Below are 144,179 nucleotides of genomic sequence, written 5' to 3' on the forward strand. Positions count from 1 at the left end.
CATTCTCCAAAGAAGCCTAAAAACGGTTGAACACATGAAGAGCCGTGAAAGACTGAAAGGACAACCACTTTGCAGCATAGGAAAGATGGGTAGCTGGCTTCCTCGTTGCATCGAGGATTGCTTGAACTTCAGGCTGAACCCAAGAAGGAGTGATCATGGCTGGATCCTCCAAGCAGTGAGCCACAATGTGCCAAGATCTGGGTGATGGATCCTGCTGCAGTCCCAAGATCTCAGGTCTGGATCCCATGGAAGGCGGAGCAACTGTCTCCTCGACAGATGCTGTAAAGTTGGGAACCATGGCTGTCTCAGCCAGCAAGAAGCAATGAGGACGCAGTCCATCCCATCATGCTCCATCTTCTGCAGCACCTTGGAGAGGAGTGGAAACAGGTAGAAAAGTTCTCCCCACCAGTGAATCTGAAACGCATCACCTGGAGAGGACTGACTGACTCCTGCTCTTGTACAGAAGTGGGGGCATATGGCATTCACTGGAGTGGTGAACAAGTCTATTGTTGGATTGCCCCAATGCTGGAAGAGGAGATCCAAAATACCAAAGGACATCTGCCACTCATGAGGAGACTGGTACCTTCAGCTTAGAGTGTCCGCTAAGACATTGTCCTTCTTGGCAATTTGAAGAGCACCCAAAAGAATACCCCGCTGAATGGTCCATTGAAAAATGTCCAACATGAGGTTGACAAGTCATGAAGAGTGTGTTCCACCCTGTTTCTGAATGTGCCAGAAAACTGACATATTGTCTGTCAAGACTTGTACATGTCTACCTTGAAAATAAGGCTCGAAAGCATGCATTGCTTTCCAAGTCGCAAGAAACTCTAAAAGGTTTATGTGGTATGTCTTTCCTTTTGTAGACCATAAACCCTGAGTCCTCAACTGACTTCAGTGGTCTCCCTATCTGGAAAGAGAAGCGTCCGTTGTCAGGATTCATATAGGAGGCTGCTGAACGAAAGGCACGCCCTGATCCAAGTTGTGTGGCTGCATTCACCAAAGGAGGGACGTTAGAACCCTGGCTGGGATCGAAAGGTGACAGCGCTGAGCATCCAAGTTGGAGTCAAAATTCTGGAGCAGCCAATTTTGTAGTGGTTGCATCTGAAGTCTTGCCCACCTGACAACCGAGACCGTAGTGGCCATGTGGCCCAATAGAACTTGATTGGTGCAGGCAGTGACAGAGTGACGGGCAGAGACAGTCTCCGCAAGAGCAGTTAATTGTTTTTGCCAGTTCCGCGGGAGGTAAGCCCGCGCAACCATTGAATCCAATAGTGCTCCTATAAACTGGAGACATTGAGTCAGCTCCAAAGTTGACTTTTCTCTGTTGACATAGAGGCCCAATGTGCCGAGAAGGTTCAGAACAATCCTGATGGCACGACAAAGGTCCCCCCTTGAATCTGAGACGAGGAGACTTCGGCTTGGATGAAGACATAGTCGCCTCAAGTTTGCCACTTTTAGAGGACCCTATAGCATTTTTGGGTCTGTAGCCAACAATACTCTCCTCCACAGCTCTGTCTTAAGTCTGTCTGCTCTGTTCTTCCATGCCTGTTTTGTAAATGATTGGCACAGAGAGCAGGAATCAGGGAGATGTCCTTCACCCAAGCAAAAAAGGCTGAGGGTAGGGATGTACAAAAGTTCCTCCACGGACCTCGGGGAGGCCGAATGCCGGCGCATTCGGCCCCCTGAAATCGGTGGCGGAACGGCCCCCCGCCCCCCCCAGGACGGGACTTACCTGGGGCGGATCTTCCTGGCGGGGGTGGCCCCGGTGGCGGCTCCGGCGGCGGATCAGCAGCAGCGGCGGCGGCCAGTCTTCCGACCGGCTGCCACCGCCACCATTTCCAAGTTAAAAAAAAAAACAAAAACGTGATAGGCTATGTAAAGATTTATGTAGCCTATCACGGCTAAATTTTAAAAAACACCGTGATAGGCTACGTAAATGTTTACGTAGCCTATCACGGCTGATTAAAAAAAAAAAAAAACGCACTTACACAAATGGCGGCACCCATGGGCGCCACCATTTGCGTACGTGTGTGTGTTTTTTTTTTAAATCAGCCGTGATAGGCTATGTAAACATTTACGTAGCCTATCACTGCTGACTGCAGGGATGCAAACGGCGGCGGATATGGCCGCTGCCATTTGCGTCCCTGCTAGCCAGCGGCCAGATGTCCGGCTGCTGGCGGAGCTGGCCGGTGGCTCCACAGAATCCCTGCGGAGCGGAGCCGGCCAGCCAGGATTCGGGGGGGGGGAGGGATGGAGCGCCTCCCCCCCTGGCCAGAATTTCGGGGGGAGGGACGGAGCACCTCCCCCCCAGCATCAGCATAATCTGCGAACAGGTAAGTGACTTTTGTACATCCCTAGCTGAGGGAGTGAGGGTCGGTGGGGGGCAACTTACTCCCACACTTGACACACTTCTGAAAAGGTGCCTTTGCGGCCATAAGACAGCACCGCAGCCGCGGCTGAGAGACTACGAACGACAAAGACAATGAAGGGATTTTTTTGCATGGGATTCAGGCAGAGCCTAAGCTTAGGCTCTTTTCTGGTGCCTCCCAAGATGAAGTGGACTTTCAGAACCAAAGCAAGATCCTACAAGCTTCATTTTGTATTTGGGCTCTCTTAAAACGGTGTATTTTTTTTAAAGCATCTTTTGCTTTCATTTTTCTAAATGCTAATGAGGGGGAGTAGGGTTGAATGAGTGATAGGTTCACCTTCTAATCATAGGGCACATTTTACCAGGGGCTTTCCAATCACAGTGCTTTGGGGAAGGGATGGGACCATGAGATGGCTATTCTTCCAACATCAGCAGGCTTCATTATGAAAAAAACAACAACCTTAAAATAGTTTTTAATCATAACTCCCTAGCCCAATTCTTCTGAAACTTTGCAAGTTTCTTGCTTGGAGACACTTCTATGATGTGTACTATTTTCATACAACCCCCCCCCAAAAAAAAAAAAAAATTGGAGGGAGGGAAGTGGAAGCAAATCACTCACCCCTTCAAATTCAAGGACTTCCCTGCCACATAAACTGCATAAACCTATTCTTGTGACACTTTGCAGTCACAAACTTTGACTTTGACACTTTTTCTTACTTAGGGCCACCTCTAGGTTGCTATTTTCAGAAGAATGGTCCACAAGGAATATAGGGGGTGTCCTTTTATGGATACCCTACAAAGATCTCTTCACCTATTCTTCCGAAATATGACAGGCTCTATCTTCTCAGAAGAGGCAATCTTCCCTGTAAATATCATCCAATTATGCCAAGAAATAAAAAAGTTAGTGGTGATTCTCACTTAAAGAAAAAAAAAATCAAAATATAAAGACACATGCCACAAAAAACACCACACTTATTTTTCTGAAATGCAGCTTGCATAATGCCCTCCAAAGGGGCAACTACACCTGCAAATTGTATCCGTCTCTGACAAATGGAACACACGTTATTGCCATTTTTCTGAAAGAATTGGGCTGAATTGGGGCTGGAGTCAAATCTTTAGGTTAGTGTACACCTCTAGCTTTAATATTCATTGGCTTGATGCCTTTCAGCAAATAAGGCAGTGTATAAATGTTATGAATGAATAAATTAATATTGCTTATTTTATAGTATTGTTCAGAATTCAATCTGCTTTTGTGTGTTTGCACTAATTTTTGGATTTGAAGTGGAAGTAGTAAAATGAACTAGTGTGAACTCTCAGCTGTAGGAGTTTACCACAGTGATGATAATAAGGCCTTATTATACTTATTATACTATACTTACTAGCATTTTCAGAACAGGATATATTTATTCAGAAGTGGCTATGAGAGAGGGAAAAATGACTGTATGCATAATGCTGGCTATATTGGCTTAAAGCCAATGGTATTATTCCATGGAAACCACTGTCGGAACTGATTTCCCCTCCCTGTGCATCCCCCAAATCTGTTCTAGGGTTGGGGGACCCTGCAAGGCAGATGGGGGGGGGCTCACATGGGGAGCCGCAGCGGGGAGGAGCGGATGGGGAAGTCCTGTTCCATGAGCAGAGTGCACTTGGCAATTTTTTTAAATTTATTTTTTTACTGCCAGCCACATTGAAGAATAAATTGGTAAGCTTTGAGAAAGTTAATTTGATGATCTGAGAACTGAGAGAGTAGGTGTGCATGATTCAGATCAGTGATTTTTGAAAACTGTCTGTTTGGGATGGTCATTTATTACAACAGATCTTTTAGATGTTTGTTCTTCCTTCTTGTAAAGTTTTGCATGCAAGAAAGAGCCCAAGCCTATTGGTGAGTACATTTCCCCCCACAGCCTGTTGGTTTTTTATTTTGGAAATTTTGACTTCTGCTTTTACTTTTAAAAAAAATTATGTTGAGTCTTGTGATATTATTTTATGCCACTGATTAAGCCTGTCGTTTCTAAGGGTGCAATCCTATGTAATCCACCTTGGGTGCTCATAAGCCTCTGAAGGTGGACCCTTAGGAGTATATGCAGAGAGGGAGGCGCCTTGCACCTCCTGTTAGGCATTTTAGCTGGAGGGGTGATTTCTCCCATCTAGTGGAGGCTTTGGGGAAGGGGAGGGGGCTGGGGATACCACAGATCACCACGTCCCCAGTCTCCTCCCCTCCCCTGGGAACACCCCCTTTCACCTGCTATGAGCTTGTGTTTGAGAGCTCGTAGCTGCCGCCAGTGCAGTTCTCTCCACACTGGCTGCGAGGGGGAGGGGGAGGGGCAGGGAGTGCGGGTTCCTGGTTCCGAGCCATTTCCGATCTTGGAGCCAGGAAACCGAAATATCCTATGTCCCCCAGATGCTGTCTAGGGGACGTAGGATTGCTCCTTAAATGTGTTTGGCTCATGTTGTAATTTATTTCACAGTATTAAAACAATTTATGTGGTTTTCTTTGTTACTATAAATTTATGTACCAAAAGACCCTGCATAGTAGCCTTCCCCAACCTGGTGCCCTGCAGATGTTTTGGACTATAACCTTCAGCATTCCTGACAACTGGCCATGCTGGCTGAGGCTGATAGGAGTCAAAGTCTAAAACATCTGGGGGCACCAGATTGGAGAAGGCTGCAGTAGTATACATCCGTTTATTTTTCCTTTACTCCCTTTCTTATTTTGTTTTTCTTATTAGGTTTTTGTTAAGGAATATTTTGTGCCTTTTGTGCTTGGATGGATCTTTCAACCATATGAGTGGATGTCCTGATTAAAATTAAAGTTTGCCGAGATACTCATTAGCCACATATCATTAATATTTTACAGGTTTTAAACTTGCCGAGATGAGACAAATTTCAGCTTGTCCAGTTTGCAATGTGTCATGTCCCCACTGGGGGAATCCTCCTCTGAGAAGCTAGAGCTCCCAGAGAAGACCAGCGCCAAAGATCCATCCATGGCAGGAGACCTGGAGGAGCCTGGGCCCCCAGGGAAGATGACTATGGTTCCATACCACAAGAGTGGGGGAGTTCTGCATCTGAGGCATGGGCTGGGTGACCACCTAGCCCCCGAGAGCATTGTTGCCTCAAGAGGCAGGCCAATAGGGTGCCTTTAAGGAGAAGTGCTCGAATAGAAAGGACTCCTCAAGAGGAAGAGACTCCCCAGGAGCAAGGCCTGTAACAAACTGCAGCTAAGCCCTGTGGCTTAGGAAACTCTGGCAATATAAGCCACAGTAGCAGTCTAGCCATTGCTGGAAACATCTTCTACCAGCTCCAATGCCTTGAACCTCTGACCTTCCTCTGTGATCGAACCTTTGTGCTAGTGACCTCGGACTCCTACTTGACTCTTTTTGGACTCCTTATTGTATCTGACTGCTTATCTGTGTTTTGATGTTGGCCACCTTTCAGACCTCTCCATTGGAACACTCCCTCTTGCCTGATAAAGCTATGCCTTTGACCATTGCCTACTTATGACTTGCTTTTGGATTGCCCTAGTTTAACCTAACGCTGTGCCTTATCCAGCCATAGCAGGATTTATTGGTTGTATTGGTTGGCTTTTATCGTTTTTATCACCAAGTTAAAACTTCAATATCATAAGTGGTTTAATATCATAGTGGTTTTATTAATAGCATAATTTTTATGTATTTTATTGCTGAAAGCTGCCTTGGGACAGCTTCTGCCCTGAAAGGCGGCCAAGAAATATTTTAAATAAAATAAATAAAAATAGCAGGACACAGTGGCTCAAAAGTAAATGAATGAGAGGTGACACCTCCCACTAGAGCACCACTTAGAACAGACCTACAGTGGTGAGAAAGTTTGTGAACCCTAATGATAATTACGGAGATTTCACAGTTTTACCATGATAGCCTTCATGAATCAAAACCAATCCTTTTCTAAATAACAGTAGGGTTTATATTAATCAATTCATTGTCTTGTGAAATAAACTGATGCATAAATTAGGCAAACAGTGAGTACTTAAGAGTCAGGGTATGTGCAAAAGTAAGTGAACCCCTGATTGCATCAGCTCAATTAAAGGGAATCATTAGAATCAGGTGTTTAAGTAATTAGGTAGATCCTTAGGGATGAGTTTGGGAGGTCCCACCCTATAAAAGGATCAGAAACCTTGTGAGTTTGGTCTTCACCATATGGTTGTGTGGAAACATGTCATACCACAATCAAGACACCTCTGAGGACCTCAGAAAAGCAGTTATTGCTGCTCATCAGTCTAGAAAGGGTTACAAAACCATTTACAAATTGGTGCATCATCCAGAAAGTCAAAAAGAACCCCAGTGTAACATCCAAGGATCTGCTGGCCACTCTTGCCTTGGCTAATGCGAGTGTTCACATGATCAGAAAAAGGCTGAATAAGAATGGTGTCCATAGGTGGATAGCTGGGGGGAAGCCACTGCTCTCTAAAAAGAACATGGCTGCCCATCTGAAGTTTGCTAAAGATCACATAGCTGATCCCCAAGACTTCTGGAACAATATTCTTTGGACAGACGAGTCAAAGGTAGTACTTTTTGGCCTCAATGAGAAACATTGTTTGGCAAAAAAACAAACACTTTGAACAGAAGAATCTCATCCCAACTGGCATAGTTGGTGATGGTGAGCACTCATAAAGCCCACTGACAGGTACCCCTTTCTTCTCATCCATGTGGGAACAAATGATACCACCAAGCAGAGCTACGAAGGAATCATGTCAGACTTTGAAGCTTTGGGAAGGAAACTCAAGAACTTTGGGGCCCAGATAGTGTTCTCATCCATCCTTCCAGTAGTTAGAAGAGGGATAAAAAGGGAACGAAAAATACTCCGGGTGAATGACTGGCTACGAAGGTGGTGCCGACGAGAGAGATTTGGATTCTGGGACCACGGGCTATACTTCCTGGAAGATGGGCTGTTGGCAAGGGACGGGTTGCACCTCACAAAGGCTGGGAAGAATGTGTTTGGCCACAGCATGAAGAACTTCATCAGGAGGGCTTTAAACTGAATCCTACGGGGAAGGGAGATGTAATGTTGGGGGTAACAATGGACGTAGGCGCATGCACTGCAACGGAGAGAACAGCTCTGATAGCACCCAATAATAGTCTTCAGACACATGTAGGAAGAAAGCCAGACTATGAAGCACATGGTCTTCGATGTCTATATACTAATGCCCAGAGTATGGGAAACAAACAGAACGAACATGAACTCTTAATACAGGAGGGAAATCATGACTTGATAGGTATAACTGAGACTTGGTGGGATGACTCTCATGACTGGAATACAGCAATTGAAAGATATAACTTGATCAAGAGGAACAGAAAGGGAGGTGGGGTTGCACTGTATGTGAAAAATACATATCTGCACAGAAATACAGGAGGATGAGCTTGGTAGCCCCATCGAGAGCATCTGGATCAAAATAAATGGAGCAAAGAATACAAGGAACCTGGTGGTCGGAGTCTACTACCGGCCATCCAATCCAGGAGAAGACAAGGATGAAACTTTTGAAAAGCAAGTAGCCAATATTTTAAGGAAGCATGGTGTAGTAGTAATGGGGGACTTCAACTTCCCCAATATTTGTTGGGAGACAAATTCTGCAAAACATGGCCCCTCCAGGAAATTCCTGACTTGTGTGCAGATAACTTCCTCCTACAGAAAGTAGAGGAAGGAACTAGAGGATCGGCTATCCTTGACTTGATCCTAAACAACAGAGATGACTTAGTGGATAAAGTAGCAGTTACAGGAACTCTGGGGGAAAGCGACCATGTTGTGCTTGAGTTCTTGGTTCTAAGGGAAGCAAAAGCCGAGTGTAGTCAAATGTGTACCCTGGATTTTAGGAAAGCTGATACTCAGAACAATGATCAATAAGGTCCCATGGGAAGCAACTCTAATGAGAAAAGGATGGGTGGGAGCATTTAAAAAAGGAAATTCTCAAGGCACAATTACAAACAATTCCAACAAGAAAAAAAGGTGGAAGACAACAGAAGAAGCCAATGTGGCTTCACAAAAAGCTTAGAGATGACCTGAAAACAAAAAAGTACACATATAGGAAGTGGAAAGAAGGCCAAGTAACAAAGAAAGTACAGGCAGGTAGCACAGAATTGCAGGGATGGCATCAGGAAGGCTAAAGCTGCGAACGAGCTGAGGCTAGCGAGGGATGCTAAAAGCAACAAAAAGGCTTTCTTCAGCTACGTGCATAGTAAAAGGCAGAGGAAAGAAATTGTTCAGCTATTAAATATGGAGGGCAAAATGATGACAGATGACAAAGAAAAGGCAGAGGTGCTCAATTCCTACTTTGGCTCAGTCTTCTCCCAAAAGAGGGTCTATGACCCACCAGCAAAGGCGAAGTACAGCCTGAAGGGGCAGGATTGCAGCTTGAGACTGATAGGCATATGGTCAAGGAACACCGAATGACTATGAATGAGTTCAAATCTACAGGGCCAGATGAACTGCACCCTAGAGTAATAAAGGAACTGGCAGAAGAACTCTCAGAACTGCTGTCTATTCTCTTTGAGAAATCATGGAGGACGGGGGAAGGGCCAGATGACTGGAGGAGGGCTAATGTTGTCCCTATCTTCAAAAAGGGTAAAAAGGAGGAACCCGGGAACTACAGACCAGTCAGTCTGACATCAATCCCTGGGAAAATTCTGGAGCAGATGATAAAGCAATCCATCTGGAAGCACCTTGAAAACAATGCTGTGATTACTCGAAGCCAACATGGATTTGTCAAGAACAAGTCCTGCCAGATGAATCTAATTTTTTGATCAAGTAACCTCCCTTGTGGACTGTGGGAATGCTGTGGACATCATATACCTTGACTTCAGCAAAGCTTTCAACTAAGTGCCCCATGATATCCAGAAGAGCAAACTAGCTCCAAGTGGGCTAGATGAAACAACAATCCGGTGGATCCACAGTTGGCTACAGAATCGGACTCAAAGAGTGCTTATCAATGGGACCTTCTCAAACTGGGGAGAGGTAACGAGTGGGGTACTGCAGGGCTCAGTCCTGGGCCCGGTGCTCTTCAACATTTTTATTAATGACTTGGAGGAGGAGGTGCAGAGAATGCTGATCAAATTTGCAGATGACACAAAATTGGGCGGGATAGCTAATACTTTGGAAGACAGAAACAAAATTCAAAGTGATCTGGATAGACTGGAGCGCTGGGCAGAAAACAACAGAATGACATTTAAAAGGGATAAATGCCAAATTCTGCACCTAATGGGGGGGGGGAAACAGTTACAAGATGGGGGATATGTGGCTCAACAACACTACAAGCGAGAAGGATCTTGGAATTGTTGTTGATCACAAGCTGAATATGAGCCAACAATGTGATGTGGCTGCAAAAAAGGCCAATGCTCTTTTGGGCTGCATTAATAGAAGCATAGCTTCCAAATCCCGGGAAGTACTAGTTCCCTCTACTCAGCACTGGTTAGGCCTCATCTGGAGTACTGTGTCCAGTTCTGGGGACCACACTTTAAGAAGGATGCAGACAAACTGGAGGGTTCAGAGAGCAACGAAGATGATCAGGGGACTGGAAACAAAGCCCTATGAAGAGAGACTGAAAGAACTGGGCATGTTTAGCCTTGAGAAGACTGAGGGGAGAGATGATAGTGGAAAAACTTCCTGTTAGAGCAATATGACAATGGAACCCATTACCTAGGGAGGTGGTGGGCTCTCCCACACTGGAGGCATTCAAGACGAGGCTGGACAGCCAACTGTCAGGGATGCTCTGACTTGGGATTCCTGCATTGAGCAGGGGGTTGGACTCAACGGCCTTGTAGGCCCCTTCCAGCCCCACTATTTTATGATTCTATGGGAATGTGATGATTTGGGCCTCCTTTGCTGCCTCAGGACCTGGAAGGTTTGCCATCATTGACACAACCATGAATTCCACAGTGTATCACAAGATTTTAGAGGAGAATGTCAGGCCATCCGTCTGTGAGATGAAGCTGAACCGAAAGTGGGTCATGAAACAAGACAATGATCCTAAACATACAAGCAGATCTACAAAAGAATGGCCATGGAAGAAATTCCATGTTTTAGAATGGCCTAGTCAAACTCCATCGAAATGTTGTGGCAGGACTTAAAAGCGAACTGTTCATGCAAGGAACCCCTCCAATGTCACTGAGTTGAAGCAGTTCTGTAAGGAGAAATAGGCCAAAATTCCTCAAAACCAATGTGAGAGACTGACCAACAGTTACAGGAAATGCTTACTTGAAGTCATTGCTGCTCAAGGGGGTGCCACCAGGTACTGAATCACAACCTTTCCACACACGGATATTGAATGCTGAATCCGTTGTGGGTAAATAAATGTTGAAAAAGCATCACGTTTGTGTGTCATTTATTTAATCAGGTTATCTATTGTTCTTTATTTAGGATTATGGTGTTAGATTAAGATCTAGTTAACATTTTAGGTTGGAAATATATGACAATCCTAAGGGCTTCACAAACTTTTTTCACCACTGTATGTTCTAGTTCTCAAAGAAAATACAGTTCTGAGTCCTAAATACTGTATAGGTACATCCCATGAGCATTAATGCACAGAGTCCACCAACAATGGCTTGGTAACATGTTTTAGCTACAAGGTAATGTAGCTACCTTTCTTGAATCCTTAAGACAGAATTTCTCAAACTTTCTGAACTTGTGGTGGAGTTATTTCCTTCTTTTTTTTCCTCCTTGCCGGCAGCCACTGCAAACTCAGCACTACTCACCTGGTCCAGTTGGCATATATGGCAAGCTCCTCACAGATGTGGGAAAAACAAGCTATAGTAGCTCTACTTTGTTAATGCATTCCTTAATACAGGACTTATTCATGTACATTGTAATGTTTCTGATAGTCTTGTGAAAATGTGTACCTCCACAAATACATAGAAATTGTGAGAACCGATACTTAAACGTTGATGAAGACAAATTGACATTACTATGTGTGTTCCAGTCTATAAACTGATACTCACATAGGCTGCAATCATATTGGTCCTTGGGAAGGCATCCCAGGGGCCATAGGATGGAGTGAATCCCCCCCCCCCGGGGGGGAGGAGTGAGATTTGACCTTGAAAGCCTCCTTGCTGCAGGCACAGAAACCTCCACCACCCTTGCTGTGCCAATAACTGTAACAGTAAAAAGGGGAGATCCAAGGCCCTCTCATTCCTTCAACATAGTTCCTGGAACAGGGGAAAAAGTATGCCAGTCTTTGAGCTAGGATGCTTGTTTTTCTTCCAACCCCATGCCCCCTTTGCCCTGCCAGTGTGACTACTGCTGGGCTTTGGCTTTGGCAGTTCTTCTACCATGGTTTCTCACGCCCCTTTCCTCGTTGAATTGCTCTGTTAGTGAGACTTTTTATGTTATAAACACAATGTATTTAAAAATTCCAGCATGACCAAATCAATGTACATTCTCACATTACAACTTGGAAGCAACAACATTTTAGTTCTAAAAAAATTCCAACCAAGTGTTTAACTAGAAATCTTATTACAAAGAAAGGGTAAAGAGGTTCCTTTTTCTCAGTCTTATAGTCTGCGCAATGATTTAATCAAATATTTTATTTTAGAAAGTAATAGGTTTTTTTCACAATTCATCACTGCAGGCCAACTTAGAAAGGAAAAGTCCGAGAGCAGGGGAAAGCTCATTTAATTTACAATAATTTACAGCCATTTTGTAAAAAGACATTACAATTGAACAAACTGGAGAACGCCTGGCTATTTTACAATTATAGGTACAGAATTTAAATATTCAAGCTTGTGATGAAAAAGCGGCAAGGTGGTTGCAGTGTACAATGTAAACAAGTAGCTTTGGAAAGTGAACAAAGTCCTTGAATACTTCTCTTTTTAAAAAATCATCTTGATTCTTTCCTGAAATATGATCACAGGTTAACATGTGAATGCTCATCTACAAACATAATTTAAATTGTGTTCAGGATAAAACCACTTTGACAAGGAGGTCAGATTAAGATCCAGTCTGAGTGGGGCAGTGTTGAGGTCCCTGTAAAAAGTAAACATCTTTTCTTTAAAAAAATGTGCTACAACATTTGCAACACAGTGCAGCATTAAAACTTTAAATACAAAAATATTTCTTTTTCTGTTGGGATAATAGACCTAGCATATTGGAAAGTAGTAACAATACTGTTACTCATAGCACATCCGGTCCATGTCTTTCAAGTCATGTAAGGCAATTGCTGTGTTAGTTTATTGTGTATGGCTAAAAAAAAAAGTCCAGGAAATGTTAGTCTTTGCTATGTTTTCCGGCTACTCCACATATGTTCCGGTGTACTTTTGTGATCTGCTGAATGTTCAAAAGAAGATCTGTGTCCTAATGGTGATCGTGAGTCATAAGGAGATCTCTGATCTAAGGGTGACCTAGGACCACTACTGGAAGCTCTGTGGTCCATTTGCCAGTCTGAGTGATACCTATAATCCCTTGAAGATTTATGATGACTGTAGTCTGAACTGGATCGATGATCTAAGTGTATCCGATGTTCTGAGTGTGACCGACTGTCTTTTAAACTTCCTTCCAGATTTGACCTATGATCTCTATTCCTGTGATCATCTAGCTTTCTGTGTTTGCCATCAGTGTAGTATCTGAAAAATAAGAAAAGTAAACAATACTAGTGGAAGTAAGCTTAAAAACAGTACATCTTCCAAGGCCAGCATCAAGAAACTATATTCTTCGAAGTGCAGCCTTCATTTTGTAAAAACAGTGAAAGATTCCTGAAAGTTAAGAAGGAAACAGAATGATCCTATTATCCTGCTGTGCTCTGTGGGCAGGTGTTTTTTTTTTTTTTTAAATGAAAATTGCATCAGCTAGTGCCAATGAGGGATTTTCTTCCAATGCAAATACTAGCTTCAGGGGAGGGATATTTCCTTAGCAGGGGAAGAAAGGGTTAAATCCCCCTGCCATGCCTGATCCCTTTAATAATTAGTCTTCCCTCAGCTGATGCTCATTCTGCCTCTTCCCCACATTATAGCTACTACTGTTAAAAGGAAAAAAGAGAGATGTGAAATGCATTAACACATTTAATATCACAGCTGTTTTGGCACTTACTGCAGCCAACATTTTCTGAGCTCAAAATCTTATTCATCTCATTAATGTGGAATACTGTACAAGGATGATGAAATACTGGAGAAAGCAGGGCTCAATGGATGTCAGTGAACTCACCGGTTATCCTGTTTATAGTGATCCCAATCTCTATGATCTTTTCCATTGCTGAAAGTGGAATACGGCCTTTTCCTAGAATCACTTTTTTTGTAGGTGTCTCCATGAAGTCTGTCTTTGTGATGATCGTGATACTGTGATAAGTGTCTGTCAGAGGAATAACTGTCTCTGCTACTATCGTCATGATTTGTGTTCTCTTTTAGCCGTTCCATATCTGTTTAAATGGAAGTACAGAAGCTTATTAGCTATAGATATTTAGGAAATCAAAACTACTAGTTGAACAGCAAATGGGCCAGCATACCAGATGACAAGTTTTAGTTCATAGAGAAGTACTGGCTGTCTTTAGCAGAAGGGAAAATAAATACCTATGAAGGAACAAGAGCAATCAGAGAGCTTCAGTAAGAAAAAACTTAGTAAGGGTGAGATTTTTAGATCACAAGATATGGGGCAGAAATTTGATCAAAGAGCAATAAAATACTTTTAATAGTAAAATTCTGTACAGTAAATGAAGTGATCAGAGAGAAAAGTCCAATGTTACACTATTATTTTTATTATTACATTTCTATACCGCCCAACAGCCAAAGCTGTCTGGGTGGTTTACATTAAAAATACAGCATACAGAGATTAAAAGCCATTTACATAAAACATACATGAACGGACAATATATACAAGATAATGTATATCAAAAACAATTTCAAACAAGCAATCTCAAACAACCATAACCATAAGACAATCCAGGTTCGATTAAAACTTATCATATGCTGCCAAATGCCTGGGAGGAGGCCAGGCGGGCCTCATTGGGGAGATCATTCCAGAATTGGGGGGCCACCATCAAGAAGGCCCTCTCCCTTGTTTCTGTTTTCCAAGCTTCCCTCAGAGCAGGCAGCTGGAGGAGGATCTTAAATGTTGAGCATAGTGTATGAGTAGGTTCGTGTTGGGAGAAGTGCTCCATCAGGTATTGTGGTCCCAAGATGTGTAAGGCTTTATAGGTTAAAGCCAGCACCTTGAATAGGGATCAGAAAGATACAGGCAGCCAATGCAAGCGGGCCAGAGTAGGTCTTATATGTTTGGAACTTCTGGTCCCCATTATCAATCTGGCCGCTACATTTTACATAAGCTGCAGCTTTTGAACCATCTTCAAAGGCAGCCCCACATAGAGTGCCTTGCAGTAATTTAACTTGGAGATTACCAGAGCACAGACAACTGAAGCCAGGTTATCCCTGTCCAGATAGGGGCACAGCTTGGCCACCAACTGAAGCTGGCAGAAGGCACTCCGTGCCACTGAGGCCACCTGAGCCTCAAGTGACAAAGATGGCTCAAGGAGAACCCACAAGCTATGAACCTGCTCCTTCTGGATGGGGTTGCACTCCCCCTGAACAGGTTGAGCACCCTCCATCTGGTCAGAAAAACCACCCACCAACAGCATCTCAGTCTTGTCTGGATTGAGTTTCAGTGTACTAGCCCTCATCCTGTCCACTGTCGCAGCCAGGCACCAGACAGCCTTACCTGAAGAAGATCAATAGGAGAAATAGAGCAACGTGTCATCAGCGTACTGATGATAACGCACTCCAAAACTCTGGATGACCACTGTATTGGGAACCTTCTGGAAGATGAATTGTACCTAGAGGAGTTAGGTGTGACCTGTCACAGCTTCCCTTCATGCCTTTACTCCCAAGGAAAAAGCTTGGACACAGCAGCTCCTAGAAGCTGCCAAGCTATAGGGCTGCTTGCTATGAACAACCTAGAAGTACAGACTCCTAGGACTGGATGGTGATGCTGCATTTCCCACAAGTGTAGGCAATCAGCACAGGTGGGATGGATTAAGCCTACAGGACAGATTGCGTGCAAGGCCCTGCTAATGGACAATAGAAGACAGCTGGAGAAACAGGAAGAGAGGTTGCCAGCGGATGCCTGGTGTGAGAGTCCACTACCAAAAACTGCTGACTTCACTGCTGCCTCCCTCCTTCTTGACTCTGGGATTCCAGACCACTGAAGCTGGAGAGGTGCTGTGACTACAACCTGGAAAGAGACCTAGTCCACCAAGGGAAAGAAGGTATCATGCCTTTGCCCCGGGGACACACCATAATTTGGGACCAGTTGAATGAATTACTGTTCATATATGCAATGGATAAAACCCAGTGGGTATATTTTGTAATATTTATGTTGGCCAATAAAACTTTAGGACAGTTGCCTGCCTTGATCTGCCTTATGTTGGGTAAAATCAAGAACCAAATCACTTTGGCAATACAACTGCGCTCAACAGTTTCATGTAGATGTTAAATAGCAAGAGAGACAAACCCGACCCCTCTGGAACCCCATACTGGAGAATCCATGGGACCAAGCAATATTCCCCAAGCACCACCTGCCAACCATCCAAGCAAGAGCAAAACCACTGCAATGTAGTACCTCCCACTCCCAGCTCAGACAATCGTCCCAGAAGGATACCACGGTCGATGGTATCGAAAGCCACCGAGTGATCCAGGAGAGTCAACAAGGTCACACTCCCTGTCTCTCTCCCAACACAGGTCATCATACAGAGTGACCAATGCTGTTTCCATGCCAAAACCTGGCCTGAACCCCGATTGAAATGGGTCTAGATAACTGGTCTCATCCAAGACTGTCTGGAGCTGGTTGGCAACCACCCGCTCAAAAACCCTGCGCCGGAAAGGAACATTTGCCATTGACCTAAAATTATTAAGATTTTCCAGGTCCAAGGAGGGTTTCTTCAGGAGTGGTGTCACTACCGCCTCTTTGAGGCAGCCCGGGACCACCCCCTCTCGCAAGGAGGCATTAATCACCTCCCTGGCCCAGACAGCTATTCTTTCCCTGCCAGTTTTTATAAGCCAAGAGGGGCAAGGATCCAGTATGGAAGTGGTTGCATGAACCTGTCCAAGCACCTTGTCAGTGTCCTCGAGCTGTACCAACTGAAACTCATCCAGGATTACAGGACAAGGCTGTGCTGTCCTGTATACCTCACCAGATTCACTTGCTAGAACACTAGAGTCTAAGTCCCGGCGCTTGCAAGAGATCTTACCCTGGAAGTGCCTAGCAAATGCATTATAGCAGGCCTCAGGGGGGTCTCCAGTGTCCTTAAGACTGGCATGCAATATTCCCTGGATGACTCTGACATCCCTACTGGACAGCAGACAGAAGATTCAATAGAGGCAGCAAGATTGTTTTTTTGCCACCCTCACTCCCCCTGAATATATTTTACCATAGGCACATTGTTGTTGTTCAGTCGTTCAGTCGTGTCCGACTCTTCGTGACCCCATGGACCATAGCACGCCAGGCCTTCCTGTCTTGCGCTCTCTACCGGAGCGTGCTCAAGTTCATATTCATTGCATCGGTGATGCTATCTAGCCATCTCATCCTCTGCCGTCCCCTTCTCCTTTTGCCTTCAGTCTTTCCCAGCATCAGGGTCTTTTCCAGGGAGTTTTCTCTTCGCATTAGGTGGCCAAAATATTGGAGCTTCAGCTTCATTATCTGTCCTTCCAATGAGCACTCAGGGTTGATTTCCTTTAGGATGGACTGATTGGACCTCCTTGCAGTCCAGGGGACTCGTAGGAGTCTTCTCCAGCAACACAGTTCGAAAGCATCAATTCTTCGGTGCTCAGCCTTCCTTATAGTCCAGCTCTCACAGCCATACATTACTACTGGGAAAACCATAGCTTTGATTAGATGGACCTTTGTCGGCAAGGTGATGTCTCTGCTTCTTACTATGCTGTCTAGGTTGGCCATAGCTTTCCTCCCAAGGAGCAAGCGTCTTTTAATTTCATGGCTACAGTCACCATCTGCGGTGATCTTGGAGCCCAAGAAAGTAAAATCTGTCACTGCTTCCATTTCTTCCCCTTCTATATGCCAGGAAGTGATGGGGCCAGATGCCATGATCTTAGTTTTTTTAATGTTGAGTTTCAAACCAGCTTTTGCACTCTCCACTTTCACCCTCAACAAGAGGCTCTTTAGATCCTCTTCGCTTTCTGCCATTAGGGTGGTATCGTCTGCATATCGGAGGTTGTTGATAATTCTCCCAGCAATCTTAATTCCGACCTCTGATTCATCCAACCCAGCATTTCTCATGATGTACTCTGCATATAAGTTAAATAAGCAGGGTGACAATATGCAGCCTTGTCGTACTCCTTTCCCAATTTTGAACCACTCGGTTGTTCCATGTCTGGTTCTTACTGTTGCTTCTTGACCCTCGTACAGGTTTCTCAGGAGACAGGTAAGGTGGTCTGGTACTCCCATCACTTTAAGAATTTGCCACAGTTTGTTGTGATCCACACAATCAAAGGCTTTAGCATAGTCAATGAAGCAGAAATAGACGTTTTTCTGGAATTCTCTTGCTTTCTCCATGATCCAGCGAATGTTGGCGATTTGATCTCTAGTTCCTCTGCCTCTTCTAAACCCAGCTTGTACTTCCGGTAGTTCTCAGTTCGCATACTGCTGAAGCCTAGCTTGTAGGATTTTGAGCATCACCTTGCTGGCATGTGAAATGAGCGCAATGGTGCGGTAGTTTGAACACTCTTTGGCATTGCCCTTCTTTGGAATTGGAATGTAAACTGACCTTTTCCAGTCTTGTGGCCACTGTTGAGTGTTCCAGATTTGTTGGCATATTGAATGCAGCACTTTAACAGCATCATCTTTTAGGATTTTAAATAGCTCGGCTGGAATACTGTCATCTCCGCTAGCTTTATTGTTACTAATGCTTCCTAAGGCCCACTTGACTTCACTCTCTAGGATGTCCGGCTCAAGTTCAGTGACCGCACTATCATGGCTATCAGGGACATTCAGATCTTTCCTGTATAGTTCTTCTGTGTATTCTTGCCACCTCTTCTTAATCTCATCTGCTTCTGTTAGGTCCCTGCCTTCTTTGTCCTTTATCATGCCCATCTTTGCACAAAACGTTCCCTTGAGATCTCCGATTTTCTTGAAGAGATCTCTAGTCTTTCCCATTCTGTTGTTTTCCTCGATTTCTTTGCATTGTTCACTTAAGAAGGCCTTCTTGTCTCTCCTTGCTATTCTCTGGAACTCTGCATTCAGTTGGGTATATCTTCCCCTTTCTCCCTTGCTTTTCGCTTCCCTTCTTTCGTGAGCTACTTGTAAAGCCTCATCAGACAGCCACTTGGCTTTCTTGCATTTCTTTTTCTTTGGGATGGATTTCGTTGCTGCCTCCTGAACAATGTTACGGACCTCCGTCCATAGTTCCTCAGGCACTCTGTCTATCAGGTCTAATCCCTGAAATCTATTCCTCACCTCCACTGTATATTCATCAGGGATATGATTTAGGTCATACCTGAACGGTTTAGTGGTTTTCCCTACGTTCTTCAATTTAAGCCGAAATTTTGCAAGAAGCAGCTCATGATCTGAGCCACAGTCAGCTCCAGGTCTTGTTTTTACTGACTGTATGGAGCTTCTCCATCTTTGGCTGCAAAGGACATAATCAATCTGATTTCGATATTGACCATCTGGTGATGTCCATGTGTAGAGTCGCCTCTTGTGCTGTTGGAAAAGAGTGTTTGCTATGATCAGCATGTTCTCTTGGCAAAAGTCTATTAGCTTTTGTCCTGCTTCATTTTGTACACCAAGGCCATGCCTGCCTGTTATCCCGGTGATTTCTTGACTTCCTACTTTAGCATTCCAATCCCCTATGATGAAGAGGACATCTTTTTTTGGTGTTAGTTCTAGAAGGTGTTGTAGGTCTTCATAGAACCGATCAACCTCAGCTTCTTCGGCCTCAGTGGTTGGGGCATAGACTTGAATTACTGTGATGTTGAATGGTTTGCCTTGGATTCGTACTGAGATCATTCTATCATTTTTAAGATTGTACCCCAGTACTGCTTTTCCCACCCTTTTGTTGACTATGAGTGCTACTCCATTTCTTCTAAGGGATTCTTGCCCACAGTAGTAGATATGATGGTCACCTGAATTAAATTCGCCCATGCCTGTCCATTTTAGTTCGCTGATTCCCAAGATGTCGATGTTCAATCTTGCCATCTCATGTTTGACCACCTCCAGCTTACCTTGATTCATTGATCTGACATTCCAGGTTCCTAAACAATATTGTTCTTTACAGCATCGGATTTTCTTTTCACCACCAGACACATCCACAGCTGAGTGTCATTTCGGGTTTGGCCCAGCCGCTTCACTCTTTCTGGCGCTACTTGGAAATACCCTCTGCTCTTCCCCAGTAGCATATTGGACACCTTCCGACCTGAGGGGCTCATCTTCCGGCGTCATATCTTTTAGCCTTGTGATACGTTCCATGGGGTTTTCTTGGCAAGAATACTGGAGTGGGTTGCCATTTCCTTCTCCAGTGGACCACATTTTGTCAGAACTCTCTGCCATGACCTGTCCGTCTTGGGTGGCCCTGCACGGCATAGCTTATGGCTTCACTGAGTTACGCAAGCCCCTTCGCCACAACAAGGCAGTGATCCATGAAGGGGCCATAGGCACATACCAGCGTTTGATTGCATCCACTAGGATTTCTTCTCCATCTGTATTCAAGCCGTCTCCTATTTTGTTTCATTGCTCTCAGCTCTGGGGTATACCACGGAGCAGTACGAGCTCTACTCAGGAGAGGGTGCTCAGTAGCAATCGTGTCAACTGCCTGGGTCATTTCTGAATTCCACAGATCAACCAGGGTTTCAACAGGAGAGCCTGCCATATCAGCCAGAAACCTCCCCAGGATCTGCTGGAAACCATCCAGATCCATTAGCTTCCGGGGGCGGTAACATCAGTCCAATAGTTCCCAAACTTCAGACAGTTGAGGAACACTATTTTTCTGAACTAAAATTAATGGCACACCCTGGTCTTGCATCTAAAGAGATCCACTTTTAGAGTACAGGAATTCTTTAATTCAAGAATTGAAGAAATGTATTTAAATACAATTCACTTAAATTTAAATATCAAGCATTAGCTTTCCCCACACATTCTAAGCCTGATTCAAAAGCACTGAAACTTGAAGACAGATCCTCCATTTATTCAGAAGCGAGTCCAGCTGATTCCCAGTGTAACTATGGTTGGCTGTAATGAGCTACAATTTAAAACGGGAATAATTTGCATGTGTTTTCAATATGGATGAACAAATCTGTCAATTTTGTGTTTTCACAGTTTCTCATTTTTCCATTCTTAAGTTTTATTCCATTTCTGCATTGGGTTGAGATTTGTTTTTGTTTTTTAAAGTCTGCACAAAAATTGTAAGCAGTATTATGTACATTTCTCCTAATATGCACATTTTTTGCAAGCAATTTCCCCTAATATAAAGCACTTTTGTACGTTATTTTCACCAATATACACATTTTGATGTGCATGTTTCCCTAATATACAGATCTGTGCATGCATTTTTTTTGATTGGAGAACTGCATCACAGAACTCAAATAAGTGTGAATACTGAAGGATAACTGTGTGTTGGTTCACATATTGTTTTGGGAAGTATTTTGTTCCCTGTGCTTTTTAACATCTACATGAAACTGTTGGGAGAGGCTGTCCAGAGGGATAGAGTGAGGTGTCATTAATACGCAGTCAACACTCAACTCTACCTCTCCTTTTCATTGAATGCAGATGAGGTGGTGACTATCCTGGACCAATGCTTAGACTTGGTAATGAGCTGGATGAAGGTCAATAAACAGAGACCCAGTCTAGACTAGATGGAGGTTCTGTTAGCAGGTGGTTTGTCTGTCTGGTTAAGCAGCATTCAACCTGCTCTAAAAGGGGTTGCACTCCCCTGGAATGAGCAGGTTCGTAGTCTGGGGATGCTTATAGATGCAACTCTGTCACTTGAGGGCCAAGTAGCCTCAGTGGCACAAAGTGCCTTTTATAAGCTTTGGCTGATAATACCAGCTACGACACTACCTACATGGAGATAGCCTGGCTACAGTTATGAATGCACTGCTAACCCCCCACCTGGATTATTGCACTGAGTTATATGTGGGGCTACCTCTGGCAATGGTCCAGAAACTTCAGTTAGTACAGAATAGAGCAGCGAGGCTGCTTACTGGGACTGGGTATTTTGAACATATTACTCCAGCATTACATCAACTTCATTGGTTGCCAGTCAGTTTCCAGGCAGAATGCAAAGTGTTAGTGCTGAACTTTAAAATCCTAAATGGCTTAGGACCACTCTACCTGAAGGAGTGCCTTCTCTCACATGTTCTTTCCTGACTATTAAAATAATATTTGGAGGCTCTTCTCAGGGTGCTGCCACCCACAATGGTGCAATGGGTGACTACCAGGGAAAGAACCTTCTCTGTAGTGCCCCATTCACCCCTGCCTCCCCCCGGGTCTTTGGAATGCCCTTCCCAGGAGGACCCACCTGGCATCTTCACTGTATACATGTAGATGTGAGGCAGACATTTAATCTTTACATTTTCATCAGCTGTATTATTGTGATGGTTGCTATTTTACTGTTAGTTTGGGTTTTTTATGACTGTAAACCCCTCTGAGGGCACTTGTCAGTTGGGAGGTATATAAATCTAATCAATAAATAAGTAATTAATAAGTCACACACTGATAGTAGAATATGAATCCTCCATACAATACATATATGGAAATTATTTGCTTATCGTACAATAATTAAAGTTGAGCTTCTTACCTGGATTTCTAGTAAAATGTGTATTCACACTACTGCTTATATTCTGCTCATTGTGCTGCTAAAAGGAAGAAGGATATTATTATTCAGGTTTAATTTCATAATAGTAAAGTTCGAACTAGATCTCATTTCATGAAGGAGCAATAACTTTTTCTAACAAACTTTTATCTATTTGTTCAGGACTACTTTGTGGTCTATTCATATGGATTTAGTCTATAAGAAACTTAAAAAAAAGTTTCTACCTGAGTTTCTTGGCGTTTTTTTATCGCATGTTTGTACAATTTGTGTAGTTTCCTGGCATCAAATTCTGTAAATTTGGAAACAAAAATCCACAAGTTTCTAGAATTGGAGAGAAGAAGAAAGTAATTTAGATTCTGAGTCTTATTATTCATTTGGTTTTGTTATTATCTGACGAATTATGCCATATTAAAAACAAAAAAATAATTCTATAATTAACTTTGGAATAATTACACAAATACAAATCCTCACAGGAAAATACTTCAAACTGGGTGGCCAATATTTTGTTTCAACACATTAGTGATTTAACAGAGTGAAGCCTCCACCTAGTGGTAAATATACAGATTGTACTAAGATACAGCACCTCTGGGGTTTATGTAATTTCTGTTATGCCTTGAAGTATCATTCAGCTATCACCTCATGACAGAGAGCCATATAAAACACATTTATACTTGGAATTGACACATTTCCTGCCCAAAAAGGTTTACTAGTTTTTTGTCATATGGCCCTAAGAAATACAAAAACAAAGAACTTCTGTGCACTTAAAAAGCTGGCCAGGCAGCAACCCCCACCGTAGTTCCACCACACACATCAAAGCTGGTCAGTTCAACCCTGCTGGGCCTGTGGTAGTGGGACATTAAACACATACTGAATACATTCAGAAAAGAGGATTTTGGATCTCTTCCCTCTGGTTATCGCAAGCATCACAAAAGTGTGAATTCATCCTGAATCTTCTCAATAAAATGTAGTAATTTGCAGCAACACACATATGGCTAAATTACACGTATCAGGCAGTTCTGTAATATTTTTCCTGTGATTTTCACCTTCCACAATCGGATGTCACACCAAAGCTGTTTTTCCCACAGAAAGAAAAACAGCTGGGGGGATTCTGAGGAAACAAACGACTGGGAGAGAAAGGTTAAGCAGCCCTTTTTCCCCACCCCTAAGATTCTGACCTCCCATGGGTGATTTTTCTAGGGGTTGGGGTGGAATAGAACCATGGACATACCCATAATGTACAATTTGGCCCATAGTTGTTAACAAAGGCATTTAGAAAACATTTTTCTACCTCTGAGGTTACTTACTTTCTCCACTGTTTGATTTGTTCAGGATTTGTGTATTCTTTTAGACACTCAGTTATATGATCTCCAATTTTGATAAGACACTGTCTAGTATGCTCCAGCTGTTCCCTTTCTGAAAGACCTTTCTCTGGTCTATCCAGCTGTTTTAGTGCTGCTTTGACAGGCCTCATTCTTTCTTTGCACTGTGCAAATAATAAAACAATGAAATATTCAGACATGGAGACCTAAAATTCTATCTAACAACTTATCAGTAGATCACATTTATAGACACATTTAACATCTATAACATGAAGATTCTGCTTACCGCTGTTGTTTTCTTTTACTGCATGTTTTCTATGACAACCCTAACCCATTTAAATTTTATTATTGAGCATCAGACTTAAATAATCAATATTTAAAATCTTTTAAGACAGTTTGTGCAGCAGTACAAATGCACCAACATTTATTATTTAAAAAAACTAACACAAATTTACTGAAAATTTAAGGAAGTTGTAATTTCCCATTTGATACACAACGTAGATCAGAAGTCCCTGACGTTTTTGAGCTCATGGACACCTTCACAAAATGGCTGCCATAGGAGTGTGTCCAATCACAAAATTTACTGCTGCAATGGACCACCTTTTTCACTGAAAGGCAAACTGGCAAAGCTAAAGACAAGTAACTTATCCAGGTACCTGAGTATAAGGTCAAGGCAGGGGTGGGAGTCTGAGCCCCCAAACACAAAACCACAGTTTTCTGCTTCAACAGACTACCCAGTTCACAGAAAGGATCACCTTTCACACCTCTGTCTCTCCCCCTTGACTTCTCTCTCTCACTCACTATCGGCCCCTTCAGACTCTCTCTCTCACACACACACACACACACACACACACACACACTTCCTGTCAGTGTGGGGCCCTGATCTAGATTCGGACCATAGGGGAGCTGTAACCCTTTACCCCCAACTATGCTTTCAATCCAGATCGGGGGCCCAAGCCTGCATTTTGCATTGCAAAAAGAGGTCCTGTTCATTTCCATGGGACCTATTTTTGCAATGAAAATTATCAACATGAGGGGCTGCGATCTGGATTGGAACCACACCAGAGATCAAGGATTACACCCCCTGCCCCTCACACTATTATATATACCAGCCGGTGGGTGCTGTTGCACTAATGTCCTGCTTATGGGCATCTGGTTGGCCGCTGTGCGAACCGAATGCTGGACTAGACAGGCCTTTGGTCTGATCCAGCATGGCTCTTATGTTCTTATGATTAAAGCATCGAGTAAATTATTATAATTATTATAGTGCCATCAATATTCATGGCACTTTACCAAGTAACATAACCAACCAACCCAAAACAAAACCCAGTTCTGTAAATAATAAACAGGATTTATTACATAAAAACCCTGTTGAAACCGCATGGTGGTATCCTCAGGAATCTGAATAAGTAAGGATATTCTGAACAGAGCCAAGCCAAAACTGGGGGAGGGGGGAAGGCAAGAATTTTGGGAAGCCTTTTGCTGCCCTCTCATAAGAGCATTTTTTTAACCGATTATTCAGGGGCAGGGCACCAAGCAGGAGCCATGAAATATGTCCATACAATGCTCCCTACCTTCCTGTGTTGCTCTGCATGGGTAGTTTCACTGCCTGAGCTCACAGCACGTCATTTCTGGCCTGGCCACCCTCCCTCATCTCATTCTTCTTGGTGTGTTACTTGACTGCTTTAAACTAAGTTACCAATTGCTAGTGACTTGTGTTATTTGCTTGTTAACAGGGGTGGGAAGGAATTTTACCCGCAGTCACAACTGGCTTCACTGAAGCAGGTGTTTTTGCCTACTTCACAGCAATCTTTTGAGTACCTACACTCTCCTAGTTTTCAATACACTGGGTCTATTGCCAAAATCATAACTGTTTTTAACATGTACGCCTAGCATGGGGTATCAGGCAGGCTATGTGGTGGGTGGTGGTGGGCTCCCCACTCTCTCACATAAAGGAAGTCTCCCTTAAAGAGCCCCAGAGGCACAGAGCCAGACCAGCTCAGGGTTTGAAGCCTTCTGGGTGTTTTAGCAGCAGCTGTGGGAATGGCTTATTGGCAGTTCCTTTCCACTTCCCAATGTTTACCCAGCAGTCAGGCTAGGCCATGCATTTTTGAAAGCATGCGGGTGGTCTGAAACAGGATCTTTGCGTACATGCTCTGCCTGCTATTGGTAAGCTGTAATTAATAAAGTTATGGTTTGCTATTCTTCCAAAGAGTATCCTGTGTGGTTCCTTTTCTCCAGCTAGTTCCACTCCTGCCAGCAGGCATAAATAAAAAAGCAGATGAGACAGATGTACTTAGCCCACCTTATCATCACTTGAAAGGACATAAAGAATAAATAAGGCACAAACATTCGGGGATACTCAACATGTGTAGGCCAGCAGATGGCACTGGATCTGTTATGTACATCCTTGATCCACAAATCCAAAGGAATATGGTACAGAACTACACAAATATGGCAGATCCCATATATTCAATTTCCAATTTTTTTGTTTTGAGTCCTTGGAATTTTAATTTAAAAATCGAGTGGGTAGTCTGATCCTATGCATGTTTACACAGAAATCCCAATTAAATCTGCATAGGATTGCAGCCTGACAACACAATTCTATTCATGTCTACTCAGAAGTAAGCTCCATTGAGTTCAATGGAACTGACCCCTTGGTAAATGACTGTAACCTGAATCTCCCCAAAAGTCACAATTAAAATCGTAGTTGAATAATGCAATATTCAGTACTGTAATGTTTGCATTTCTGAGGACAGACTGAAATATGTCCTATAACAACGACACTACACACAATCACAGTACAACCCTGATCAGCAAATAGTTCTGCCAGAGGACTGCTTTGAGAAGGGGATGTGCCAAAGCCCCAGTCCAACCTCCCAAAATTACCTGCTGCCAAACAGTTTCTACAGTTGCCATTCCAATATTCTTCATTTGCCCCTGGATTGGTGTTGCTGGTAGGGGGTAAGCACTGAGATGTGAAGGCCCGGGAAAAAACCAGAAAGATTTGGGGGGGAAGCGTTTTTTTTCAGAGGACCGTTTTTGTTTTTTAAAAAAATTGGAAAATTGAACAGCTTTGGATTATGAAATATTTTCTTTCAGAATTCAAGATAAAGTATTTATAACTTTTTACCCAGTCTTTGCTCCCCCCAGAATTTCTAAAAACTATGTAATAAAAACACTTTTATAGAAAGACTAGAGATGAAAAATGTCTGGAAATAATGAAGCCATGGGGGAAAATAATTTTTAATCCTCTCTGTAAGATCCCCAGCACAGTTAGTTCTTTCATTCCTTATTAAAATTATTGATCTAAAGTATATTTTACTGATAGACATTTAGGGTGTAATCCTATCGAGATAGCTGGCAGCCTCCAAACTTGGAGGCTGATGCCTATCCATTGCAGGTTGGGCGGAGCATGGAGGGGATCCTCTCCTCCACACTCCGCCCACCTTGCATTCTTAGCTAGATGCACAATTTCACATGTTTAGCCATGGCTTCAGGGAGGGGCAGAAACGGAGACCCCATAGGAAGCAACATAAAGGGGCATCTGCAATCTCTTCCCTGCCCCTGGGAACACCCCCTTTTTGCCCTCTCTGTGCTCCGTTTTACGAGCACGGAAAGGCAGCTGCCGTGGTTCTCTCTGCGTAGGCTATGAGGGGGAGGGGAGTGCAGTTTCCTGGGAACAAACTCGGAGCAAAGTCTATGAGCTCAGAGCCAGTAAACTAAAATATCTTATGGCCCTCTAGACAGTGCCTAGTGGCCATAGGATTGCTCTCTCCTGCTCAGTTTCCCAAAATGTGAGTAGAGCCACCACTGTGCATTCTTGACAGTAAATGTGCATTCTTGACAGTTTGGGTTTTGCTCTATGGAATCCTGTGCTTCTGATGCTGTAGCAGTCATTTAATGTAGTTCTAATCTATTCAGAAAATAATTACAAATTTACTGAGTTTATTTTTAAAAGTTTTAAAATATAATGATAATTTTATGAGCAAACTAAGTTATACATAAAATAACTTTAGGGCCAGAAAGGCAGCTTTATGTTCCTAAAGCAGCCCTCCCCAACCTGGTGCCCTCTGGATGTTTTGGACTACTGTGCCCAGCAATCTTGACCATTGGCCATGCTGCCTGAGGCTGATGAGAGCTGAAGTCCAAAGTATCTGGGGGGCATCAGGCTGGGGAAGGCTGTCTTAAAGCAACAAAGTGACTTTAGCTCTGTAACGAGTGCTAAAACAAGTAAGTATTGCTTATTTTTGAATGTTTCCAAAACTTCAATTTTTTCTGGAAAAAAATCTCTTTTTTCCCATGGTCTCAAAATTTTCGGAGATTTTACACCTCTAGGTAAACATCACCTTTCCAGGGGACAGATTTAGCCAAGCGCCTGTCAGTTACTATAAGTATGATTTTCCTGATAACACAGATAGTGGATCACATGCAACATAATAATTGAAGCTGACATGACAAAAGGCAAAGTATTGTTATATCTTCAATATTAGGACAAAGAAGTCTTACTATACTGAATGTCTTCTGATCCAGCTCTTCAGATTCTTCAGATATAGGAACTGGCTCACTACTTGCCGTTATATGAACAGGTGTGTCTGCCGAAGGGGATTTCTTGGTTTTGTCCTTGCTGTCAGATTTGGACTCATTTGTCTATAAATGTAAAAGACCCCAGATTTCTAAAATGATGTGCAACAGATAGGGAAGTACATTAGGCAAAAATGTATTTCACATATAGCCTATGTATGTTAGATACAAAGTAATTTTACTGAGAGAGCAAAATGTAGATTGAGACAAACAAAATTTATCTCCCCTTTCATAGTTTACAGCCTCAAGCCAATTAAAACATACAGTAGAGCAGGGGTAGGCAACCTTTTGGGGCCCGTTTGGGAATTTGAGAAACTGCCCTGGGCACCACCACAAAATGGGCGTGTTCCAGATGAAAGCATCGGCCTGCAGCTACAGGACAATCTTTAATTCCTAAGAACGTCTCTGAGCCCCATGTGTGGCCCAGAGGCATTCATGGGGAAAGAAGACGGGAGCGGCTAGTTGCCCTCACTTTGCTTTGAAGAAATCCCAGCTGCCAGTAAGAAATGTTACTATTTCAAAATATAAGAAGTGGGAGGGGTAGGGCACCTTGGCAGGTGCCAAGAACGCACTAATGCCCATGGGCACCATGTCGCCTACCCCTACAGTAAAGGAATTAAAAATACAGTCGCTTTTAATGGGGATAGGGAGATGTAATATAACTTAAATGTAATTACCTTTTCTTCTTTTACTTCTTTCTCTCTCTGTATATATTCTTTTGCTTTGCTTTCCCTCTTTTCTTTCATATCTTTTTCTCTCAACTCTTGTTTGTCCTCTTTTTCTTTTTTCTCCCTTTTTAGGTCCCTCTTGTTTTCCTTTGATTCTCTTTTCTCATCAGTCTCCTTTTTCATGGTAATATCTGCCTCAGGGTTTTCTTCATTTTCTTTTTCTGTTTTAATTTTCTTATTTGGATGTTTCACTGAAGCCATTTCATCCTGGAAAATACAAGCATTATGTACTACAGCACAAAGTTTAAATATATATTTCTACATACACATATACAAGAAATTATAGCATTGTTTAGTACTTTGTCACTTTTTTGTAAGCCTCCTTCCACTTTGTTCTGTTTGTAAACTATTGTTTGCAACAGCTGTTCCTTCTTTACCTATACATCTCAGTGGAGCACAGGTAGATGCGTGTATTGGGGGTGTGTGTGTTAAGGGGACTGGACTATTTCTTTCCAATTTAAATTAAATTCTCTTCTCAGGTTGTTTCTACTTACAGTAAGCGATAAAGGACATTACCTTTAGAGCAGGGATGGGCAACTTGTGGCCCACCATATATTTTGGCTTACAACTCCCATCATCCCTCACCATTGGTTATGCTGCCTAGGACTGATGGGAGTTGTAGACCAAAGTATCTGGAGGGCCACAAATTGCCCACCCCTGCTTTAGAGAGTTAAACTTATATATTTATGTCTGTGTAGAGCTGCCCTTGAAGTGTGTCAGAAAGTACAGCTGGTGTAAGATGCAGTGGCCGTGATGTTGTCCGATGTGTACTTTTCTGAACATATTACGCATCGACTGCACTGGCTTACAATTAGTTTCCCGGCCAAATTCAAAGTGCTGGTTCTTATCTATAAACCCTAAACACTTGGGGCCAGGATATCTGAAAAACCATGTCCTCCCATATGAACCAGCTGATAAGTTTCAATTGGGTTTGGAGGCCCTTTATATCCCACCACCTAAAGAGGTTTGGTTGGTGGGAATGTGAGACAGGGTCTTTTCTATGGCAGCACTCCGATTATGGAATTCTCCCCTGAAAGAGATTAGACTAGCTCTATCTCTGATAGTTTTTAGGTGGACAGTAAAATTTTAAATATTGTAATTTTATTTTTTTTAAAATTCCATCTGGTCTTCAATGGTGCTTAATTAGTTTCTTTTAAATTTTATTTAAAAATATTTCTTGGCCACTTTTCAGGGCAGAAACCCTTCCAAGGTGGAGCAGAGCAATAAAACACATAAAACCAGTATGATATTAAACCACTTATGATATTGAAGCTTTAACTCAGTTTTCTCTGGCTTCTCTATCTACAACCTCTATCTACAATCTCTATCTACAACTCTGTTTAATATTTAGTTATTTTATTGGGTTTTAATGTATTATAAATTGCCTTGGGGGGCCCTTATGAGGGCTGAAAGGCAGTCTAGAAATGTTTGTATAAAAAATATTAAATCTATTTGGCAATTTGCTGGGGAAAAAAGAGAGTTCTACAGAAAATTAGTTATTGCTGCAGAATAAATGAACACTTTCTAATCTAGAAGAAAGTGAAAATTCCTTATATATGCACTTCTAAAGCCATTGCTGCCTACCTAACAATGACTTCTAATGGGAAACATATCCAATGCAGTAAAATGGGTTAGAGAAAAGTATAATTTGCCTGATCAGTTATATTTTGACCACTTTTTCCACGTGGCTGCTTCTGATCAGAGATCTAGTTTACCACCGTGGCTAAGCACATGAGCAGTACACCAAAAGTCACCACTTGAAATCTCACCCGAATCATGAACTCACTGTGAAATTAGAGAAGCCAATGTTTTCTCAGCCTCAGCCCCCTTTTGCAAAATGGGTACTGAGTGACAACGCTTCAAATGATTCATATGGTTAAAAAAAATTCTAACACTTAAAAGTAACTATTTTGCTAATATGAACTTCAATATATTCACCTTGCTATCTTCCTCTTCCTCGGACTTATCTGAAGGGGGTAATGATGTATCACTCTTTATCTCCTCTTTCATTTTTGCTGCTTTTATGGTCTTGCTCTTCTTAGTCCTCATTTTCCTTCTCTTTGAGCCTCCCTGAATATCAGAAAGACTTTAGTATGACAAGTTATTTTAAAAGTATTTTATTACTCTTATTTATTCCTCACGTTTAAGTAGTTACATTCTTCCAAATCACACAGATTACAAGCAACAGGAATAGAAATTGGAAAAAAGAATGAAAATTATGTTTAGAGAATAATGATCTGGCATATTTACTTACATGAGTATAGCTTTACATTTAATTTCAAAACTGAGAAAAATTGTACAGATATTGATAAGATGAATGATCAACATATATTGCAATTGCATGTTCTTGCTGACAACAAAATAACTTACTGCCCCAGAAAGTCTTTGTGCTTCCTTCCTTGCAAGATCTTTGTTGAGTAGTTTTATGAGGTAGTCTGCACGGGTCTGCAGCTGCTTGGCTTGGGGTTTCTTATCTGGATCATCCGGTAGAATCTGAAAGGGCAATTTAAAATACTTTCTTCAGAGTACATAGAAGATTAAATAGAGCGTTTAATCAGCTTGACAGATAGGAGAAGAGTCACTGCATTAAAAAAGGCTATCAAGAAATAGAACCCAAGATGGGTTATGTGGATAAAGTCAGATGCAGTTCTGAGTTTTATGCAACAGTGTATGGGTTGCCATTCACTCCTGTAAGTAAACTAAAGCATTACACTTTGGGACAACTTTGCTATGTGGGCAAACCTACTGCAATTCCTGACACTTTGAGATACTTTATCTCATGGACACACACTCCAGGTGTCTCTATAGGAGAGAGGCCTCTTCCACATAACCCATCATAATGGCAGGTGGCTTGCTAGTTCCTTAAAGTACATCATTCGTGACTCAACCCTATCTCAAAAAGACACATCCTTTTGATGAATAAAGGGTCAGTGAACAGGACAAAGGACCTCTGTAAGAAAGAAAACACTTCTACAGATTTTCAGGGGCACCATGAAAATACTAAAACTATAAAGGACAAAGGAGGGAATATAGAGTGTGGAAAATCAACAAGAGATATGGCACCTATCAGTCTCTCACCTGAATGTCTCCAAACAGGTAAAAATCTGTATGGCTACCCCAATTATAACACAAGCAGCAGTTTTTGATCTCCTGAGCTATATTTAATAGATGGAGAACAGAATTTACCTTGTGTGTCAAGTTGAGATCTGGGTCCATCTTTATCATTTCCCAACTACCGTATCCATATTCGTAGATGCCTATTAGAAGATTGGAGTCATCCTCCTTGCCCCAGTCCATATCAAAATGAGCGGCCTTCGTGTGACAAGGAATGGTATATCTAAATGAGAAATAATGAGCGAATTCAGTAGCTATTTAACTCTATTTATAAAGACAAACATTAAATACAACATTAACAAAAAGGAAGTAAAAATAGAAGACAGCATTTGATTAATTAATGATTTATAATTACAATTATTTTCTTCATTTCTATACCATTCAATAGCTGGAGCTCTCTGGGTGGTTCACGATAATTCACACACAGGAAAAAATAGAAACTACAACATTAAAACATTATGCAACATTACAGCTTTATAATAAAACATAGTCTAAAAATTGTTGAACATATGAAATCTAAAAACAATTTAAATTGCTAAAAACAATTTCAGTAAATTTCAGTAACAGACCTATCCAGACAGCTGACATAAATGGCCCATCATATGCCATTAATTGCCTGGAGTATCATCATTTTAATCTCTCCATTCCTTAATGGAGTACATGGTTTCTTCCCCATTTTATCTTTATGACAACCCTGTGAGATAAGTTAAGTGAGAGATAGTGACTGACCTAAAGTCATCCAGTGAATTTCATGAATGTTTGGAGATCTGAACCTGGACATTCCAACCACTATATTGCACTGAAACTATTGAAGAGGAGAGTCACTCTTCAAATTGGCATTAAGGGTGGCTATATCAGAAAGAAACCAGAAGGTAACTGAGGAGAGAGCTATGGCAAAAGCAGTGGACATTTATATGGGAATGGAATCGCTTCAGTTCCCTAGGCATGTTGTGGTCAGGGTTCCCTAGTAATAATGTATTAAAAAAACAAGAACAACAAACCTCTTTCTTTCCTCTGGATCTGAAGGAATGGATTTATGTAACGGTGCTAGTTCTTCTTCATGTGAGATTACTAGTTTTGCATTCACCTGCACTCCTGATATTCGGAATGTTGGGCCTTTAACTTTACCAAGTCTTCCCCCTTAAAATATGAATACAAAACAGGTAAATATTAGATCAATTTTATGTATAGTTGTTCCAAAATGTGAAGGAACAAGATGCACTTTCAGTATGAAATCATTAGAAAGAAGTGGCAATCAATACAAATGTGCTTCAAAAATATGACTAGCAATGCTCCAGATACAAACAAAGCAAACAGGAGTCTAAACTTTCAGATAAGCTGAGAATATTACATCACTGATATTTATTTATTTATTTATTAAATTTATTAATCGCCCATCTGGCTGGTCACCCAGCCACTCTGGGCGATGTACAGCATATAATAAAACAGTTTAAAACAATAAAATTCTACAATAAAAATGTTTTCTAAAATATCCTAACCCACCCCATATATCATGAATGCAAACCTTATCACAATATTACCTAATCCAATAATTGGTAACATCCAGCCTAGGATACTGAACTTTGTTGCCCCTGAGGGAAACGCAGGCTGCTCCATCTCTAGTTTTGCCCATGCTGTGCTATTTGCCTATGCTGTTATCTTGGGACAACAAGCTTTATTATGCATAATGGGAAATTATGCACAATGTGAGATTAGCAGACAGAGCATGCTTCATATGATATTTAAGAATTATATTAGTAGGCATATCTTTCATGAGCCACTGAGTGCAGTGGAATGGGAGCTGCTGAGGAAGGTGCCTACCCTACCCTCTTTTCAGATTAGGGCCGGTTCACATTTTTTGTCTTTGTAAGCAGTCCAGCTTGTCCCCAGGATTGCACTAAGATGGACAAATATATGAATTGGGCATTTATGAGGATAGCTGGTAGAAGTGGCTGGAAAAAGCACTACAACAATCATGGGAAGTGCTGCCAGCTATAACAGTAATAGCCCTGTTCATAGGCTATGTGTTGATTTGAGGACATGGCCAAATGTGGTCGGGACTGCTTGTGTGGGCAGAAAAAGTGTTATGTGAACTCTCTCTTTTAGCTCTTGGTATATGTTCTAATTCTTCCCAATTTGTTTAAAGCAACCTATACCTGCTCTTTCTTGTCCAGATGAGTTGTCCTTTAAAGCCTTGATGCATCCATTATGTACCAGTTCTCCAAGCCGTCTGAGGTCTGTCTCAGATTTATCCACAAGTTCAGCATCTCTGGCTATGGCATCTAACCTGTAACAGAGCACAAGAATGACAATTCTAGTCTCAATATATGACAAATTTCGTCATAACAGAAAATAGAAAAAGCATAAATGCTTTTACATAACCCTCTTAATGAGAAAATATATGCAATCAACCCACCCTCAGTAATAGCTTCTGGTAGTAGCTCCATGCCCGGTGGCCAACAAAGTGGGCAGTGGATGTAGAGTACTTCTAAAGATACTTTCGCTGCTCTCGCTTTGTTTGGTGCTCTGGCAAGGAGCACTTGTTAGCTGGTCGCTCCCAGTATTGCACTATCTTGATTTGTTGCTTTCCCCTGAACAATATGAGCAGACTCCTACCCCAGCCCCAAATTTCTCACATGTCCACTGGGAGCTCACTGTCTTTTTCCAGAAGTTAATATAGGTGGAGGGAAGCCCTTTGCTAAGAGGGTTATAGAGAGAATGCATCTCACAGGAGGTACGCCTGATGCCAATGTTGTATTCTTTTCAGCACCATGTTAAAATCTTTTTATTTGTCCAGGCATTTAAAATAAAATGTTAATTTGTTTTTTTTAAGCTCGTTGAAATAGTTTTTATGCCTCTCAGTTTTATTGAGCTGGTGTTTAAGGTTGTTTTTATTGTATTGAATGTTTTACCTTTTATATACACATGAAAACCTCTTTGGGATAAAGGTGTGGTTCATAATTTTTTAAAAACCTTGGATCCCCAGGTTCTGAACAACTTTTGCCCAGTCTTGAATCTGCCATTTTTGGGGAAGGTGATTTAGCGGGTGGAAGAAGCCGATTATCTAGATCCATTTCAGTCGGGCTTCAGGCCTGGGCATGGGACAGAAATGGCCTTGGTCGCCTTGGTGGATGATATGAGGATGGCTCTGGACAGGGGCGAATGCTCCTTCCTTGTTCTCCCTGAGCTCTCAGCGGCTTTTGATACTGTTGACCATGGTATCCTCCTGGACCGCCTAGAGGGGTTGGGCATTGGAGACACTGTATTATGGTGGTTCTGGTCCTTCCTCTCTGGCAGGTACCAGAGGGTAGCACTGGGAGAGGAGGTTTCGGACCCGTGGCCGCTCACTTGTGGGGTGCCACAGGGTTCCATACTCTTCCCGATGCTATTTAACATCTATGTGAAGCCGTTGGGGGCTATCATCAGGAGGTTTGGGGTGCAGTGACATGTGTATGCGGATGACACGCAGCTCTCTTGTTCAAATCTTCACCAAGGTTGGCCGTAGAATCCCTGTCCAAATGTCTGGAGATGGTGAGTGGCTGGATGGGGAGGAATAAGCTGAAGCTGAATCCTGACAAGACCGTGGTACTTTTGGTGGGAGACAAGAGGAGGTTTGGCGATGTTGACCTGGTGTTGAATGGAGTACAGCTACCCTTGAAAGACCAGGTCCGCGGCTTGGGGGTCATCTTAGACTCCCAGCTGTCCATGGAGGCTCAGGTGTCTGCTGTGAGCTGGACAGTGCTGTACCAACTCCATCTGATACGGTGGCTGCGTCCCTACCTTCCTGACCATCTGCTCCCATTGGTAGTACATGCCCTGGTCTCCTCTCATTTAGACTACTGTAATGCGCTCTACCTGGGGTTACCCTTGAAGACGGTTCGGAAGCTGCAGCTAGTGCAGAACGCGACGGCTCGCCTGATTAAAGGTGGCCGCAGGTGAGATCACATCGCTCCAGTGCTGAAGGAGCTGCACTAGGTACCAGTTGTTTTCTGGGCCAAATTCAAGGTGTTGGTTTTGACCTTTAAAAGCCTATACGGTTCCGGCCCAGCCTATCTCAAGGAGCGCCTCCAGCAACACCAGATCGGCCGCTCAACAAGATCAGCCTCGGATGGCCTTCTCTCTGTCCCATCAGCCAGGACAGCTAGGCTGGTGAGGATGAGGGAGAGAGCCTTCTCTGTGGTGACCCCCACTCTGTGGAACTCCCTCCCTAGGGAACTCCGCCATGCCCCCTCTTTAATGAGCTTCTGCCATGCACTAAAAACATGGCTGTTCAGGCAGGCATTTGGGGTTGGTTAGGATAATTTTAGAAATGTGATGTTTTTAATGTTGAATTTTATTGTTTTGAACTGTTTTAATGTTGTACATCGCCCGGAGTGGCTGGGTGACCAGCCAGATGGGCGATTAATAAATTTAATAAAAAAAAACACCACAAAACACAAACTAATGAATTGGCCCTAAGACACAGTAAGATGGATAAGGTATACACTCTGGCTTGATTCAGACGTACATATCTCAGCTTTATAAGCTGAAATATGAACAAGCTTTGTGCCTGCATTCACCACCCCTGCTGTTCTCCCTTATCTGTGTGCTGTGATTAATACCCAAAGTCTTCAATTAACCATAGTTTCCTGTTAAAACTGAACCAGTTATAAGGTCTGGAACAAGACAGGATCATAAACCGATTTCAGACTGGGAAACTGTGGCCAATTCAAGACTTCTGGGCTTATTATAGCATGCCAGAGAAGAAGGGGCAGCATGCAGGGAACAAGGCTTATTACTAAGCAAAAATATACATATCCAAACTGGGTCATTCTGTGTACTGATTTCAAAAGAATAGCAAAATATCATGGGACTAAAAAGTAAGTTCCATTAGATTCTGGGCTGGATGCACAGAGCATTGTTAATTCTCATACTTTTTCAATAATATATGGCTTTTACTGGATTTCAGTATATTTGCATAGTAAAAGTCTATCTATAGCCATTTCAGTAATTTATCACAGAAACTATCTCTTCTGTTCTTGCCTTCACTGAAATACTTCACTACAGTTTAAAAAAACCACCTATCAGGCTTACCTTTCAAGAGGGCCCCCAAATTTCTTATAACTCTTGATGAATCTAAAAAAAACCCAGTTTGATAGGTTAAGTGCAAGGTTTTTCTATCATATCTGTTTTAACATAAACCAGTAAAATATGTATGCTCTTCAAATAAAGCAAACCAAGTAAACATTGCAGAGGAGAAATGTTAGGGAACTTCAGTGAATAAAGAATCTATGAATGGATATCCCATTGAAGGTAAGAATTCTCATAAAGAATATTTATGAGAAAGTCATGTGTAAAAATAAAACTGATTTTAGAAATTTTATTTACACAAGGCAGTAGAAATTACCAAAGAGATGGGCCCTGTTGTATGGTCAGTTCCCAATTTACAATTCATAGTCATTAGAGACTGATGGTTTTATGTTGTCAAAATAATGCAATGGAGTACCAAGATAGACTATTTTAGATTAGGAAAGCAAGATAGATCCATGTTTACTACAGTTAAAGTGTTTGTTTCTTGTCAAAGTACTATTAAATATCTCCATATGTTCCATGTTATAGAGCAGCTTTCCCCAACCTACTGCCCTATGGATGTGTTGGGACTACATCATCCACAGCCAGCATGGCTGTTGGGCACACTGACTGGAGATAATGGGAGTTGTAGTCCAACACATCTAGAGGGCACCAGGTTGGAGAAGGCTGTTAGAGAGAGAAAAAGAGTACCTTAAGATGCTGGATTGCAATCATCAACTGAATAAATATCAATATACTTCTTGTAATACAAAACAATCCAAATAAAAGGAAATTATTTCATTTCCCATCTAAAACTGCTTCAGGACCAACTATTAAGGGTGGTGGAGAGAGGTAAATTATAGGTATCAGAATAAAAATCCAAAATTCCATTAACTGTCACCACTCTATTTGAATTTAAACAAGCACAAGCCTAAGGTATTTCAGCTGTTCTCCTTACCTCAATTTAATATAAACCTGTGTAAATAAATATCCATTTATCAGCAATTTTCACTTCATTGTAACAAAAGAAAGGGAAATGTAATTTTAAGACACCTATCAGGGATGGGGAGCCTCTGGCGTGCCAGGTAATAGCCCAGTGAAGTATCTTTTTTGCTACTTTCCTTGTAAATCCTTTTCCTGTTTCTTACCTCCGAATCTCTGCATCACTGAATCCTTTAATATTTTCCCGTGGAATAGTCCGTGGTCTTCCACGTTTTTTGGGTCGTTTTCTTTCTGAGATGGAGTCACTATCTGATCCTGAATATCTTCTGTTTCTACAACGTCTCCCTTCACTTCCATTAAAGCTGATCTATATATTGTTTTAAAACAACAGAGTGCAAAAGTTAAGTACTCAAATCTGATGTTAAACAATATTCAGCATTTCAAATATAATTTGTTCCAAAATAAAAAATAATGAGAGGCAGAAGCCCTCTTCAGGTTAAAGCTTACTTGTTTTGCACAGTTTCTCATTCTTGGAAGCATATAAATTTCTTCCAGTTCCTTTTGTCTTTCCTCTTCTTCTAATCTTCGCCTCTGGACCTCTGGAATTATTTCTTCCCAGTTCCTTGAATTTTGTTCAGGCTCCAATTCAATGTCATCTTCGTCCATAGTGGAGAAATTGGCCACCTGTTAAAACACTGGTTTTGTTAAAAAGTAGTTACAAATGCAGAAACTCTTTTTTTTATATATTCATGACAGAAAGAGCAATGGGTAAATGTAAAGAAACCAAATAAACCTCCCTGCTTAATGTAGTATATGGATCTCTGGAAACAGCTGCTCAATTTCTTGTTACAAATCCAAAGAAAAAGCAAAGTTAATAGGAATAGCATTAACTCACAACCAAAGATATTCTGACTACGGCGGTGGGTTAAATAGCACGTTAAGAAAGAAGCTATAGACAACACTGATTCATGTACTGAAAGATGCAATACAAGCATGCAGTTGCAAGGGAAGAATGAGAAGGAGCATCATGCTAAACTGAACTGTACAAAGATGCTGCCAAAAATGCTGATGCCAAGAAGAAACCCAATGTGATTACAATTTATTATTTAATATATGTATGCTTTGGCCAAATGTGCTTCAGTCATATTTTCTGTGTTAGAGGTCCTGGCCTAATATTACTGAAGGCTTAGCTAATTTATGTAGAAATGAGTACCACTGAGTTCAATGGGACTTAATTACAAGTAAGTCTGCATAGGATTGCAGCCACAGTGTCAGACTATTGTTTATTCATTTAACCCCCATCTCTCCAGAACCCGAGGTAGCTTCAACAAAATAAAACACTAACAAATATGATTTTCCTGAAATCATATGAATTTCACTCCTAATGTGAATGAAGAGAACAGGCATAAACATTTAGTCATTTTTGTTTTTCTAAAATTTATTTTAATAAATCTCAAATATTAAAAAAGTCTGGCGAAGGTGACATTATAGGTCTCACATCTTTCTAAACAGGTTTTTAGAAGACTGTTCCCAGAGAAAAAATGTATGAAAGAAAACTTTGAGATGGCAAGGAAAGGAACATATAAAACTGAGCTGTTTTATACTTATGCTTAAGATACTTTACAGACTAAGAAAATGGAATACCTTAAACTGGGAAAGCAACTCATCTCCCACACTTAATGGGCCAGTTTCATTTTCTCGTGTTTCAGCCCTCTTCAAGATCTCATCTATGTCCATTTCCTGAAAAAATAAAACAAAATTGTACAATTAAAATGTTGATTTGAGAAAAAAAAACATCAAATGCAGGGGAGTTAAGCACTGCTTACCTGTGGCTCCTGTTCTTCACCTTCTAGTTCCTTAAAAAGTTCCTCAGCACCAAACTTCAGAATAGCTGACAGCTCCTCTTTGTTAAAAGGTGCAGAGCTGAAAATAAAGGGAACACTTTTTATTTCCACAATGAACAGAAACATTAATCACTCTCCAATTCAGTTTAAGCTTTCTAAATTTAATAAGAGTGCATCTCAAACTCACTTTCACTCAGTGGGTTGTATCCAGTATTAATAACTACACGTTCTTCAAACTGGATTATTTATTCAGATTCAGATTGGTCTGTGGCGCTCTGAGAAGCGGGGGGAGGGGGTAATCTAAGCTTCCAGCCATTTTCCTACCCCCAAAGAAAAAACGTCTCCGCTGGAATCAATAGACTTAAAAAAAAATAACCTGCCTGCAGGGTGTGTATGAAATTTTGGGATGAAACCAGGCTGGGGGGTGGAGGAGAGGGAGCTTAAATTCCCCCCTCCCAGAACACCATGGTCTCGATCTGAATCAGGGCCATACGTGCTTATACTGAAGTAAATAATCCAATATAATTTGAAGAACATGTAGTTCAGCAATTGAGAAGGTAGCATGCAGAGGGAAGAAGGGAATCTCTCATTGGAACACATGGAGCTCCCTTATACTGAGTCAGATCACTGGTCCATCTGGGTCAGTGTTGTCTACTCTGACTGGCAGTAGCTCTCCAAGTTTTAGACAGGGTTCTTTCCAAGTCTTAGGCTGAAGATCAAACCTGGAGCCTTCTACATGCAAAGCACGAGTTCTACCACTGAGCTACAACCCTTCTCTATGGATACTTATGTCTCTTCCCTTTTTCTCCCCTAATGTCATTCTCTTCCCATCCCCCTCTATCTTCTTCCTTTTTTCAGCAACTCTGGGCCAACAGAAGAAATACCTTCAATTTGATCCCTTCAGAATAGTTGCTCTATTAAGGTAGAAAGGAATCAACTTGAAGGCATCTTCTCCCAGTCCCTGCTTGCATCAGAAAAGGTGAGAAGCATGCATGCATCTTGGGATATTTGCAGGAGCACGGAGGGGATGCCAGGATGAGAAAGTAAATGGTATTTCAGGTGGTTCATGTGTGCTAGCTTCAGGAGCCAGAAGATTTAATCCTAGCAGCCTGAAACTAGATCTTGGATATTTGAGGGGGAAGTTCTGATTGGCTCCCCCACCATTTTTTGACAATGCTGGGTATGTGTGTGTCTACCCGTAGTAAAGACCCTGGGTTTGCCTACAGACACCCCCCACCCCCACACACGTGCGAAGGATTATTTGCATACTTTGGGGAACTTCCCTTTTAGATCAATATACAGCTCATCCCAATTAGTATACCTAGATGGTGCAGAACCTGTGTGCAATACAGTCTTTCCTGTAGTGTCCATTCTCTGAATGACTAGGTGATCTAAAACCATCTTCTTCTTGGCTCTTTCCAGGATATCTTCCTCTACTGAACCTTTAGTGACTAATCGATAAATATTAACCTACGTATAAGCAAACAAAAATAAAGATTTAAAGGAATTATGTAAGTAAATGGAAATTATGTGTAGCTTTATTCACAAATATATTAAGTTGAAATGGGGCTACCTGTGCTTTTATTTCTCTTAGGCCACAATCCTATTGGGATAGGCGGCCGCCTCCAAACTCGGAGGCAACTGCCTATCCAGTGCAGGGCAGGCGATCATCCCCTCCACGCTTCGGACCCCCTGCATTTGTGGCTAGACAGCCAATTTCGGCTGTCTAGCTGCGGGAAGTCAGAGCGGGGGTAGGGTGCGGATGCCGAACCACGCATAGGAAGCGTCAGAACGGCACTTCTGCCCTGGCTCGCCCCATTTTTGCTGCTCCATGCTCTTCTTACAAGCGTGGACTGTGGGGCCGATCCGTGCTGCCTCGCACAGGAGGGGGTGGAGGTCGGTTCTCAGGGAACTGACCTATCCTATGGCTGTCTAGCTGCTGACTAACGGCCATAGGATTGCACCCTTAATCAGGGATTGGGAATGTGTGGCTCTACAGATGATGCTGGACTGCAACTCCCATCATCCTTCACCATTAGCTGTGCAGGCTAGTGCTGATGGGAGTCTAACTACAGGTGGCGGACCACAGCCCTGCTCTTCATGATGTAATGTAACTGTATCAATTATGGAACAGTCCTTTAGATGTATTTAAATGAATAAAATGACATGCCTCTGTTTTCAGGGGCTGCAAACCTGCAGCAAGGGATCACATGAGTATCCACTTCTATAAGAAACTGAACAGCTTTGACAGTCCAAATAAACCAAGAAGTGAAGACACTACTAGGTATGGGATAAAGAATACTTATCTGCTGAATCCAAGAGGGCCTCTTTCACTGTGCTCAACACACACCTCACAGATACCATATGGAAATGCATTAGAGAGGTGAAAACACAGATGGCGAGGCCATAGAAAATGAGGCAAGGGCCAGCACAGTGTCTGGCAGCACTCCCAGTCATAACACTCTCTTCCTCCAGTTCGTTGGTGGCATAGCTGCTCATTTCAGATATGAGTGCTACTGCTGCTAACACTCCCCAATCTAATTTCCTATGGCCTCCCTATCAGGGCTTTGCTCTTCTGCACACCACACTTGTATAGGCTGTATGATGTGAGGCACAGTATAGTGGTGGTGGATCTCCAGAATTCCATGGATAGCATGAATAAAGCCAAGATATGTAAAAGGGTGCTGGCACAGTTGTAATTATACTCCATCATATTCTGGTGCTTCATTTGTTTGGGTCAAGCTGCTAGTTTTTTGAACTGGGCACACTAAGGGTGTAGTAGAACTTTCATGTGTCTCCTATACCAAAAGTGTCTCCTACACCAAAACGTTGAATCCTTCAGTTAAACGTAAACTCAAACCAAACACTTCACATTGATAAAGGTAAAGTACACACAAATCCATAAGACTCCACCCAGATATTCCAATTGTGTCACTTCTGAAAAAATATTAATGTAATAGGAAATCACTGACTAAAAATATAAATGGGGACAGGGACAAAATCCAACTATCTATCTATACTAAATGACAATTCGGCAATCATGCCTTATCGCAAGTGGTTTAATTTTCTTGCTACATTACTCTAAAACATGCAGGCCAAGAGCACAAATGGAAGTAATTAGGTGTGTAGCTATAACATTCATATCTTAAAAAGTATGTAAATGTTGTCCCAAACAAAACTATAATCATAAAGCAAATTGCTCTTGCTCTGAGAGAGAGAACTACTGGATTAGAGTTCAACTGAAAATAATAATAATAATAATAATAATAATAATAATAATAATAATAAATATACTTGTTTCTTTTGTCCAATCCTATGAGCTCTAGCCTGTGCTTGCAGATCATTCTGAGGGTTCCAGTCAGAGTCAAATATAACTACAGTATCAGCAGATGCCAAGTTTATACCCAGACCACCAGCTCTGGTAGATAGCAAAAAACAGAAATCCTGGAATTAAGAGAGAGGGATGGATTAAATAAATTGCAAGATGCACATAACAAGGAAGTTACTAGTACGTTTTGATATTGTGGACAAAATAGCATATACATTAAACTTATTTAAACCACTTAAACAAGAATGCAAATATTATAAACCTGCTCTTACCAATTTATATGCACCAAAATAGATCAGAGCCAAACTAGTCATTCTTAGAGAAGAATGAAATCAGTGAGACTTACTTTAGTCGTGACTTAAATCCCACTTATTTCAATGGGGCTACTCTAAGCATGTGTGGTATAGTGGATAGAGTGTTGAACTGGGAGTCGGGAGATCTGGGTTCTAGTCCCCACTCGGCCATGGAAGCTCACTGGGTGACTTTGGGCCAGTCAAACTCTCAGCCCGACCTACCTCACAGGGTTGTTGTTGTGAGGATAAAATGGAGGGGAGGAGGATTATGTATGCTGCTTTGAGTTCCGTGGAAGAAAAAAGGTGGGATATAAATGCAATAAATAAATAAATGAATGAATGAATGATTTAAGTCTGGATTCAACCCATTTTGTCTACAACAAAAAAGGCAATACCGTAAGGTTAACAGTTTAATATAGTGCTACAGTGCCATTTGTAAACCCAAATCATAGATTTCACTATGAAAGTTTTGGTTATAGCTATTTATGAAAAGTTAATAAATTTCTTTCCATCAGTAGAAAGATAATAAATTCCCTAAAATACATGTCCTAAAAGGTAAACAAACAAACAAAAACCCTTAAGCAAGCAAATGAACAGCCTACCTCAGAACCTTCTGCATTAAAATGATCCAGTGCTTGCTTTCGCAGTTCTCCTTTTATTGACCCATCTAGTCTCTGGAGGAAAAAAGACCAATCAGATTAAGATTGTGTATGTGTGCAAATTGCAAGAGATCAATAACTGAAATAAATGTGTGCATAGTCATCTAGTTTAAGAATAAAGTTCTTACTTGAAAGGGAAACTGACGATATTTCAAATATTCAGCTAGGATGTCCAGCATCCGTACCATCTGAGAGAATATAAGTACTCTGTTGCCACGCTCTCGTAAGCGAACCAGCAGCTTGTCTAAAAGAATTAGCTTCCCACTACTTCGGATTAAATTCTTTAAAGAAAAAAAAAAGATATAACACTTACAAAAAATATAATAACTGCATTGCTAGAATGAAGAGGGAGATTATTTTTAAGGGAATTGCTAGCAGTCCAAAATCTGAAACCACAAAACAAATATTTAATAAAGTGAGAAAATTGCATTTGCCTCCACATTTGCAAATCCATAAAAATATGAAGCAGCCTAAAATCCCATGGGGGCCGTGGTGGCTTAGTGGTTAAGACGCTGAACTGCAGACTGGAAGGTCAGCAGGTCAGCAGTTCGAGACCCGCGTGCTGCGTGACGGAGTGAGCTCCCGTCTTCAGTCCCAGCTTCTGCCAACCTAGCAGTTCGAAAGCAAGAAACTGCAAGTAGATAAATAGGTACCGCCTCGGCGGGAAAGGTAGCAGCGTTCCGTGCACCTCGGTGTTCAGTCATGCCGGCCACATGACCACGGAAGCGTCTTCGGACAGCGCTGGCTCTTCGGCTTAGAAACGGGGATGAGCACCGCACCCTAGAGTCGGACATGACTGGTTGGGGACACCTTTACCTTTACTTTTTAAAATCCCATGGCAGAGATAAAACTAAATCTGAATAATAAGAAGTGTGCCTGGTGTCAACATTACTATGGGTGGTACAACTGGTGTTCCTCAGTGACGGAAGGCATCTGTCAGTGGAACAGTGGAGGGGTTTCAGTTATTCCCCTCCCCCCCCCAAGCCCCTACCCATCTGCTCAGGAGAGTTGAGAGAGCTCTTCAGAACAGCATGAGAGGTGGCATGGGGGCTGCAGGGGGAAGAGCAAATTGCCTAAAATTGTCCCTGTCCTTATTCTACTGACAGATACCTTCCATCAGGAGAGAGATACCAATTCCATAGCACCTTATCTTTTTGGTGCCAGGCAAAGACATTTTCACGTTCCCAGACCTTTTAATATAGTTATTTTAATATGCAGTTATCTGATTCTTCCATTTTACCTTGTTTTTGTAAACCACCTGGAAGCATCACTGAAGGGAAGTATATGCATCTTTTAAATAAATACCTTTACAGTTCTATCTACATTTAATTTGTATCTCAAGTCACAAGTAACAGGCAATAAATTGTAGTACTATTCTGTACATGAAGAGCAGTTTAATAGAGACAAATTTACCTGTAAGGCCTCCTGTTTATTATAGAATTCATTATCATCTGGTGGTTTAATGAGGTAGCAATGATTACAACACTTTTTGAGTTCCATCATGATATTCAGAAATCCTGAGGTACTGCCCTTTGAACCTTTACTTAGGGCTTTGTAATTCCTAGTTAAAATCCACCTGTGATATAAAAACATGTATTGTCAACAACGAAACTGTGGAAAAAGAACAATTAAAATGAGTAATAGATAAACAGGCAACTCTTTATTGGATGAAACATATACTTTCAGTTGAAACTACTTATTTCTGAATTATTTAGTCACAGTAAATGACTTACTTGTAATATTGCTTTTGTAATGCACTCATCTCCATTCTTAAAATTTGTTCAACCTTGGCAGGTAAAGATTTCTCTACATCTTTCTTAACTCTCCTCAAAAGAAATGGTTCAAGTTCTTTGTGAAGACTTGCATAGCCATATTCCCTTCCTTTCCCATGTTCCTCTTCAAAATCTTCCCAAGAACAAAATCTTCAATATAAAACATCACATTCTAAATTGTAACAGATTATCAGATATATGCTATGCTAATAACTGAAAGTTTCACTTCAGCATTATATATGAAATAAAAACAAACATACAAAAAATATCTACACTTGAGAAAAACAAGCTCATGTGTTTGGCCAAAGCTAATAATAACATTTGGATTATGAAAGTGAATCACCTTGGGCTTAGAACTATGTTTCACTTAGTTCTATGTTGCCTTGTTTCCAACCATTTTAAGGCAGCTAGAGTATAATTATGCTTTTGTTTACTTGCTTAATCTCCTTATCATCCCTTCATTTTTGACAGCTTATCCACATTTTAATGTTCTCCCACAGGGGAGCCTTACAATATACCCAAGGAAAATAAGGACAAGAACTTATGTTTAGGTGGTGTCAGTTTCACATCCATATGCAGGGGAAAGTAAAAGTGAACAATCTGGACTTTGCTGGGAAAGATATAAAGAGATCCAAGAAACACCATACAGATTCAAAGAGCCTGTAAACAATTAAAGGCTCCTCTAGTAATCTGAAACACTGACAATTAATTCAAAAATCATCCACAATGCACCTATGATTCTATCTGGCTTTACCCAAATAGTAGTTTGCTGGGGGGCAGGGGTCTTGTCAAGTCACTCAACTCATTATCAGTTCTTATCAGGAAGTCAGTGTTGTAGCAAGTACAAGCGAGGCTGAACTTGACCATCACCAAAGGGAGCAGAGATGGGAGAATGGTTGGTTTTCATCTGCTGCTGACTTACATTGTTTTTTTAATTGATGTTTGTTTGTTACTTACGTTTTAATATTTTATTGTTTTTAATTTTGTAAGTTGCCTTGTGTGCCCATGGCGGGGTAAAAATAGTGAACTGAGTCAGGTCATACTCAGGTTTTCTATCTTAGTAAAGGTATGTGCACGAAAGCTGAGAAGACAGAAGTTAGCAATGAACTTGCTTCTCCTCAGTAGCTATGTAGAAGAGGCTGTAGGTAATTCCCCAAATTCTACTACAGCATATCTATACTATATTAAACCAAATCTTTGTGAGCATCAACACACATGAAGACAGAGGCAAAATTACTGATGACAGTGAAGTTTGTAGATAATACGAAATTATTGAGGTCCAAGAGGTGAATGAATAAAATTGCAAGTGAGAATTGCTCTGTAAGCAAGTGTAAAGTGATGCATGCTGGTAGAAAAAACAATCCTGATGGAACTAACCTGGCTGTTGTTACCTATGAAACAACTTAGGGTACTAAAACTAAGGACTCCTGGCAGGAGATGGCATGCACCTTATGAGGACTGGGAAAAATACGTTTAGCAGGAACCTTCCAAACATTATCAAGGGGCTTTAAACTAAATTTTGTAGAGAAGACAGGCAAAAGCCTAAAGCTAAGTACTGAGCCAAGACTGCTAAAACCGGAACATCCTGGCTTGTTCTGCTGATAGCTTAATCTCTCAGAAGGTGGAAGAAAGAATAAGGAGATATCTTCTCCTGGACTTAATCCTGACCAACAGGGAAGAAGAACTGATTGAAGTTAAAGTGGGAGGAACCCTGGGGACAGTGATCAAGTTATCTTGGATTACGATAACAAGGGAGGTAAAAACTGAGTGGAGATGGACTCGTACTCAGGACTTTAGAAAAGCCAATTTCAAAGAACTCAAAGAAAAGTTGGGTAGTGTCCCATTGCTAGAAATTCTGAAGGAGAAAACAGTTCAACAGGGATGCCAGATGACCTGGGTTAATCCACTGAACCTGACAGACAAATTTAAGAGAGACAAAAAGAAGCACTTCTTCACACAGCACACAGTTAAACCATGGAATTCACTACCACAAGATGTAGTTATTGCCTTAAAAGGAAGACAAATTGATGGAGGATTAGGCTATCAATGTCTAGTAGACATGATGACTATATATTACACCTCCAATATCAGAGGCACTGTGTTTCTGAATACCCGTTGCTGGGGAACTCATGTCCTGCTTGTGGGCTTCCCATAGGCATCTGGTTGGCCACTGTGGGAACAGAATACAGGACTATGTAGGCCTTTGATCTGATCCAGCAGGGCTCTATGATAGTGGAAAACACATAGGAAAACATCAGCTCAGTTTTGGCTGGGCATAACATTTGTGTTCTTAAAGATAATGTATTTACCTTGAAGTCAGCAGTAGGGAATTAAGCCTTGCTGTCCCCTTCTTCCTCTCCAGTGACTATCAGTTTATTGAAAGCAATATTTCCAAAGTGATTCTTTCAAGCAAATTTCCATGTGACTGGTGGCACTATCGAATACTTGTATTTAAAAACCTTTTCACCACCAAACAAGTCAATTCAAGCTCTTACTGTGGCAATTATTGACATAAAGATACCAAAAATATTGATTTTATAGGAGTGACAATGTCATTCAAACCTTGATAAGAACTGAAACAAGCTTTCAACCACCAAAACAAGAGCAGAAATGCCAGCAAAATTGTGTTCCCTACTGTGGAGGTGATCATGAAATAAGGCTGTCAACACTTTTAGCATAGTTAAGTCTACCTACTTTTCGGGCATGATGAAGTGCAGCAGGGACCAGAGCTCTTTCAGGGAGTTTTGCAGAGGTGTTCCAGTGATAAGAAGGCGATGATTGGATTTGAAGTCTATTAACGTCTTGTACAGAAGGGAATCATCATTTTTTAATCGATGGGCCTCATCCACCCCTATAAAGGCCCAGTTCAGACCACCAAGGAATGACTTTTCAAAAGAACAGAAACATTAATAACATTCTGCTTCAAAGACAAAGCATTTAACATGGCAGTTTAAAGTGAGCTGTGTTGCAGTAAAACTAACATGGGTAGAGCAACCCTACCAATGATTGGCTGGATGGGTGATCCACTTTAAAGGAACCACTTTATCCAAAGCCCTGCCATCCTTGTGCCAGCAGGGTAGAAAGGAGGGAGAAATTCCATTTTTCTTTCTTTTTTGCCTTTTCATTTTTTCCCTTTACTCATACAATTTTGCTCCAATTGCAGGCAATGGGAGGGAAATTATATTTACCCCAGCTCCCGGGTTGGTGTATATTTCCAATTATGGGGGTGGGGGGTGTCAAGGGAATGGGAAGAGTATGGATCCTGTAGATCCAAGCCTCCTGCTCATCTACCCCCAACAACCCAAGAAATGCCCCCTTTTTGTCTCCACTGATGTCAGAGAGACAAGGGCTGTGGACATTTCTGAAGCCATTGGGAGATGGTTTGTGAGGCTGGATCTCCACCCATCCACCCCTGCCCCAGAGGTTGGATCTCTTTGACTGTCCACAGAGGAGGAGCTTGAAAACATTCTACAGCCCACCCAGGGACCACAGGATTACAGCCTTAATCTATAAAGAACTGTTTACCTCCTACCACAAAATTGAAAACTAGTGACCTTTTCAGTAATAATATTCACAGGTTATTGTTTTTTTCAGTGAAATAAGAAATGCTGATAGGTACATCTAGTTCCATCAGTACTCTGCTTTAATCTTTAAAAGTGCATTGTGATCTAATTACTTACCTTATCCTTCAGCAAAATTTCATAAGTCGTCAGTAGGATGTTAAATTTTAATCGTTTCGTTTGTAGATGCATCCATTCATGGGTTCTTATCTACAGACCAAGTCAATCAGATAATAGGTTACAGTGTTTAAAAGTATATCTATAAGATGCTTAATATATCTGATGCTTAAACCATTTCTACATGTGCATACATAAATACATGCTACGTGCCAAGTGTCCATCAATATGATTGGGTGTGGGATGAGATCAGAAGGGATATCCATCTGTCCTGAAAGAAGCCACTGCCTTGAGGGTTGTACTTCTCATAGTGCTATGCTAAGGGCTGCACGGCCAACACGAGTTATCCTCCTTGCCCAAGCATAGCTTAGCCCAGATTTCCCTAACCTGGTGCCTTCCAGATGTGTTGACTACAACTCTCATCATCTCCAGCCAGCAGCACCAGTGCTCAGAGATGATGGGAGCTGTAGTGAAATACAACTGGAGGGCACCAGGTTGGGGAAGGCTGGCTTAGTCTGTTTCTTTGCAACTGCTCCTTTGAAGTTGCCTTGGGAGACAGATGATATGACCTTGGCTTTGGGTGTAAGGAGATAGAAGAACAGGAACTGTGTGCAAGGAGACAGAAGAACAGGAAAAAAACTGACACTGGAGACAGCATATAAACTTAAGACTATCTAAACTTCCTACTGCTGTATCTCACAGGTCAAGAGATACAGGGTGGAGCAGGTTATCATCCTGCTTCTGAAAAAGAATGAAGATTTACTTTCGCTGAGCAGCTGAAAGACCCTTAGGCAAATCCACCTCCACAGAAGCACGTGCTACTACAACGGCTGTTCTAGTCCATCCAGGTAGGTATCAAATTCTATATTTACTCCTGTGATTACTTGATATGAATAAACAATACATCTTTTTAAATTCTTTGGTACACGCCCAGTGGCAGTGTATGCTGTACTTTGTTGGATGTTCTGGAGGAAGACAGAAGCTGGAAGGGGTATCTCTTGTGACCAAATAACAGACACACTGAGTTTATGCTTAAAAGATCATGTCTGGGCTTCGAACCATTTTGTCACAGTGGAAAATGCAAACTTTGGTTTCCGACAGTGTTCCTAACTCTGCTATCCTCCTTACTGATGTTAGTGCTATAAGAAATACCATTTTTCATGACAGCTATCCAAGTTTAATTTTGTTTAGGGGCTTGGAGGTAGGCCTGGTCAGCGCCTTTGGAACCAGATTTCAATTTCAGACACGCAACTGGTGAACAACTGTTGGTTAGAGGAGAGTAACCCTTGAAGTAAACCTGTAGATGATTATGGATCCTTTTTGTGGACTGGCTCATTTTGCCCATTTGCTCTGAAGTAGTGCTGCCTTGGGCAGAGGGAACTCTTCTTACTATCAATTACACGCTTGCTCCTTGGGAGGAAAGCTATGGCAAACCTAGACAGCATAGTAAGAAGCAGAGACATCATCTTGCCGACAAAGGTCCGTCTAATCAAAGCTATGGTTTTCCCAGTAGTAATGTATGGCTGTGAGAGCTGGACTATAAGGAAGGCTGAGCGCCGAAGAATGGATGCTTTCAAACTGTGGTGCTGGAGAAGACTCTTACGAGTCCCCTGGACTGCAAGGAGGTCAAATCAGTCCATCCTAAAGGAAATCAACCCTGAGTGCTCATTGGAAGGACAGATACTGAAGCTGAAGCTCAAATATTTTGGCCACCTAATGCGAAGAGAAAACTCTCTGGAAAAGACTCTGATGCTGGGAAAGACCGAAGGCAAAAGGAGAAGGGGATGGCAGAGGATGAGATGGCTAGATAGCATCACTGATGCAATGAATATGGACTTGAGCACGCTCCGGGAGAGAGCGCAGGACAGGAAGGCCTGGCGTGCTATGGTCCATGGGGTCACGAAGAGTCAGACACGACTGAACAACAACAACAACAACCATTATAAGCAAGCAGCTGTCATCTGGATATTCTTTAACCCTGACTTCAGTGACTGAGATCTCACCAAGAATTCAAAAAAGTAGGTAGATGTGTACCTGCCCCCTTTCCTGAGGTTTGCTAGCACGACTACCAATCTTTAGTGAAAAAAATGTGTGGTTCAAGTCAGGATGACAAGACAGGTACTCGGGCTATTCGCACAACACAGTATGTGCAGGGCGCATGTGGCCACCGTTTTGAATATGCAACCCCTGCTCAAGGGTTGTCGTGTCAAGCGAACCCAGAAAGCGTGGGTCATGCAAGGGTCAAACAATCTGAAGTAGGCATGATTCTCTGGTTTCCACAATGCGCAGATCAGGTTCTTCAATCTCGATGGAGCTAGGAATCCATTTCTGGATAAGCACTACTCTCTCACCGTTTCCAGTCCCTAAAGATCTGATTTTGACATCTCTCAGACTGCAAAGGCCTGTACATGACACCACATCACCACCACCAGATGGCAGTGTCACTGGCTGGGGAGTATCTTGGGATGCCTGGTAGGGACTTGGAAGAGGATGGCCTTGTCCTGATATCTTGAGTTGCTCCACCCATGACACTCGCTACTCTTGTCATTTCTTTTCTTTTTGTCCTTCTTATCATCCACTAAACTTTGAACCCTTGGAATGAATTCACACATCCCTTTAAGAAAGCTAGGACCTATGGGGTGATTAGAACCTATGTTGAACTTATATGAAAAGATGGCATCTGATGACTTGGGAATCCTGTATGTGGGATCCCCTGAGTCTAGGTGGGTTCACCAGCTAAAAGCTCAGTCATGGTAGGAACAAACAGGGAGCAGTCCCATGTATGAGGGTTTTTTTTTGGCAAGACTGGAGTTACTGCTGCTGCCTAGCTCAATGTCCCTTATCCCACGGGGGAGGCTGTTAACCCATCATTTCACCTGAGCACTTTGCTCCTGAGGGAGTAGCCATTCTGCTCACCCTTTCATCTGTACTGCCTCACTTTGTTAAGGAGGAAGCAGGATGAAAAAAAACTGCAATTCTGCTGCAGTTTGTTTTCCCTTCTCTTCTCTTTTTGTCTTTTCCTTTTGCTCAAGCACGAGCTAAAGAAAAATCACAACAAAACCCTACTATCTCTTCAGAGGCAGGAAGCAAATTGCCCCTGCAAAGAAGTTCCTTTGGGAGAAATCTGTCAATCTTAATCCTGCCTCTTATCATCCCAAAGAGACTGACCTTGACTATGTTCTTGATCAACAACAAAATAATTTTTCTAAACAAGAGATGGCAAAAGGCAACCAGGGAATTTTATTTTTAAAAATGTGCAAAGCAAAACCCTGTTTTAATATATTATTTGACTGAAGATTAACAGAGACAATTAATTCCAAACTGCTCAACCAAACATATCATTCTGAGTTGTAAATTGGTAGTAAATTAAATGAATCTGATAAAAAAATAATGTAAGTTTCACATATAATATGCTAAGACCTACTGTTTCATACTCTGCAGTCCATTTCATTACTGAATCCAATGGTTATCTGTAACTACCGCTGCAACCACAGGTATTACTGATTATGTTTAAATCCAAGCTTTAAATTTAACTCAAGAAATTAACTTCCTCCAAGTTGAAAGTATCTATTCCCTAAAGTAGAGTAATGTATTAAGCAAAAACTATGAAGTCTAGGTGTTTGGTTTTTTTAGCATTTTGGGTACACATTCAGATTAGTATTTCACTTATTTGACCAAATATCAGAGTATCAAAGAATACCAACTATTTTTATTGATTTGTAACAAATTACACTTTAAAGTAGTAATAACAATTATAATAAAATCTAATTTTATAATAAGTGTGAAATATGCTTAATCTCGATACTACTAACAGAACCTATCAATACTTTTTTAGCCCTTTATTCTACATTAACATACAGGTACACTTACCACATTTCTGCTAGTAATATCTCCCAAATAAACTACAGCATTCATCTGGGGACCCCATGTCTGGATTTCTCTTTGCCAAGATGTCAAAGTGGAAAGTGGTACTACCAGTAGGAAAGGCCCATACAACTGATGTTCATGAAACAAGTAATTCAGAAAGGAGATAGTTTGTATTGTTTTGCCCAAGCCCATTTCATCTGCAAGAATGCAACTGTTCCCCCTGTAAAAGTGGGATGAATAAAACACAAGTTTAAACATGACTGTTAGGAGCACCACATATACAGACATATTAGATAACAGAAATGCAATAAAGATTGTGTAAGACATATTTTCAGATTTTAACTAGCTTACAATTTAGGCTTATTCGTAATATAGTCAGAATACAAAGAAGAATACAGACCTGGTTTGCATCTAATGACATGCAATTGTTGAACTGTGGGTTGTTGTTATGTGTGAACCCAGAACTATACGTTAACTAATTATTAACCATGAACAACCCACGAAGAGAACCCATGGTTTGTTGTTGAATTGTAAAATGTGGATTGTTTAAACCATGGGTTGTTGTTACTTGCAAACTTCAGACCATGGGTTGTTTATAGTTTGTTTTGTAAGGCTACAGAAGAAACAACCGCAAGAGTGGTCAAAACACCCAGCCTCTTTACATGCCAGTACTGCAGTGTCACAAAGGCAGTTGGGATATAGGGAGAGACCGGGCAGAGGAGGATGGAAAGAAACAACCCAGGGCCTAAGAAAACAAACGACGGTTTGTTCAATTGTCTGCCAGACAAACCATGGGAAGAGAAATAAACCATGGTCTAAATAAACCATGGGTTAGGTTTATGTACAAACCAGCCCATAGTCAGTATATAAACAAGAATAGGATACAATGGGGTCGCAGAAAATAGACTGGATCTACTCGTAGATCTCAGAGTGATTTGCAGTAGATCAGCAAGAGTTTCTGGCCCTCAATGGTTTGACAAAAGGAACAACAGAAAAGTGTTCCTCCCATAAATTAGGTTGCTGAAACAAGCAAAGCTTGGGAGGAAAACAGGAGTGGATTTGTATGTGAAAGGATTGAGATCAATTCTGACTTTGAAAACAAATTATTTGGCTGGGCATGTGCTCGAAGACGCATTGGTACTTAATTCTAAGTGTACAGAAGCTCCCCCCACCCCCTGTCACCATTTTTAAATTACTCTGATTGGTGGGTCTCAAAGTTCAAGTAAAGTACTAAGTAGATTTGCCAAGCCTGAAGTCTGCTCACCTCTGGAAAACAGTAACTACCCATTTTTAGGACCATAAATTATATGTAACTACCACACCCATGTAGATAATCACTTGGTTAATTGACAAAAGTGTATGATTGTGTTTTCCGTAAGTAACATTCATAAAAAATAAGAATGTATGTGTGTTTTAACGTTCAGCTGTCACATTTTATTATGCACTTACTTGCACCAGGAATGAGCCAACCAGTTTAGTCCATTTAACTGATAATCTCTTAGCTCTAAGCTTTCATGTCCTCCAATATAAGATGGTTGCTTCTTTAAGGCCACAAACCTTGGCCTTTGCTTTAAAACCTAGGAAAGGGAAAAAGAAATCAGTTTTACTGCCAACTCTAATTGCAACTGCATAGCAAAAATTGGTCTTATACTTCTTGTTGTATAGTTTTCACAAACAGTAGATGATGTCGCAAAGGTGTCTGGGATCATATGACCGAATGTTTGTTTGTAGAAGAAAATTCCCGTAACACAGAAAATTAGCTGTCAGGGAGAAGGGTAGGCTTGATCCTTTGTCTCTAACCAAATAGTTTTCTATGCACAGAAATTAGAGAGGGGGTATTGAGGACCATTCAATTGTATGAGCTCCCACCTACAGTTATGAAAGCAGTATAGCCCAGATGCAGAATACCACTTCAACTGTTGGTTTTGAGATGTGGGCATTTATTAAAAGAATTCAAGCGCACTTACCTTACAATCCTTAAAAGGAGTAGTCTTGGATTGATTTCTGCTAAAATATTCATCGATGCGTGACTGGAATTTTTTTGCAATGAGAGCACCATCTTCCCAACTGCACTCCGAGTAAGGGAGACCCTGCCATTTACAGTAATAATCTGGATAACCTGCTGCTGACTTCTGATTAGAATGGGCTATGGAAAACATTTTTAAAAATGAAATTAACATGTTACTTTCTTATCTAGATACACATTTAGACTCAAACAAGAGGTTGTGTGCTAAACAACTCATGAATAGCTGTTAATACCCCAAACATGTATATTTATGAAAAGTCTTAAATGATAAAAGTACTATGAAATACAGATTACTTCCAACTACATTAACACTGATGAACACAGTACATGCACTAAGCTGTCATAATTTCCAGTTTCAAATTCTGTCACCTACCAATTATTCTCTCTACTATTTGATACTGTTTATGCAAATCATCTGTGAGTTCTTGCTGGCAGTTGTAATATTCCACATCTTCTGGAGAAGCATTTTTTAACCTGAAAAGAAGTTCACCAAAATATGAATTACATCAGCAGCAGGCAGAAAGTAGTTTGGGATCTACTAGTACATCTCTGGGTGATCAGCAAGAGTTTCTGACTCCTAATGGTTTAGCAATAGTGGTAAGAAAAGGAAGTATATCCTGTAAGTATAAAGTCTACCCACCCATGAATTACATCATTGCAGAACGTATATAATTTGCCATTCTTGTAGCTTTCAACAGAAGCAGAAACAATATGTTGGGGGTAGGGGGCAGAAAAACCTCAGAAAATGGAATGTAACTTTTAGTGGCTAGGTTCCAAGGGGCAGCATACACACTGGGAATTTTCTGGCCCTCCTTCCCACTGCAGCCCTTGCACCACCCAAAAGGATGCTCTGAAAGGTCAGAGGACACTCTGGAAAAGGATTCAACATGGAACAAAGGAATTATTGTTCACTGTATTTATTTAATGCATTTATACACCACCTTTCTGCCAAAGCAATTAAGGAAGCTTACTATGTTAAAATTCTAAAACAAATGCTACCAAAAAATAGAACACACGGCCTCAGTTCCCTGGCCTGAGCTCTCCTCTTCTGCCTTTCCTCATAGCACAGATAACTTAAATAGCCCCAGGGAAGGTGGGTCATCCTAACAGTACTTTCAGGCCAAATGAAGGTTCCTTGAGGAGGTGATGGCCTGCGCTCTCTTCAGCTGGGCTACCTCACTTCTACTTTCCCTCAGGGAACAGAGGTCTTAAGTAGCCCCAAGGAAGCAATGCAACTCAAAGGGAAAACTGCTGGAGCCAAGAAGTGTTTACTACACATATTCAGGGGGCTTTGGATCCTAGCCAGTGCTTTCAAATAGGACTGTATCTGTGTCCCACATCATTGGTGACTGCAGACAATCAGAGTTGGGCCAAAACAATGCCTACTGAGGACCCCTTTCCCAACAGCTACAACAAGCCATCATCTAGATGGTATGGTATGATGTTACAAGTTTTAGCCAAGATAGACTATCTTGAGAAAAACACTATGTACAGAACAGTCCAAAAAACTTTTACAACACTGTAGTATTTCTATTATGTTGTACAAGTAGCATTTGATTTGTGCACTTTCTGTGGTGCACAAATTCACTACCAATGGCAAAGAATTCACCCCTTCTCATGAATTCCCACTACTGGATTTCAGAACCAGAACAAGGCAAGAGATGAGCATGCAAGCCTATGTATGTCTACTCAGGAGTTCAGTCGGACTTACTCCGAGGTAATTGTGTTAGGATTGCATCCATAATTGTTCTATAAATCAACTAATTCCCTCTGAAGCATCAAGAACTGACAGATGACAATGGAAACTGTGTTTTAAAATGTTCTAAAACTGGTTTGAAACTAGACATTAAAAAAACCAAGATCATGGCATCTGGCCCCATCACTTCCTGGCATATAGAAGGGGAAGAAATGGAAGCAGTGACAGATGTTATTTTCTTGGGCTCCAAGATCACCGCAGACGGTGACTGTTGCCATAAAATTAAAAAACACTTGCTCCTTGGGAGGAAAGCTATGGCAAACCTAGACAGCATAGTAAGAAGCAGAGACATCACCTTGCCAACAAAGGTCCGTCTAATCAAAGCTATGGTTTTCCCAGTAGTAATGTATGGCTGTGAGAGCTGGACTATAAGGAAGGGTGAGCGCCGAAGAATCGATGCTTTCAAACTGTGGTGCTGGAGAAGACTCTTACGAGTCCCCTGGACTGCAAGGAGGTCAAATCAATCAATCCTAAAGGAAATGAACTCTGACTGCTCATTGGAAGGACAGATACTGAAACTGAAGCTCAAATATTTTGGCCACCTAATGCGAAGAGAAAACTCTCTGGAAAAGACCCTGATGCTGGGAAAGACTGAAGGCAAAAGGAGAAGGGGACGGCAGAGGATGAGATGGCTAGATAGCATCACCGATACAATGAATATGAACTTGAGCACGCTCCGGGAGAGAACGGAGGACAGGAAGGCCTGGCGTGCTATGGTCCATGGGGTCACGAAGAGTCGGACATGACTTAACGACTGAACAACAACAACAACAACAAACCACAACCTTTTGCTGCATACTGGTTACATATATGTACCCCAAGAATTACTACTAGAGATGTTCTGAGTATGAGAAGAAATACAGTAAAATCTAAATTACTTACACTTCATTGAATCTACCCATATATCTGCACTGCCAATGTAACCCTATGCAAATAACACCCTGGTTAATCCATACGTACCATTTAAGGACATAAGATTATAATATACTTAAGAAACGTAGTTGTTACGCAAGACGACAATTGGATAACTTCTCAGAATAAAGTAATCTGATTAAAACAAATAATATATTTACAACCTATCATGGATATTTATTCTCATGCAAAACACAAAGATAACTCTAACCATTACTATCCTCCTCATTTATCCAAGATATGTGTACACTAATTTTAAGATTTAATGTTAAAATATAAATTAACTCTTAAGCATCCTGCATGATGCTGAACAGCCAAAGATCTTCAGCACTGAAGTACTTTGAATTTTAAAATGTAAAATATGAATTATTTCTGCATTGTATGAGGATTTTGTGATTATGTTCTCTGGATAAAGGCACATACTATTGGAATACTTCAGTAATATACATGCTTTTTACTTTGATAGATGGCTATAAGCAATACTTACCATCGTTTTGTTTCCTGATCCTTTTTCTTATAGTTGTCCAGTTTCTTCATTCCTCTAACATTCTGCTGCTTCAAAGTTTCTTCAGTTTCCCAAGTGTTATGGATGTGGGACCAGCCTTTCCATTTAATCAAATACTGCATGTCACCAGGTTCTTTTGATTTATCAAATCCTGCATTTGGATCTCCATCAGCTTCTACTGCATAGATGGTGGTTGTAGCACCAGTTGCTGAAGAGGACAGCACAATCACAGCATCAGGCAGCTACAACACTGAATGACTTCAGGCAACATACCTCCCCCCCACGAACTGTTCTGAGATATAAGCATCTGTAAGAACTTCATGAAGTACTGCTAGAATGCTGGTACAGCTCTGTGTCCTTAAAATTTTTCCTACAAATTACATTAATGCAGGAAAGGTTTGATTAAACCAGCATATCCAACAAAACTTCAGCATATACATGAATTAAGGGAAGAGTAGGATAGTGATTAAATAGCATATATGTAGTAAATAAATCCTTTTTAATACTAAAAATAATTAAGCATTTCATCAATAAGTTTGCTAAAAATATCAGTCATTTCATCATTCGCAACATGCATTTCCACATTATTTCACACAAGGGAAAGAATTTGAAACGTTATCCATCAACTTGTGACATTTTACAAAACAAAGTCAACATTACCTCCTTTTCGTCCAATGCGGCTATCCATAAATTTTTCGATTGTTTCAAATTCATCTTCTTCAGGTTGTGGGACGTCCTCTCCACAGACTTCCAGCAGGTCATCTGAATCTGTCTTTGCTTCTTCAGCTTCCTTGTAACTCACATTTACTGTTGCCTGGCGGCGAGATCCTCTTTTATCATAATCATCATCGTCGTCATCTGATGAATCAAGTTGCCTTTTTTTCTGCCCTGCAGTTTTCTTTCCACTTCTTTGTTTTATTCTTAAACATTAAAGAACAGTAAAACAAATATTTTCAAAACACTCCATCAGTAAATGCCCTGGAATAAATGACAGGTGATTATGCTCAGAACCATGTGGGTTGTGCAGGTGCCCTGATTTTTGTAACCTTCCTGAAGAAAACCATAGAAGCTGCTGTGGCCACTTTATAACCAGTTGGTTGCCCCAGTAGTTATCCAGAAAGTAATTTTTCCCTCACACTAGTCACTGCCACTTCACCTTCTCACAAGGAATGTAAGCATAATAGACTATTGATATAAATTAGGAATACATTTTGAATACTGCAAAATGGAGAATTTCCCTACCTGTGAATTCTCCTCCAGAAACTGGGTGATCTTTGTCCACTAAAAGACAGGCTCTTAAGAATTTTTTTTAGCTGGGGCCTAAAGTAGGAAGCACCATTTGCTACGTAGAATGTCACTGGTGAAACACCAATTACCCTACACAGCCAAAGAACTATCCCTAGCTGAGAAAAAGAAAAACCTAAACAATGGAACCCACAGGAGAAAAACAGAAAGGCTCAGTAAAGCAAATTCATGTTAGGAGAATTCACCAATATGCAATTCTGCCAACCTATCACCATCCAGAAGTCCAGACAGATCAGTGAACCAAATGCCCAGAAATGGAAAATAATGTCTAGACTCATGGTTCTAGTACATTCTGCCAATTGAGGTGCCATCTGCCTGAGGGCAGCAGGTCCTTGCGTTCCCAAGTGGTGAGTGAATAGGTTGAGGTGGCAGGTCATATATCTTGTGATCTAGTGAATGAGATCCCTGAGCTAAGTATCAAGTCCTCCAACACAAATACTATGATTTGACAGTAACCACCATCTCTCTGAGATGATGTATCTTCTGGGTGGGAAGTAGTTGGTTTTTGGTCCATTTGATCACAAACCCAGGATTCTGGAGGTAAATTACTGTCAGCATCTCTTCCTTCTGCCAGAGTCCAAGTCTTGATGAAGATATTGTCAAGATAAGGACAGACATGGAACTTCTGAATCCTGATATTTTCAATCATTGTTGCTAGGGCTTTGATAAAGATCCTCAATGCGGTAGCATGCACAAACGTTCAGAAGCAGTACTGATTGTGGTTCTCCTTGTAACAAAACCAAAGAAATCTGTATGCCCATACGAATGGGATGTGGAGGTTCACATCCTGAGAATTGCAGGCATGAGGAATTTGCCCAGCACCATTACCAACAAGATGGACTCCATCAATTCTATTTTGAACTGGTGTATAATTGCAGAAATCTGTTGATCCTTTTTAGATTTGAGTCTTGTTGATCCTTTTTACATTTGCTTCTCCATTCTTGTTTAGTACAAGGAACTGGAGCAAATCTTTGATGAGAAAGCACCAGTTCCCCTGCTCCAACATCCATTAATCTTTGCTTCACTTCTTGCATGAATCCTTACTTTGCCGGTGCCACCAAGCACTGACAGACTAGAATTTCATTTCATGATACATTCCAAAATTCCAGGGAGCATCCAACACTAATTTTCTCACACACTCATTTCTAAGATGAGTTCCCAGATTGGGGAGGATAGCTGAAGGCACCCTCCTATCTGTGATAAGGAGACCATCTTGGTTCTAAGAGAAGCAACAGCTGAGTGTAGTCAAACACGTACCCTGGAAATTAGGAAAGCTGATTTTCATAAACTCAGAACAATGATCAGTAAAGTCCCGTGGCAAGCGACGCTAACGAGAAAAGGAGTCCAAGATGGGTGGGAGCTTTTAAAAAAGGAAATTCTCAAGGCACAATTACAAACAATTCCAACAAGAAGAAAAGGTGGAAGACAACAGAAGAAGCCAATGTGGCTTCACAAAAAGCTTAGGGATGACCTGAAAACAAAAAAGGACACATATAGGAAGTGGAAAGAAGGCCAAGTAACAGAGGAAGAGTACAGGCAGGTAGCACAGAATTGCAGGAATGGTGTCAGGAAGGCTAAAGGTGAGAATGAGCTGAGGTTAGTGAGAGATGCTAAAAACAACAAAAAGGCTTTCTTCAGCTATGTGCATAGTAAAAGGCAGAGGAAAGAAATGGTTATTCAGCTATTAAATAAGGATGGCAAAATGGTAACAGATGACAAAGAAAAGGCAGAGGTGCTCAATTCCTACTTTGGCTCAGTCTTCTCCCAAAAGAAGGTCTATGAGCCCCCTGGCAAAGGTGAAGTACAGGCTGAAGGGGCAGGACTGCAGCTTGAGATCGATAGGCATAAGGTCAAGGAACACCTAATTACTTTGAATGAGTTCAAATCTCCAGGGCCAGATGAACTGCATCCTAGAGTAATAAAGGAACTGGCAAAAGAACTCTCAGAACCGCTGTCTATTCTCTTTGAGAAATCATGGAGGACGGGGGAAGTGCCAGATGACTGGAGGAGGGCTAATGTTGTCCCTATCTTCAAAAAGGGTAAAACAGAGGAACCTGGGAACTACAGACCAGTCAGTCTGACATCAATCCCTGGGAAAATTCTGGAGCAGATGATAAAGCAATCCATCTGGAAGCACCTTGAAAACAATGCCGTGATTACTCGAAGCCAACATGGATTTGTCAAGAACAAGTCCTGCCAGACAAATCTGATCTCATTTTTTGATCAAGTAACCTCCCTTGTGGACCGTGGGAATGCTGTGGACATCATATACCTCGACTTCAGCAAAGCTTTCGACAAAGTGCCCCATGATATCCTGATGAGCAAACTAGCTCCAAGTGGGCTAGATGAAACAATGATCCGGTGGATCCACAGTTGGCTACAGAATTGGACTCAAAGAGTGCTTATCAATGGGACCTTCTCAAACTGGGGAGAGGTAACAAGTGGGGTACTGCAGGGCTCAGTCCTGGGCCCAGTGTTCTTCAACATTTTTATTAATGACTTGGAGGAGGAGATGCAGGGAATGCTGATCAAATTTGCAGATGACACAAAATTGGGCAGGATAGCTAATACTTTGGAAGACAGAAACAAAATTCAAAGTGATCTGGATAGACTGGAGCGCTGGGCAGAAAACAACAGAATGACATTTAATAGGGATAAATGCCAAGTTCTGCACCTAGGAAAAAGAAACCAAATGCACACTTACAAGATGGGGGATACATGGCTCAACAACTTTACAAGCGAGAAGGATCTTGGAATTGTTGTCGATCACAAGCTGAATATGAGCCAACAATGTGATGTGGCTGCAAAAAAGACAAATGCTCTTTTGGGCTGCATTAATAGAAGCATAGCTTCCAAATCCCAGGAAGTACTAGTTCCCCTCTACTCAGCACTGATTATGCCTCATCTGGAGTACTGTGTCCAGTTCTGGGCACCACACTTTAAGAAGGATGCAGACAAACTGGAGAGGGTCCAGAGGAGGGCAACAAAGATGATCAGGAGACTGGAAACAAAGCCCTATGAAGAGAGACTGATAGAACTGGGCATGCTTAGACTTGAGAAGAGAAGACTGAGGGGAGATATGATAGTGCTCTTCAATTACTTGAAAGGTTGTCACATAGAGGAAGGCCAGGATCTCTTCTTGATCATCCCAGAGTGCAGGACACGGAATAATGGGCTCAAGTTACAGGAAGCCAGATTCTGGCTGAACATCAGGAAAAACTTCCTGACTGTAAGAGCAATATGACAATGGAACCAATGACCTAGGGAGGTGGTGGGCTCTCCCACAGTGGAGGCATTCAAGGTGAGGCTGGACAGCCATCTGTCAGGGATGCTCTGACTTGGATTCCTGCGTTAAGCAGGGGGTTGGACTCGATGGCCTTGTAGGCCCCTTCCAACCCTACTATTCTATGATTCTATGACTACATGAAGCTTAATCAGCCTGACTTCTTGGAAGTCTCCCTTTTTAGAAGAGCCACATCTACAATTCCCAGAGCCCTAGGAGTTACTCCCTTAAAGGGCTTTCTGTGTGAGAGTACTTGCTGGCAGAAGGATCATTTTATTTATTTATCTATTTATTCATTTCATTTTGTTTCTACACTGCCCAATAGCCAAAACTCTCTGGGCAGTTTACGAAGATTAAAAACATTTAAAAATACAATATACAGATTTTAAAAGGCAATTCCATAAATAACACATGAACAGACAATATAATCAAGAACATATATCTAAAACAACTTCAAACAAGCAATCTTAAACCAAACAACCATAACCATAAACCATTCCAGGATCAATTAAAACTTATATACTGCCAAATGTTTGGGAGAAGAGAAAGGTCTTAACCTGGCACGGAAAAGATAACAATGTTGGCGCCAGGCGGGCCTCATCAGGGAGATCATTCCATAATTTGGGGGTCACCACCAAGAAGTCTCTCTCCCTTGTTGCCATCTTCTGAGCTTCCCCTGGAGTAGGAAGCGGAAGGAGGGCCTTAGATGTTGAGTGTTGTGTACAGGTAGGTTCGTGTTGGGAGAGGTGCTCCATCAGATATTGTGGTCGCAAGCCATGTAAGGCTTTATAGGTTAAGACCAGCACCTTGAATCTGGCTTGGAAACATACAAGCAGCCAGTGCAAGCAGGCCAGAATCGGTCTTATATGTTCGGACCTTCTGGTCCCTGTTATCAATCTGGCTGCCGCATTTTGCACGAGCTACAGCTTCTGAACCATCTTCAAAGGCAGCCCCACATAGAGTGCATTGCAGTAATCTAGCTTGGAGATTACCAGACCATAGCCAACTGAAGCCAGGTTATCCCTGTCCAGTTAGGGGCACAGCTGGGCCACCAACCAAAATTGGCAGAAGGCACTCCATGCCACTGAAGCCACCTGAGCTTCAAGTGACAAAGATGGTTCAAGGAGAACCCCCTAAGCTGTGAATCTGCTCCTTCAAGGGGGAGTGCAACCCCATCCAGAACAGGTTGAGCACCCTCCATCCGGTCAGAAGGAGCACCCACCAACATCATCTCAGTCTTGCTTGGATTGAGTTTCAGTTTGTTAGCCCTCATCCAGTCCATTGCCACAGCCAGGCACCATTTTAGCACATCCACAGCCTCACCTGAAGAAGATGAATAGGAGACATAGAGCTGTGTGTCGTCAGCATACTGATGACAGTGCACTCCAAAACTCTGGATGGCCGCACTCAACTGTTTCATGTGGATGTTAAATAGCATGGGGGACAAAACTAACCCATGGAACCCCTACTGGAGAATCCATGGGGCTGGGCAATATTCCCCAAGCACCACCTGCTGGAGCCGACCATCCAAGTACGAGCGAAACCACTGCAATGCAGTGCCTCCCACTCCCAGCTCAAACGTCTCAGAAGGATACCATGGTTGATGGTATCGAAAGCCATGGAGAGATCAAGGGGAATCAACAAGGTCACACTCTCCCTGTCTCTATCCCGACATAGGTCATCATACAGGGTGACCAATGCTGTTTCCGTGCCAAAACCTGGCCTGAACCCCGACTGAAATGGATCTAGATAATCGGTCTCATCCAAGTGTTTCTGGAGCTGGTTGGCAACCACCTGCTCAAGAACCTTGCCCAGGAAAGGAACATTTGCCACTGGCCTAAAATTATTAAGGTTTTCTGGGTCCAGGGAGGGTTTCTTCAGGAGTGGTCTCACTACCGCCTCTTTGAGGCAGCCCGGGACCACTCCCTCTCTCAAGGAGGCATTAATCACCTCCCTGGCCCAGACAGCTGTTCTTTCCCTGACAGTTTTTATAAGTCAAGAGGGGCAAGGATCCAGTATGGAAGTGGTTGCATGAACCTGTCCAAGCACTTTGTCACTGTCCTCGAGCTGTACCAACTGAAACTCATCCAGGAGAAAAAGACAAGGCTGTGCTCTGGATAACTCACAAGATTCACCTGCTATAACACTGGAGTCTAAGTACCAGCGGATGCAAGAGATCTTATCCTGGAAGCGCCTAGCAAATGCATTACAGTGGGCCTCAGAGGGGTCTACAGTGTCCTTAGGGCCAGCATTTTATAGCCCCCAGACGACTCTGAACAGTTCCACTGGGTGGAAGATAGAAGATTCAACAAAGGCAGCAAGATGATGGGGGGGTTTGCCACCCTCACTCCCCCTGAATATACTTTACTAAAGGCACATACCAGCATTCAACTGTATCTACTAGGAGTTCTTCTCCATCTGTACTCAAGCCATCTCCTATTTTGTTTCATCACTCTCAGCTCCAGGGTATACCATGGAGCAGTACAAGCTCTACTCAGGAGAGGGCGCTCAAGAACAATCATGTCAACCGTCAGGGTCATTTCTACATTCCACAGATCCATCAGAGTTTCAACAGGAGAGCCTACCATATCAGCCGGAAACCTCCCCAGAGTCCTCTGGAAACCATCCAGATCCATTAGCCTCTGGGGGGGGGGGGACCATTTTAACAGGGGAAAAGCTGCTGTAAGTCTAAACCTCAGCAGGTAATGATCTAACTATGATAAGGGGACTGATGCAAAGTCCCCCACCTCCAGACCACCATCTCCATGTCCAGTTGAGAAAGCCAAGTCTAGAGTATGCCCTGCTACATGTGTCGGGCCGATGACATGTTGGGACAGTCCCATGGTCGTCATGGAGGCCATGAAATCCTGAGCTGCCCCAGACAAGGTGTCCTCAGTGTGAATACTGACATTCCCCAGAATCAACTGTCTGGAGGATCGCAACAGCGCACCCGAGACCACCTCCGTCAGCTCAGATAGGGAGTCTGTTGAGCAGCGGGGGTCCCCAATCTGTCCCACTGGCCCAACACAAGGTGCAAACACTCTAGACCAGTAGTCACATGGGCAGGAGCCTGCAGAGGGAGACAGAACTCCTATAGACCACAGCAAACCCGCCCCCCCCCCGCCCTCAGGTCTTCCCTGATGCTGAACCAAGTACCCCGGTGGGCAGACCTGGGACAGACTAACTCCTCTCTGCTCACCCACCCAGGTCTCAGTTATGCATGCCAGATCAGCTGCCTCATCCACTGTTAAATCATGGATGATGGAGGTCTTATTCTGAACCGATCTGGCATTTAACAGCAGCATCCGGAGACCCGAGGGCAGGCTGATAGGGCAACCACCATGCCCGCAGCTTGGGGGAGGGCTGGAACACGGCACAGCTGTTAACTGTCTGGGCTGTGTTCCCCTAACCTGGCTAGCCCTCCTCCCACTGCCGTACCTCCACTGACCTGTAACTGCACTAACTGGGGCCCCCTCAAGTACCCCGATTTGACCATATGTCCTCTCTCCCAGGCACATAACAGGATCTTAAGCAAACAACCAACGAACAACCTCCACACATAAAAGCTGCAAAACCACTCAAGCCAGTGTTAGGGGTGTGGCCCTTGCGGCTCCCGCCAAAGGAGCGACCCTACCACCAGGGCACTGCCACCCTGCATCAGAGCTGGGCAGATAAGAGTCTTCCCAGGGAACTCGGGCCCAGCCAGCTCGAATCGGCTGTAATTAGCCCAGGGGAGTTTTTTCTTTCCCTCTTCAGTTCCAGCTAAGGGGGTGGCTTCTTCCAGCAGCAACACAGTCCCAGGCAGGGCCAATAAGATGGGAAGTTGGCCAACCTGCCTCCGTTTGATGTCCCAGCTGCCTTCCCCTGCTTGGTCCAGGCTTTGAATGTGCAGCTATACCTATTAACTTGGGATGGCCTAGTTAAGGACTTGAAAGAAGGAAGAGCTTGAACTTTGATTTGTTTGCCTCACTGCTGCCTTGTCCATCTGCCCTCCAAAAGACAGTTCCCATCAAACTCAGCAGAGATAGCACCAACTTTGTGGACCAGCTGTCTCCACAGGGTCTCAACCAGATTTTTCTCCAGGCCATGACTAATGAAGCTATTATTCTGCTCATGGTGTGCAGTTATCTGTAAAGCTACTGGCTATATAGGATGATGCATGAAATAGGTAAGTGACTCCATTTACTCTGAAATGCTTGAAACTACCAACGCTTTGGACACTGTCATTATTGCCACCATTGCACTAGTTTCTAATTCAGAGCTGAGTGAAATGCCCCCATCCCAATTTGCAGGTAATTAATTTCGGAGTGATCATTTCACTGATTTGGGGTGGTGGTAGATTTTTAAAATCATTTGTGAGGAGGTGGGTTTACTATTCATAGTGGGGTGGAGGTGATTTTCCTCCTTTAAAACACACATTTTAAAATGAAGATAATAATGGAGCTTTTATTTATGGCAGGTGGCATCCAGAATGCCCTGGAACGACACTGTCTCTGGGGCATTTAGGGAGGGAAGAAAGGGTGTCTGTGCAACTGAGAAGAGTAGCATCATTGCCTTAGTTTTAAAGTTTGGTTAGAAGAGGGGGGGAAACCTTTTTACTATCCCACTGCAAATAATAAGTGCTTTCCCAAACTTTCCCCCAAAATCACACTCTCCAGAAATACTGGCTCCAATTTCAGAGACTCATTTTCTCCCCATCTCCCAATTTGTGCCAAAGGTACATGGCCGTGAACTTTCAGCTTTCCTCTCGCTTCTGCACATCAACTTTCTTATCCACCTGATCCCTGAGTAATACAACTTCCTACAAGAACCAAAAAAAGTCCTTGGCTAAGGAGGTGGCTGCCTCATCAGCCCTAGGCACCATGAAGTCCTTGCAGTCCACAGAAGGCAGTAATTCTTTTCCAACACTTTGTAAAGGGAGGGCAGCTTGATCTCATTTGTACCCAGTGACCACAATAGCCAGCTCTGTACCTCTTACAGCTCCCATGAATGCAGCTGCCCCTGTATCCCCCCTCCTCGCAGTTACATGAGGACAATTTACACACACACACACACACACACACACACCAGAAGATAACAATGTGAGACGGAGGGACAGAAGTCACAGACAGAGGGAAAGATGGTATGGACGAAAAGTCCAGGAGACACAGGGTGTGTTTCCACGCTATTGGCTTCATTTTGTTTGCAACTTTGTTGTGATGTTTCCCCAATCACATCTTCTCCTTTTCCAGTTTTCACAGTGCTTAAAGTCCCGGCTTATCATTGCTGCAGCCAGGAGCTCCATGCTGTTTCCACTGAGCTCTAATTGAATTATTTTCTTGATGGGTGGGTGGAGTCTGAGTGGAGTCTGGGTTGGGTCTGTTTACTTCATCAGTGTTCCCACCTCCAATAGAAGGAGAGCTAATGGAGGAGTACAGGATTTTTAAAAAGGAATCAGCTTTGCTGTGAAGAGAGGCTTTCCCCCTCTCCCCCCATTTCTCCTTTCCCCTGAAAGTCCAGATGCATCTGCATTTCAGGAGCAAGCCTCATTGAGCACAATGGGGGTTACTTCCGAGTAGACACAAATACTCGGAAAGGGGGGGGGAGAACACAAAAAGGGAAACTAGCCCCCATTTTAACCCAGAGGACCTCATTGACCACAATGGAAGTTACTTCTGACAAGACAGTAATGGGTTTGTTGTGGGAAAGAGAGAGAAACCAGCCCCCATTTTCATGCACAGGATCTCTATATGGAAGCTGTGAATGAATTACGTCCTAAGGCAATGGACCAAAGCCTGGAGATCGCTCTTAATTGCATTTAAAGAATTGGGCTTAAAAGTGTGCCATTTCAATTGAGGGGGAATCTCTATAAGTTCTGATGTAGGCATTCAAAGGCAAGTGTCATTCAGGACAATGGGAGTTACTTCTGAGGAGATACTAATGAGTTTGTTGTGGGAAAGACAGTAGTAAACACAAAGACGGAATCCAGCCCCCAATGTAACCCACAGGATAGCTATAACGAAGCTGTGAAGTACTTTCTTCCTAAGGCAATTCATCAGAGCCTCGCTCTGTCGCTCAAATGCATTTAAGGAATTGGGCTTTAATGTGTGCCATTTCAATTGAGGGGGAATCTCAGCCTCATCCACAGCAGTGGGAGTTACTTCTGAGGAGACACTAATGGGTTTCTTGTGGGAAAGAGACCGAAACCAGCCCCCATTTAACGCACATGTTCTCTTTATGGAAGCTGTGAATGAGTTACGTCCTAAGGCAATGGACTGAAGCCTCAAGATCATGCTTAAATGCATTTAAGGAATTGGGCTTTGATATGTGCCGGGTCAATTGAGAGGCTTCTCTGTTATTTCTGTGGTCATTGAGAGGGCAAGCCTCATTTAGCAAAATGGGAGAAAACACTCCTTGACTGGGGTCATGGGCTGTGTTCTAGTGCTTATTTTCAATGTTGTTTTAAAAGTTGGTCCCTTGGCATCCTGCTCCAAAACGGTGATGAAACCTCTGGAAAACAGGGGGGGAAAGGGTTGGGTCACTGAGGTCAGAGTGACACACCCACAAAGGCTGGGCTACATGCCCCATGGGCAGGACTATGATATCGGATCCATTGCGATTGTGGAAACAGGTCAGTAATGGAGCCGTGGTAAGCTGGAAAAGTCGGACTATAAGCAGTTTCAGAAGAAACGGTTTTTCAGCAATAAAATGCGGGGCTGGTGCTGAATGGCCACGACGTCATAGAAACACAGAGATCTCACCACGCCCACAGGTTGGAGTAAATCGCTGGTGGAAACACAGCCACAGAAAAGCCACAGGCATTGCAGAGGAAGGGATAAGGAACTGACAAGGTACTAGTTATCCTTCTTGCAACTTCCTTGTTTTCTTAACTGTATTCAGCACAAGGTGAAGAGAGGCAGCTGTAAAACTGGCTCCAGCTATCCTTGGTACACAGAAGCCATAAGTGGAAAAAAAACTCAGCCCAACCAGATTCAGTGCTCTAAAAGACTTCTGCCTTCTTTCTTCAGCCTGGTCAGCAAAGACAAACTTTGGCCTAGAGTCTAAACTGGGTAGCAGACTACGTATTTGAACAAGCCACAACGCAGGCAAGAGAAACAGTGGTTCTATGAAGAAAATGGAAGGTGCCACTTTGCCCAGCACCTCAGCCAAGCTGTTTCTCTAAGTTCCAGCATCCAAGTATATGGAGAGAAATCACCATCTGGACATCTAGATGGCAACACATAAGATATATTTTACATTCTAAAATATTTGACACATACCTGCTTGGAGGCTTCCTGCTCTTGACTTTGTTTTTTGGCTCATAGTCAGACTCACTCTCCTCACAACTACTTTTATCTCTGTTTTCTTCCAAATCGGAATCTGAAGCAGTTCCAGAGACAGATCCTGACCCAGACATTTGCCAGTCTTCACTACATAAATTCAAATTACAAAAAGAACTATTTGTATATCTAAACTTAGCTCAATAGAAAGAAGAATAATCTTACTGGCAGATACAGAGACATTTCAGCATCATGTTTAAAAGAAGAATCATTATCCTAACACATTTTCGAAAGAACGGTTTGGAACCATAGTGAAGTTAGCAGAAAATTTAATGTAGAAGGAAAAGGATATAATACTTGTTTAGATATTTAACAAGTATTTCTAAACTATTTCTGCTAAGTCTATCTCCAGAGTTTTTCATATACTAAAACAATTATCAGGGATAATTCCAGAGTCATTAAAATGAAACACTAACTAAATTACTGACATCAATATTTTCTACATTACTCACTTTCTTCTACTATATCATCTGCCATCAATACTGCGCTAGGGTCATGTATCAAATAAACAAAGCAGTAAGTGAATGACAGAAAACAGCTTTTAAACGAAATAATGCTTAACACAATAGCTGCATTCTTTTATAACTTCCATACTATTTAATGGGTAGTATCCAGATTTTGGTATGTGCAACTGGGCTAGCAGAAGTGGACTTGCCTGTTCCCTCCTCCTCAAACCAGACCTCCAGACCCCTGAAAATGCTGCACTGAGCATCAGGTGAATGGAGTGAGCTGCAGTGCAGCGGGATCCCTCAACATTGGGGAGGAACCTTCTATGAGTGGAACCCTTGGCTTCACTCACGAAAGGCAGATCCTGGATCCAACCCAATGGGAGGATTTGCACATCACACTAGGCCACCCATCGAATAAGCCACCATGGGTTGGTTGTTCACTTGCTAACCCGACAGACAATTGGGCTTGGCATAGCTCGTTTCCCCCCTCATTTCTCCCACCAGCTCCAGCATGTATCCCAAGCACCTATGCAGGAGAACTCATCATTTCCTTGGTCTCTACCTCAGTTTTTGCCACTCTGACCGGCTGGCTGTATAGCCATTCCCAACAACCCATGACAAACAGCCTGCCGGGTTCAGATAACACAACAAACCACCATGGGTATCAACAACCCTAAAACAAGCTATGAGTTCTCAGGTAGCCTGTTCATGACAAACAAGCCATCTTGCAAAAACCACTCCGGGTTTGCACAACACGGCAACCCACCATGGGTGATCAGCTATGGTGGGTTGTCATGTTGCGCAAACCAGGTCAGTGAGTTCTGCAGTGGTCCACAAATACACTAGCCATACTGACTATGGTGAATGTTCTTTCTGTCTCTGATGAGCATGATGAGCCTCAGCCTCCCTCCTGAGCTTGGAACTGGAGGCAGGGGATCATGCCCACAATTGCACTGCTCTCTGGAGGCACCTCATAAGCAAAACACCACTGTGGGATAAACAAAAGGATAATTCCCTAGACTAGTGAACCTCCAAACGTAAGAACAGTACAACTGCAGAATGATCCCATACCCCCTCCTCCAGGTTCAGGAGAAATAGGGGCTCCTCTATATTGCACTATATATCAGACACACACAAGCACAAGTGCAGTGTGATTGCAGGGTCTATCCACTGTCCCTCCTTCCAGCTTCAAGCTCAAGGGGGGCCATGGAATTATCCCTGACCTTGTGATGCACTTCTGTGGTAGATGTCAGACTCTACCACTTCTCTAGCGGGAGTGTGGTAGGGTCCTGGCAGACAGAAATTTGGGCTGGCTACCAAAGCCAGCCAAAATTTGGGGACCTTCACAGAAAAAGACTGCATTGGATTATACTTCGTGTCCTTAAACTTGCTGAAAATGATTGCTTCCTAGCCAAGTGCACTTCTAATACCGTTGTAGTTTCCTGATTTTCTGTAATTAGAATGTGTCCTTGCAAAGATCTTCAGTATGCGAATTCTGATATGCCTCTATACAGGTAATAAATAAACAATTGTAAACAAGTATATAGATGAACAAACATATTACTTCTTGGATACTAAGCAAGTAAAGTAACTTGAAACAAGAGCAGGCATTAAGTAGGTCAACTAAGATTTATGAGGTAGATCTTTCAAAATAGCATTTTTAATTTAACACTTAATTTCCTACTCTTTATGTTTCTTCCTCTTGATTTCACTGGATGAGTCATCTGCAGAGTCTTCGCTACTTGATGTGTCCTACAAAGAAAGACAAAATATAAGGTCCATTAGGATGTCAACAAATGGTCCTACTCCTGGGGTCCCCAATATGATGTACATGGGCCCAGTGAGCCCACAGACACCTCCCTTGGGTCCATGCCCCTCCTGATTTTTAAATACAAAAAAATATAATTTTAATTTACAAAAAAACTAATGGAGAGGCTGGCATGCTGCAAAGAAAAGTGCCGGCTTCCAATGCTGCTTGATTTTTATTTCCAAGAAAGAGGACCTTGGAGACATTCCAAATGTACTGACTGGTTTGGGACCCATATTCTACTCTTAAGACACTGCAATTCCATTTCAACACTGAAACTTCCCCACACCTAAAGGTGTTTGCAATATAGTCATAGCAGTCCTGATATGATTTAGAATGCACATATCTATCTATATATGAAAGATGGAAGTAGAACATGATAGTTATGTAAGCTGCTGTTTTCTTCATCTTGGCCTTAAAAAAATAGGATCGTTCTTTCTTTTTTTTGCAAAAATTGTAACAGAATCAACTGCTTTACTTGAAAGTGAACAGTTTCCTTCTGAAACATGCTATTATCCTAGAAACTGCTGGCAAGTCATTAAAATCAAGTATTTTGCACTTACATCTAAAATTATGAAGAAATTCTTAGAGACTAAAATTGTTTAATTCCACAAATTGGAACTATTCTTATCGTGCAATCCTAAACACATCTAATAAGAAATAAGTTCTACTGAGTTCTCAAGTATGTACAAGATTGCAGCCTTAATGAATCAATGTACATAAATTATTTCATATTTAATGCTGTATTGTTTTCCTAATGAAAGCTGAAGTGATTGCTACATATATGAACAATAATTACATATGTTAATATTTTTTGTAAATGCAACACAGAAGTTACTGGCTACTGCTACATCTCCCACAGCCTCTCTTGTTAACACAGTAAGGATTCTCTTTATGACTAGCAGGTTACTCATCTCAAGTGGGTAGGCAGCACCGAACTAACAACTGCACCAATGGAGGATAAGTCTGGTAAGTGGGGCAGACTACTCCATGCCATGAGGATCTACTTCTTTTAAAGGCATATGATATGATTTATTAGAAGATTTATAGAGAGAATGTGAAAAAGGAAACACAAAGCAGAAGCAAAAAAATAAAGACATGCAGAATGGAGTTTATAGGAAAGACGGCATAGTTGAGTGGGTGGTGGAAGTTGTATCACAAGAGAGAACTGGCATACTGGTAGACTGAAGTTACAGAATTGTTACAAGTATGAAATCATTAGCAACAAAGAGGTAGTGACTATGGTTTCCATACTTATTTAATGCTATTATGTCACTGCTGTCAAACATATGGTCCAGGGGTCTTATCAAGCTTTTAGAGACAAATGGACATCACCAGATGGTCAATATCAAAATCAGATTGATTATGTCCTTTGCAGCCAAAGATGGAGAAGCTCTACACAGTCAGTAAAAACAAGACCTGGAGCTGACTGTGGCTCAGATCATGAGCTTCTTATTGCAAAATTTCGGCTGAAATTGAAGAACGTAGGGAAAACCACTAAATCATTCAGGTATGACCTAAATCATATCCCTTATGAATATACAGTGGAAGTGACGAATAGATTTCAGGGATTAGACCTGATAGACAGAATGCCTGAGGAACTATGGACGGAGGTCTGTAACATTGTTCAGGAGGCAGCAACTAAATCCATCCCAAAGAAAAAGAAATGCAAGAAAGCCAAGTGGCTGTCTGATGAGGCTTTACAAGTAGCTGAGGAAAGAAGGGAAGCGAAAAGCAAGGGAGAAAGGGGAAGATATATCCAACTGAATGCAGGGTTCCAGAGAATAACAAGGAGAGACAAGAAGGCCTTCTTAAATGAACAATGCAAAGAAATCGAGGAAAACAACAGAGTGGGAAAGACTAGAGATCTCTTCAAGAAAATCGGAGATCTCAAGGGAACGTTTTGTGCAAAGACGGGCATGATAAAGGACAAAGAAGGCAGGGACCTAACAGAAGCAGATGAGATGAAGAAGAGGTGGAAAGAATACACAGAAGAACTATACAGGAAAGATCTGAATGTCCCTGATAGCCATGATAGTGCGGTCACTGAACTTGAGCCGGACATCCTCGAGAGTGAAGTCAAGTGGGCCTTAGGAAGCATTCCTAACAACAAAGCTAGCAGAGATGACAGTATTCCAGCCGAGCTACTTAAAATCCTAAAAGATGATGCTGTTAAAGTGCTGCACTCAATATGCCAACAAATTTGGAACACTCAACAGTGGCCACAAGACTGGAAAAGGTCAGTTTACATTCCAATTCCAAAGAAGGGCAATGCCAAAGAGTGTTCAAACTACTGCACAATTGCGCTCATTTCACATACCAGCAAGGTTATGCTCAAAATCCTACAAGCTAGGCTTCAGCAGCATGTGAACTGAGAACTACCGGAAGTACAAGCGACGTTTCGAAGAGGCAGAGTAACCAGATCAAATCGCCAACATTCACTGGATCATGGAGAAAGCAAGAGAATTCCAGAAAAACGTCTATTTCTGCTTCATTGACTATGCTAAAGCCTTTGATTGTGTGGATCACAACAAACTGTGGCAAATTCTTAAAGAGATGGGAGTATCAGACCACCTTACCTGTCTCCTGAGAAACCTTTACGAGGGTCAAGAAGCAACAGTAAGAACCAGACATGGAACAACCGATTGGTTCAAAATTGGGAAAGGAGTACGACAAGGCTGTATATTGTTGCCTTGCTTATTTAATTTATATGCAGAGTACATCATGAGAAACGCTGGGTTGGATGAATCACAGGTCAGAATTAAGATTGCCGGGAGAATTATCAACAACCTCAAATACGCAGACGATACCACCCTAATGGCAGAAAGCGAAGAGGATCTCAAGAGCCTCTTGTTGAGGGTGAAATTGGAGAGTGCAAAAGCTGGTTTGAAACTCAACATTAAAAAAACGAAGATCATGGCATCTGGCCCCATCACTTCCTGGCATATAGAAGGGGAAGAAATGGAAGCAGTGACAGGTTTTACTTTCTTGGGCTCCATGATCACCACAGACGGTGACTGTCGCCATGAAATTAAAAGACGCTTGCTCCTTGGGAGGAAAGCTATGGCAAACCTAGACAGCATAGTAAGAAGCAGAGACATCACTTTGCCGACAAAGGTCCGTCTAATCAAAGCTATAGTTTTCCCAGTAGTAATGTATGGCTGTGAGAGCTGGACTATAAGAAAGGCTGAGTGCCGAAGAATTGATGCTTTCGAACTGTGGTGCTGGAGAAGACTCTTACGAGTCCCCTGGACTGCAAGGAGGTCAAATCAGTCCATCCTAAAGGAAATCAACCCTGACTGCTCATTGGAAGGACAGATACTGAAGCTCAAATATTTTGGCCACCTAATGCGAAGAGAAGAGTCACTGGAAAAGACCCTGATGCTGGGAAAGACTGAAGGCAAAAGGAGAAGGGGACGGCAGAGGATGAGATGGCTAGATAGCATCACCAATGCAATGAATATGAACTTGAGCACACTCCGGGAGAGAGCGGAGGACAGGAACGCCTGGCGTGCTATGGTCCATGGGGTCACGAAGAGTCGGACACGACTTAATGAATGAAAAACAACAAATGTGGCTCAAAGCAACCCACCACATTACACATAAATTAATGAACCACCTTCAGGGCTAGGAAGGGACTGGCCTACCTTTGGCTGCTACTGTATACCATAGTATCAGCCTACTCCGCCTCCCCCAAAACTCTATTTTAATTAGCAGTGCTAACAGATATAGTGTAATCTGCAATTTGTCAGTATTTGCATTCCAGAGGAAAAGGTATGGTAGTCTCTAAAAGGTTAGTGGAGAAAGAAACCTAGGTAACAAGAACGTTTAATAGGGCATGATAGGGGAAGAGCAGCAGTTTAGGCACTGAGAGCATTTTGGTAGTCAAGCAATGGCATATGAGAAGATAATTAGATGGTAAGATGCTCAGGGCCAGGAGGAAGAGGGAGCCTGATGATTTGGGGGATTGCTGGTGGAGGTGAAGGGATTTTGGTGGGTAAGATGAAGAAGATTGGCATATTAAGGTTGCATGGCACGGGTTATTTTAAAAGCCAACAACTGGTCCTACCGCTGGCTCCCTCTCATTAAAAATGTATTTTTTCTGGAAGCTAAATGTGGCCCATGGGTATCTCTTAGATGGGGAGTCTGGCCTGTCATCCCCTTTGGTTTTGTCATCCCTGTTGTAAGGAAAGGGACATATAAATGTACATTAGAATCTCGTGAATACTGACAGCTATGCTGTGCAATCTTAAGAGCGACTGTACTGGTCCCAAGAAAGGAAACAGTTGGCATCTATTTAGGTGCACAAGACACTGATTTGAACTATAACTTTACTCTTAGGAGAATCTGACTCCATTTTTTTCTTTTAATGTACTGGCCAGTAAAAAAACCCCTATGTTTAGATTTAAAACATTCACACATAATTATTACCTGTTCTGAGCCACTGTTTGAGGATGCTGTTTTTGACTGCTGCTGCTGTTTTCTAAGCATTGCAGATCTCTGTACAGCCAGAATACTTGGGTTTGATTTCCAAAACTGAAGGGGAATTCAAATAAAACACAATGTTACCATACAAAATACAAGCAATTTAGTACACATCTAAATTAGCTAAGTCCATAAGTTTCACAAGCAGTAATTTGCTCCAGGTTTTAAGTAATGTTATCCTAACCTCTGTTCTGATTTTATTCACAAGGCTAGCTTTAAAAAAAATGAATGAACATAACCTTAACATTTACTTACCTTCCTTTCATTCTCCACACACAAAGAATCCTTCTATTTTAATCCTAAACAACATTATCTTGCATATTCCAAAGACCTCCTTAAGCACTCTGCAGTGTCACCAGGCATACTACAGTGGAGGTCCTAATGCCACCCTAGATTCAAAAGCTTAATAGACACATGCATTGTTTTTGAAGCAGATACTGAAAAGCTCAAGTATCTGCAAGAGTATCTGCTACAGCATATTCAACCCACTCCAACTAAAAGTGCATGACAATAAGTGTGTATATATCTCGAAATGAATAAAACTTGATGCTACAGCTAAAACAGCTAGTTTTACTGATACGCCAATGAAATCAATCCACCATTAAAAATGCATTCCATTAGGTTAAAGCTGCCTTTTTGTGGCACACCTAGACACAATTCTTCAATTTTTAAAGTTTCTTTCTCAACTTAAAAGAGAGTAGCTTTTATTCATCAGTTGCTAAATACAAGTAAAGAGAAATGATTTGATTCTGTAGACATAGTTTTAAAAGTACTTGAAACATTTCTTTTAAACAAAAAACCTCCATTGTTTCAAAGCAACACTGGAAATGTTTAATATAAGGCTTATTCATGCAGGCATATTTATCATGCTATAAAGGAGTTATGGCTGTCCATGTACCCCCTTCCCAACTTTTATCAGTAATTTTTAAAATATGTCCCTCTCCAACAATCAGGGAACACAAAAAGTTTAAGTTGATTTTTTACTTAGTAAGGAGTAGTGAAATGGAAAGATGTATCCTGAAGAGAGGCAAAATGCTAGATATTGCAGACAGAGATTAGATTCAACTGGTTATATATACTGGGAGTGTCCTGGTGAGGTGAAAGTTTAGCAGCAATAGAGTGCTGCTATCTGATACTTCTATCAGCATTTCCAATGTCTCCTACTACAAAACTGTTTTAGAATTTCAACTATTTATGCAGCTGCCTAATTAATATCAATTTTAAATACAGTCAATTATACATAATAATTGGATAAATACATGGAATCAATTATATATAAGAGTTCATTTTACCTCAGCTCCATCAACTTTTGGAGGTTTGGCTTGGACTTTCTTTTCCTTTGACGTATCAGACTCTGATTCTGATTGACTGCCAGACTCTGACCCAGAGTCTGAATCACTGCTTCCTGACTGGCTGCTACTTCCATCGCTACTGCTTCCAGAACTTGAACCAGATCCAGAACCTGATGCTGAACCAGAATCATCATCTGATTGGCTGCAATTACAAGTTAAAGAGTAAATGTTATCAAAGACTAATCCAGCTGTTCATTCATCATTTAAAAACCCCTTTGTGTTAGCTTTTAGGCAGTATTGGCTCAACATGATGTCCAGCTCATTTTCAGTCTTTCCAGTAATGCTTACATCTGCAAACTGGGGCTCTCCCCCATAAATCTCTCAAATGAGTGTTAATAGATCTAGGAGCCTAGAATACGCTTTTTGAACTTAGAGCACAGGATAAGGTACAGAATAGAAGCAACTGAGCATATCATGCTGGACCAAGGAATGCTAATGCTTCCTCATTCCACTTCCTCAAACTTTAGAAATTGTGATTCTAATCCATCAAAATTTTACCACATGAATTAGAGCTGTGGACATGCAGTTACATGCTTTTGCTTACATTTATACACAAGCAGCCCCATCCAACACAGAGACAAAATGGGCCGGCTTGTACGATCAAACAAGCCACTGTGGCTTGTTTAAATCAGTGGTGCGTGCTTGGCCCCACTGGCCTAATTATCTACCTAGACATGGCTTGTTATGTTGTCTGAACCCAGGCAGCATGGCTTGTTTGACGGGGAAACATCCCTCAACCCAATAGGCCATGAGGGTTGTAATCCCCACAAGAAAGCCAAGCCACCCAGGTTTGGATATGACAAGTCATGCCAAGGTGAGTAATTAAGCTAATGGCGCCCAGCACATGATGCCACTTTAAACAAGCCACAGTGGCTTGTTTTGATCATGCAAACTGGGCCAATGTACTTCAAACCAGCCTTGTATTTAACAACTCACCTGGTAGTCATAGGCAAGCACACAGAATTCCATGTAAGTTAGTGAATGGGCTGGCAGCAGAGGGACTGACTGCTCCATTTCCCCTTAACAGCCCACTTGGTTTCCATGCTACCCACAGAGGAAGGAAGTCTCTTCCTCCATGGAAAGCACAGAAACACAGAGGGAAGCCAGGGTGATCTGTCCCTCCTCCACCAGCCTTCTTGTTTAGAAGTTCATTTATTTTCCTAGCCATTGGTGTAGTACCCTGTGTTACCATGCAGGCTGGTAAATTTTGTGGGCCTATTTAAAGGGCTGTTCTAAAGTTCAGGCTAATGTATTCTAAATGCACTTTGGCAAGACTGATTTAAGTGCAAATATAAATCAAAACACTTGACTGGATGCATTGATTTGCAAATTATGTTTGTTCAAAACTGTTCTGACTTTTCATAAAACAGCAGCTAAAATACCCATCCCATGCTTATGATATAAATTTATGCTGCTTTCACATTCATAATGTAAAGCATGAACACACTCAGAAATATATAAATGTTCTAGTCGGGGGCGGAGGGAGACACACCACCTTATCCTTTAAATCTTCGCCTCTTCATCAAAAAGAAGGTGGCATGGAACCAGAAACTGTGAAACTAAAGGATTTAATAATCCTCATTCTTTAGAATTGATAACTATTTAATAAGGTTCTCTTAATGACAAGCAACATTTAACATATGCTTCTATCACATGCTTAAAAACAGACATGCTTTAGTTAGGGATGCGTGAATCAGCAAAACTCAAGCTTGCCGAATTCCATCTCAAAGCTCATTCCAACTCAAGTCCGTATCAAATTGCAAGTTTTCTTTTCATGTGAAAATCTGTGCATATTTTCATGCGTATTTTCCAAATGTGCACAACTGATGCATACTTCTTTGAAATGTACATATCCTTCTCCCATTGATTAAAGTGCCTGTGCGCATTTTTCAAAAAGATGCATTTTTTCATGACTTTTTTTTGGTCCCCGAATGACACTGAAGTCCATACATTTCCGAGCTTGCAACCGCAGATTGTATCTGAGTTTGTGTTCGATCGGAAAAGTGTGAATTGGGTAAATCCTGATCAAAAACTAACCAAAACGAATTTCTCATCCCTAGCCTTAATGCAGCCTTCCCAAGCCTGGTGTTCTCCAAAGATGCTGGACCACTACATCAGCCCCAGCACATCTGGAGGGCATCAGGTATGGGAAGGCTGCCTTCAGGTTTTACACCTTTGTTACAAATTTTGTCATAAAGATTGCATGTTGAAGAACTGATATTACTGTATCAGTACTAGAATCACTACAGTTATGGAATGTATACCATATTGTACTCAGTAATGTTGGGAGGGATCTTTTCATTATTGTTACATGTGATTAGGAGCCATAGTTCCCTGAAGCAGGTACAGGTAATGAAGAAAAGGCATGCATCTCTCTCACACAGTATAGGATACACTGCTGGTACACAATATCTGTATTCATTAGTTTACCCCCAATGCGATTAGAATCGCATGAGAGGGAGAGCAGAGCCGAGCCCATGGGCCACACTACCACACAGTGTTCTTGATGCCCATCTCAACAACCCTCTCTATGTGTTGGGGTTGAACATCTGCAGTGGGGAGCTGGCTCTACTTGTACAGGTGCCCCATGTGATTTACAATGTTGGAAAACTGAGCGGGGGTTGGACTTGACTCCCCAATGAGCAGGGGACTGGACTTGATGGTCTTATATGCCCCTTCCATTCTATGGTTCTATAAAATCAGGGTTCTAAATCGGATAGAGAGCCTACACAAGTAGAGCTAGCTACCTCCTGCAGACATTAACCTTCCAATGCAGACAGCATTTGGGAGGGAAAAGGACCATTTCCTTAGGGCTGGATTTTGCAGAAGAAAGGGGTCAAAGACAGAGAATATCGAGTCCCCCCAACTCTGGCACAAAATAGAGGAGTTGTGGGAGGGACAATGTATTTTGTTTCACCTCACACAGAACTTTGGAGAAGGATAAAGTAGGTCTGTTTCTTCTCTCAGTGAGAGCCTTGAAACGTCTTCAAAGCCCATATGAGGTGAAAAAAGACCCATCCTAACCCTCCAGCCTTCTGGCACTTGTTTGGGGGGAGGGGGGAGCAGTGTCAACATAAATAATGGCTGGCTAATAAGCCAAGCCAAAATGTATTGACCCCAACTTAAGCAATTTCCCCCCTAAGAAATTACCAAAATTGTTCTGTAATAGTATATTTACTTACTGTACGATGTTTTACGTGGAGATGCTAAAGGTATTCTGTGCATTGTAGAAAACTAAAATACAACTATTAAAATGTAATACTATAAGTGTTTATACTAAATATTTCATCTTTTTTAAAAAGGGAAAAATAACATCAGGATTATGATGTGTCCAAAAGATTCATTGTTACTTTTCTCAAAGTTAAGTGTCCATTTGATATTAAACACTTTCACACTCTGGACCAATTTGCTCTAGATTGCCTTTATTTTCTTTCTTTTTTATTTCAAGAAAAAATAATCAAATAATTAAATTGTTAAGAAACTGGAAGTACTGAGAATCTTACATTTGTAGATTCTCTGCTTTCCTGCCCCCGCAAGCCAGTTTCATAATGTAAAACAAAACAACATTCTTATTCCATGAAGTATTGTAACAAGAACGCACAGAGATATTTTTAAAGGATATTTTCCTATAGTAATAGAATGTGGTTGTAATACAAGCTGTTTCTACAAAACCACGTCAAAGGAAAACTAATCCCATTATTCTAAAACAGCCTTTCCCAATCTGGTGCAGTCCAGGTGTTTTGGACTTCAACTCCTATCAGCCCCAGCCAACATGGCTAATGGTCAGGAACGCTGGGAGTTCAAATCAAATACTCTTTATTACGGTTGTTTAGACCCATGCAAGTTAAAATATATATAGACAAGTATACAATTATCAGGTCACAGGCTACAATTTCTTCAATTTAACTAATACAGTCAAACAACTTAGCTCTTGTTTGCTCGGAGTTGTACGCATCTGAAAGGTAGCAGCTTGGAAGAAGCAGCTTTATATACAGCAAAATCCTATTGGTCCAAATGTGCTGGGTGGAGAGTTTTACAATACCAACACAGCTGTTTAGAACCCATGTCAGGTGGCTATATTACTGGCTTCATACTATGAGAGCATACAAGTGGAAACTTTAGCGATGGGAACTCTGCAGAAACAGGTCTCAGAAGAAATACAGGAAAAGCATGTTGCTAACATTTATTAAAAAAACCTTTCTTTAAAACATTTATATCCCACCTTTCTTATTGAAGTGTACAAGACAGCTGACAAAAAGAAAAATACAAACACATAAAATACAAATACAACCCCACCCAAACCATCATTATTACAATAAAGAAGCAGTAGAGGACACTGGCTGAGAATACATATAATGCTAAACCATGGTTTCATGGGGGGAAGCCACAACGGCCCAGTTTGCATGTCACAACAACCCACAATCTTTTAAAATTGTGGACTGTTGTAAGCAAGGCAGTGTGCTTGTTGTTGCTGCCCGATCACTCCCATTTTGTCCCTCGGTTGTTTAGCACAGCATCCAAATTCAGACTTCTAGCTTCTCTCTTCCTGCGCCCCCCCAAGCCAGAGAAAGAACCAATGATATGTTTTAGGGTTTTTTCTCTGGGTTTTCGGGGGAGACAAGTCAGAAGTCCATATGATCACCCTGAAAGTGAACATGAGTTCAGCAATTAACACAAGTATACGTGCATTCATTCAACCCAGGTTCAACTGTATGCATCATCTGTACCATGGATTAAGTAGGATTCAGGTACCTGTGTACAAAGCAGGGATGGATGCATTCGGACTGGACACAAGCCTTATTCAGGAGTTTAAAAATCTTAAGTATAGATAGGAAACAGGAACATATGTGCTGGCTCCATGCCCAACCTCTCCCCATGTTGATCAGGAAGATCTGAAGAGAAACTGTAACAGTTTTTGGCAGAATGCGGTTACAGTTCTCTGAACAATCCAATGCCTGAAAGTGCAACAATGAGATCTCACACTGGGGCTAGTCACACAATACACTAAATGAGTGTTCATACTCTATGTAAGATCATTCAGCTCATTGTGAGAATCTAGCACCAGAGAATCTATATAAAGTGTGAGTGCACATTCAGTGTAATGTGTAAATACGCCTAGCATGAGACACCATCTCCCACAACACAGAAAGAAAGAACAAGGATTGGGGCCCTTGTGTTGCACTGTAGAAAGGTGGTATGATTCTTTTGCTTCCTTCACCTGTGCATAGCCCCACCCTCTGCTGCAATTCTCCGATGGTCAAACTACATGTTACTTTAAAGATATAGCTAGTGTTTTTCTTCTTTTTTCAAAAATAAGTGTATGGGACTCAATATGGACCAGGCCCCTACAGTGGGAGGTAAGGACTATAACCCTTTAACTTGTGCCTGCAATTTATGTTACAATTGGATGCCTTTTTGGAAATTAGAGGCTTAGGGGGCTGATCCAGATTGGGATCACAGCAGGGAAGCAAAGTATTAATGTTCCCCTACCTCCCCCCCCCCCCCCGGTCCCAATCTGTGTAGTAACATATACTCTGGCCTAGTGAGGTCAGATTTCATAACTAAAGAAATAGGCATTGCACAAAGAATACAGTAGATTTCAATATAGAATCCCTATAAAAACATTGGAGTACTGGCAGCATTCTAGCTTCAGAATGAAACTGAACATGCACAAAATAACTCTGCCAGCACTTGTTGCCAAAGGCTTTCATGGGGCAGAAAAACTTTCATAACCTCTAAACTGCTTCTCAGAACTTCACCTTTGAACCATTTCTCCTCGACAAACCTGAATAAAGCACATCAATAGTTTTAACCATTTTTTTTTAAATATCACACCACAAATTGGAGTAAAATGGGTAAATGTGTCAATTTTCAGCATTTTTTACTTGCTGTAACTGAGGCAATTATTAAAGGATTGGTTTGAAGATTTTCACAATTGTAGACTTTCTCCTGTAGATCATGGATGCCAAGTTTCAAGTTATTACCTCAATAAGTGTTTTATCTTAACTAAAAAGACATTCCTGTGCCCTTTTAATTAATCCACACAAACAAGTCACAAACTACTTAGATATATTTCCAGAAACCTTGTTTTATTATTCTTGTGTGTTATTTTATCAACTGGTGCAATAATAAACTTCTGCTTGACAGGCTTAGGCAGACTGTTTACTGGCAGTTGAGTGTCTGCTAATATAGAAATAAATTGCCTACAAACTTAAAAACAGAACACATATCATTTTTAAAAAATTTGATATATTTTGACATTGCCACTTTATTAAGTTATTAGTAAGGTTTTAAATCATAATACTATAAGAACTGCTTCAGACCCAATTCCTGAAACTCATTCAAGTTAATGTTTTCAGCAGCATTCCATGTTATTGCCCAAGGAGAATATGTCAAACCTCATCAAGCAAGCTTTACTTTCCAGTAATTTTGTTATGAAATAGCTACTACCTGTCAGTATTATTTCCACCCTCCTCCCCATACTTCAATTTTATTTGTGAATATGGTATAATCTGAAAGATACTGCTCTACCAGGAAATCTTCCCCCAATTTTTGAATCACGTTGAAGAAATGTATGCTCTTGAAAGCTGTAGGATTTTTCTATTGACCAGAAACAGTTCAAGCTGTACTACATACAACTTTCACCAACACTCAGCTGACTTGCAGTACAACAAACCAGAGCCATCCAGGCAGTTATTCTTCTACAGATGGTTACATAATTCTTGAAAAAGCAAAAACACTATAATGGCACTTGGGTAGTCAGATTCAGGCAATTGAATGAACCTATAAACTCAAACAAGTACAGAATTTAGCCCTATGGTGAAGGCCTGTGGATAGCTTAATGAAAACATTGATCCAACGTGCAGCAGCTGCAAAAAAAAGGCAAATGCTATGCTAGAGATCTTTAGAAAAGGGATAGAAAATAAAATTGTCAATATTCTAGTGCCTTACACAAATTGATGGTGTGACCACTTGGAATACTGTATACAGTTCTGGTTGCCATATCTAAAAATTATAATACAGAGCTGGAAAAGGTACATAAAGAGGCATACTTATACAACCAATTAAAATAATTTGTGCCACAGATCAGTCATAGAAGCAAAAACTATATAACTACCATGGCAGACAATATGAGACTGTACTGCTTTTATCAGAGATACTCATAGGTATCGGGAGGTCTGCAGAGAAGTGAAGATGAGCCCATTCCATTTATAAACCATCTAATCCAACGATTACCACCAAAGGTAGATTGATAAAAATGACTATTGCTGTTCCCCAGGATCCAGATGTACAATGTAGTCTGCATTTGAAAGTCATGTTGAAAGCATGCATCCATAGTCTTCTCTAAATAAGAAGAGTCACTTCGTTGCCCCTCCAAAGACCTAGCAAATTTACATACTACACCAGAGAAGAGCAGATTTCAGCACTGCAGATCTACTATGATTTTTACTAAAACCCCAGGGTCCATTAACTGGAGCCAGATGCACATACTGAACTCCATGAACCACACAATGGAGTAACTTGCATACACAAACCTACATCTGATTTACTACTGATCAGAGATGCTATCGTTAAACAACTGGAGTTGGAGATCTTTGCTCATTATTGAAAATCACCCAGAGATCTACTGGTAGATCCCTATTTACCTTCAGCTCACCCCTGCACTAAACTATGTAAAATTCTATTTTACGTTGTTAGCAAAATAGTGGAAGTTGATACAGTGAAGGCATTAGTTTTTTAGATGAAATAGTTGTACATCTTAGATTACACTACTGAACAGAATTAAGAGGCAATAACCTCAAGTTAAAATCTCTACTGCACCAAAGCAGAACTCAATCAAATAAATGCACATTAAGTTAGCTGATTCATCAGAGGCTACTTATTATTTTCAATGTAAGAAGTATGCCATACTAACACATTAAGAACTGTAAGAACTTTTGTTCTTAGCTTTACAATAATTTCCTAGGGGGTGTTTTTCTATAATCCTTATTATAGAATTTACATTTATCCAAATCTCCCAAGTTAATTAATTAAACCTCCTACAGTGACCTCTGAGACTAGATTTGGCTACCAGGAAGAGGGGCTTTTCTGCTGTGGCACCCCAGCTGTGGAATGAGCTCCCTGGAAAGGTTCGTCTGGCATCTATGCTGTACTCCTTTTGGCACCAGGTGAAAACCTTTTTATTTTCCCAGCATTTTAGCGCTCTAGACTTTTAGTTACGCTGTTTTAAATCTGTATTTTAAATCTCTGCATTGCTGGTAGGTTTTATTCTGGTTGTACTTTCATATTTTAGTTTTAAGCTTTCATATTTTGTATTATTTTATGTTGTACTTTGTGGTTTTAATTTTTGTGAACCGCCCAGAGAGCTTCGGCTATTAGGCGATATAGAAATGAAATAAATAAATTTGACTCCTAAAGATCTGAAGCTGACTTTTGAAAACTAGCTTTATTATTCTACCTTACAGATAATTAAAGTACTGCCATACTAACAGTGACTGCTAGTAACACTGAACATCACTGAAAACAATAACACTCTCCAGGGACATCAGTTGCAAGTCAAACTGGTTGGGTTCAAAGTATTTTATGTAAGTTGAGAAGTCATTACTACTAATTTGGATTATACCAGTGCTCAGGAAAAAGACAGTATGCTAATAGAAAGGAACAACTGATTTCTACTTCATTAATGCATTCTAAAACAGGTCTTAGGCATGCGCGCACACACAAACACAAACTGGAGTAAACTGTAATTTGCTTAATTCCAACGTAAACTCAAAATCTAGAATCAATTTGGGGATATGGAACAGAAGACACAGAAGAGTCCCTGTACCAATAAGCCTTTTCTTGGAAATAACACACTTATATGTTACTAGGGCTGTCACTGAATAGTTAATAAATCATATGAGTTTTAGTTGGTTAATTGCTTGATTAAATTTGCATATTACTAAAATATGGTTCAGTGGGAAACTTCATTTTTAGATGAGGGATTTTAAGATGGTACTTGCCATCTGCAGTTTTTATAAGTACTTGTACTAAAATGTTTTGAAACATCTGCTACTTCATTAAAGTACATTTTAATACATTGATCCAACTGATTAATAAATTAAATGTTACATCTATACTTGTTTCATGTTTTTTCATGGTTTCAATTAAGCTTCCCCCCGCCTGCCCCCCCGAGTATAGTCCAGTGACAACATGTTAATGTATGGATTCCTTAACACTTGTATAACAATTCATATCAAACTTTAGTGTTCAGAGTGATTCACATACCAACATGTACGTTTACAAATCTGTAAGGATAGAGGGGCTTACTTACATACATTCTCTTTGTGAATTCATGGCAGAGGAGATTCAAACCAGGAGCTTAATGAGTCATAGTGTAGCCTCTTAACCACTATATCATGCCACCTGATGCCCACCAAATGGGGAGAACACGTATTATAATGTGGGTGAGCAAGAGCCAGACCCAACTTCTCTACTCTCTTCCCAACTGCTTTGCCTCACCTTCCTTGCCCTTGGTGCCTGCTTCCTACAGTCTTTCTCCCCTAATGTTCTTGCTTCTTCTTGCTTTTCTAGCCTCCCTACCCCAACCCCAGTTCCTGCTCCAGCTTTGTCCATTCCCTCAACTCCCTTGCCTCTATCTACCGGCTAGTCTGTCTGCATTATTCTCATCTTTTCTTTTGTCCTATCCTTAGGGTATTCAATACACATTCCCACTGGAATACAAATAGCTGTGAGAGGAGGGATTGCACAGAAGTATAGGCTGGTGATGTCACAAAGATACTGACAGCTCCCTTCTCCAACTGCTTTAAAGTAACATTTCCCTGTAAAGTACTTAAGGCAAATGGGAGGTGATTTGAGATGACTCTCCCACAGGTGAGTTTCATGGACATGACAAGTTGGGGGTTGGACTCAATGGTTTCATAATCCCCTTCCAACCCTACTATTCTATGAAGTTCAGCCTATTATATTCCACTTTCTGACTAGACCTTTCCTACTCAAGCCAGCAAAGCGGTTCAGGATAAGCAAGTAGACAGACTTGATAATTTACAGACACACATTACAGAAGGCAAGGATGGCTTGATAAAAAAACTCAGAATGCTTCAATTTATTTCCTATTAATCTACCAAGAAGCATGGCAATCCTGGTGCTTCCAACAACTGGAAATCTGTTCTGAATTCCATCTCTATGGCAAATATAAAAAGGTTTATGAATAATCCCACCAAGTACACTAGTACAAAAACAAACACTTGTTTTATCAAAACTCTTAATACAGAATAGAATCCAAGCCAAACAAAAGTATCCACATTAAACAAGTGATAATTAATAATTTTCAGATACATTCTGAGAAATGATTGTTGGTCAATCTATTGCCACATCTAGTGCCAGCAGAAGGTGAACAAGGCTGGGATAGGGGAGCAGATCTGGGTAGTTTCCACCACACATTCAAGCAGGCTGCAGAAGCAGGCAGTGCCAAACCTCACTCTGGATTTCAGGTTGCTTCAGCAAGTAGTAGAAGTGGGGATCCCCTGTTCATAAACCAAGCTATCATAATTGAAACACAGCTGTCTATTCTTGCATAGCTAAGGATCAAATTAAAACTGTCTTCGAGTTTGCATGATGCAACCAAACCAAAGTGGTGCACTAATTCTGTAATACAGAATTCCCAAATACAAAATATACATGTGTGTTATGACACAGTTATAACTTATTACTGATTTGATCTGTACTCCGCTTTTCTACTAAGAAAAATGGCACTCAAGACAGCTTACAATCATAAATAAAACTTGATTAAAATAATAAAATAATACATTATAACACAATAAAAACACAGCAATAACAGAATAAAAACCAACAGACCAGCGTTAATAAAGAGGTCTTTGTCTGCTGGAGGATGGACAGCAGGGAGGGAGCAAACCTAGTCTCCCTCGGCAGGAAGTTCCACAGCCTGGGAGCAGCCACCAAGAAGGCCCTCTCTCTACCAAACACATCTCTGAAGGTGGTGGTATCAAAAGAAGGGCCTCTCCTGAATTTGTAATTTTTGCCTGCAAGATGCACACAGGTAGCAGCCATAAAAGGCTTAGCTGCAGACAGATTGATTGGTGGTAGATTCAATACATACAAAATAAAGAACTTCTTCATACAACATACTTTATGGAATTCACTGCCATAGGATGTTGTGCTGGCTGCTCCCTTACATGGTTTTAAAGGAGTAGATAAATTCATGAAGGATAGGGCTTATCACAGCAATTGGCTGTGAAAGCTAAATGGAACATTCAGGTTCAGAGGCAGTATGCCTCTAAACAGCAGCTGCCAAGAGGCAATAGTGAGGAGCCTCACACCCTGCTGCTGAGCTCCCCAGAAGCATCCAGTACACATAGCTATAAGGCAGACAGGACTCTGAACTACAACAGGTCTGTTATTATGTTCCTAAAAGCTTCAATATATAAATATATATATGTGTAGTGTTTTGATTACTTACACACACACACAGGGTTGGAGAGCCTTTTGGAGCAGATTTGGAAGATGTGCGAGGGGACAGGAAAGCAAGGGGAAGTCCTATTAAGTGAGCAGAATCTGCTTGTGTGACGCTGGATTTAAGCCAGTTTTTTTTTTTAAATCACTTGAAAGCACAAAAAAATGACAGCCCTTGCTGATCAGATGAAAGCCTAATCTTGCAGTTGGCAACCCGGCTAGGGAGAGTTCTGACATCTAGCTTGTAAAAACTCTGCTCAAGACACCCCACAGCACATTAGATATGAATAGACAAGTAAAGCTGTGTAAGATATACCAAGCAATCCTATACATGTCTACTCATAATTAAGACTGAGTTCAATGGGATTTACTCCCAGACATAGGGCATAGGATTGCAGCCTAAGTTTTTGTCTTTATCAGGAAGACTGGGCAATCCACAAGTATAAATGGATCTGAAGTTCCTATGTGCTATTTCACACTGAAAGTGTGCACGTGAACATATTGTAGGTGTACTTTTCAGTAAGGTCATGGTAGATGTCCAGATGCCCTTTAAAAATGGGGCAGAACATCATCATCAAATTATGATTGTGGGGCTGAAAAACAAACTATCCAACATATAGTGACAGAGTGTCAAAACTGAGCCTACAATGTAGACTTTGCTGATTTCCTGGCTGTGACAACTGAAGTAAAAAAACTATACCTAGACAAACGTTTGTAATATTCCTGTCTATATTTTATATTTTACATTTCATATTTATTATGCTCTATGTTTTTATTGTAACGCGATGTAAATGTGCCATATGATAAATAAATAAATAAAATAAATCAGTAAGCAAGTAAAGAAGACAAACGCTGACCTTTATTCTTAAGGTAATTTCCTACATTACTTTTCCTTACCTATAATTTAAAAATGTTTGTAGCAAAATTGCCAGTAAATGGCCAACATGCATCTGAGGGATGCACTGAGTAAAGCTCTCTGAAACTGCTTTGCTAAATGTATGTTTCCATTTACCTCCTACCATTTACATTTTCAGCAATGTTACTGAGTTGTTTTCTTGTCACTTTCTTACAATCTTTTAAAACAAGTATGAAAAAAGAATGTGGTCACATACAGAATTATTTATCTGTGAATATAATGACCAAGCTCTGATTCATAGATTACAGACATCTTGAACAGGGAGGTGTGGAAAGCCGGGGAATTAGCGACTCTGATTGCATCACTCACCCTATGTCTAACCATGTCTTGTTCCATGCAAATTTGCAGATGGTATCCCTTCCTATCATCCCTAACCATAAGTGCAACACAAGCAGAACATGAAATATCACTGAGATAGAAAGCAAGGGTCAGAAGTGAAGAACACGACACTGGAGCAGGGTCCTGCCTATGACAGGATCACAAAACGTGTTGTTTACTTACCCCTGTATAAGCAGATCTGTATGTGATAGACTGTTTGTTCCATGTTATCTGGATTACAAGTATGCTTTTGCTACAAAAAAATGCATATCTGGGTATTTGTTCCTACTGGAGGCACACCATAAGTGGATTTACTAGAATGCAGGCCTAGGTCTCTTCCTATGCACTCTTATTTGTAAGTAAATTCAATTTGTTTCAATAGAACTAATCTGCAAATAAGTGTGCTTGGTCTGATACCTCAAAATAAACAATGCTATTTTTGTAAAGACTTAACTGTCACAAAAAGTGTAAGAAAAGTGTTAAATACCAAAGGCAATATTCATACCTTGATTCTCCACTACTGTTCCTTGCGCTTTCTTCATCACTGTGTCCATTCATTGTAAGTATTCACAAAGATAAAAATATAAATAAAAGTTCTTCCAGTTTACAAGCTGGATATAAAATGTCCTCTGGAGAGTCTTCTTCCTTGCACGTCAGATATTTCACATGCAACTTATTCTATTGCATTCAGCAGTTCATGATTTTTGCCCAAATTACCTTAAAAAAAGAGACAAATAATAAGATTTGAAAGAACAATCTTTGTGGACACTACAGTAAACTAGCTGGAGATATGTGCTAGCACATCAGATTCTGATTTTATTTATTTGCTACAGTTATATCCTGCCTTTCTTCCTCCACCTTCAATTTTATTCTCACAGCAATCCAGTGAGGTATGTTAGGCTGACAGCCAGCAACTGGCCCAAAGTCATGAAGTGGGGATTTAATCCCCCGTCTCCTTAGTCCTAGTCTGGCACTGAACACTGAAAACGAATTTTCTCATCAATCTTTACAACAACCCTGTGATGTAGGATCAGCATTATTCAGGCAATTCAGCTTCACATATGAGAAAGCCTAATTTAAAGCTTTCCATAGTATTTTGAAATGTATCTAATGAGTAGAGACATTAGCAGCAATACCAAAAGAAAGTAAAGGAGCTGCACTGGTGCAAGCTGAACCTTTTTTCTATAACAGACCTTACAAATAATGAGAGTAAGACAGCAATCCTAAACACATTTGCTAGGACATAAGCCCTATTGAACATGGTGGGACTTATTTATTATTTATTCATTTATTGTCTTTTTTTATCCCACTCTGCACAGAATGTGCCATAAGCCATATACATTAGTCATTTTATAAATTGGCACTGGTAAGACATGGTATAAGGCGCATGCCCTGTCCCATTAAGATTACAATCCATGTCCTATAAGAAAATATGTATAAAGCTGAGCTGTAACAAAATGGAGTTTCATCTAGTCAGTATCTGGCCCACAGAAAGTATACAAATAAGAGATCTTGACTCTGATTTCTATAATACTGTCCCTTTAAGAATGCTACGGTAAGGCTGCAATCCTATACACACTTACGTGGGAGTAAGTCCCATCGAACTCAAGTTACCTGAACAGACATGAATAGGATTACACTATGAAGCCAGCTCCCCATGGCTCGAGGAGCAGCATGGTCGGCTTGTTCCAAGAACAAGAGCAATTCCAGCTGCTGACCACGAAGCCAGCCCCCTTACTACTCATTTGGGCACGATACAAGCTAACGTAAGAATATCACAGCACCGAAGATCATTATCCACATGCTCAGTCAGTCAGCTGAATTATGTGCGGGTGTGTGTGTGTTTTAGGGAACCCGAGCAAAAGGCGGGGCCACTGTTCAGAGCAGCAGGAAAGCACCGCACACAGTCCCTGATAGCCAGCCTGTCAGCCAATGAGGAGCGGGCCTCGTGGATTTAGTGGGTGCCAAAACAAATGGGCTTTCTCCCCTCCCTCCGGTTCCCCCTTAGCGTGGTGGGTGTCTCTCATCGCTCCTCGCAGGGCGCCTTTTTTATTATTCGTGCCACCGCTTCTTTTCAGGCTGGCCGCGGTCTTCCCCTCCTCGCCCGCTTGCGAAAGCCTCCTTGCGCCTCTCATAACCGCCTCTCCTCGGCCGCCTGGTAAACAAAGGGAGATGGCGGGGGAAGCTGAAAAAGGAGGACCCAAGGCTAGGCGAGCAGCATGCCCGGCCCGGCCCGGCCGAGTCTCTACGGGAGGGAGGGAGGATAAAAGGGGAAGGAAGGGGAGGGAAGGTGGCCGGGCAAGCAAGCAGGCGAGGACCCTGAGACACAGGTTCTGGTGGTGGCTGAACAAAAGCGGCGCTTCTTCCTCCCTCTCGCCCCATACTCTTACAGCCCCTTTCGCAAGCCGCCCACCTGAAGTCTGGCTTCCACGCGAGCGCACAGCCTAGGCCAGGCCCTTCCCTTCCTTCCTTCCTTCCTCCAGGCCGGAGCCCGCGTCTCGACTTCCAACTCGCCTGGGCCAGAGGCTCCCTCCCTCTCGTCTTTTCCCTCTCTCCGCCCTGCCCTTGCCTCGCCGCGGCCTGCTCAAGGCGCCCGGGCGAGCTAGCGCCAGAGCCTGCCGGTCACGACAGCGCTGCCCACCACCCGCGCTGTCCAATGCTCGCTCGCCGGTTTATTTCGCTCTCCGGCGCCGGGCCGCTCTTACCTGAGCGTCGCCAGGCCTGCCCGGCTGCCTGGGCCTCTCCCGAGGAGCCACACGGAGTGCGCGAGCCGCGGAGAGCGCTGCCGCCGGGCCTCGAGCAGGAGGACGGAGAAGCGCTCCGGGGCCTGCCTGGGTCTCTTCACTCCCCCTCAGCCGCTGCTGGCCCTCCCTCTTGGCCTGGCCGAAAAAGGAGCGGGGGGATGCCCGACTCCCTCAGGAAGGGAGACGGCGGAGGGGACGGGGGAAGAGAACGGGTTAAAAAAAAAAAAAAAGCCCGAGGTAAGCGGGCGCGCGTCGCCGTTGCTTTAAGTCCTCCCGGCCGCCGCCGCCATCACGCTGCCGCCGCTCAGTACAGCCTCCTTCTCCTCCCCCTCCCCTCGTCCGATGGAAACCCCGGGCGTGATGTCAGCCCTGGGACAGAGCGGGAAGGGGAGGGAGGAGTCAGCGAGGAGGAGAAGCTGGCGGAGGGGCTCGCGCGGCCACTAGGCGCAGGACGAGCGCGCGATGGGGCGGGCGGGCGCGCGAGCGAGCGAGCGCGGTGCGAGTCCGCCCTCGGTGGCCGCGAAGAGGGTTTTGTGCGCGTGTGGGGGAGCTGTGGCAGTTGGAGTTCGGCCCTGGGTGGGCAGTGGCGGGGGACTAAAAGGTTCGGCGCGCCCCTCATGGAGTACTCGTATAAACTGGATTCGCTTCGCCGCCCAAAACTCTGAAGGGGAATATAGAATTAGCTCTTTCCCCTCTGCTTCCGGTCTCGCGAATCTACTGTAGCCCACGACATTCTTCACAAACGGCTCCACGGGAGTGTACGGGGCCCTCTCGGGCTGTTTGCGTGGATTGTATCCGAAGGACCGCACGTGTGTGTGTGTGTATTCGTACGTAGTGCTATAACGTGGTCGTCGTTGTAGTTGTGTACGCGCTTACCTGAGAGTAAGGCTCATTGAACTCAGTGGGACTTTATTCTGAGTAAGCATGCATAGAATTAGGCAGCTTCGTTTATATTTTTCTGTGTTTGGCCAATTAAAACTAGCACATGCATATGTCTCTTAATAGGGGGCGGGGTGTGTGTGTAGAGACACACACAAATCGTTTCTGTGCTGGTTGTTAATGATGCCTGTGGGGATGCTGGTATAACTTGTGTCTTTTCCATTTCTGGGCAATGAGTAAAAGCTAGAGTACTGTGCAAAAGTCTTAGGATGCCATCAGGTTTGTTGTTTTAGCAATGGTATAATGACCATATATAATTATTTCTCAGTCTCTTCATTAGAATACAACCAGACAATACAGGAAATTTGTATGTTGTATTCAACAATAGAAAAAAAGAAGAAGAAAACAGCTTTCATAGGCTAAAGTGGCAAAAATTTAGCGTGACCTCCGCTTACACTAGAGTAACAACAGGCGCCTGGCTAGGAATGGTCTTCGTGGAAGGGTAGCAGCCAAGAAACCACTTTTGCGGAAGGGGAACAGGGTGAAAAGGCTAAGATATGCTAAAGCTCACAAAGATTGGAATGAGGATCAGTGGAAAATAGTATTATGGAGTGATGAATCCAAGTTTGAAATTTGGGGTCCAGTCGTCGACAATATGTGAGAAGAAGAGTTGGAGAGAGATGAACGAATGAGTGCTTGCGGCCTTCAGTGAAACATGGTGGAGGGTCTGTCCTGGTTTGGGGCTGCATTTCTGCCAGTGGTGTTGGCGATCTTGTCCGTATTGATGGGATCATGAATGCTGAAAAGTACAGACAGGTTTTAATTCATCATGCCATTCCTTCTGGAAAGCACCTGATTGGGAATGGTTTCATTTTTCAGCATTATAATGATTCCAAGCACACTGCTAATGCAGTGAAATCATATTTAGCGAGGAAAACAGCTGATAAAACACTGACAGTCATGGACTGGCCTCCACAGAGTCCAGACCTGAATATTATAGAGGCAATATGGGATCACCTGGACAGAGAAATAAATAAAAGACAACCTACATCTAAAGAAGAACTCTGGGAATTGCTGAAAGAAGCCTGGTATAATATACCAGAAGATTACTTCAGAAAACTTCAGGATAGTTTCCCCAAAAGAGTTCAAGATGTGCTTAGAGCCAAGGGAGGTCACACTAAATACTGACTTTTGCCTGTACATATTTCCTGTATGTGTCTTAATACAGAGACCGAAAAATAATTATGGATGGTCATTAAAACTTTGCTAAAACAACAAAGCTGGTGGTGGTTTAAGACTTTTGCACAGTACTGTATATATTTCCCTCATCTTTCTAGTTGAAAGGCCATGTGCAATGGTTTTCACTGCTAGAAAGCTCTCTTCCATTCAAGCAGCTTATTTGTCAAGGACATTAGGGTAATGTACCGTTATGATGTTTGGATCATGGAAACTATGATTAATATTGGGGAAAAGACTGGGAAATCCGAAACGTAATTGAGAATATATAGCTTCCTGGTGCCAGGATTGTAAAACAGTTAAGTTCACTTTCACACTTTGCATGTAGCAAATGCTTGTGGTACAGAAGCCTGATTTTGAAGGGAGTTTTCAGGTTCAGAATTCAAACTTGCTTCCAGATCCTGTGGATCAAACCTTTCTTTTTTTGTCCTGAGACAGGAAAGTTTTCTTAAGCATCTTCACATTTTTCTTCTCTCTAATTAAAATAAGGGGAAAAGGAAGCAGCAGCAAAACATCTTACAAGTTTTGCCCAACACCTTTCCTACTTCTTCCTACTGTGTATTGTATGGGTATTGTCTCTAGATGTATAGCTATCAATGTCTGTGCTTCCAATGCATCTCCTAACATTTGAAGGGGAAAGCAAATATAGGATCCATCATCCAATAGAACTAAATTATTCCATAACCTTGGTTCTACATTACTTTAAAAAACCCCAAAACTTCCAGTACACTTATCTAGCACATCCTGTCTTAATGCATGTGTACACTATCAACTTACAGCCTTAACTGTTTTTGCTTCTTCCAGTGAAATCTGAGAACTGTATTTTCTTGAAGGTTCTGAAGACCACATTAGACTACACTGGACTTTAATTTATATTGGAAATTGTGTTCAAGGCTGTTAGATTCCACACACATGCACACACCCTAATCATCAGTGAACTAAGATTCCTTGGGAAGAAACCATGGCTGTTTAGTCAGTTTACATTTGTAGCATAGATCTTAAAGGCTTTATCTTAAGTTCACAATTGCAAATTACAATAGGTTTATTTGACTTCCAAGGAGCCACAGAGTGTGCGGGGGGGGGGGGGGAATAATTGCATTTTCCCAGCTACAAATTACTGTGTTTTGGTTGCTCAAAAAGTGAGATTCCTGAATCGGACATTTTTACTGCAGGGAAAAATGTATAGACTATGTGGAAAATAAGTGATGTATTGTACTTCTCTTTGACTACAAATATGCTAATTTATGCAGCCTTTTGGTATTATCATTTTCCCGCACATCAAACACTTTGCTTTTAAAATTAAAAAAGGGTCAAATTCAGACCAGTTATTTCGCAACACTGTTCAGGAGGCGGCAACAAAAAACGTCCCAAAGAAAAAGAAAACCAAGAAGGCAAGATGGCTGTCTGCTGAGACACTGGAAGCAGCCCAAGAAAGAAGGAAAGCAAAAGGCAACAGTGATAGGGGGAGATATGCCCAATTCAATGCAAAATTCCAGAGGTTAGCCAGAAGAGAGAAGGAATTATTTTTGAACAAGCAATGCATGGAAGCGGAAGAAGATAATAGAATAGGAAGGACAAGGAAGAGACCTCTTCCAGAAAATTAGAAACATCGGAGGTAAATTCCAGGCAAAATTGGGTATGATTAAAAACAAAGATGGCAAGGACCTAACAGAAGCAGAAGAGAGCAAGAAAAGGTGGCAAGAATATACGGAAGATCTGTATAGGAAGGATAATAATATCGGGGATAGATTTGACGGTGTGGTCAGTGAGCTAGAGCCAGACATACTGAAGAGTGAGGTTGAATGGGCCTTAAGAAGCTTTGTTAATAACAAGGCAGCAGGAGATGATGGTATCCCAGCTGAACTGTAAAATCTTGCAAGATGATGATGTCAAGGTGATGCATGCCATATGCCAGCAAATTTGGAAAACACAACAATGGCCACCAGATTGGAAAAAAATCAACCTATATCCCCATACCAAAAAAGGGAAGCACCAAAGAATGTTCAAACTATTGAACAGTGGCACTTATTTCACATGCCAGTAAGGTAATGCTCAAGATCTTGCAAGGTAGACTCCAGCAATTCATGGAATGAGAATTGCCAGATGTACAAGCTGGGTTTGGAAAAGGCAGAGGAACTAGAGATCAAATTGCCAATATCCGCTGGATAATGGAGAAAGCCAGGGAGTTTCAGAAAAACATCTATTTCTGTTTTATTGACTATTCTAAAGCCTTTGACTGTGTGGATCAAAACAAATTGTGGCAAGTTCTTGGTAGTATGGGGATACCAAGTCATCTGGTCTGCCTCCTGAGGAATCTGTATAACGACCAAGTAGCAACGGTAAGAACAGACCACGGAACAATGGACTGGTTTAAGATTGGGAAAGGAGTACGGCAGGGTTGTATACTCTCACCCTACCTATTCAACCTGTATGCAGCACACATCATGCGACGTGCTGGGCTTGATGAATCCAAGGCTGGAGTTAAAATCGCTGGAAGAAACATTAACAATCTCAGATATGCAGATGATACCACTTTGATGGCTGAAAGCGAGGAGGAGCTGAGGAACCTCATGACGAAGGTGAAAGAAGAAAGTGCAAAAGCGGCGTTGCAGTAAACCTCAAAAAACCCAAGATTATGGCAACCAGCTTGATTGAGAACTGGCAAATAGAGGGAGAAAACGTGGAGGCAGTGACAGACTTTGTCTTTCTAGGCGCAAAGATTACTGCAGACACTGACTGCAGCCAGGAAATCAGAAGACGTTTACTTCTTGGGAGGAGAGCGATGACAAATCTTGATAAAATAGTGAAGAGCAGAGACATCACACTGACAACAAAGGTCCGCATAGTGAAAGCAATGGTATTCCCCATAGTAACCTATGGCTGCGAGAGCTGGACCATAAGGAAGGCTGAGCGAAGGAAGATAGATGCTTTTGAACTGTGGTGCTGGAGGAAAATTCTGAGAGTGCCTTGGACTGCAAAAAGATCAAACCAGTCCATACTCCAGGAAATAAAGCCAGACTGCTCACTTGAGGGAATGATATGAAAAGCAAAACTGAAGTACTTTGGCCATGAGAAGACAGGATACCCTGGAGAAGGTGTTGATGCTAGGGAAAGTGGAAGGCAAAAGGAAGAGGGGCCGACCAAGGGCAAGATGGATGGATGGTATTCTGGAGGTGACGGACTCGACCTTGGGAGAGCTGGGAGCGGTGACGGCCGACAGGAAGCTCTGGCGTGGGCTGGTCCTTGAAGTCATGAAGAGTCGGAAGCGACTGATCGAATAAACAACATGAAGCTACAAAAAACAGCAGGGGTATCCAGGGTATCATACAGAATGTCATCCAGTTGATCTGCTTGTAGAGAACAAGTTGTAGATGTGTGCTGTTACAGAAGAGCTTCAGACATGCTGGTGTTCTGTTCACATGTATTCTATGGATTTATTGGACATCCTGACACCTTAGCTCAGGAATCCATTTTGTTCTGGAAGGTGCAGCCTGAATAGCTGCCAGGAACAAAGGCTCTGGAATCCTGCGTAGTTGTAGAAGCCATACAGTGTCTTGGTTTAATTAAAGCACTGTTTTCTTGTGACCAGATAACACATGCAAATACCTACATAATTGCTATGTCACCATCTAGCTGGCTACCTTCTGAATTGGACAATCATACACCCTAGCGGGAAAAATGATCCAGTCCTAAAGTCTCCTCACCTACTAGTTCAAGAAGGTCAAAACACTGAGACTTCCTGAACCTGGTGCCCTCTAGTTGTTCTGGACTTAGATTCTCATCAGCTATAGTTAGCATGGCCAGTGGTCAGGAATGTTTGGAGTTCAACTTCTGGAGGGCACCTGGTGGTGGGGAAGGCTGCACTAACTCAACTAATCTAAGGACCCTTCATGGTCACTTTTTGTTTTGAATATTGAGCTACCATGGATAGCTAGCTGGATGTAACAGTAATTGAGGCAAGGAACCTCCCTGAACCTCTATTCAGTAGTTGGAACCAAATTTTTGTTCCTTTTACATTCGACCCATCTGAGCATTTAAAACTTGTAAACTTTGTGTGAAACCCTATTATTTGCTAGGAATTGGAGCAATCATTCTGTTTGACATTCCGTACCCTGCTGTGTCTGAATTCTGAAAATAAATCTGGGGTTTGATTGACTTCCATTATCACTCCTCATGTCTCTTTACTAGCATGATTGCCTCTATTGTACTCTGGTATAAGTCCACATTACCAGAGCCAGAGTTCCCCTTATACTTTCTTTTCCTTATTTGCTCTGTTTGCCTAAAGTAGGGGCAGGGAATCTTAGGCCCAGGGGCCAAACCCAACCCTCCTGGGTCACAATCCAGCTGTCCAGGGTTCCCCAGATGGCTACGTACCCTTTCCCCCAGCCGCCAATTGTTTGGTGGCTTCCTGGCTTTTGTGCAGTTTCTTCCCCATTCTTAAATGTGACTACAGTATGCAGGTCTTTATTTTGGCCCTGCCACTTCTGCCGTTGGCCCCACCCAGCACTGCAATGTAGCCCTCAAGAGCTTCTCTAAAACTGAATTCAGACAGGCTGAAAGCAGTCACCCACCCCTGGCCTAGGGAGACCTTGCATACATGGAGATAACACTTTTTCAATCCTGGTAAAGCACCTCAATGACCGGATTTGCACCTAACAGCAGAAAATCCTGGTTTAATTAACTCACGATTTGCCAGGTAGCATGCCTGGTGTGTGCTCCTGCTGCTTTATGTAATCAGCCTCCAATTGGCCCAATCAGAGGTTGTTTCATGGCATGCAAACCCAAGCACTCTGTCTTATTTGTGGGTTAAACAACCCACAGTTAACCTATAATTCTTAACCCATGATTTGCTACCATTACGTGTGAATAGGCTCTATATCTTCTGGCAACCAATCCAGAAGTGAAGTCCTTTGGTTTCCCCTTCTTCTGAGTCAGGTAGCTGTAGCTATCCCATCCTCTATTTCAGGGGTGGGCAACTTGTAGGCCACAACATCTGAAAAGCAAAAGCTCCCATCATTCCTCACCATTGGCTATGCTTGTTAGGGCTGATGGGAGTTGTAGGTCAAAATACCTGAAGGCCACTCCTGTTCTATTTCCTTTTCCTCCCAGTTCTATCAATTTCTGCTCCTGTGGTCCAATTCTTCACCAACGTTGAGTTTTTCCGGTTGTGTAGCCTCCTAATCCCTCATTCTACCATTTTCCTAGTACCACTTTCATTTTATTTGGCAAAGGCTAATTTCCCCAATCTTTGTCTGTTCTATTTATTAGTTAGATCTGTTACGGTGCATATTTAGACAGAAAAAAGTCCTAGAACTCATAGCAGCCAGCAAGCTATGCTGCCAGGGGCATGCTGGGAAGTGTAGGACTTTTTTCTGTCTAAACATGCAGAGGCTTGCACCCTTAGAATCTGTATACTGTTCAATGTGCTGGGTGGGTGGGTATACTAACCAAGGTATTTTTCTCCACTGTAATGTGTGTGAGTTCAAAAATAAAAGTCTGTGTTTTGGGACTTCTAAAGTCAGTGCATTTGAGCAAATTGTACCCCAACTTAGAAGCAGCCATTCCACATTTCAGTAAGAATATAATGCATAAGTCTGCTATGTGTGCACCATACCTCTGGTTAACCCTTGACTTAATCCTGAGTGGTGCCCAGAATCTGTGGTGAGATGGAAATTTTGTCAAACTGATTTCAAACAGTGATCACAGTGCTATTGTCAACGTATATGTAAGTGGAAAGCTACCCATAAAAATTCAAAGTGGTCACAAAGGGTACTCGTAAAAAATAAGGAGATTTATTAAAAGGGAAGCTGAAAGGAAGAGTCGAGAGATAAAATCTTCAAAACACTTGGAAGTTTAAATAACTTTAAATAAATGACAATAACAGTGCTCAGAATGTATCACAAATTAGGAAAGGTGTCAACAAATCCAAACAGAATGTCAGTATGGTTAACAAGCATTCAAGGAAGATACAAAAGTTGAGGATGCTTCAGTTTAAAAATGGAGGTCTTGCTCAAGGAGAGAATGAAAAGGAGTAATAACACTGGGAAATCAAATGTAAGTTAACAATACGGAAAAGGTGTTTCCTTATTGTTTGTGTGTGGGGTGTGTGTGTTGAGAAATAGATAACTAAAAAAAATTAAAACCAGCAATATGCACATCTTTAAATACACCAGAAGCAGGAAACAGCCAGGGATTGTACTGAACTGCTAGTTGACAAAGGAGTGAAAGGAGCTGCAGGAGACTGCAGAGAAATTGAACAATTTTTTTGTGTGCCTGCTGTGTGGGAAAACCTGGCCCTGAAAAAAGAAAAGTAGAAGTAGTGAAATGAAGTCCTAGAGTTAGCTAAAAAAATTAAAATTTACCCAGTTTGGGTGGCATCCACCCAAGAATTCTCAAAGGTTAAAATGCTGCTATAGTAAAAATACACAACTTTACACTAAAATAGTGGATTGGAAAACAGCCAACGTAAAGCCAGTTTTTAAAAGGGATGAGATGAGCTAGGAAATTATAAGCCACTTAAGCATCTGTTCCTGGTAGATTTATAGTACCCCATCATTCAAGTTAGAATTATTAAGCACATAGAAGAAGAACAAGCGTTGCTGAAGGGAAATCAGTATGGCTTCAGCAGAGTGACATCTTGGCTCACCAACCTTTTGGAATTCTTCTAGAGGGCAGTATCTAATGCTGCCACTCTGATTACCCTATTGACATAGTGCTAGTGTAAGTGGCCTCTAATGCAATGCCAATAGTATATGCTGGTGTAATGGGTTTTCCCAGAAAACCCATCACACCAGCATATGCTATTGCCATTGAACTTAAGGTCATGTTACTGCACTGTCAATTGCGTAAGAAGAGTCGCAGTACTGGACTGTGTTAAGCACATAGGTAGGATTGATTCAGTAGACAAGCCTATTAGCTACCGAGCCATATTCAAAGTTCTGTTGCTGGCATACAAAGCCCTACGCAACTCAGTACCAGGACACCTAGTTGTTGTTGTTGTTCAGTCGTTCAGTCGTGTCCGACTCTTCGTGACCCCATGGACCATAGCACGCCAGGCCTTCCTGTCCTGCGCTCTCTCCCGGAGCGTGCTCAAGTTCATATTCATTGCATCAGTGATGCTATCTAGCCATCTCATCCTCTGCCGTCCCCTTCTCCTTTTGCCTTCAGTCTTTCCCAGCATCAGGGTCTTTTCCAGGGAGTTTTCTCTTCGCATTAGGTGGCCAAAATATTGGAGCTTCAGCTTCATTATCCGTCCTTCCAATGAGCACTCAGGGTTGATTTCCTTTAGGATGGACTGATTTGACCTCCTTGCAGTCCAGGGGACTCGTAAGAGTCTTCTCCAGCACCACAGTTCGAAAGCATCGATTCTTCGGCGCTCAGCCTTCCTTATAGTCCAGCTCTCACAGCCATACATTACTACTGGGAAAACCATAGCTTTGATTAGACGGACCTTTGTCGGCAAGGTGATGTCTCTGCTTCTGACTATGCTGTCTAGGTTGGCCATAGCTTTCCTCCCAAGGAGCAAGCGTCTTTTAATTTCATGGCTACAGTCACCGTCTGCGGTGAGCTTGGAGCCCAAGAAAGTAAAATCTGTCACTGCTTCCATTTCTTCCCCTTCTATATGCCAGGAAGTGATGGGGCCAGATGCCATGATCTTCGTTTTTTTAATGTTGAGTTTCAAACCAGCTTTTGCACTCTCCTCTTTCACGCTCAACAAGAGGCTCTTTAGATCCTCTTCGCTTTCTGCCATTAGGGTGGTATCGTCTGCATATCGGAGGTTGTTGATAATTCTCCCAGCAATCTTAATTCCGACCTCTGATTCATCCAACCCGGCATTTCTCATGATGTACTCCGCATACAAGTTAAATAAGCAGGGTGACAATATGCAGCCTTGTCGTACTCCTTTCCCAATTTTGAACCAATCGGTTGTTCCATGTCTGGTTCTTACTGTTGCTTCTTGACCCTCGTACAGGTTTCTCAGGAGACAGGTAAGGTGGTCTGGTACTCCCATCACTTTAAGAATTTGCCACAGTTTGTTGTGATCCACACAATCAAAGGCTTTAGCATAGTCAATGAAGCAGAAATAGACGTTTTTCTGGAATTCTCTTGCTTTCTCCATGATGCAGCGAATGTTGGCAATTTGATCTCTAGTTCCTCTGCCTCTTCTAAACCCAGCTTGTACTTCCGGTAGTTCTCGGTTCGCATACTGCTGAAGCCTAGCTTGTAGGATTTTGAGCATCACCTTGCTGACATGTGAAATGAGCGCAATTGTGCGGTAGTTTGCACACTCTTTGGCGTTGCCCTTCTTTGGAATTGGAATGTAAACTGACCTTTTCCAGTCTTGTGGCCACTGTTGAGTGTTCCAGATTTGTTGGCATATTGAATGCAGCACTTTAACAGCATCATCTTTTAGGATTTTAAATAGCTCAGCTGGAATACTGTCATCTCCGCTAGCTTTGTTGTTACTAATGCTTCCTAAGGCCCACTTGACTTCACTCTCGAGGATGTCCGGCTCAAGTTCAGTGACCGCACTATCATGGCTATCAGGGACATTCAGATCTTTCCTGTATAGTTCTTCTGTGTATTCTTGCCACCTCTTCTTAATCTCATCTGCTTCTGTTAGGTCCCTGCCTTCTTTGTCCTTTATCATGCCCGTCTTTGCACAAAACGTTCCCTTGAGATCTCCAATTTTCTTGAAGAGATCTCTAGTCTTTCCCATTCTGTTGTTTTCCTCGATTTCTTTGCATTGTTCATTTAAGAAGGCCTTCTTGTCTCTCCTTGCTATTCTCTGGAACTCTGCATTCAGTTGGGTATATCTTCCCCTTTCTCCCTTGCTTTTCGCTGCCCTTCTTTCGTGAGCTACTTGTAAAGCCTCATCAGACAGCCACTTTGCTTTCTTGCATTTCTTTTTCTTTGGGATGGATTTCGTTGCTGCCTCCTGAACGATGTTACGGACCTCCGTCCATAGTTCCTCAGGCACTCTGTCTATCAGGTCTAATCCCTGAAATCTATTCCTCACCTTCACTGTATATTCATCAGGGATATGATTTAGGTCATACCTGAATGGTTTAGTGGTTTTCCCGACGTTCTTCAATTTCAGCCGAAATTTTGCAAGAAGCAGCTCATGATCTGAGCCACAGTCAGCTCCAGGTCTTGTTTTTACTGACTGTATGGAGCTTCTCCATCTTTGGCTGCAAAGGACATAATCAATCTGATTTCGATATTGACCATCTGGTGACGTCCATGTGTAGAGTCGCCTCTTGTGCTGTTGGAAAAGAGTGTTTGCTATGATCAGCATGTTCTCTTGGCAAAACTCTATTAGCTTTTGTCCTGCTTCATTTTGTACACCAAGGCCATGCCTGCCTGTTATCCCGGTGATTTTTTGACTTCCTACTTTAGCATTCCAATCCCCTATGATGAAGAGGACATCTTTTTTTGGTGTTAGTTCTAGAAGGTGTTGTAGGTCTTCATAGAACCGATCAACCTCAGCTTCTTCGGCCTCAGTGGTTGGGGCATAGACTTGAATTACTGTGATGTTGAATGGTTTGCCTTGGATTCGTACTGAGATCATTCTATCATTTTTAAGATTGTACCCCAGTACTGCTTTTCCCACCCTTTTGTTGACTATGAGTGCTACTCCATTTCTTCTAAGGGATTCTTGCCCACAATAGTAGATATGATGGTCACCTGAATTAAATTCGCCCATGCCTGTCCATTTTAGTTCGCTGATTCCCAAGATGTCAATGTTCAATCTTGCCATCTCATGTTTGACCACCTCCAGCTTACCTTGATTCATTGATCTGACATTCCAGGTTCCTAAACAATATTGTTCTTTACAGCATCGGATTTTCTTTTCACCACCAGACACATCCACAGCTGAGTGTCCTTTCGGCTTTGGCCCAGCCGCTTCACTCTTTCTGGCGCTACTTGGAAATACCCTCTGCTCTTCCCCAGTAGCATATTGGACACCTTCCGACCTGAGGGGCTCATCTTCCGGCGTCATATCTTTTAGCCTTGTGATACGTTCCATCCTTTTTATACACCCAGTCAAGTATATATACCTGAGATCTTCTGAGGAGGCCTTACTGATTGTTATGCGGCTAATGGAATGTCGTGAGGTAGTGGTACATAAACAGGCCCCCTCAGTAGTGGCACCCACCCTTTGGAATGCTCCCACATGTAGTTCGAGAGGCAGAAAGGGTGGCAAGTTTTAAATGCCTCCTGAAAACACCTATTCACACATGCTTTCCCTGACCTGTGAGGGACACTGGTACCATTATAAAACTGGTACCATTATAAATCATTATAATGATAACACCATTTTATCATTATAATGTTGCAATGTTTTTAAATGTTCTTAATGTTTTTAATTATCTTTTTTATATATTATGTTGCATTTTAATGTGAACTACTTAGAGATGTTAATATATTAAGCAGTATAAAAGTATTATAAATAAAATAAAAGCAGACATTACATGCTTGACTTTCAAAGCACTTTTGACAAAGTCCCTCATTAAAGGCTCCTGTGTAAACTAAATAGCAGTCAGATAAGAGAATGGGCCACTTCACAGGCTCAAACAGCCCACTGTGGCTTATTTAAGCTGCGGTGGGCTGCAGCGCATGCTAGCGGCCATTTTAAACATTTAACACCTAGCCATGGCTTGTTGTGTTGTGTGAACCCGGGTGGTGAGGGTTGTGCAAGGGTTAAACAGCCCTTGTATAACCCAACAACAGACCCTGCACCATTGTGCGGTGGTGAGAGTGAAAAAAAGTAAACGTCATGCCAGGGATTAAAAGGAAAAGGAATAAAAATAAGACAGTCAGTGTTGTAATCATAGAATAGTAGAGTTGGAAGGGGCCTACAAGACCAATGAGTCCAACCCTATGCTTATGGTGTGACCACGTTTGGAATGCTGCTTACCTCATCTCAAAAAGGATATTGTAGAGCTGAAAATGATTAAGAAAATGGCAACTTGGGGCGCAATCCTGTGGCCGCTTGTCAGTGGCTAGATGGCCGTAGGATAGGTCGGTTCCCGGAGAACTGACCCCCACCCCCTCCTGTGCTGCCTCGTAGGCAGTGCAGATCAGCCCCACACTCATAAGAGCAGCGTGGAGTGGCGAAAACGGGGCATTCCAGGGGACGGGGTGGGGAAGTCGGAAATCTGGTACGACACATCCTATGTGTCGTCCGGCCGCCGCTTCCTGTGCTCTGAGGTTCTGTAGCTAGACAGCCGAAATCAGCTGTCTAGCCATGAAAGCAGGGCTGGGGGAATGAGGAGGAGATCCGCTCCTCACCACTCCTCCCACCCTGCACTGGATAGGTGGTCACCCCTGGGGTCGGAGGTGACCATCGATCTTGGTAGGATTGCTCCCTAAATTGATCAAAGCATTGGAATACTTTCTCTCTGGGGAAAGGCTAACACATTTGGGGCTTTTTAAATTTAGAAGTAAGTGGATAGAGAAGACAAACTCTCTCTCTCCCATAACACTAGGACTTAGGATCATCCAGTGAAATTAATTTGTAGTAGGTTCAGGATACCCCATCTGGATGATATCAGGAGGTGGGCCTGTCCCCAAAACCTTGCCTTCTGACATCGGGGTGGGTGGCGGTGTTCCTTCATGCAGAGAAAGGTATGGAGCAAATCTTGACATTTCTTCCAAAATATGGCAAATAGTTTCTTTATTTCAACAAATGTGTCTGTCCAAAATTTGGATCTCTTATAATAGGTCAGTTTCAATAAAATAACAGTGTTCCTAATTTTGCTAGATCATTCTGAGTCAGAGGGAGCAGCAGACTTTTCAAATTAACTGTGATTCATACCTTGGCAACAATAAGTAAGATCACAGTTTCTTCCAGAATAATGCCATTGACCAAGCCCTTGTAAGATGGTATATTTTTAGGATTTTGTGGTACTAAATATCTGGTCATTTCATGGACCACATATAAAATAATTAAAAAGGGTGTGTTATGGAACAGATCAAAACATACAAAACCCCCACAAGTGGCCAAGAATCGTACACTTGATTATAAATTTGACTTGACTTGCATGGAATTTATTACCACTGGAGCTCTGTCTTGAAAAAGTTTTGAAGCTCACGATGCCTCCAAGCTCTTTTCCTGTTCAATTACATTTTACTATTATTGTGAAATTAATTGTGAGCTCATAATCTTAGTGGAGTAAGTTCCTAAGTTTATGAGCACCTAAATAGTTTCATGAACTTGGTGTGTGTGAGCTATAAAAACATGGGAGGAACAGAATTCTGCTTGTTGCTTTATAGTTTGGAGTAGCTGTAGGTTCTGGCTCCCTCTAATGGAGAAATATGATGGGTTTTCTCCCCAAAGCATAGCTGACAGCTGTGAGAGGGGAAAATTAACCCCAGTTAGCTGAGATGTCCCTGGTGTTGCTGTATAAAATGACTGTAGGTGAGAAATTAAGAATATTTCACTGCTATATGTGCAAGCAACATATACTCCTACGTAGGACAAGGAACCTATTCTTAATATTCCATTGCCAGAAATTAAACATCTTAAAAATCTTCATAAGTGTCATATAGGACACTTGGAGGAATCAGATGAACTGAATGTGGGCCCCATCCCTTCTGCCACAAAGCCTTGTGCAGAATACCTCTCTCTAACGCTGTTCATCTCCTGGCCTGGATAAGTTACAGAACAATCTTCTGGCTCTCAGATGACATCTGGGAAGCCATAGGGTGATGCAAATCTCCTACAGCTGTAGACAGAGGTATGACCAAGAAGGAGGAGATCCAGTTGTGGATCCCCCCCTCCCCCATGAGAGCTCTCTGCAGCAGCTTCTCCTACAGCCTCAGATGTCTGAGAGGGGGGAAAGGGTGTTCCAGGGAGAGGAGAAGAGGAGAGGCCTGGATCTGCTTGACTGAGGAGCCTCTCCATCACTGTCCCCACCAACTCCCTGGGAAGCAAGCTAGATGGGCTGAAAAGCCTATCTAGCTGAAAATATTTTAAATGGAGAGCCTCTCCTTAGATGGAGAGGCTGTAAAAGGCTCCATCCTCCTCCCACTTTCCTAGATCTTTCTGGCAAGGCTTTGGACAGGCAGATGTTAGTTTCCTTTTCTCTTTGTAAATTTGTGGAACGTGTATGTGTGATACATTATATGTTGATAACACACCTATAGTATAGATGACATTAAAAAGGTAGCTGTGGTTGGCCAAAAGAAAAAGGTAACAAAATACTGTGCAAGCTTTAAAGTTCTACAGAACTCTTCATCAGGAAGATAGTAAAGAAAGCAAAAAAAAAAAAAAGTGAGTGGGGAGAAAGTGGCTGTTGTTAAAGCCCTGGAGTCTGCATTTAGTTACAGTCTTAAGATGTAAAGTGGAAGGAGGCCACCATGCCTGTTGCCATGATAGGCTACGTAAATCTTTATGTAGCCTATCACAGCAAAGATCAGGGATGCAAATGGCATAGCGGATGCTATTTGCGCCCCTGCTCTTTGCCATGATAGGCTACGTAAATCTTTACATAGCCTATCACGGCAAAAGGCACAATGCGGATTCCCCTGGGTGGCGGAGGTGAGTCTTTAGGTCCGCTGCGCACTCTGGTGGGCTGGATTCTTAGAATCCGGCCTCACTGGGGTCCGTGGCGGAATTCTCTGCCATCCCTAGCCCGCAGTTTACCTGGGAATCTACTCTGTAGTGATGGCTAATCAAACCCTTTGGGATTGCAGCATATAGCAACAAATGTCCCTCCATCACCCCTGAGAATTCAGTAACTCACCTTGTCTGAAGCTTATCCACTAGAAAGATATTGCTTTACATTTATGCTTTTGGACTAATGACAATCGTTCATACTCAAAAGCACTGAGAAATATTTATTTGCAAAGAACGTAGTGAGAAGTCTCAGTAAAGGGTAAGAAGCTCTATTAGAGAGTTCTGCTGATATCCCACCCTATCAGCCATGACAAAGACAGCACATTCGAAACTGAGCACCTCTGTGCACAACAGTTGCCCTATTTTTTAAAATGAAGCTTGGGAAGTGTGCACCAATACTAAATATCACATGCAGTATTGCTGCTTGCTATCAGATGTCCTGTACATGGATTTTGTAGTACAGAGCTGGGAAACCTATGGCCCTCCTGCTGTTCTTGAACTACAGCTCTCATGATTCATGATTATTGGCTATGCTGGTTGGGGCTGACGGAAGTTGGAGTCCAACAACAGCAGGAAGGCCTTAGTTTCCCCACCCCTGCTGTAGTAGAATCGCACCATGGGTTAACTTACCCTAGTGGTAAAGTAGGAGGTGGTCTGAGAGAGTAGAGGTTAAGTTGAGTGCCAACAAGGCAGATGAAGACTCAGTGAGGGCCAAGTCAACACAGTTTTTAAACCAAATCCAAAAAGTGTTTTAAGTTTAATAGCAAAGTACATGTGCCACTCTCAACTGTGACAGTGCACACTCATTTAAAAGGCCTGTTTTAGTTATAGTAAATGTGGGGGCATGTCAGGTCCTTTCTTGACAATGGATTCACTGTTTATTGAAAGGAATCTGAAGTGTGAATTGGCTATGAGGCACTTGTGAATCTAGGAGCCAAGCAGAAAAAGGAGGCAGGAGAAGCCAGTCTCATAAATACATGTGTCTCAAATGTGGTTGTACCTGAGACATTATCACATCAAAGTTCTTGGCCTAGGTTGTATCTTTTTATACACAGGCAGAAATACTTGTTCAAGATTCACACCCAGCTGCTAACTTATATGATTTAAAAGGGAAAGAGAACTTGCTTAGAGTCTTAGCTCCTATTTCGTGTTGAATAGTTTACGTGCAAGTACTGTCTGTGGCATCAACAGCTATAGACACTGGAGGCAGGGGGCGGGAGTGAGAGTTACAGAAAGTTGGTTCTACTTTCCCAATTGGTTGTGCAGTTTATTATTACAATTCTCATCTGAGTTTGTTGCTGAGGTTTTTGTTTAGGCTCTGGATTGGGCTTTCAACCCCAGACTGCTTAATTCAAGAGTTCTTCAGTGCATCTGATCTGTTGACAAGTCCTCAGCATTTGTGACTGAAGCAGCATCACACTGATAAACACCTTGGGGCAAGTGGGGGAGAGAGGGGAGGCAGGTGTTCTCCATTTCTCATCAAGAAGTAACAGGGTGTTCTCCTAATGAATTTTTCATACACTAAGGGTGCAATCTTATGGCCACTAGACAGCAGCTAGATGGCCACAGGATTGTTTGGTTTCCAGGAACCGACCTCTGAGCCTGTGCTCCGAGGTCAGTTCTCAGAAAACTGCCTCTCCACCATCTCATAGGCAGCATGGATCATCCCCAGACTCTGAGCTCTGAAGCAGGGCAGAAGGGGGCATTCCTGGGGTGGGGAGGGGTGGGGAGCATGGAAGTGCCAGTACGATGCTTCCTGTGTGTCATCCAGTGTCCACACACCCCTTGCTCCGACTTCCTGTGCCTAGACAGCCGAAATCAGCTGTCAAGCCACAAATGGAGGGCAGCTGGAGCACGGAGAAGATCCCCTCTGTGCTCTGCACACCCTGCATTGTATAGGAGGTTGCCTCCAAGTTCGGAGGCGGCTGCCTATCCTGATAGGATTGCACCCTAACATCATCATCATTATTAATTTCATTTCTATATTAACCAATAGCAACCCTAATTTTGACTGAATGTTAGTAACTTAAACAAAAATATATTGTTAGAATCAATGAATTATGTGTGCGTTTTTCTTCATATGTCTCATAAAATCCTGACACACACAGATGAAAAAGCTGTGTTTTCGCCCTCTTTAGAGGCTAGCAACAATAAAGTAGTAGCAATGACTTCCTCAAAGCCTAGTCCATTCTGAAGAGAATTGCTGACCTGAGGTGAATTCTACTCATTTACCATTAATCCCCAGGAAGTTCCCCATGTCTTAGTCATTAAGGTCTAATTGCTGGGTTAAGCTTAACTATATCAATATAATTGTGTGTCACTTGTGCTTTTTAAGTGAGAGGTTAATGGTCTTGCTCCACTAATTTAAGCCACTTGGGATTTTGTTTTGCACATAAGATGTAGATTACCCAGCTAGAGCTCTATCCTAGGAACAATAGTCTAGTAATGAGTCTACACATGCCCCCGTATTGACATTACAATTGTCTCCAGGGTGGCCTTAGGCAAAATACACACATTAAGGGTCATCTCAGAAGATGATCACGTGGAGTAGACTGAGTCATTTGCTCTTATTGATATGCCCTTTTGGGGCAGCATAATTATATTTTGGTGCCCTTTCCACCTTCCCAACATTTTCTGTATCTTTTTTTAATTAATAACTCATGATTGATGCTAGTTGCAGACATCTTATATAGCAGATACAATTGGGCATCTTATTCCACTCCAGCGTTGTAGTCAGCCGCTACAATGAAACATGCCTCTTGCCGCCTTATATCCGGTAGGATATTTGCAAGGTGTTGGGTTTGGAGAGCTAAGGGCACAATCCTTATGCATCTTTAGACAGCCAGTTTAGACTGGCTGGGGCGTGCTGGGAGTTGTATTCTGTCTAAACATGCATAGGATTGCACCCTACGTTTCAATCAAGCTCAGTAATGGACAAAAGTGAGTTGCTTTTGGCAAATCCTCTTTCTGAAACATATTCTGATGTGTAGGCAATTCCGTGGGCAGGGCCAGCATCAAGGGTAGGCCTGATGGGGCACCTGCTAAGGACCCATAGCCCATTAGGGATACTGACAAGAGCTTCCTGGAGTTTCTTCTCCTCTGCACCTTTGCAACCTGTTTGTTTATTTGCCTCTCACTCTGGCCCAGACAATGGTGGCGGTGAGGGGGAGGAGGAGCAGTAGATGCCACTTCCTACTTGCTCCCTGGCTGTCTGTCTGTCTGTCAAGCAAGCCAGTAGGAGTAATGATGTGAAAGAGGAGGATGAGCAAGAGCAGCTGGTGAAAAGGTCGACTCACTGGGGGAGGGGGGCCATTGAGGGAGTCTTGCTCAAGGGGCTAAAAAACCTCTCCAAGGCACAAAATAAATTTGACACCAACAAAATTTAATCTTGCAAGTTCTGTGAACTTGCAAACTAAGCAATTTTATGTTTTCATTTTGTATTCAAATTATCCTGCATTTTAAAACTGTTTTGCGTAGCTAATCATAGTGAGGAGTAAAGAGGTCTACAGGTCATGGAAGCACCCCGCACACGCGCGCACACACACACACACACACACACACACCTGAAGTAGAAATATTTCAGAATAGCTAAGCTCCCAAAGGCCACTGGGAGGTCACACCCCTTAGCATCAAGGCAAGGGTAAAACCTGCCTGGCCTCATCCATTGGCCCAAAGGCTAAGAAAGGCTGTTTTTTTGTGTGTGTTTGGGGTTTATTATTAAAACCTATTGTAGGCCTCCTTGAGGATCATTTGATTGAAAGGCGGAGTATAAATCTCCAAAATAAAGTGGTTAAAACCAGGGCACATCACCGGAGATCTCATCAGCTGCCCCTCTGAGGCTTTTGAGATTTCTGTAAGCATTGTCCACAAATTTTGAAGCATATATTTGCAGCCATGAGGGCTAGAAACTTTTTTTTAACAGCTGAGATTCTCAGGAAACGTTTCCTCCCAGTACCACTTTGTGCACATCTGTAGAATAATGGCATAGACATAGAGACATTTCTAATTACAAAACAGCAGCTTGTACCTATTTTAGTAGGTAGGGTGGTGAAGGGGTGATTTGTAGCACTATTTTTTCTGTGGATTGGGATGTTTGTGTATCTTTGGTAATGATACCACACAGGCAATTCAGTACGCAGGGATACGAATAGACAGGAATCAATGCACGGGGATAGGAATAGTCCTTATTATGTGTAAGTGCACATATGTTGGGCAATGTTCTATCATTTAAATCAATCTATGTATTAGGATAATTTATCCTTGAAAAAGAGCGCAGGACAGGAAGGCCTGGCGTGCTATGGTCCATGGGGTCACGAAGAGTCGGACACGACTGAACGACTGAACAACAACAATCCTTGAAAATAAATATATCTGCTTTAGTTTGCGGCTAGTTCTTTAAAAAAAAAAATCTGTCCTCTTTTGGTTTGCCTGAGGCTTTGAAACAGCAACTAACAGTATTATTAATTATTTACACAGCAAAGGACTCCATTCATCTAGAAAATGAGCCCCTGTGTAGAGCAAGTAACTGTGTTGCAGGTGTGAGATTTTAGGATTAAAATGCAAGGCTTATTGATTTTATAATATCTACAATTAAGCAGTAATTGGGTAAATCTCTACATTGCTATCGACTCAATCACACTGGGGTATCTTCATATGAACAATCAACTCAAGTAAAAGTAAATATAACTATTAAGCTGTAGATCTTAACAGGTGCATGGACTCGTGTGTTGCCAGTTCTACTACTTCTGAACAGGTGGGTGCACTGCCAATTGTTTGCTTAGAAATTTTAGAGATCTCAAAAGCACAATTGGGTAGAGCTAGACAAGCTAGAGGATGTCTGTAGCATCAAAACCACACATTGCAAGCTTGTTGGGAAGAAAATGCCTTCTAAAATGACTTATCTGAGAACTGTCTAAGCTAAATGAGGGAGAGGGGATTTCCAAGGTTTCAATAGGAAACCATTATCTATTTTTATTGCAAATAAATGAAAAACAAGCTTTCTTGATCAGGTCACTTTGCCTCATGTTGAACATCTTAGTATTTGAAAGGGAGACATACATCTTGTAGACATGCGGAGGACACGTTTGTAAAGGGTAAGAAGCCATCATTTTGATGTTTCCACAATGCTCTGGAGCAGCAGTACTTTGGACCATTGTGGGCAGTCCGGCGTCAAGGGTAGGCATGGTTGGGCACCTACTGAGAGCCCACACCCCAGCAGAGTCACACTGACAAGAGCTCCCTGGAGTTCTTCTCGTCACTGTTGCAGTCTGCTTGTTCACCTGCCTCTTGCGCTGGCCCAGACAACAGTGGTGGTGATAAGGAGGAGCAGTAGATGCCACTGCCTGCTTGCTCACAGGCTCTGGCTGTCAAGCTAGTAAGTGGCAGCAATGATGACAGAGAGAGAGAATGAACAGCAATAACAGCTGGTGACCATGGTGGTGAGAAGGCGGACTCCCTGAGGAAGGGGGCCCATTGAGGGTGTCTTGCCCAAGGGCCCTCAGAAACCTGGAGCAAGCACTGATAGTGGGCCCATCAAAAGGGCAGGCACCATGCAATTGCCTTCCAATGATGACATGGTGCTTCTGTTGCCTCCTGGGTGGGAACTTGCATTGTTTTAGGGTAGGGTAGGGGGCATTGAATGGCATGCTGGGGGGCTCCTCATACCTGGAACTGGCTTTTGCCAGATAGTTTTAAAGCAGCTTTATGAATGGCCCTGTGAGAATGAACAATGATAAGAAATCGAGTAGATACAGGGGTGGTTCACACATAACACTAAACCACCTTTCCCCAAACTGGTGCCCTCCAGCTTTCATCTTTCTTGACTATTAGCCATGGTGCCTTGGGCTGTTGGAAGCTGAAGTACAAAGCATCCAGAGACCACCAAGGTTGGGAAGGCTGCACTAAATCATGAATCAAACCCTGGTTTATGATCCTGTTTTTTTTAGGGCATGCACAAACCATAGTCTGCCAGTTGAAACTAAATGGTTTGCCTCCAAACCAGGAAGGAGGCAGGGAATTGTCAGTAATTATGGTGGGGGTGAACCTAAAACTCATCCTAGAGTCATGCATATAAGATTAAACTATGGTTTGCCATTGTCTCTGAACCACCATCACCCTACCTCATTTATGGAATTTTACGAGATGTCCAGACAACATCGTCTTCCACTGGTAACCCACCCATGTTTTCCCACTGCTTCTTCCATCTTTTTTCTTACCATGGAAAATCCGTTAAGAAGAAAATCATGGAAGGGCTGCACAGTGTCTTTGGACCATTAGTGCTAGGTCCCCTCTGTCTGGAAGCACCCATAGATACTGAATTATCTGATACAGGTACAGATAGTATCTGCTGGTGTAAGAGGAAGCAAATATTTGATTTTCACTAAAGTCTTTGGTATGCAAGCACATTCACAGCTTGATAGAGTGGGGGAACAGAGTAAATTGCTCTGCGTTAGTTTTCTTGCGTAACTGTACTTAGTCAAGGAAAAATAATCACTGTAGCTACTTGTGGACCTTCTGTGATGGGGTAAGTGGGTATATGTGTGGCTGGAGGCAGGGCTAATAGATGTCCCTTCACCCTCACACATCTATGTAGCATCAGCTGCCACTATTTTTATTCGCAGTTGTAGAATAAACTTTTTGTACAGGATTGGGCCACTCAGATATACTAGAAATTTGAACCTAGTTATCTTCCCTAGGATAAATTGTACTTTAATGCTTAATAATTCTGAGGATCCAAAGAGGAATAAAATAGCTTATTCACCTAAGAAACCATTGGCCTTTGTGCTATAAAACCAAATATACATTCTGCAGCAACTGTCATAACAGTGGTCATTATGAAGTAAAAGGCGTGCATGTGATGGAAAGTATGACAGTGCATCCAAGTTTACTTGTCCAAGGAACGTTTTTTGTTACATTTCAATTCATTTATTATATTTCTATACCGCCCGATAGCCAAAGCTCTCTGGATGGTTCACAAAAATTTTAAACCATTAAAATACATTACATAAAGTATAAAACCATTCACGTAATTACATAGTACAAATAGCACACGCAACAACAACATATATCTAAAACAATTTAAAACCATCAGCCAGAGACCATCAAAGAGACTCCTTATATGCTGCTGAATGCCTGAGAAAAGAGGGCAGTTTTAGCCTGGCACTGAAAAGATGACAATATTGGCTGGGGAGGTTATTCCATAAATGGGGGGCCACCACCGAGAAGGCCCTTTCCCTTGTTGCTACGCTCCGAGCCTCCTTCGGAGGAGGCTCCTGGAGGAGGGCCTTAGATTCAGAGTGTAGTTTACAGGTCGGTTTATGTTACAGAAGCTCATCCCATTTGCTTCTTCCGAAGTGGAAGCGTCTATTCTTTTTTGTACATATAGAGATGGACATGAGGGCAAGACGAAGTTAGGGTGCAATCCTATGCATTTTTAGACAGGAAAAAACCGTACAGCTCCCAGCATTCCCCAGCTAGCTATGCTGGCTTGGGAATGCTGGGATTTGTAGGACTTTTTTTTCTGTCTAAACATGTATAGGATTGTGCCTTTCCTGACTAAAGATGATGTTTTATATATGCAACAAGCTTGAGTTGCATGTATTGCCAAACATAAAATATGTTTCACATTACTTTCTGCTGCCTCTTTGCTTTGTTTTTTGTTTTTATCATGCCACCGTCCCCTCCAGCTTGTTTATGTGTAATGCCCAATCCCTTTAGACTTCTCGGAGAGGAGGTGCTTTGAAATGAGAGCAGCATTTTCTCAGTCAAAGATCTGTTTTCAGTTGAAGGAGAATGAAGAAGATTCAGTTAGAGTGAGCTGGAAGAGTTAGATGGAGTGAGGGTGAGGAGTGACGAGAGTTTAGAGTCTGTGGGGGTTGAAGGTTAGTCAGAAGCCTTCTTCGGGTGCTCAGTATGGATGTGCCAAGGAGCTGTCATGCACAAGCAGCCTAGCCCTGCCCCCTAGCTGCCAGCGCTAGCAAGCATTGGTCATGACCCTGGCCAACACACAATCATTTTCAGTCTGAAGGGGTTCCACATGCATATGGCTGTATGGGCATTGGGCCTCTTCTATGGATACACAAACTCCGGTCAATCAGCATTCACATACCCATGGAGGGAGCCATATTCATGTACATCACGCAGGGCCCTCTTCAAACTGATACCAGTTGTATGTCAGCGAGGGGCCATGGCCAGCATAGACATTGTCATTTAGAGGGCCGACGTAGATATTGTCATCTGTTCATGCATGAGGGCTCCTTTATCCATTCATACTGAACTCCGGAAGAGGGCTAGAGTAGGAAGCAATGAGTGGTTAAGGGAATAACAGCAGCAGTTCAATTTTTGGCCATAATAATTCACTGGTTCTTTAATAATGACTATCTCTGCCTCTTCTATACATTTGAAGTTAATTTGAGCATAGCTTCCACTTGAGTCACAACAGGAGAAGTGCTTGTTCTATTTAAGCAACGTATGAAAATGATCTGCAAGCCATCTAATTCCCAGCCCCCAAGACCAAAACACTCCAGCAACACTCATATCCAGAGATATGTCGGTATACCATTGGAAGATGGGACTCCCAGGTCAGAAGGTGGTCAAAATGCTACTGGGGAGGAACAAAGGATAAGTTCAACTAGCCCCAGATGTGATGATGCAGCTAGCTCAAAGCCGAAAGGACAGCTAGTGGCTGATGGTGCTGGTGGTGAACGACGAATCCGATGTTCTAATGATCAACATACCATAGGAACCTGGAATGTAAGATCTATGAGCCAGGGCAAATTGGATGTGGTTACTGGAGAGATGTCAAGATTAAATATAGACATTTTGGGTGTCAGTGAACTGAAACGGACTGAAATCAGCCACTTCACATCAGATGACCACCAGATCTACTACTGTGGACAAGAGGACCACAGAAGAAATGGAGTAGCCTTCATAATTAATAATAAAGTGGCTAAAGCAGTGCTTGGATACAATCCAAAAACGATAGAATAATCTCAATTCGAATTCAGGGTAAGCCATTTAATATCACAGTGATCCAAATATACGCCCCAACCACAGATGCTGAAGAAGAAGAAATAGATCAGTTCTATGAGGATCTGCAGCACCTACTGGATAATACACCAAAAAGAGATGTTATTTTCATTACAGGAGACTGGAATGCTAAGGTGGGTAGTCAAATGACACCTGGAATTACAGGCAAGCATGGTCTGGGAAAACAATATGAAGCGGAACATAGACTGTTCCATTTTGGCCAAGACAACTCACTGTTCATAACAAACACTCTCTTCCAACACCTTAAAAGACGACTTTATACATGGACTTCACCAGATGGTCAACACCGAAACCAGATTGACTACATCCTTTGTAGCCAAAGGTGGCAGACATCTATGCAATTGGTAAAAACAAGACCTGGAGCTGACTGTAGTTCAGATCACGAACTTCTTATTGCACAATTTAGAATCAGACTAAAGAGAATAGGGAAGACCCACAGATCAGTTAGATATGAGCTCACTAATATTCCTAATGAATATGCAGTGGAAGTGAAGAATAGATTTAAGGGACTAGATTTAGTAGATAGGGTCTTGGAAGAACTATGGACAGAAGTTCGCAACATTGTTCAGGAGGTGGCAACAAAAAACATCCCAAAGAAAAAGAAAACCAAGAAGGCAAGATGGCTGTCTGCTGAGACACTGGAAGTAGCCTAAGAAAGAAGGAAACCAAAAGGCAACAGTGATAGGGGGAGATATGCCCAATTAAATGCAAAATTCCAGAGGTTAGCCAGAAGAGAGAAGGAATTATTTTTAAACAGGCAATGCACGAAAGTGGAAGAAGATAATAGAATAGGAAGGACAAGAGACCTCTTCCAGAAAATTAGAAACATCAGAGGTAAATTCCAGGCAAAAATGGGTATGATCAAAAATAAAGATGGCAAGGACCTAACAGAAGCAGAAGAGAGCAAGAAAAGGTGGCAAGAATATACGGAAGATCTGTATAAGAAGGATAAAGATATCGGGGATAGATATGATGGTATGGTCAGTGAGCTAGAGACAGACATCCTGAAGAGTGAGGTTGAATGGGCCTTAAGAAGCATTGCTAATAACAAGGCAGCAGGAGATGACGGTATCCCAGCTGAACTGTAAAATCTTGCAAGATGATGCTGTCAATGTGATGCATGCCATATGCCAGCAAATTTGGAAAACACAAGAATGGCCACCAGATTGGAAAAAATCAACTTATATTCCCATAACAAAAAAGGGAAACACTAAAGAATGTTCAAACTATCAAACAGTGGCACTTATTTCACATGCCAGTAAGGTAATGCTCAAGATCTTGCAAGGTAGACTCCAGCAATTCATGGAATGAGAATTGCCAGATGTACAAGCTGGGTTTGGAAAAGGCAGAGGAACTAGAGATCAAATTGCCAATATCCGCTGGATAATGGAGAAAGCCAGGGAGTTTCAGAAAAACATCTATTTCTGTTTTATTGACTAATCTAAAGCCTTTGACTGTGTGGATCATCACAAATTGTGGCAAGTTCTTGGTGGGATGGGGATACCAAGTCATCTGGTCTGCCTCCTGAGGAATCTGTACAACGACCAAGTAGCAACGGTAAGAACAGACCATGGAACAACGGACTGGTTTAAGATTGGGAAAGGAGTACGGCAGGGTTGTATACTCTCACCCTACCTATTCAACCTGTACGCAGAACACATCATGTGACGTGCTGGGCTTGATGAATCCAAGGCTGGAGTTAAAATCGCTGGAAGAAACATTAACAATCTCAGATATGCAGATGATACCACTTTGATGGCTGAAAGCGAGGAGGAGCTGAGGAACCTCATGACGAAGGTGAAAGAAGAAAGTGCAAAAGCGGGGTTGCAGTTAAACCTAAAAAAAAACAAGATTATGGCAACCACCTTGATGATAACTGGCAGATAGAGGGAGAAAACATGGAGGCAGTGACAGACTTTGTATTTCTAGGCGCAAAGATTACTGCGGATGCTGACTGCAGCCAGGAAATCAGAAGACGTTTACTTCTTGGGAGGAGAGCGATGACAAATCTTGATAAAATAGTGAAGAGCAGAGACATCACACTGACAACAAAGGTCTGCATAGTTAAAGCAATGGTATTCCCTGTAGTAACCTATGGCTGCGAGAGCTGGACCATAAAGAAGGCTGAGCGAAGGAAGATAGATGCTTTTGAACTGTGGTGCTGGAGGAAAATTCTGAGAGTGCCTTGGACTGCAAAAAGATCAAACCAGTCCATACTCCAGGAAATAAAGCCAGACTGCTCACTTGAGGGAATGATGTGAAAGGCAAAACTGAAGTACTTTGGCCACATCATGAGAAGACAGGATACCCTGGAGAAGATGCTGATGCTAGGGAAAGTGGAAGGCAAAAGGAAGAGGGGCCGACCAAGGGCAAGATGGATGGATGATATTCTGGAGGTGACGAACTCAACCTTGGGGGAGCTGGGGGTGGTGACGGCCGACAGGAAGCTCTGGCGTGGGCTGGTCCATGAAGTCACGAAGAGTCAGAAGCGACTGAACGAATAAACAACAAGACCAAAACATGAACACATTCTCATGAGAACTATTTTCCTATTAAAAAGATTTCCCCCTTTTTACTTTGCTTTGCTCCTTTGTTTTCAGTTATTAGTTAGGCTTATTCTAGTGAAACTAATAGAGATTTTGACCCATTTGTTATCATTTGTTCATGTCACCTGTATCTGTCAAACAGAAGAACAGAATGAGGTCTTAGCATTTACCTGCATACACTGTTATGCTTGGCAATTTGCTTTATTCCCCTCTAATATTCATCTTTCAGTAATAAAAATATATGTTGAAATTTACACAAAACAGTCTTGTCAAATTTGCTTTTTGTGAGAACATCTCAAATTACCTCTCTGCCAACACCCATCCTTCAAGCATATTAAATAAATGGACACATTAACAAACCAAAGCTTAGGCTTTTTAAAGAGCCTTAAGGCTCTTCCCTGTACAATGACTGTTAAGCAATCAGTCTTTTAAAATCAGATTTAAAAAATCATGTGGCCCTGTAGACACATGTAGACCCCCTTAAATGGGAGACGCCTTCCTTGAGTGGTAGGACACATATCCTTCACATGCAAAAGGGCTCAGGTTCAATCCCTGGCATTTCCGATTGAAGGGTGAGAAAGATCTCAGCCTGGGACCCTTGAAGAGCCAATCCCAGTCAGAGTAGATAACATTGGGCTAGGTAGTCCAGTGGAGGCTGGTGGCTCTGATTTTGGTGGGGCTGTGAATCCATTCTGAGTTTCAGTCAGAACCAGCCAGAACTGTAAATGAGCTATACAAGGTACTGAACCACACCCCCAAAATAGTTTCAGCACCTTGGAACCTATTTTGAGTTCCTTTAGAGTTCTGGCTGGTTCTGACTGAAACCCAGAGTGGATTCAGTGCCCTGCCAAAATTGGAGCCACCAGCCTCCACTGCAATAGTCCAATGGTCTGACGCACAGCAGCTTCATATATTCATATGGGTTGGCTAGGTAAAGAAAATGATACATAACATAGATTAGGGCCAGCTAAAACACTTTAGGCAGCAATAGGATTGCCTGTGAGCTTTAACTCCCCTCCCCCACCTACACACACACACACACACACACACACACACAGTTGGAAGGGGCAGGGGGAATTTCTACATTTCACTCTCCTCTGCCCTCACTGTTTGCAACCCTCCTCCCTGCCCAACCATGTGCAGGGGTTTAAATAACTTTCAGCAAGATAAGAACGATGACAGAGTACAACATTTCCATGGATTTGTTTCTATGAAATCCTGAAATCTAGCAGTTTATAAAACTCAAAGGTACTATAAAACTGAATAATGATCTGCCCCAGTCAAATCTTTGGACTGGATCAGGCATTGTGTCTCCCAAATCTCACCCAATGCATGGAAGGAAGGGAGGGCATGCAGCCATCCTGGCACTCTGTCCACGCCTCTGCCATCCCTGCCTGTACACACATGGACAGAACATCTGCCACCTATGTGTGTGTGATTTAATGCACATAGGCAAAAATTAAATCATGTCTTTATTACATTAAATTAAGAAATCAACCTCTGATTTTCACCTGTGTGCATCGAACTGTGCACACATAGGCAGCATTCAGACATTCCATCCTGTACATAAAGCTGAGGCCAGTAGAGGCAGGGCCAGCAGGCCATATGGGCAGGGAGAAGATAGGCACACTCCCCTTCATGTGTTGGGCTGGATTGGGGATGTCCAGGGTTAAATCCAATGAGACATGAGTGGACTTCTGCTCATAGAAGTCTTGCTCTGCTTCCCTGTGTAGTCCCCCGCAGGCCCCTCAAATCTGCTCCAGAGGGTGGGGAAGGGGCTGCAGGGGGAAAGGGGAAATTTGTTCTGCTGGCAGTTTCCATTCTGCTGGTAGATGGCCAGCATTGCATACATTTGTACGTTATCCAAGCTGGCTCTTTGTGTTGTTGAAAATGGAATAAAATATCGCAATCAAGAAAGCTTTTCAGTCCCCAAGTTTTAATTCTCTGATCAATTAAAAACATCCATACTAAAGACTTGAATCCTCACCTTCACACAGATTTTCAAGGGGAAACAAAAGCATGTAAAATAACAGATATGTGCACTGAACACCAAAATGATTGATCAGCATGCAAATTTAAGCCCTGGAATTCTCCTTTTAAGGAGTATTTTATCGAGGGGTTAAATAAACACAACAATTAATGATCAGACCAAAACAAGTTTGCTCTTTCTTCTCTTACTGGAGTCCTGTTTACCAAAGAAAGAATTCTCTCCAGCTGTCAGTAGATGTCCTCAGTTCCATACTTTATCATCATGCTCACCCACCCACCAACATCTTTGTCCTCAAATCACATTTTTTGTGTAAGGCATTCAGTTCCTTTGGCCAATTACTTGCAATTAGCCAGAGTACCTTCACATCATGGCTTGTAGGGGTTACCTTCAGGTGCCATAAAGGCATGTGGAATTAACAAGGTGCCCGCCATAATATATATTGTAGATCGTGAGCAATGTTGGGGCTGGCCTGATTGACACAAATGAACAAAAGGGCAAGGCAATAAAAAGTGAAAGCATATAAGGAGTGAAGTAGAAGGGGGAAACCGTATGTCCCTTGGATTGAAATACTGTTAGCAACCTTATATTTATGCTCTGTGGCTGCCTTAAACCGCTCCTTGGGAATTTGGGAAAGGTTGGGGCAGGAAACTTTGAAATGGCTAGCTGATGGTGGAACAAAGGTTCCGAGGGGAGGGAGACTCATATGGAGGCCTTACGGCTGCCAAATTAAAGTACCTGTCAACCAGAATAAGTTGGTATTCGAGTAGAAATAATAATTGGACTTGATAATCTCTCCCGTTTTTAAATCACTTCTGCCCGTGCACTGGGCATATTTAAATTAAGAATAACTATATCCGTCTAACTGCTGAGGTTTTAATATTTTTCATCTCTTCCTTGGCTTCTCTTTCTTCTCCTCCCTCACTCCCTGTTTCCACCTCTAATCTCTACAGCTCTTGAGCCTGACATTTTCCCAACCGTAACCCTGCTGATTACAACCCATGCACGGTTTCACTGCTTTGGCATGAGAGCACTAAGTACAGACATTCTGCATAATCAGAAATGAATTCTGAACGAGGCAGGTATGTTCCCCCAAGCAGCAGCCCTGCATTACAGGTGGGAAGCCCAGAGGTGCAGATGGCATATCCTGCTCTAGCCCCATGCTTCTCTTAGTGAGACAGTCATCCTTCTGTGAACCAACATGGGGCAGCGTTTTCATGGCGGTTCTGTGAGTGGAACATATCCATAATGCCTTCTCCAGCTTGGTGCCCTCTAGATGTTTTGAACTACAACTCCCAGCATTCTTGACCATTGGCCATACTGGCTGGGGCTGATGGGAGTCAAAGTCCAAAACATTTGGAGGGCACCAGGTTGGGGAAGGCTGATGTATAGATTAGTGATCTATAGGTTGGTGATTTGATTCTCATCCTGAGCCTGACAGTTTCACACACTGAAATGATTCAGTAAAGGCTGCAGTTAGCTTTGGAAAGGAAAGTATACACACACCCCTCTAATGTTGTCATTGGTGAGATTATACAATGATCGTGTTTAGGTAGAGTATGATAAACTGAACGCATCTCCTGAAATACAACTCCTGGACACACGCGCAATGATTCTCTACTTCAGTCACACATCTAATATTTGCATAACAACAAGAAATAGAACCCCCCCCCTTTTTTAGGCAGAAATATCTATAGATGGCTCCCGTTTCTCTCTCTGTTTTTGAGATCCATTGATCCCCCAAATGTGTACATGTGTCTTTTGCTTGGAGATGCATTTTTCCCCATCTAGGAAATGGTTTCCCCTTGGAAATGGAATTAGGGTTTTGTTGTCATGGCAACAAAGATTTCAGTACTTCTGTTCCCTACAACACATCTCTCTCTGGGTTGCTGCAATTCTAGTGCTTATCAGTGTTTTATCCACTGAATGAGCTTGGTGGTACTGACATGTAGAATAAACTTCAAAGCAGTGACCTGGGATATTTCTCTGAGGAACAGAGCAGCTGTCACTGTATCCCAATTACATGTTTTAACTCCATGCCCAACAACCAGTAGTTGAACAAAGGATCATTAGCCTAAAACCTGTTTGTTTAAAAAAAAAAAGTAGTTTGAATGTAAGAATGAATATAAAACCATGTGTATTGTGTGTGTGTAAGTGGGTTGGGATATTGACTGTCTAGAACATCTTGTAATTGCCTAAATATTGAAACTCACAGAAGGTCTTTCCGCCCAATTTTTGGACACCTGGAAATCTTTGCTTTTAGACTAGAGTAAGAGGATGAAGTGTGCCTCCAGTCTAATTCAAAAACAAAGTGTACCTTAGCTTCATCACACCACAGATTTCTCAACAATAGAAAAAATACTAATAGGTAAAATCCCCTTATTTATAAGATTGGTACTTCTAACTGTCAGAGTGATCATAAAAGTGAAATTTATCAAAGCTCTTTATACCAACAAGAAATGCAAAGATCCAAGCGAAAGACCCAGAACTTCAGCTGCTGAGCTGAAACAGAAGTGAGTTACGTAATACTGTGCTCTGTTTGGGGCTGCAGTGTTTAATCAGTGAGATTAATAATTAAGGGTGTCATCCTATGCATTTTTTGACAGAAAAAAGTCCTTTCTGTCTAAACATGCATAGGATTTTGCCATGGACATCATTTGATAGACTTGGTAAATTGGGCAATGCAGGGCTTTTTTAAACCGATATGCAGGTGATTTGACGCACATGATATAGCACTCCAAAACAAATGACCACCAGTAGCGCATCCAGTTTATGAATTTATATATTAAGAAATTTAGGGCCCAATCCTATTGGATCTGCCCTGGGTACTCATAAGCCTCCGAAGATGGAGGCTTATGAGTATCCAATGCAGAGCAGGAGGCGCCCCATGCCTCCCGCTCTGCATTTCAGCTAGACAGGCAATATCACCCATCTAGGGGAGGCTTCGGGGAGGGGGAAGGAAGGAGGCCGGGGTGGCCATAGGAGTTCTCGTATGGCTGCCACCCCAGTCTCCCCCCCCTCCCGCCCCTGGGAATGCCTCCTTTTCCCCATCTCTGCACTCTGTTTTGCACACATAGAGAGGTAGCCGGTGCGGTTCTCTCTGCACCAGCTATAAGGGGGAGGGGGCAGTGAGCACAGTTTCCTGGCACCTTGCTCAGGGCCCTGTCTATGAGCTTGGAGCCAATAAACTCAACAATCCTATGTCCCACAGACGCTGTCTCGGGGACATAGGATGGCTCCCTTAAAAAATAAAAAAAATAAGTGGTATTGTAGTGGTATAACTGGTATTGTGCGATACCACTTATTCAGTCACTTAGTTGTGACTGAAGCTGGTGTTTTATTCCGAAATGTTTCACATTTTAAAATCTGTGTGTGTGTATGTGTGTGTGTGTGTGTATATATTTTATTTTTATTTTTTTATATTTTAAAAATTATAAAATGGATGTAGTACCGGTGGTCTTTTCCCCGCAACCAATGTGTTAATTATTCTTAATATGAGGGCTTATTTAAAAGGCAGATTGAAAGTGCTGTTTAGAAGAGGCATACTCCCTTCTCTTAAGACAGAACAGGGCATTCCTTTTTAGTGAACGTGTAAGAAGTGGGGTAGGACTGCACTCCTGGCCATGGCCCCTGATGCCAACACAATCAGCGTTCCTGATCTCATGGAGGAATGCTAGGCATGTACAGCCCCTTTCACATTGGCACTAGATGTAAAGGTTGGGGATGTGGCCAGCAGGCATGACTGTGTCGAGCACATGGCTAGCATGTGCAATACCATTGCCCCGTCACATGTTCGCTGAATGTGGGAGGGGAGCTAGTGTGCATACCTTCAAGACTGGTGTCTGCTGTGATACATACATGCATCATTTGAAAACAAAGGAAGCACTTTCCTCCCTTCAAAATGATTTTATTGGTATGTAAATGTATGTAGATTCAATTGACTAAGATTTCTGAAGGGAGCAATCCTATGGCCACTAGACGCTGTCTAGAGGGCCATAGGATTTTTTGGTTTCTGGGAACTGAGGTCAGAGCCAGGGCTCCAACCTTGGTTTCCAGAAACCACGCTCCCCATCCCCTCTCGTCATAGCCAGCATAGTTCTCTCTGCACTCGCCCTGTCTCTGCACTCAGAAATGGAGTGTGGAGACAGCGAAAAGGGGAGATCCTGGGGGCAGGGAGAGGAGAAAACTGCAGAAGCTGCATTACGCAGGAAGCTGCATTACACAGCTTCCTATGCACCATGTGGCCTCCCCCCACCCCCCAAAGCTCCCCGGCTAGGCAGGCAAAATTGCCTGCCTAGCAAAAAATGCAGGTCATCCAGAGCATGGAGGTGAGGATCGCCTCCGTCCTCAGGCTGCCCTGCATTGGATACAACTATCTCCATAGGATTATGCCCTTATTCATTTTGGCTATTAAGCCATATAGAAATGCAGTAAATAAATGAATAAAAATCAATCACTTGACAGTCCTAGTTCTGCTTCTTTTTGAAGAATAGTTGACTGTATCATTTCTTTGTTTATCACCAATAGCCATGCTTATCATTAGTTGCCTGTTCCAAGTTTAGAATGCCTCTGCCTCATTAACTCGGCTCTGAGTACTTCTTGCTCTTCTAATGGAGCATGAAGAACGTTTTTTTTCCAATGAGAGCATCTGGGTCTTGTTAGAGGTTGAAGTGGGTTTTACCTGCTGATGATCCTTCATAATAGTTTTCTGAGCAAGTTGACCTTTAGTGTTTGCTTCCTGAAAATAAGTTGGAAGGAAGGAAGGAAGGAAGGAAGGAAGGAAGGAAGGAAGGAAGGAAGGAAGGTTATGAAGAAAAATGAATTGTGGGGGATGTCTGTTATTTTTTCTCTGTGGCTTTTCTATGTCTCTACCTACAATTTTGAAAGTCGGATGGATACTTTCTTTCTTTGCTGCTTTGCTGCCTTGTATTTTGTGACTCCAGATCAGACTATCCAGTCATAATATTAGCACACACACTTTACCAGTGTAAGGGCTCCATCACATGGGCAGAGAATTCCACATCAATACCAGTGCTTTCCCCATCCGGTATCCTCGCAGGATTGGCTTATTCTCTTTAGATGGCTGTCCTCATCGCGTTATTTTTCATTTCCTTCATTTTCATGGGGGGTGATGCCACTCGGAGACATCACCACCTTTCCGCAAAGAACCATTACACACGCTGGGGATGTCGCAATAATTCCTCCCTGATTCCTGCCCCTTTCCCTCCCCTTGCATGTTACTGGGGGCTGGGCTATGACTGACATGCAGACAGCCCCCCCCCCACTCCCCGCCTCCCCAGCCCCCCATTCTGTGTTTCGCCAATGCCTCTGCCTTTTACTCTGCCATTTACTTGACCACCAGGAATGCACAGCATGGGGGAGTCTCGGCAGGCTGAGATGCCTTCATGCCGGGCCGATTTCTCTATGGAGGAACGTGCATCCGGGTGTCAGCGTGTGCCAGTGAAATGCCAATTTGCTGCTCTGCCACCTTGTTCTGAGGGCTGCAGGCCAAAAATGGCGAGGACCCAAAATGGCACAGCTGCAAGGAAGGCGACACATCTCACACCCCATCTCCACCACCTTCACCATCATGACTGCATCCCCAACACCACAAAGCAACTGCCCACAGCCGCCAGCATACAGTGGTTTATTCGCACTATGGGAGAAATATAAGGGCAGGCCATGGCACTCCTGTTGTGTGGACTGGGAAAATGCCACATTTTTTTTTCCTTTTGAGGATAACACGGGATAGGCAGGGGGAAATGGTGGGATAATGACTGGACATTGACGACATCACCCGCAAACTTCCATGAGTGGCCAATCGTGAATGTGTGATAAACTGCAGGTGGAGAGATGCCCCAAGCCTGGCCTCAGCAGTTTGCATGGGCAGGCAGCTACCAAGGGCCCAGGAGCTTAGAAGGACCCCGCCACCCTCCTCCTCCTCCTTTTCACCCCCATGGTGCCCCATTTTAAAAGGGGGGAAAAGAGGTAACGTACATTTTGAATAGCAGTGATCTGAACCAATTAGATACTGCCTTAGGGTGGGGGGACATAGCTAATGTGGTCTTTACATTGTCCCTATGTCCTCATTGGTTGAATCCCCCCCCAAAGGCAGCTTCTGATTGGTTCAGATCACTGCTACTCAAAACTTAAATAATAATAAAAAAACCCTTTTAAAATTGTGTGTGGGATTGAACATTGTGTGCTTTGCCAGCAGGGCTCGCCGGAGCAGCAGGACAAGCCGTTGCCACCCCCTGCCCCAGGTAAAACAAAACCTAGGTAGGAGGGCAAGGGGCTTTGTCAGTGGTGGGTGTGGCTTGGTGAGGGACAGTGGTGGTTGGCAGCCTGTGGTGGATGGCAGGCAGGTGAGGGGCGTCAGTTGTGGTGGGTGGCCAGAAGGGGGGTTGTGGCAGCTGGGTGGGTTTGGGGGGGCAGCAACAGTGGCAGACAGGTGTATGGGGGTTTTGACTACAGCGGGCAGGCAGATGAGGGGCCGGAGGCAGGTGGGTGTTCCAGGGCAGTATCAGGCAGGCAAGTAGGGGCTTTGGTAGTGGGCAAGTACAGGCTTTAGAGGTGGTGGATGTCTGAGCAAGGCACTGCGGTAGGTAGGTGGGTGCCTTTGGTAGCACCAGGTGAGGAGCTTCAGTGCTGGAGGTGGGTGGCGAGGGCATGCTGCAGCCCTACACCTATGGCCCAGTGAAGTATGGCCCTGGCCCTGCTAGAGACTGTAATCTAATCCTGAACACACATGTATTTGTTTGTTTGTTTTATTCAATTAATTAAGGTGGCTGACAGTAATAAAAACCAAGACTAAAATAAACTTAACTAAAGCCATCATGATCTTGTGACTTCTCAAGCGTAATGCAGCCCACCAGCTGTGTGCCATGGCTCCCAGATGCTTAAACACCCCTTGTGTTTTTGCCATTCAAGAAAAAGAGAAAAACTTGGGGACTTATCAAGCTCCTGGTGGGCCAGCATATATGTGTTCGGTCAGTGTGTCACAACTTGTGCACACCTACGTTAAAACAAGTGTGATTCCAGTATGACTCAGCAGCTGAAGAGTTCATCCTACATCTAAAGTTGAGCATTTGTTTATCTCGTAATGAATGAAGAAGTGAGCCGAATGCTGACCATTCTATTCAATTTTCACTTATTCTCAAATGAATGCCATGAGTAATGAATGGGTGTTTTCTTTTTGGTTGTTCTTCCAGTTCATAGCAATTTTGGTACAAAGCTGGAGGCTTACGATTTTGTGGTAGAGGCAGCAGAACTGATTTTGGCAGCTGTTTCCACAACTGGCATTTTATTTTCCTAGAATGCTGGGGGAACTGTATATTTCTAGGGCGTTCCAGAGGGGGAAATGGTAGCTGCCGGTGGGGGTCACCGTTTTTCCCCAGAATGCCCTGGAACAATGCACCATCTGGAGCATTCTGGGAAAATAAAATGTTAGTTGCCAAAGTCAACTCTGCATACAATATAACTTTAAGAAAGACAAGAAAGAATGTAAATGAACGTAAGTAATGCAGTATGCTTCTCATGAATGAGCAACAAAGCAAACATGGTTTTGGGGAACAAAACAAATATCTCATAATTAGCATGAATAAGATAAAAATGGCACACCCATATCTGGATGAACAAGATCTGGATTCAAGACCAACCTTCCCTTTGGACTGGTAGGATGGCCTTGGGAAAATCATTGTCTGGGATCCAAACAGGCAGGTATTAATGCTCCACTTGCACATAGTGGCTTTTAAGCTGTGGTGCAGTGGAGCAGGAATACAGGATGATTTTCCAGGGCTCTTACTCACGCGGAGAGCCTCCACAGATACAGGAGGTTCTCCTCTTCATACCATTGCCCTCCATGAGTAAAGGGCAATGGAAATGCATGAGGAGGAGCAGGGCTGGATTGCTCCGTCTTCTCACACGTTTACACAGTAAGAGAATCCCTGAACAGGGTTACATGAGCAACAGGAACCAGGTCCAGACACTCTTGCATAATAGTGTCCCATCAACTTCCACTATGCACTGTTTTATTTGGTGGTTTCCATAACAACTATAGGCTTGCTTTTATGGCAAGATGGATGGATGATATTTTGGTGGTGACGGACTCAACCTTGGGGGAGCTGGGGGTGGCAACGGCTGACAGGAAGCTCTGGCGTGGGCTGGTCCATGAAGTCACGAAGAGTCGGAAGCGACTGACCAAATAAACAACAACAACATTTGTAAACTGCCCAGAGAGCTCCGGCTATTGGGCAGTATAGAAATGGTAGTTGTCGTCATCGTCGTCGTCGTCGTAGTAGTAATAATAATAATAATAATAACAATAATAATAATAGCGTTACAAATTCCACCAATATAGCTTCATCATCAATGCAAGCAATTTGTGAGAGTGGATATTTTTATTTATTTGAAATGGTGCTGGCTCCAGCTTTTTGAGATCCCTTGAGCAAGACTCCCTCAATGGGCCCAATCTCTCAGAGAGTCTGCCTTCTCACCACCATTGTCACCAGCTGCTATTACTCCTCATCGTCTTTCTCGTCATTGCTTGCTTGCTTGATAGGTCATGAGCCGGTGAACACTCAGGCAGTGACATCTAATGTTCTTCCTTCTCACCATCACAGTTGTCTGGGCCAGACAGAGAGGCAGATGAACAAGTGGGTTCCAATGAGGAGGAGGAGAAGCTGGTCCAGGGGGCTCTTGCCAGTGAGCCCCTGCTGGGGCGTGGGCCCTCATTAGGTGCTTGCGCATGCCTACGCTTGACACCATTCCTGATTTGAAATATTTGCATTCTACCTAGCAAGCAGCAGTTCTCAAGGGGTTTATGTGGAGTGTTTGCTCAAACTGTTAGTTTGCCTGTGGGAATGCCTGATGATTTACAAGTATCACTCAGATAAATTCTTCTATAACTATTGAGAGCCATTCACTTCACCACATGATATTTGCTTCAAAGACTTTTCAAGGGAACATTTTAGAAATGTTTAGGATCTGATTGTGTTTACTGAGGATCAAGTGTCAGTCTACCACAAATTCTGCAATGAAGTATAGACAGAAGAAGTTAAGATTGTGATGCAATTCACTCAGGTTTCCCTTTCTTTAGCACAAATTAAGATATCCGTTGTAGCACAATGGTGTTTCTTCACACAGTTCACTGAGCTGACAGAAGGACGAGAGGCCATTAAAAGCTTATAAAGTGGGCATTTTAAAGAATTAGAAGGATCTCACTGTGTGCGCAAAGGATGTAATTTAACATAATCCTGAAGGTGTGTACATTAAAGCACTCAACACAGGAAGTGGGTTGTTATGTAAGGGCCACTTCAAATTGCTTCCTGCGGCAGCTGTATCTCCATGGCAAGATGTTCGTGTGCAGAGGCTTGCCATGTGATACGGGGATTTCTTCCACATATGGCTGAAATGAATTGGTTTCAAAAAAATTATCTCAGAATTTCTTCTATGAATGTTGATGGTGAATATTTACTGGATATATTCTGAATATTCAAACGTTTACTGAATTATTTGACATCAGTATTTGATACTTTATAATATTTGATTTCAATATTTGATTATTGTTATTTGACTGTATTTATAGTTGTTTTGCAATTGTATTCAGTGTTGGATCAGGGGGCATGCAACAATATTCAATATTTGACAGCATTTGATAGAAAACATGCAATGGTATGTGGTAGTTGACAGTCTGTAAGCTATCGTTCTAGGTCATGACATCTAAGGCACTTGAATTGTGTAGTACAATTTCATGGTCAAAATTCAAACTTGGAACTTTATAGTTAAATTTTGACAGATTTCAGTTTTGTGGGGAAATTGAATTCCAGCTCTGTTTTTACACCACCACAATCTAGATGTGATAGTGCCTTTCATAACTGCCATTTTAATGCAAACTCCTTTAATAAAGCAGTTTTGCTATTTCTTTTAAAATAATACCCTGGAAACATCTGTGGTGAGCTTCTGCTCATTTCGTACAGAACATAGAATAATGAAAGCCACATGGATTCAGAACACTAAGCCAAGTCTTTCTAAAGGAAAGAGGTTCCTCCCATGAACTTGTGCAGGGAAACAATTACAACCTGATTATAAATATGACCCCTTTCATGTAAATTATGCTGAGAACTGATGCAAACAATGCAGAAATAAGAACAACCTTAAATGACAAACAGCAGGTAACAAGGACTTGGCACTGCATTTGATTTCTTTGCTTTTGTCAGTGTTTGTCAAAAGCGTGAATGGTTCCCAAAATCCACGATTCACTCCATTATTGTTTAAAAACAACAACCTGATAATATTTGAAATTATTATTCTGATATTCTTTTTTAAAAAACAAGAACAGTATGCTGGTATATACTCAGCATGCTATAAAACTAGGTTTTTTTTTTCCCCAGTTACAAAAACACAGTTTCACTCAGTTGAAAATCCTTCCATGGCTGTAATCCTGTACTCTTTTGCCTGGGAGCAGGGCCAGTCCAAGACATTTTGCTGCCTGGTGGAGCAGCAAATGACACCCCTCCCCCACCAAGTCAAGGTGCCTAGTACCTAGGGCCAGCAAAGTTATTTTGGCACCTAAGGCAGGAAATCCTACAAGCACTTCTCCATCTCCCTTGCCATAAAAATATAGCAGTAATAAATTAAATACCTAACAATGTGCCATCCTCTCGTGACACCCAAAATTATCTGCCTGAGGTGCCCCCTTCACTCTGCATAATGGTAGGGCTGACCTTTTCTGGGAGTAAATCTCATTGAACTCAATGGGTCTTACTTCTGCATATATATATATATATAGGATGGCAGTCCATGCTTCTTTCTAGACCTACCATACTGAATTCCTATTGATTATGGTTTTGTTTTGTTGATGTGGCTTCCTATGTACTTTCCTCCCTGCCATCCTGCCCTATGACTGATTTTAACTATTTCAAGTTAAGAAACTGAGAGAAGAACTGTGCTGGAATGCAGATTGTTTCTAAGCTATACTCCTGTCCATGTAATGAAGTCCCATAAAACTTTCTGTACTGATTTGTCTAACCAACAAAACCACCTAGTATACATATAAGAGAACCAGAAAAACTTGGGTAGACATCACCATAGTCTGGAACAGATTTTCTAGATGCCATCTTTCAAAATGGCTGCCACCAAAATTTAACTACACCTATTTCAGCTCCTAGAATACTTATAGAAGTCATTCTGGTGTATATGTTTTTTGGGGGCGGGAGGGGGGCAAGGAATTCAGTTATAAGGTTCCTAAATTCATAAGAACCTTATAGAACTGCTGGCTGGAGCGGGTTAGGATGGGGGCAGAAGTGGAGAGGAGCTTCTGTTGATGGGGTTGGGGAGACATCCGTCCCTGCGACCCCTCCTAAAAGCTTTACAGGTGAAGATCTACTGCTGGTGGTGTTTCCACCTGTGCTAGGCTCCAAAACAGGGCTTTCCAAGGGTGGGTTGGAGGTGGTCTGGGATCTGCTGGATTCAATGCCCCTCAGTTCCCTCAAGAAGCCCCAGGGTCCATTAGCAATGCCAGCCTTGAAACCAAGTGTGTGTGTGTGTGTGTGTGGGGAATTGGGGGCAAAAGAGAACTACCACTACTTCACTCCTCCTCCCCAGCCCAACTTCAGGCTGCTCTGTCCTTTTTTAGCCACTATGCCATACTAGCTTTAAGCTTGTAATCCTGTGCATAACATCTGGTTAGCCCCTGACTTGCATCCAGTCGATTGCAGATGGCACAGATATAGGTCACTCTCTGACCATCCACTACTGTGCATGTTTTATGATTGTGAGTTGGGGAAAGTAATGTGGAGAATAGCCCTTGAAGTTGTCGCTCTTTGGGCAGGCTTTTTCTTTATTAAAAAGCAACAGCAAACAATCTTTGGGCCAGGCCTAGCCAAGAGTGAAAGAGGGCAGGGAAGAATGTGGTTTATTATCACAGTACTAAATGCATCCTGCAAAAATACCAGCTGGATTTCTGTTTTCCTCAGGCTTCAGCAAGGGACCTATTATTTGAAAAACAAACATATTTCTTTAAAAAAATGTGGAACTCCACCTTGGTGGACTTCAGTGAGAAAAGGAATCTCTCTCTCTCTCTCTCTCTCTCTCTCTCTCTCCAAAGAACATTCAAGGTATCTCAGATATGGATCAAGCTAAAACTCGGCATTAATTTCATGGTAGCCTGTTCTGAGATTTCCACATCAAAGAGAGTACACCCCTTTAGTTAGGTTTTGGGTAGCCATCCAAACCAAATCTCCTGAGTTTTGCCCATCATTAATATTTACCCAAGTCATCAATATACATCTTTAAAAAAATGTATAGTTGCCTTCCAGAAAAACTGGAGGCAACTATTAATTCCTTCTTACTGATTTTCAAACTGAAGAACATGCTTGGGGACATACCCATAGGCTGTCTCTGTTACAAGGAAAGGAAGAAAAATACACACAACCCCCATGAATCATCACCAATACCTTCTTTGATGTCAAAGTTTCCTTACAGAGATCACAATGCAGTTTCCAAAGTTTTGTATGACCTTATGATGCAGAGAATCATCACATCTGGAAAGAGTTCACTTGAGTCTTGCTTTGCCAAACCAAGAATGTAGAGGAGAAGGTCTTTTACTTCCAGGCACTGACCCTCCCCAGCTCATCATAGGGTGGCCACTTGTGAATCACCAAAAAAGAGGGCAAAAGAGGATACCATTTTGCATAACATTTGCATATGCTCCTTCATAGATGAAAATTTTAAAAATTGGTAAAATCCAACGTAAGTCCTACTTAAGGTAGACCCCCTGAAATGAAGGGGACTTCAGTTAGTCATGACTAACTTGCCCCATTCATTGCAATGGATCTACTCTAAGTAGGAGTTATGTTGGATTTTACCAATTATTACAATTTAAGTAGAAATACAGTACATCTCTCCATAGTGAGGAAGATTGTGACCAGGCTACCAGTGTGTCTACTCAGGCTGCTGTCCAGGTACTACCTGCTGATGGGCAACTTCAAGGCCCCCAGTGCTCTCCCTTCTTATGGTTCTTTGACTTGAAACCAGACTTGAGCTGGACACCTCTTGAAAGACAGGGTGCCTTCAAACAGAGGATTGCCCTCTGCCAGCTCTCCAGAATCAAGGACTGTCCTCTGCAAAATAGGACACGTGACCCCCCACCCCCTAGCATCAGTAATGGAAGAAGAGTCCCATGACAATAAAAATTATGATAATGCAATGTAGTGAGCTATCAGGCTACAGGAATGATGGGAGATGCAGTCCATTCTGGAGGGTACTAGGGAGGGGAGGGCTGGCCTGCACATTTGGCCTGCAGCAGCTGCTGAACTCAAGTGTCCCACACAATACTTTAATTAGCTTGTTTCATCTTTCTGTACAATGGAGTAACCTGCTTCATGGAAAGAGAAAGAGTGCTATTATGATGGAGAATATTTGGCATACGAAAGAAGTGGCTTGCTTAGTACCATGCAAGGTTGGCTCTGCCATGAGGCAGAATGAGCCAACTACCACAGGCAGCTGATTTGAGGTGTCATGAAAGGGCAGCAAATTCTTAGTTAATGTATTGCACTTTTAGTCATGGAGGCTGAAAGGTGCTTGTGGGATTTTCTGCTCTAAGTGCCAAAAATAGCTTGGCTGGCCTCAGGTACTATGCACCTTGACTTGGGGCGGGGTGCCACCGGCAGTTCTATTTCAAGGAGCAAAACGTCTTGGGCCAGCATACCATGGCAGAAACCATTTGAGAGGCCTTTGACTTCAACTACTTGTAACAAATTTCATTTACATACGTTAGCATAATTTGCAAAGCATTTGCACAAAACAGTGAACACCAAGCCATATCTAGAACATGTCTAAACCCTCACCCCTACAGTGTTACTTCCAAAAAAGTAATTTTTAAGATGTTTTGCAGATCTTAAATAACTCATAGTGATCTAATTTATCTTGGACTTGCAAATAATTCCTCAGCAGTTATTGGTCTGTCTGTAGGTACAGACATACCTGTTGGTAATATGTGGCCTAAAGGAGCAACTAGAGCCTACATTTATAAATCTTTCCTAAGATTCCTACTCACCACAGGTGACCAGGTAAGTGACTATTTACAAGCTTGATTTATACACTCCAGGAGCCAGTTCTTACAATGCTGAAAATTATAACCGGTCTTCTGTCACTTCCTAAGTGTTCTATCTCTGGTAAACAAATACTATAGTGTTAAAATCAATGTGGCCTCAAAATAGTTTTTATCTAAATATGGGAGAACTGAAACACATGTTTTTCAAAAATTTGTTTTCTAGTAAAGCATTTGGTCACAACCCTCTTTTTTCTGTCTTTCAGCAGCCATGAGGCCTAGAAACCTTTAAAAAAAGAAAAAAGAATGGCTAAATTATGTAAATAAATGTCTCATAAGCTGCATGCAACTATATGTTGCTCAACAGTGTTTCAGGCAGAGAAACAGTGGTTGGTGTGTAGTTACAGATTATTTGCCTGTCCATACAAATGGATGGGGAATCTCTTGCTTGCCCTCCCCTTGTGTTCATCATAACTTCTGGATTGTCAACTGCAGTTCTGCTATATGTTGTGCCAGACTCCTGCTTACTTCAGCAGGACTGGTGTGCATAATGTTGGGGGCATGACTGCAGTGGATGGGAATGTTTGCCTTAGTTTCAAATGGACATTATTCAGGATGATCACTAGTGACTGTTAAATATCTCACCACAGCACTCAACCCTATCAGTCAAGGCCCCTTGCTATTGTAGCTACTGCATAGAAATAAATTACTCTCTATTTTATGTTGTCTGACTGGAGTGGCCCATAAAGGTAAAAAATATATATATATATTTTAAAGGAGTGCCATAAATTAGCTTTGCTGTCCTTGAATTAAACAAAAGAAGCACAAGAAGGTTCCCGGTGCTCCATTCATTCCAAATGGTGAGTGGGAGTGAATTTGTCTATGTAAATTGCCAGCAAAACAAAGGTTGCCTTGTTGATGACAAAATGAACATCTGTTGAATTTGTCAGACCATTAGTATAATTTTATGAGAGCAGCTTTTTCTCACAGTGCAGGCTCAGATTCAGAGCCAGCGTGGATCTGTATTGTTCAAGCCTGTTCCATTATTAAGCCATGGTTCCTTAGAAAAGGGAGAAGGGAGCATATTCTCAAATGATCCCTTTTGGTGCATCCACCTGAAAGTTCTCCTGGGCCCAAGGTCAATTGGAATGAATGTGGGATCAGGCTTTGACTACCCAGTGGTGAGGGGAAAGGCACTTAGCATATGTTCAGAGGCATCCAACTTTATTTGTGCATATACTGCAGAGCTATTCCTTGGCATTTTTAAGTGCCTCTGGGGAAGGAGGGGAGGAACTGTGATCTACTCAGATATGCTGTGCCACATAATGACAGAGATGAGACTTTGAACCCTGAACTTGTTGGATTTTATAATATTCCCAACAGATCTCCCATATCATAGTTGAACTCTCTCCATCTGACTGCACTGGTGGTATCATATATACCTGAAACTCTCAATAACACTCCATGATCCGATGAAGTGGGCTGTAGTCCACAAAAACTTATGGCAGAATATGTTTGGTAGTTTTTAAAGTGCCACACAACTCTTTGTTGGTTTTGTTGCAGTGGACTGACATGGCTGCCCCTCTGGAAATCAACGACATTAGTTGTATTCAGCAAGTACAGCTCTGAACACACTGACTTTAATGAAAACTGCAAGGAAAGATGAAAACGTTCTTCAACTGACTGTACAAATCTATTTATTTTATTGATTATTCTTTAACATTTATTAGTTGCCATATAACTTATAGCTGTCAGGGCAACGTAATGATAAAAATACAAATAAAATCCACATGAAAACAGGAAGAGCATAATAAAGCAATCAGTTAAAAGCAGCCATCAGGGGCTAAAACAGACATTAGAAGACAAACTAAGGACGCAATCCTATTGGGATAGGCAGCTGCCTCCGAACTCAGAAGCAACCGCCTATCCAATGCAGGGCAGGAGAAGCGCGGAGGGGATCGTCCCCTCTGCACTTCAGCCACCCTGCATTGGTGACAGCCAATTTTGGATGTGTCGTACCAGCATTTCCAAATTCCCCGCCCCAACACGGCCCAAGGAATGCCCCGTTTTTGCTGCTCCACACTTCTCTTCAGAGCATGGGGCCATTCCGCGCTGCCTACGAGGCAGCATGGGAGGGGGTGGAGGTCAGTCGACCCAGGAGCGCGGGCTCCGAGGTCAGTTCTCCAGAACCGACCTATCCTATGGCCGTCTAGCCACTGACTAGCGGCCATAGGATTGCTCCCTCAAATGATAAAATATCAAACTACTTATAAACCCACTATAGCAGCAGAAATATAGAGGATGAAAAGGCCTGAGAGAATAAAAAGGGCTTTGCCTGGTGTGGAAAAGATAACACGGTAGGCTCTAGGTAGACCTCTCTGGAGAGTCTATTCCACAACTGGGGGCAGGAAGTTACTACTGAAATGACCCACTCCTGAATAGCTGCCCTCCCTACCTCAGCATGTGAGGGTGCTCAGAGCAAGGCCTCTGTGGGTGATTTCTGAGCGCTGGTGGAAATAACTGTGAGGGTGCCTATCAGCTGAGCCATTATCTCTGCTTCTTACTTAGCTACTGCTTTTCACTGCTTTGTGCATTGGATTTCCCATGAAATGCCCTGCTAATAAATGTCTTTTGCTATGTAATAGTAAGATGCCAACCAAATTGTGGGCATGCACATAGAAAGGTTGCCCTGAAGAGGTACTGTAGTTGACTCAGTGCCCTGCTGCCAGGCCCAACTTTCTCTCCTTGTTGCCTCCTGGTTTTCCCAACCTTCCTTTGGCCACAGCTTCTTCAAGTCCTCTTCTCTTGGGCACCAAGCTTCTTCAATCCCTCCTTCCCTTGTCAGCTTTAGTCCTTTCAGTCTCTGCCAGTTCCACTTCTGATATTTAGGTATTTATTTATTCCATTCCTTAGCTGCCTTTCAAGGCTGCAATCTTCCCAAGGTTGTTTATGATTATAAAATCTATCAGCAGAACAAGTTCATAAAATCATAAATCAATTTTAAAGGCATGCACCATGCTTACAAAGAGCAAGTGTTGTATCTGAAAAGTGTGGGGCCTGCCCCAGTTCCTCCTTGTAAGACTGCCAAGCTGAAGGGCTGCGAGTGTAGGTCAGTGGTAGAGCAAATGCTTTGTACACAGGGGTTCCCAGTAGGGTCCAGCTCAAGATATTCTGCTACCTGAGGTGAAGGAGATGATGGCTCCTTCACTCCTTCCATGACCAGAGTGACAGTTGAATCTTACTTATATATTTAAAATATTTATTGGCTGCCTTTCAGGGAAAAAGTCCTCCCAAGGCAGTGTACAACAATAAATACATAAAACTGATACAATATTAAGTGTGATAAAAATGTAATAAAGTGGTAAGAACACAATAAAACCGCAATAAAACCAACAACAAAAACAGCAACAACAGCAATCATACCTGAAGAAGGCCAGAGTAAAATAATATGCTTTCTAGGCCTTCTTAAAGGCCTGCAGTGAGGGAGCATGGTAGATCCTCGATGGCACCTTATTCCAGAGGTGTGGGGTCATTGCAGGGAAGGCCCTCTCATGTGTGGACGCCCACCTAACTGCTCTCACAGGTGGGCAATTGAGAAGGGCCTCTCTTGCTGAACTTAAAGTGCAGGCAGGCTGATATGGGTGAAGGCGGTCCTTCAAGTAGCTTCTTCAACCCTGATGATGGGCTTGTTCATTCCACTACACCTGAGGGCAGCAGGCTAGCTTATGGGGTGCAGGGCAGGGCACGTGGCACACAAAGCTCTACCTCCAACACTTGCTGCCATTCCCCACCCCCAGTATCTGCTGCTGGAGGCAGTCATCTCACTTGGCCTAATAGTAGGTCTCCCCTGGGTTCCAGGTTCAGGCCCTGGCATCTCCAGGTAGAACTGGAAAAGACCCCTGCCTGAAACCCCAGAGAGCTGCTGCCTGTCATGATACGGAACTAGGTGGGCCAATGGTCTGACTCAGTATAAGGCAGCTTTCTATGTCCCTAAATCATGCTAAGAACAATTGTTCTTTTTTAATGCAGTCATGTTGACAGTAGGCAATTGCAAGCACCCACCTCTTAGCTATAGGGTGATTTGGCTGCCAGATCTGAGAAACAACTTCCTTGGAAAAAATGGTAACTCACCCTGAGTGGCGGGCTGCTTTAAATTTTAAGGCTTAAAATTTAAGCCTTGCAGCAGCCCCTAATGTTCTTAATTCATTATTTTTTGTTAGATTTAATTTATCAAAGCAGAGTTCTTACAAAACACTTGACTTTTTGGCATGGAATTAATTATGTGAAAGTTCATTACAGAATCTTATTTCCTTTATAGCCTTTACAGTTTCTAGACCACAATCACTGACCTCCCTGAATAAGGACCTTTTTACCTTTTTATTCTGTAGAGAAAGAGATGACACAGGAATTTGAAAGAGTTCTTGTACACATTCTGCCAGAGGAGCTGTGCCAAATATCAGTCCTTAGCTTGAAAGAAATATTTTTCAAGTGAGACTAGTTTTTATATAATAATCAGTCAAGTTTCAAATCACTGCAAAATTTAAACTCTGTTTCTAGGAATATTTATGATGCTGCATTCTATTAGATTACTTCCCCCTCTCTGGCTAGGTGACCTCCAAATAACATGTTAAATGGTTCACTAAAAGAACAAATTGCTAAATCAAGACTCTTGAGTTGTTTCATCCATTACACTCATGGACTGGATATTTTTAAGGGATTCATAAGCATCTAAAAATCCCAACAGAAATGTAGGAACCTGTTCACTGACCCATCTGGGAACTATAATCCCAGCTCTCTCTGGAACTTTAAACTCTGTTTTTAAAAAGATGTCCATTGTGCTATAAACCAAACTACAGCCGTTCACAATTGCACAACGATGTGCCAATAGGCCAAAAGACAGATGGGTGAAAATGGCTTTAAACTTTTCTTACAATCATTGTTGCCCATGCTAAAGCTGCTGTCTTGTGCACACTTACTTGGGAGTAAGTCCCACTGAACTCAGTGGGATTTATATCTGAGGGCTTCACTACATTAAGCAAAAATCCTGCATCCTTACCGGGGCTTTCTTCTTCTGGAGTCTTTCTGGGTTTATGATGGGCTCCTTTAGATGGTGAACATGTGATTTGGAGTTGAAAACTTCCCTTCTAGGCAGTGCTCTACATGTTCAATGAAACGGCACCATCTAGGAGTGGAATTATAGCACAATGGCAGTATTTCACACTGCTGATAGGGAGCCACTATGGTTTATTACAGCTTATCTCTGATCTTTTTGAAAGCAGGATAAAGGGGGAAAACAGGAGATGTCCTGAAGGATGCCGATGCCATGTAAAGGGCCTGCAAACGTCCGTGAGTGGCCAATCACGAGCATGCAATAAAAGCCTCATAAGCAAGGGCCTGAATAAACATACGTAAGATTGAACTGCATGGCTGCTTTATACCATTACTGAGTTTTGTACGGGGCCAGCCCTACTATTAAGAACATAAGAAGAGCCATGCTGGGTCAGACCAAGGGTCCATCTAGTCCAGCATTCTGTTCACACAGTGGCCAACCAGCTATCGACCAGGAACCTGCAAGCAGGACATGAGCACAACAGCACCTTCCCTCTATTAGGCAAAGTGAGGTGGCTGCTACTTCAGACAGCAGATGCTGAGGGGTGGGGAGAGGTAGTGAGGTCTTAGGGGGACAGAGCTGTGGGTAGGGTGGCCACTTACACATTGCCAAAAAAGAGGAAATTCATTGCCAAACAAGAGGACAAAAGAGGACATCTGCATATGCTAATGGCTATCTGTAGATGTGAATTTAGAAATAATTATTATAATTTAAACAAAAATACAGAACATATCAACATAGCGTGGAGGACCGTGACCACCTGACCTGTGTGCCTGCTGTCCAGTCCATTGTTCAGGTGTGCTAACTGTTGATGGGCAACAGTTCTTATGGCTCATTATCTTTAAACCAGAATTGGAGAAGACAGCCCTTCAAATATAGGATGTGTGAGTCTTCACATAAAGGACAGTCCTCTGGCAGCCCTTCATATAGAAGACTGTCCTCTATAAAAAAGGACACCTGGAAACTCTAGGTGTCTGTCACATGGCCTGGCCTTCCCCCTAAGCTAGACTGCTGCCCTTAGGCATGGTGGGAGATGCACCCTCCATTGCCAGGGTTAAAGTGAAATTCAATTGGCTGTCCAGTTGGCTTTTGTTCATAGCATGGGGGACAAGAGGGCACCGTTTTCTTGTCTGTTCCCTCAGGCAGCAAAATGTCTTGGATTTTGTATATAATATGTTGGCAGAGCCTTGAGAAAATTCAGGAATTGTCCCTAAAGGGAATCAAATAAACAACACTGAATAGAGTTCATGTATCCCAAAATCTGTTAGCAATGAACTATTTAATTTTTTTTTTTTTGCCAATAAGATGATATCCGTACCCAGTGTACACTCATTTTTACTTTGCTGTACTTATTTAACCATTTGTCAATAAAGAAGGATCCTTGGCAACATCTGCTGTATACAGAGGATCAGCTCCAGATGTTTTTCCCTGCATTCAGAACTACAGTGAGAGAGAAAACACACACATTTGCATAACAGATTAGCCATCTACCATATAGTAGCGGTCCAGCTGCTTTCTTCCTGAATTGTCCCATACCATCTGGTTGGCACTATCCCATATTCAGCACGCCAACATATGGCCCCAGAGAATAAAATACCTCAGTATAAGAATAGTCTGGTATATATAGTAAATTAGGTTTTCCTACTGGGCATATCATTGACCCAAAGAAGCTAAAAGGCACATGCACCAATAATTAAGAGGAAGATGCAAGCCTGGTTTAAATAATTTAAACCCACAATGCCCTCTG

At 42.4% G+C, this 144,179-nt stretch overlaps 1 protein-coding gene across 2 annotated transcripts; it reads right to left on the reverse strand.

Annotated features, from left to right (window-relative positions):
- Nucleotides 1–11,718: 11,718 nt before the first annotated feature.
- On the reverse strand, nucleotides 11,719–94,263 carry CHD1 (chromodomain helicase DNA binding protein 1). 2 transcript variants are annotated; one of them, XM_084833800.1, is made up of 37 exons: nucleotides 93,914–94,263; nucleotides 91,714–91,925; nucleotides 78,443–78,644; nucleotides 77,097–77,201; nucleotides 72,543–72,610; nucleotides 70,350–70,499; nucleotides 59,163–59,422; nucleotides 58,485–58,710; nucleotides 55,703–55,803; nucleotides 55,271–55,449; nucleotides 54,753–54,880; nucleotides 53,307–53,523; nucleotides 49,440–49,529; nucleotides 48,454–48,644; nucleotides 45,721–45,909; nucleotides 45,401–45,563; nucleotides 44,116–44,268; nucleotides 43,931–44,002; nucleotides 43,002–43,151; nucleotides 41,029–41,177; nucleotides 39,690–39,786; nucleotides 39,508–39,603; nucleotides 38,371–38,547; nucleotides 38,070–38,230; nucleotides 36,946–36,987; nucleotides 34,029–34,159; nucleotides 32,874–33,012; nucleotides 31,945–32,095; nucleotides 31,129–31,251; nucleotides 30,697–30,828; nucleotides 28,708–28,965; nucleotides 27,956–28,096; nucleotides 23,432–23,610; nucleotides 22,352–22,448; nucleotides 22,113–22,167; nucleotides 13,526–13,736; nucleotides 11,719–12,948 (listed from the first exon to the last, which is right to left on the reverse strand). In XM_084833800.1, the coding sequence occupies exons 2-37, from the start codon at nucleotides 91,764–91,766 to the stop codon at nucleotides 12,603–12,605; spliced, it is 5,382 nt and encodes a 1,793-aa protein (XP_084689926.1). In that variant the 5' UTR covers nucleotides 91,767–91,925; nucleotides 93,914–94,263; the 3' UTR covers nucleotides 11,719–12,602. The 2 variants fall into 2 exon arrangements, with proteins under 2 accessions (XP_084689926.1, XP_084689925.1); XM_084833799.1 differs by having other exon boundaries at nucleotides 22,113–22,170.
- Between the last annotated feature and the right edge of the window lie 49,916 nt (nucleotides 94,264–144,179).

Source organism: Heloderma suspectum, chromosome 2 (assembly GCF_057233095.1).
Source record: "Heloderma suspectum isolate Gila_16-S chromosome 2, 16-S_ref, whole genome shotgun sequence".
Taxonomy (NCBI): domain Eukaryota; kingdom Metazoa; phylum Chordata; class Lepidosauria; order Squamata; family Helodermatidae; genus Heloderma; species Heloderma suspectum.

Excerpts from the sequence above, each read along its gene's own strand:
- CHD1 (XM_084833799.1), bottom strand. The coding sequence starts at position 91,766 with ATGAATGGACACAGTGATGAAGAAAGCGCAAGGAACAGTAGTGGAGAA. Across the intron at positions 77,202-78,442 it reads CAAAAGTTGATGGAGCTGAG|TTTTGGAAATCAAACCCAAG; the intron begins GTAAAATGAACT and ends ATTCCCCTTCAG. Across the intron at positions 22,449-23,431 it reads CAAATCAAACAGTGGAGAAA|AAACTTGTGGATTTTTGTTT; the intron begins GTAAGTAACCTC and ends CTCCAATTCTAG.